Source organism: Papio anubis, chromosome 17, assembly GCF_008728515.1.
Source record: "Papio anubis isolate 15944 chromosome 17, Panubis1.0, whole genome shotgun sequence".
Lineage (NCBI taxonomy): Eukaryota > Metazoa > Chordata > Mammalia > Primates > Cercopithecidae > Papio > Papio anubis.
Genome location: NC_044992.1, coordinates 66,615,526 through 66,751,770, shown reverse-complemented (window position 1 = coordinate 66,751,770; position 136,245 = coordinate 66,615,526). Strand labels below are relative to the sequence as shown.

The 136,245-nt window shown below is 53.3% G+C and overlaps 6 protein-coding genes, 1 long non-coding RNA gene and 3 other non-coding genes across 15 annotated transcripts; 3 read left to right on the top strand and 7 right to left on the bottom strand.

Annotated features, from left to right (window-relative positions):
* Positions 1–2,801: 2,801 nt before the first annotated feature.
* LOC101024187 lies at positions 2,802–5,913 on the bottom strand. 2 transcript variants are annotated; one of them, XR_004179503.1, is made up of 3 exons: positions 5,281–5,913; positions 4,251–4,335; positions 2,802–3,139 (listed from the first exon to the last, which is right to left on the bottom strand). It is a non-coding gene; the product is annotated as an uncharacterized LOC101024187 (long non-coding RNA). The 2 variants fall into 2 exon arrangements; XR_162836.5 differs by having other exon boundaries at positions 2,802–4,335.
* Positions 3,190–3,262, bottom strand: TRNAR-UCG. The gene has a single exon. It is a non-coding gene; the product is annotated as a tRNA-Arg (tRNA).
* Positions 3,871–3,943, top strand: TRNAR-CCU. Its single transcript has one exon. It is a non-coding gene; the product is annotated as a tRNA-Arg (tRNA).
* On the bottom strand, positions 4,390–4,462 carry TRNAR-CCU. The gene has a single exon. It is a non-coding gene; the product is annotated as a tRNA-Arg (tRNA).
* Positions 5,914–16,433: 10,520 nt separating the features above from the next.
* MRPL58 (mitochondrial ribosomal protein L58) lies at positions 16,434–28,555 on the bottom strand. The gene is made up of 6 exons (XM_031657751.1): positions 27,698–28,555; positions 22,398–22,434; positions 17,938–17,997; positions 17,314–17,396; positions 17,052–17,221; positions 16,434–16,774 (listed from the first exon to the last, which is right to left on the bottom strand). The coding sequence occupies exons 1-6, from the start codon at positions 27,881–27,883 to the stop codon at positions 16,690–16,692; spliced, it is 621 nt and encodes a 206-aa protein (XP_031513611.1). The 5' UTR covers positions 27,884–28,555; the 3' UTR covers positions 16,434–16,689.
* Positions 28,556–35,323: 6,768 nt separating this feature from the next.
* Positions 35,324–52,921, bottom strand: CDR2L (cerebellar degeneration related protein 2 like). 3 transcript variants are annotated; one of them, XM_009191205.2, is made up of 6 exons: positions 52,432–52,506; positions 48,727–48,948; positions 41,462–41,574; positions 40,241–40,389; positions 39,502–39,666; positions 35,324–37,924 (listed from the first exon to the last, which is right to left on the bottom strand). In XM_009191205.2, exons 3-6 carry the CDS (start codon positions 41,498–41,500, stop codon positions 37,033–37,035), a joined length of 1,245 nt encoding a protein of 414 aa, XP_009189469.1. In that variant the 5' UTR covers positions 41,501–41,574; positions 48,727–48,948; positions 52,432–52,506; the 3' UTR covers positions 35,324–37,032. The 3 variants fall into 3 exon arrangements, with proteins under 3 accessions (XP_009189469.1, XP_003913452.1, XP_009189468.1); XM_003913403.4 differs by lacking the exon at positions 48,727–48,948 and having other exon boundaries at positions 52,432–52,921; XM_009191204.2 differs by lacking the exon at positions 52,432–52,506 and having other exon boundaries at positions 48,727–49,064.
* A 16,495-nt stretch (positions 52,922–69,416) lies between these two features.
* On the top strand, positions 69,417–91,481 carry HID1 (HID1 domain containing). 2 transcript variants are annotated; one of them, XM_009191203.3, is made up of 19 exons: positions 69,417–69,626; positions 77,268–77,417; positions 77,963–78,133; positions 78,796–78,909; positions 79,542–79,648; positions 79,893–80,009; positions 81,941–82,163; positions 82,250–82,306; positions 83,133–83,273; positions 83,421–83,511; positions 83,705–83,856; positions 83,964–84,042; positions 86,231–86,395; positions 87,957–88,184; positions 88,579–88,685; positions 89,144–89,224; positions 89,867–89,958; positions 90,163–90,321; positions 90,593–91,481. In XM_009191203.3, exons 1-19 carry the CDS (start codon positions 69,561–69,563, stop codon positions 90,654–90,656), a joined length of 2,364 nt encoding a protein of 787 aa, XP_009189467.3. In that variant the 5' UTR covers positions 69,417–69,560; the 3' UTR covers positions 90,657–91,481. The 2 variants fall into 2 exon arrangements, with proteins under 2 accessions (XP_009189467.3, XP_017806448.3); XM_017950959.3 differs by having other exon boundaries at positions 78,793–78,909.
* A 763-nt stretch (positions 91,482–92,244) lies between these two features.
* On the bottom strand, positions 92,245–107,845 carry OTOP3 (otopetrin 3). The gene is made up of 7 exons (XM_003913400.4): positions 107,132–107,845; positions 101,075–101,491; positions 100,848–100,984; positions 99,534–99,592; positions 99,155–99,273; positions 95,086–95,900; positions 92,245–92,974 (listed from the first exon to the last, which is right to left on the bottom strand). The coding sequence occupies exons 1-7, from the start codon at positions 107,148–107,150 to the stop codon at positions 92,804–92,806; spliced, it is 1,737 nt and encodes a 578-aa protein (XP_003913449.1). The 5' UTR covers positions 107,151–107,845; the 3' UTR covers positions 92,245–92,803.
* Positions 107,846–109,225: 1,380 nt separating this feature from the next.
* Positions 109,226–118,813, bottom strand: OTOP2 (otopetrin 2). Its single transcript, XM_021927934.2, has 6 exons — positions 118,468–118,813; positions 117,721–117,857; positions 116,151–116,209; positions 115,635–115,768; positions 112,258–113,132; positions 109,226–109,763 (listed from the first exon to the last, which is right to left on the bottom strand). The coding sequence occupies exons 1-6, from the start codon at positions 118,778–118,780 to the stop codon at positions 109,593–109,595; spliced, it is 1,689 nt and encodes a 562-aa protein (XP_021783626.1). The 5' UTR covers positions 118,781–118,813; the 3' UTR covers positions 109,226–109,592.
* Positions 118,814–120,164: 1,351 nt separating this feature from the next.
* Positions 120,165–126,433, top strand: USH1G (USH1 protein network component sans). 2 transcript variants are annotated; one of them, XM_003913398.5, is made up of 3 exons: positions 120,165–120,518; positions 122,775–123,992; positions 125,396–126,433. In XM_003913398.5, exons 1-3 carry the CDS (start codon positions 120,355–120,357, stop codon positions 125,397–125,399), a joined length of 1,386 nt encoding a protein of 461 aa, XP_003913447.1. In that variant the 5' UTR covers positions 120,165–120,354; the 3' UTR covers positions 125,400–126,433. The 2 variants fall into 2 exon arrangements, with proteins under 2 accessions (XP_003913447.1, XP_009189465.1); XM_009191201.2 differs by lacking the exon at positions 125,396–126,433 and having other exon boundaries at positions 122,775–123,996.
* The last annotated feature ends 9,812 nt before the right edge of the window (positions 126,434–136,245 follow it).

Here is a 136,245-nt window from a genome sequence, read left to right as displayed (position 1 = left end):
AAAAACCCCAGTCTCTACTAAAAAAAAAAACCATTGCACTCCAGCCTGGGGAACAAAAGCGAAACTCCATTTCAAAAAAAAAAAAAAAAGATGAAACAATGGACGCTCCCTAAGTAAATAGTAAATATAGTATCCTCAAAATGTTGCAGTATTCAACCTGGAATAGGCTGATGGGAAGCTGCCATGTATACAACCAGGGAAGTCCACCCAAAGCTCCGCAGGAGCGAAGGTTTTCAAGTAAAAAGCAAAAACAAAGCCGGGCGCGGTGGCTCACGCCTATAATTCCAGCCCTTTGGGAGGCCGAGGCGGGCGGATCACGAGGTCAGGAGATCGAGGCCATCCTGGCTAACACGGTGAAACCCCATCTCTACTAAAAACACAAAAATTAGCCGGGTGTGGTGGTGGGCGCCTGTAATCCCAGCTACTCAGGAGGCTGAGGCAGGAGAATCGCTTGAACCCGGGAGGCGGAGGTTGCGGTGAGCGGAGATCACGCCATTGCACTCCAGCCTGGGCGACAAGACTCCGTCTCAAACAAACAAACACCCCAAATCCCTGGCCAGAATACAGACTAGTATACTTACAAACACACATGGCTGCGGGCGGTGGCTCACGCCTATAATCCCAACACTTTGGGAGGCCCAGGCAGGTGGATCATTTGAGGTCGGCAGTTCGTAAACAGCCTGACCAATATGGTGAAATCCCAGCAGGCGCCTGTAGTCCCAGCTACTCATGAGGCTGAGGCAGGAGAATCGCTTGAACCCAGGAGGCTGACGCTGCAGTGAGCCAAGATGGCGCCACTGCACTCCGGCCTGGGCGACAGAGCAAGACTCTGTCTCAAACAAAAACAAAACAGCACTTTACTAAAAGAAAATAAATGCAGGCCGGGCGCGGTGGCTCAAGCCTGTAATCCCAGCACTTTGGGAGGCCGAGACGGGCGGATCACGAGGTCAGGAGATCAAGACCATCCTGGCTAACACAGTGAAACCCCGTCTCTAAAAAAAAAAAAAAAAAAAAAAGTGCATACAGAGGAAATTGAGAACATCGTTAAGTGTACACCGCTCTGATGTTTCACAGGCGGAACAGACCTGTTCCCATGGGAAAATCAGCAGCTTCCCAAAGCGCTTCTGAAGCTACCCCTATCCCAGAGTAGCACTATTTTGACTTCGTTTTGCCTACTCCCGGCGACTCCTTCCTCTCATCCATCAGCCCCCTTCCTCCCTCTCAGCGTTGTTGTGAGGGTTATGAGTAAAATGGAGGCTTTTTTTTTTTTTTTTTTTTGGCAAACTCTGAATGCCGGATGTCATCCCCTTTGACCCTGCAGCCCGACTCTCCGCCTTTCCCCGGCTCCTCTGCTCGTCACCCCATCATGTCTGGGAGGCACCACCAGGCTTCCTGCCCTCTGGCTTTAGGCCGAGCCTCAGCAGCGGGAGAGTGGAGGGAAGGAGGAAGCTGAAGACGAGTATTTACTCCCTTGGCTCCCTCCCTGCGATAAGGTCACCAAGGGCTCTCTGCATCTCTGGACCTGACATCTTGGCTCCTGGGGGCGACTTTCCAAACCCGATTCCAGGTTCCAGGAACTGCTGCCTTTTGTAGCCCTTAGGCCTGGTGATGGGGGGACAGCTCGTTACTAATGCCCATCCTGGAGTTCTCACGTTTCCTTACACTTGCCCTTGCTAAACGGGCCTCCTTTAAACGCTCCTCGGATTACCCAGTGGGAGTGTGCCATCTTCTTCCTTCCAGACGCTGACTGGTAAAAGAAATTAGCATTGGCCGGGCGCGGTGGCTCATGCCCGTAATCCCAGCACTTTGGGATGCTGAGGCAGGTGGATCATGAGGTCAGGAAACCGAGACCATCCTGGCCAACACGGTGAAACCCCGTCTCTACTAAAAATACAAAAAATTAGCCGGGCGTGGTGGCGGGCGCCTGTAGTCCCAGCTTGTTTGTCTGCTGTTAAACAGCAGACAAAACTCCAGTCCCTGGCAGGGCCCAGTGGCTCACGCCTGTAATCCCAACACTTTGGGAGGCTGAGGCAGGAGAATGGCGTGAACCCAGGAGGTGGAGCTTGCAATAAGCTCAGATCATGCTACTGCACTCGGGCCTGGGTGACAGAGCCAGACTCTGTCTCAGGGAAGAAGAAAAAGGAAAAAAAAAAAAAGAAGAAAGAAAAAAAATTAGCATTTTTCTTCCCCTATGTCCAAGTACACTTGCACACACAAGCATGCTGACACCCTCTTCCTCCAAGAACAGGGTAGTGGGGTGGTGGGTGCCCTCTGAATGTGGACAGAGCCCACTAGCAGGACTGAGGCCAGAGAGTTGGGCAGCACCCCCACTGCCCTTGAGGCTAGGGACTAGAGTTTTTTGTTTGGTTGGTTTTTTGAAGCAGACTTTCACTCTGTTGCCCAGGCTGGAGTGCAGTGGAGCGATCACGACTCGAACTTTTGACCTCGTGATCCGCCCGCCTCAGCCTCCCAGAGTGTTGGGATTACAGGCGTGAGCCATTGGGCCTGGCCAAAGACTAGAGTTTTGTCTGCTGTTTAACTTCATAAGGATAGACCGAAACATAACCCGCCCCATTTCATTTGCTTGTGGGTTTGTAGCTTGTAGAGCACGTTTACGAGGCGAATGTTTGGATGTTGAACTCGTTCAAGGTACAAGACAACAAGAAATGGGGCCCCACTTATCCTCACATCGGTTTGCCTTTCAAAGTAGTCAGTCTTCATCTAGAAGGAAAATTAATTGAAATAGACACATGCACAAAATAAAGGTAAATGATGTTAAAAAGACAAAACGTGCCAGTTGGTTTTTGTTTTTTACGTTATAACTTTTTTTAAAAAAAAATTACTTCTATTAAAATGGATCTCAAAAGACCAGCTTTTTGCAGCTAGGCTACGCCACCACAAATGTGTTTCGAACCCAGAGCCCAAACCCTAAAAAAATTCCAAAGCCGTATCCACTAGGCCACCGGGGAACCGCGCAAGAAGTACGCGATCTCGTCTTTTAGAATGAGACGCCACAGGCTGCGTAATGACGCCATAACCGGAAGCGTCCCGGGATGCAAAGCCTGATTGGACAGAAGCAGCTCCCCAGCATCGGATCCCGGGAGCCGCGGTACCGAGGGATTGGAAGGCATTTCTGGGCCTAAAACAAGTAAAGAGACGGAGATTATACTTGCAAGGATTAAAATGTTCCGACCACGAAGGGACTCGAACCCTCAATCTTCTGATCCGAAGTCAGACGCCTTATCCATTAGGCCACGCGGTCGCCTTCTATGTTTGCCCACCCGGGAGACCGGTTTGATGGTCATTAAATGCTCGGGCGTGGCGCAGCTTCGGTGCTCGCACCCTGTCCGCCTATAGCGAAGCGCTCACCCTCCCTCTGGCCCCAGCCGCACGCGTAGTCACCCCCGAGCGGAGCAGCACCTGGACTAGTCTCAGAGCTTCCCTGAGAATTGTGATCGCGTGGCCTAAGGGATGAGGCGTCTGACTTCAGATCGTAAGATTTAAGGTTCCTTTGTGGTCGGGTTCTTTTTGAGCGAGCAGCCCGTGCCCGAACCCCAGCATCGTTTGAGGGTTTGTTCTTCCCTCTGTCCTCGTGCATCCCTAATCCTCCCAGCTATGCTCCACCGGGCTCTGCGCTCGCCGAGTGCTTCTTCTCGGCGTTACAGGGCACCGCGGGCTCCTGTTCCCCGCGCATCGCCACCGCGTGGAGCTCTTGCGTAGCCCGGTGGGGACGCCGCGCCCAGCGGGCGGTTCATCCCGTCGTCCCGATGGCTTCTCAGGCTTGGAGCGCGGTGACCCACTGCAGGGCAGTGTTTGGGCACGTATGGTCGTATGCCTATCAATGAGCACGTGGGTTTGGCGTCTTACCGCGCCCCAGTGGCCTAATGGATAAGGCACTGGCCTCCTAAGCCAGGGATTGTGGGTTCGAGTCCCACCTGGGGTGGGACTGTGCTCTCAAGATAATTTTTGGTGCTGGCAACCGGAGACCTCAGAATCCACCACCACCTACCCGCTACTTGCTTGCCTCTGCCCTGGTTTGCGCCCCTCACCTTCTCTTGCAGGACCCTCAGTTTGCAGTCGCGGTGGTCATTTACCCCTGGTACTCCGGGGCTGCCCCGCCAGGTGGAGCTGGGGTGTCCTGGGAACCCTTTAAGCAACTTTATTCTTACGACTTACCCCAGCTTCGAAATTGTGGGGCCCTACCCGGACGAAAGCTGTTCATTCAGGGGCTTGGCGAGATCCGCGCTTACCGGCTTTAGGTACTTGGAGGAGCTGGCTCCTCCTCAACATATTGCACGGGTGTCGAACCAGAGACCAAAGTGGATTCCAGCGTCTCTGAGAAGGGAAGAGAAAATAAATAAAAAAAACCGTGAAGAAACTTGCCACTTTTACCCCAGGTGGGACTCGAACCCACAATCCCTGGCTTAGGAGGCCAGTGCCTTATCCATTAGGCCACTGGGGCTCGTGACACGTGGTTGCGCCATCCTTTGCCCTCATAAGCGAGTGGCCCCTTTTTCTAGCGAAGGCCTCAGAGAGGCGCGATCCATCGAGTGGGTCCCTTCCTGCCGCGCGCACGTTTGGTGAGCAGGCGGGAAGATACCGCGGTGCGCAGGGACCTGCCCCCACCCTTACTTAGCGAGCACCAGCCTCTAGCCCCCGGCACTGGGACGCTCCATGGGGCCCGGAGGGTCCGCTTGGAGGTTGCCTGGACACCCGGACCATGGGGTATGAAGACTGAGGTTTGGAGGAGTTTCCTTCCTACCGCCCTGAGCCTTGCTGTCCACCTCTACAGAACTGATACAAAATCCAGGAATTTTAGGAAAACGTAGCGTAGGAAGTGAAGGAGAACAGACAAGTATTAATCATGAATATTGAAACAAACACTGAAAATCTTGCTTATCATGAGGGAATGTACAACCGGGGGAACAAGTCCTTCCGGTTATAATAATAGAAATATGTATACTCGATATTACAAATATAGAGTAGATAGAAAGGAAAATCAGCCAAGTAGATATTTCACCCTAATTCTAACAAAGAACAAGCACATTTTAAAATGTTACGCACATTTAAAATCCACTATTAAAGGCTACAGGCCGGGTGCGGTGGCTGACGCTTGTAATCCCAGCACTTTGGGAGGGCGAGGTGGGGGGATTGCTTGAGCCCAGGAGTTCAAAACCAGCCTGGGCAACATGGCGAGACACTGTCTCATTTAAAAAAAAAAAATTACGTGTGTGTGTGTGTGTGTGTATACATATATATATATATATAAAGTCTACTCACATCCGAAGGATTTAACAGAAGTTCAGCCAAGGGCAGCGTCAGCGTCGGTCACCGTTGTGCTTCTCTTGAGACCTTGCCAATCTGGCCCAGCATCGCAGGGCAAAGGAGACTTGGGGACATTCTTTTTTGTTTCTCTCCAAAATGTAGAATCTGCAGAAACCTGTCTCCTCCTCTTAATAGCAGCAAGAAGGATTTAACCCACTTGGCTCCAGTTTACTGCCTTGAGGATGCCCCCACTTTAAGTTAACTAACTTGTCCCTTGCTGGGACCCAGCACTCTGCTCCAGGGCAAACCTGCAGGGATGCCTTCTCTGCTTTCCTGCTGCCGCCCTCTAGCCAGGCATGTCCCCCCACCCACCCCACGCCTGCCCGGGGCTCAGCCTTGCCTCGCTCAGCTGTTCCTATTCGTCCCCAGGAATACTCTTGTCTCCCTGGGTCTTGGTTCTTCCAGCTCCAACCTCACTCCCAGCTCCAGGATTCCATTCCCTCTCCTGGGCATCACCACTGGGCACCCCTGCTCAAAGGCAAAACCACACTGATGCAGCTGTCCTCCCAAGGCCACTCCCCTTCATGACGTTCCTGAGTGCACAACATCATCCATGTCACACCCCCACTCCCACACCACCCAGGCCAATTTTCTGTCCTCATAATCCTCCAGCATCCGGTATTTCCTCCCCATCCCTGCTGCCACCGCCCTAGTTCCAGAACATGTCCCTGACTGCTCACATGAGGTCAGTTGCCAGCCATGCACACTTTCCTCCAGTCTCCTCGTTCTGTCATAGGCAGAGCAGTCTTCCTGCCACAGCTTCTGTAGGGGAAAGACTAAATGTCTTTAGCTGTCACTTTTAAGTCCTTTCTTAAGGATCCCAGTCAATGTGGCAGACTCATCTTTCACAGCTCCTCGCCCTCTGGGTTCCAGCCAAACTGGGCTACAAATCATGGCTGACATTGCCCAAGTACCAGCTCAGTGCCACTAACCACGTATCTATTGACTGAAATCCCACAATAACCTTATGAGGTAGGCGCTAATAACATAACCTCTGGTTTAGGCTGAACACAGTGGCTCACACCTGTAATCCCAGCACTTTGTGAGGCTGAGGCAGGCTGATCACTTGAGGTCAGGAGTTTGAGACCAGCTTGGCCAACATGGTGAAACCCCGTCTCTACTAAAAATACAAAAATTAGCTGGGTGTGGTGGCAGGCGTCTGAGTTCCCAGCTACTTGGGAGGCTGAGGCAAGAGAATGGCTTGAACCCAGAAGGTGGAGGTTGCAGTGACCCGAGATTGTGCCATTGCACTCCAGCCTGGGTGACAGAGTGAGCCTCTGTCTCAAAAAACAAATGAACAAACAAACAAAAAAACCCCTAGTTTATAGGTGGAGAAACTAAGGTTCAGAGAGGTTAGATAGCAGCTGGGGGAGGTGGACGGATGGGAGCTGACCCTGAGCAGTCCTCTTCAGAGCCCATTCTCTCAACCACAAGTTTCCTGTCCAGCCGCAGGCAGGCCTTGCAGTTGCCATTTTCCTAGCCTTTGCTGTTAGCCACCACTGGAGCCTCCCAAGTGACATGCTGTTACCCTGCCAGTTCCTCCCCTCCCTTCAGGCCCATCTCAAGCACATCTTCTCCAACCCTCCAGCTGGAACTAGTCACTCCTCTGCCTCCAGCAATCTACTGAGACCTTTCTTACGTCATTCATGATGCTTCAGGTCCTGCTACTGTAAGAGGAATCCATTTTTCCTCTCAGCTTTTATTATCACCTGATCAAATGTCAATTCTCTGGAAGAAAGAATTTTGCTTTATTCACTTGAGTCCTCCCCACCCCACGCTCTGAGTGCCTGGCATTCACTTAGCATTTGCTGAATTACTGAATGAACTAGTAAATTTTTTACATCCTGCATATGAGCCTCAGCTCCCTCCCAGACTCGAGTCCCTTGAGGACACGGACCACGTCTTTCCTTTAAAGGAGCCATGCTAATCTTCTCTGTATCATTCCAATTTTATTTTATTTTTGAGACAGAGTCTCACTCTGTCACCCAGGCTGCTGGAGTGCGGTGGCGCGATCTTGGCTCACTGCAAGCTCCGCCTCCCAGGTTCACGCCATTCTCCCACCTCAGCCTCCCAAGTAGCTGGGACTACAGGCACCCGCCACCATGCCTGGCTAATTTTATTTTTGTATTTTTAGTAGAGACGGGGTTTTGCTGTGTTAGCCAGGATGGTCTTGATCTCCTGACCTTGTGATCTGCCCGCCTTGGCCTCCCAAAGTGCTGGGATTACAGGCATGAGCCACCGCACCTGGCATTCCAATTTTAGTATGTGTGCTGCTGAAGTGAGCAAATTTTTGTATTTTGTAAGTCATTTGTAAATGAATTTTCCCCTTGTTTAGACTCATGTGCTCACATCAACTAGATCAAAATCATATAGAACAGTTTAAGAAATTTATACATGCCAGAGCAATCTGCTACTGCAATGCTAGCCTGAGAGGATTGCAAAATTCTCCTTCCAGTTCCAACTTACTCTTCGTGCCTCTAAAACCCACTGCCTAATACAGCACCTAACACACAATACTTTTTGTTACTCAAGATACCCACTGGTTTTGTTGGGGTTTTCAGATCCAACACCAGGTCGTGGGGGCGATGAAGTCTGCTGGAGTCAAAGGAATGAGAAAAAGAGTTTGAGAGAAAAAGTGGGACCAGGAGGCCACCGCGAGTGGGGAGGCTGTGAAGGCCCCCACCTCTGGGAGCCCACACTGTTTATTGGTGCTCAAACAAAGAAACAGGTGGTGAGGATGTGGGGGTTGAAAGGAAACAGTGTATCAAGTGAATGAGAAACATGGCTGCTTGAGATAATGGGAGTGCTAGAAGCAAGGAGCTAAAGTCTAGCAGACATGCAAGCCCTGCCTCAGCTTCTCTCCCAACACTCAGCTTTTCTCCCAACATGCCCTGCTTCTCTTTTTGTAAAACCACCACAGCTACTATCATTATTACTAGCATAAGGTGACCTCTTTTTTAAATTAATTGGGCAAGGCAATTTCAGGTTATGCAGCCCTTAATTGCCAGTTGGTGATCCAGCTTCATTTTTCTTAGCCCTTATTCAAAATGGAGTTGCTCTGGTTTGAATGCTTCCCACGTATCTCCCCTTTGCCTTTTATAAGAGGACCCTTAATCCTAGGGGTTGCAGAAGGATGAAGGTCTGTTTTCTGTAACTTCTTCGTGCTGAGTAGGGGCGATGATACTGCTGCCTATCTATTAGGGTCTCTTGTATTCAGGTAGGGAGGAGTTCAGTCAGAAAGCATTGGTCCGTTAAGCATCTATAGGTAAAACTCTGGTGCTCCAGCAGTTTCTCAGCATGGCTCATACTGGGGGAACCCGGCACATGGTTGGGATCCATGGCTCCTTCCAGTCTCCTCTTCCATGGTTGTACACACGTTGAGGGCACCTACACGGTTTGTTCATCTCCTGCAAAAACACAAGCATACCCTCACCCCCATGTTAGTAAATCTACTGAAACAGAAGCAAAAACTTTTGTGGCTGTAGCTGGGAGACATGCCATTACTGAAGCATTTGTAACTCAGTTTTGGCCTCGTTGGTTAATTACTGTGAGATAAAACTTACCGTTGATAATGAGAAGCAGGCCCCTTCTAACAGAACGCACAGAGAAAGCAAACTGAGGCTTAAAAGCAATCCAAAGGCTGGATGCAGTGGCTCACACCTGTAATCCCAGCACTTTGGGAGGCTGAGGTGGAGGATCACCTAAGGTTGGGAGTTCAAGTCCAGCCTGACCAACATGGAGAAAATCCGTCTCTACTAAAAATACAAAAAAAAAAGAAAGAAAGAAAAAAAAAATTAGCCAGGCGTGGTGGCGCATGCCTGTAATCCCAGCTACTTGGGAGACTGAGGCAGGAGAATCACTTGAACCTGGGAGGCAGAGGTTGCAGTGAGCGAAGATCACGCCATTGCACTCCAGCCTGGGCAACAAGAGTGAAACTCCATCTCAAAATAAATAAATAAAAGCAATCCTTAAACTTTCAATTTGCACTGTACAGGTGGGGCCACTAGATGCTGTGGTTCATGATAGATCTTCAGATGTTAGGTGGGCACCCACAGAGGTACCTGATTGTCACCTGGAGAGACACAAGCAAATCCTCTTCCCCATAAAATTATCTTTCCTTTTTCCCAGCTCTTTGGATGTGCATCCCTCCACCATATATCTTGTCCAGCTTTTTTATTTTCCTTTTGTCCTGTCAGGTGTTGTTCAGCTGCAGTCACGGGTTGATCTTTTTGTAAATTTAAAATATTTAATGTTAATAAAGCTAAATGCAATTGCATATGTAGTGTCTTATATTCCTGGTCCCCTCCTTTTTGCTTTTGTATTTGAGTTTTTAAAGTACAATTAGCTCTTTCCAGTAATGCTTGTGTTTGTGAGTTATATGGAATACCTGTAGTATAGGTACTATTCCATTGTTGAAAAAATGTAGCCATGGCTTTACTACAGTATCCTAGGTCATTACCAGTTTTGATTTTTTCTGGGATTCTCATAACTGAAAAGCAAGATAAAAGATGTCTTTTAACATGAGCTGTAGCTTCCCCTGTTTGTCATGTGGCCCAAATAAAATGTGAATAGGTATCTACTGAAACATGAACAACGGACAATTTTCCAAAAGCGGGAATATGTGTTACATCCGTCTGCCAGATGGAATTTGGAGATAAACCTCTAGGGTTAACTCCTTTTATGTGGCAGATGCAGGACTTGGCAGGCAGAACAGTGTTGCACAATTTCTTTAGCTTGTTTCCATGATAGACCATATCTTTTTCTAAGGCCTGAGGCATTAAGATGGGTTAAAGAATGAAATGTTTGTGCATCAGCAAAGGCTGCAGACACCAGTGCATCTGCCCTTTGATTAAGTTTAGTTAAAGGGCCAGGGAGGTTAGTATGTTCTCTCATATGAGTGGTATAGAAAGGGGAATGCCTTTGTTGCACTGCTTGCTGTAAAGAATGAAATAAAAGATTAAGTTGTTCATCAGCCACATTTCAAATTAAGGCACATTCAATATTTTGCATGGCTTGCACTACATAGCCTGAATCAGAAACAATGTTTACTGGCTGCTTAAAAGTTTTTAGCACTATAATCACAGCCATAAGTTCAGCCCTTTGAGCAGAAAGAAGCAGTCTGTTTGAAAAACTTGCTGTTGAGGTGTTGCAAATGAGGCTTTTCCGTTACTAGATCCATCAGTAAAAATGGTAATGGCTCCTTCAATAGGGGCTTTTTGAGTAATAGAAGGCAATATCCAGGATGTTAATTTTAGAAACTGGAAGATTTTAGACTTAGGATAATGATTATCAAGAATGCCAACAAAACTGGCAAAATTAACCTGCCATTCTTGGGAATTAATATAGGCTTGTTGAATTTGTTGTTTAGTTAATGAAACTATAATCTGATTTGGATCATATCTCATTAGCTTTGTTGTGCGCAGCCTCGCTTGCCGTACTAGCACAGCAATTTGATCTAAGTACAGAGTGAGAGTTTTGGTTGTATTGTGAGGTAGAAAAAGCCACTCAACCAGATCATCTGCTGGTTTATTATTTATGATGGGAACAGTAAAACCAAATTTTTCATAATCTTGGGCAGCTAAAGGAATGGTAAAAAAGCAATCCTTTAGATCTATCACTATGAGAGGCCAGTATTTTGGGATCATTGTTGGGGAGGTCAGCCCTGGTTGTAGCGTGCCCATGGGTGGAATCACAGCATTAACAGCCCTTACATCTGTTAACATTCTCCATTTCCCTGATTTTTTCTTAATGATAAATACAGGAGGCCGGGCGCGGTGGCTCAAGCCTGTAATCCCAGCACTTTGGGAGGCCGAGACGGGCGGATCACGAGGTCAGGAGATCGAGACCATCCTGGTTAATATGGTGAAACCCCGTCTCTACTAAAAAGTACAAAAAAAAACTAGCCAGGCAAGGTGGCGGGCGCCTGTAGTCCCAGCTACTTGGGAGGCTGAGGCAGGAGAATGGCGTGAACCCGGGAGGCAGAGCTTGTAGTGAGCTGAGATCTGGCCACTGCACTCCAGCCTGGGCGATAGAGCGAAACTCCGTCTCAAAAAAAAAAAAAAAAGATAAATACAGGAGAATTCCAAGGGGAGAGAGTAGGCCCGGCTATTTTTGTTGTTGTTGTTTTGTATTTTTTAGTAGAGATGGGTTTCACCATGTTAGCCAGGATGATCTTGATCTCCTGACCTCGTGATCTGCCTGCCTTGGCCTCCCAAAGTGCTGGGATTACAGGCGTGAGCCACCGTGCCTGGCATACCTTTTAAATTTAGACTAGACCTTCCAAGTCATAGACCGACTGTTCCTGAGGATAAGGGTCCCCTAACTCCCATGGGGACCTTCTTTGGTGGCTCCCCAGGAAGTGTGTCTGGAATTGGTTCCTTCTGGTGGGTTCTTGATCTTGCTGACTTCAAGAATGAAGCCACGGACCCTCGTGGTGTTACAGTTCTTAAAGATGGTGTGTCTGGAGTTTGTTTCTTCAGATGTTCAGATGTGTCCGGAGTTTCTTCCTTCCAGTGGGTTTGTGGTCTCGCTGACTTCAGGAGTGAAGACATAGACCTTCGCAGTGAGTGTTACAGCTCTTAAAGGTGGCGTGTCCAGAGTTGTTTGTTCCTCCTGGTGGGTTCGTGGTCTCGCTGACTTCAGGAATGAAGCCGCAGACCCTCGCAGTGAGTGTTACAGCTCATAAGAGTAGTGCGGACCCAAAGAGTGAGCAGCAGCATTTATTGTGAAGAGCGAAAGAATAGACCTTCCGCAGCATGAAAGGCGACCCAAGCAGGTTGCTGCTGCTGGCTCGGGTGGCCAGCTTTTATTCCCTTATTTGGCCCCACTCACATCTTGCTGATTGGTCCACTTTACAGAGTGCTCATTGGTGCGTTTACAAACCTTTAGCTAGACACAGAGTGCTGATTGGTGTGTTTACAATCCTTTAGCTAGACAGAAAAGTTCCCCAAGTCCCCACCTGATTCAGAAGCCCAGCCGGCTTCACTTCTCATAAGGAGACAGGAGGCCGGGCGCGGTGGCTCAAGCCTGTAATCCCAGCACTTTGGGAGGCCGAGACGGGCGGATCATGAGGTCAGGAGATCGAGACCATCCTGGCTAATACGGTGAAACCCCGTCTCTACTAAAAAATACAAAAAACTAGCCGGGCGAAGTGGCGGGTGCCTGTAGTCCCAGCTACTTGGGAGGCTGAGGCAGGAGAATGGCGTGAACCCGAGAGGAGGAGCTTGCAGTGAGCTGAGATCCGGCCACTGCACTCCAGCCTGGGTGACAGAGCAAGACTCCGTCTCAAAAAAAAAAAAAAAAAAAAAAAGGAGACAGGAATTGTGCTGTAGAGGTCTATGGCCACACTGCCTGCTGAGGCAGGGGACAGTTGTTGCACAGGGCACTGGCTGTGCCGGGTATGCCTCAGTTTGTTGAGGGGCTCAAGGCAGGCCCCTATTCCCGTTTCCCGAAAGAGGTTGTCCATCACTGCTAAATTTAGAATGACATTGTCTTGCCCAGTTTTTGCCTTTCTTACACCAGGGACATATGCCGGGACTTTTCTGTTGACTGATGGTAGAAATGTTTGCTTTTGATTTCCTTTTCTGCATTCCTTTCTTGTGTGTCCAAATTGCCCACAATTAAAGCAAGAGCCTGAGAAACGGGGCATATTCTTTCCTACTCTTAATCCAGCCATAGCCTGAGCTAAAAGAGTAGCCTTATGTAAGTTACCTCCAATGCCAATGCAAGCCTTAATATATTTAGCTAAATAAGGCTTCCCTCTCTGGGGTCTAATAGCAGTTTGACACTCTGCATCAGTATGATATGCAAGAAGCTGTATTACATCCTGAGCCGTTTTATCAGTTATGGCTTTACACACAGCCTCTTGGAGTGGAGCAATAAAATCAATATACAGTTCTTTAGGTCCTTGTCAGAGAGAACTGACATAAGGATATTTTTCCCCTGTAACATTTATCCTTTCTCATGCTGGTAAGCACACAAAGCACAGCTGAACAATGGCAACATCCTCCATTACTGCTTGATTCTCTAATCGACCCCAATTAGGGCCAAGTCCCATTAACTGTTCAAAGGAAGCAGGCACAGGTGGCTGTGCTTGTATGTTTTCCCTTACCTGAGTTTGAGCTTCATCAGCCTACCAGGTTTTAAACTGCAAATACCGAGATGGAGTGAGAACAGATTTTGTCAAAGTATCCCAGCCACATGGTATTAATCTACTATCAAGAGCCATATTTTTTTTTTTTTTTTTTTTTTTGAGACGGAGTCTCGCTGTGCTCCCAGGCTGGAGTGCAGTGGCGCGATCTCGGCTCACTGCAAGCTCCACCTCCCGGGTTCACGCCATTCTCCCGCCTCAGCCTCCCAAGTAGCTGAGACTACAGGCACCCGCCACCACGCCCGGCTAGTTTTTTGTATTTTTAGTAGAGACGGGGTTTCACCATGTTAGCCAGGATAGTCTCGATCTTCTGACCTCGTGATCCACCCGCCTCGGCCTCCCAAAGTGCTGGGATTACAGGCTTGAGCCACCGCGCCCGGCCAAGAGCCATATTTTTTAATAGAGTTTGCACAAAAGGAGAGTTCGGTCCCTATTGACTAACGGCTTGCTTAAATTCGGTTAGTAACTTAAAAGGAAAAGTGGCCAATTAGCTGTATTCTGTCCTCTCTGCTGGATGATAGTAACAGGAAATTGCCATGCTTCAAGTCTCCCTCCACTCTAGCTTTTTGAATATAACTTTGTATAGCACCACCAGTTGCTCCAGGTTTTAATGTTGCAACTTCAGAAGCAGTAAGTTTTTCAGCTAATTCATCTTCTGAACCATTTGGAGAGAGAGGAGGTGGCCATTCACTTATTCAGCAGGTGGAGCTGACAGGCTAATAGAACATACTTTTTTTAGTTTTCCTTTCTTTTCTTTAATCTCCTCCGGTAGCTGTTCCTCACACTCAGAATCTGAAGTTAGTTTTTTACACTCGTCCTCCTCTGAATCTGCCTCATCATCTCTTTGAAATGGCTGAAGAGCTGCCTTTATTAGCGCCCACACTGACCAAAGAGAAACTCCAATTTCTGCTCCTTCTTTATACGCCTTTTAAAAATCTCTCCCAATTCTCTGCCATTCATCTAACTCCATAGTCCCTTGTTTCGGAAACCATGGGCAAAACTGCTTTACTGTACTAAAGAGTGATAACAAATTCTGAGTACTAACTTTCACTCCCCCTCTTCGTAATAAACGCCTTAAGAAATTTAAATAAGCAGAATATCTGCTTTCACTTTATCCCATTGTTACCCTAGTTCTTCTGAGCACTCAGCTTTCCTGTCGAGCTTTGTTTAGACGCCCTTGGGTGTCCTTTGACCATGCGTCCCCCGCTTTCACACGCTCTAGCGTTCCTTCACCAGGGTCTTTGTCACCTCACGTTGGGAATGTTGGGGTGATCAGACCCAACACCAGGTCATGGGGGCAACAAAGTCTGGCAGAGTCAAAGGAATTAGAAAAAGACAAGTTTGAGAAAGTGGGACCAGGGGGCCATCGTGTGGAGGCTGTGAAGGCTCTGATCTCTGGGAGCCCACAGTATTTATTGGTGCTCAAAGAAACAGGTGGTGAGGATGTGGGGGTTGAAAGAAAACAGTGTATCAAGTGATTGAGAAACATATAACATATGACTACTTGAGATAATGGGAGTGCTAGAAGCAAGGAGCCAGGAAGTCTAGCTGACAAGCAAGCGCTGCCTCAGCTTCTCTTCCAACACAGCTTTTCCCCCAACTGCTTTCTGTTACCCACGTCTCTTAAAACCTAAACCCCTTGGCTGGGCGCAGTGGCTCATGCCTGTGATCCCAGCACTTTGGGAGGCCGAAGTGAGTGGATCACCTGAGGTCAGGAGTTCAAGACCAGCCTGGCCAACATGGTGAAACCCCATCTCTACAAAAATACAAAAATTAACTGTGGATGGTGGCATGCACCTGCAACCCCAGCTACTGGGGAGGCTGAGGCAGGAGAATCACTTTAACCTGGGCGAAGGAGGTTGCAGTGAGCCAAGATCACGCTATTGCACTCCAGCCTGGGTAACAGAGCAAGACTCCATCTCAAAATAAAAAAACCTAAACTCCTTACCTAAACCAACTTGAATTCAAGGCTCTCCACATCAAGCTGGTCTCTCTCCAGGCTCACCTCCCACTGCAATGGTGGATCGCCCTGCATGAATCCACCATTCAGTGCTTCTGCCTTCTTTGTCACCCCCTCCACCTCAGCCCTTCAGTCTCCTGTGTTCAAACTATTCCCTTCAAATGGCATGTCCTCCTCCCCTCTACTGATGAAAGTCCTATGCCTTTTCCATAGCCCAGCTCAAATGCCCACTTACCTGTCTCAGCCCTCCTACCTGGTTGTGTGTGTGGTGGTTTTTTTGTTTGTTTTGTTTTTGACACGGAGTCTGGTTCTGTCGCCAGGCTGGAGTGCAGTGGCGTGATCTTGGCTCACTGCAACCTCTGCCTCCTGGGTTCAAGCAATTCTGCCTCGACCCCTGAGTAGCTGGGATTACAGGTACCCAGCACCTATTTTAGTAGAGACAGGGTTTCACCATGTTGGCCAGGCTGGTCTTGAACTCCTGACCTCAGGCGATCCACCGACCTCAGCCTCTCAAAGTGCTGGGATTACAGGTGTGAGCCACCAAGGCAGTTTCTTTTTTTTTTTTTTTTTTTTTTTGGTGAGATAGAGTCTTGCTCTGTCGCTCAGGCTTAAGTGCAGTGGTTCAATTACGGTTCACTGCAACCTTGAACTCCTGGGGGCTCAAAGTGATCCTCTTGCCTCGGCCTCCCGAGTTGCTGGGACTATGGACATATGTCACCACGCCTGGCTAATTTTTGTAGTTCTTGTAGAGATTAGATCTCCCTATGTTGCTCGGGCTGGTTTTGAACTCCTGACCTCGTGTGATCCTCCTGCCTTGGCTTCCAAAGTGTTTAGATTACAGGCATGAGCCACCATGCCTGGCCTGTGTGTTCTTTCACAGCAGACACCAGAACCCTTTCCTGTTCCCCAGTGCTGTGTCAATAACTGTGCAGCTGATTTAACTGAGAGAAAAGGTAGGAATTGTTTTCTGAAGCATTCTGAATGAGAAGGGAAACCTAATGAGTTTTGAATTTTATTGTGGCTAACACATTAGATGCATTATTAAGGTTTGACAATATGGTGACTGCCTATAAAGACTTTTGCAACCAGTGCCTGTAACCTTCATTCCAAATGAACGTTCTTGTGATGGCTCCAATGTTATAGACAAGCATTAACAGCCAAAAAGAAAAAAGGAAATCTCCTTATGGTGTGAAAGGCCTCTCAGCTGCAGCTGCCCTGACACCCAGACGAGCCCTCCCAGCTGCAGAGGGTGATTTCAGTCCATGTCAACTCTCCTGCTTGTCTTTACAGCAGAATGAATTCTCTTTTGTCTCAGCCTTTCCCGATTCATGTTTTCTATCCTGAAAACAAAAAGACTGCAATTAGTCCCAGATGCTCAATCAGTGCTTTTCAAAGTGGCAAGAGGAGTTGGAAGCTCAACGGGAAGCCGGGAAGCCAGGGAGCCGAGCAGTTATACCAGCAGGCACCAGCCCGCAGGCCTCCGTCCCAGGTCAGCATCCTCCTCTTCCTAGAGCTTCTCCCATGGCCGGCCTTGGACTCTCCCCTGCCCCTTCCTCACCTGTGTAGACTCTTGTCCACACAAATCAGTTTATAGCAACTTAGGGCATTTCCTGGTACCTGATTCTCTGAAGTTTAACATCTTCTTTTGTTGGCTCCTTGGGTGTCTCGCTGGCCTCAGCGATCATGTCTCGAATTTTCTGCAGGCAGTCTGCCAGATTCCGGAACTGATAGCGGCTGCTCTCAGAGGTGAGGATCAACTCTCCTAACCTGTTGATCTTGTTTTTATGCTGCAGAAGACAAAGGAAAAACTGGAGTCCTACAGAGTAAAGGTTTAAAAGCCACTGAGGGATTTCTAGGGAAAGAAAGGAATGGTGGTTACCATGATGGCTATCTTCTGCCGCACAGGCTCTGCGATCCAGTCGGCAGTTGCCAAATGGAACCTGACTTCCGCCTTGGAATTCACTGTGGATGAAAGGGAGAAGGGAGCATGGGTGCCTGAGACTTCCAGGAAGGATCAACCCCTGGGTGACCAGTGACCATCCTGAAACAAAGGGAGGCCAGAGACCTAACCATGTACATTCTAGCCTATGTCCAAGTTGGCTATGAACAAGTCTGCAAAGACAGTGAGGCACTCTTGGGCAAAAATAGACTTCCGGTAACTAAGCACCCAGTGCTTCTCTTACAGTTTTACTGGGTTGAAAAAAAAATGGAGGGAACGGGTTGCACCAGAATGAAGGAAACCTGTTCTTGGAGCTAGCTGCCACCTCACACTGCGATTTCTCTTTGTTTAGACTCACAAGCCGATCCTAGTCCTAGCAACCCACAGCTGAATGTCTGAGAATCAGACCACATTCAAAAGAATAGAGAGGATTATTATAAGCCGGCAGTATTAAAGCTTCTGCTGAAAAATCCCTTTATTCCATATGAACATAAACACAGAGTTCCTCAAGCCCACCTCCCAGCTACATTTTAAAGCAAAAGAAAGCAACAAGGCACCCCGTACCTTTGTTCACATTCTGCCCCCCAGGACCACTACTCCGACAATAAGATATTGTCAAGCGATCTGTAAAACAGAAGAATGTACACACACAAAACTGATTACCTCATGGCAAATGTGCAAACTGCTAATTAACTATCAACACAGCTATCCCTATTATATATCTTTCTCTTTCAATGACTTTTTTTTGTTTGTTTGTTTGAGACAGAGTCCCGCTCTGTTGCCCAGGCTGGAGGGCTGTGGCGCAATCTCGGCTCACTGCAACCTCCACCTCCCGGATTCAAGCAATTCTCCCGTCTTAGCCTCTTGAGTAGCTGGGATTACAGGCGCGTGCCACCACGCCCGGATAATTTTTATATTTTTAGTAGAGACGGGGTTTCACCATATTGATCAGGCTGGTCTCAAACTCTTGACCTTGTGATCCACCCGCCTCGGCCTCCCAATCAATGACTTTTATATACAGTCATCCCTCAGTAGCTATCAGGTATTGGCTCTATGACTCTTGTGGATACCAAAATCTGTGAATGCACAGTCCCTGATATAAAATGGTATATTTGCAAATAAGCTGCACATATCCTCCTGCATACTTACAACCATCTCTAGATCGCTTATAACACCTAATACAATATAAATGCTATAAACACTATGTAAATACTTGTTATACTGTATTTTTTTGGTGTGGTTTTTTTTTTTTTTTTTTTTTTTTGAGACAGAGTCTCACTCTGTCACCCAGGCTGGAGTGCAGTGGTGCACAGTCTCTGCTCACTGCAAGCTCCGCCTCCCAGGTTCACGCCATTCTCCTGCCTCAGCCTCCCAAGTAGCTGAGACTACAGGTGCCCGCCACCACACCCAGCTAATTTTTTGTATTTTTAGCAGAGGTGGGGTTTCACCACGTTAGCCAGGATGGTCTTGATCTCCTGACCTCATGATCAGGCCTCAGCCTCCCAAAGTGCTGGGATTACAGGCGTTGAGCCACTGCGCCCAGACTATACTGTATTGTTTAGGGAATCATAAGAAGAAAAAAATTCTGCACAAGCTGCAACCATCCTTTTTGTTCTTTTTCAATTTTTTTTTTTTTTAACAGTCTCACTCTGTCACCCAGGATACAGTGCAGTGACGCAATCAAAGCTCACTGCAGCGACCATAGCTCACTGCAGCCTCAAACTCCTGAGCTCAAGTGATCCTCCTGCGTCAGCCTTCCAAGTAGCTAGGACTACAGGCATGTACCACCATACCCTGCTGATTTTTTTTTAAATTTTTTGTAGTTATGCGGTCTTGTTATGTTGCCCCGGCTGGTCTCAAACTTCTGGGCTAAAGTGATCCTCCCAAAGTGTTGGGGTTACAGGTGTGAGCCACCGTGCCCAGCCTCTTTTTCAAAGATTTTTGATCCACAGTTGGTTGACTCCGTGGATGTGGAACTCAGATACAGAGGGCCAACTATATATATAAATGTAACATCTGGGTCAGTGAAGCTGGAGATTATTCAGATGTCAAAACTGAAATTAGAGTAAGTAATTTTCTCAAAGTCACACAGATAGCAAAAGTAGAATCAGGACTTGGCTGTCTGCTTCTAGCCCTGTACATTCCACCTGATCTGCTGCCCTCACTTTTTGCTGCTTGTTTTCTGTTTGTTTTAAAGCAAGGATTATTTCAAAAGTTCAAACTAAGGGACGGAGTTAGTTTCATCCAAGATGTGGTGGATGTGGAATCTCAACAGACTATATAAGCTCTAAGAGGGCAGGACTGTGTCTTATTCATGGTGTGTTCATGGCTGTTCCCTGGGCCTAGCTCACGGTTAGTGTTAAAACATCTGTTGGATGTATGAGGAGCTGGGAGCTCTAGCTTCAAACACTGGCTCCATCACGAAGTGACCATGATCTTCGCAAAGTCTCATTGTTTTTCTTGGTCTAATTTTTGTTTGTTTTTAATCTGTAAAATTAGGTTTCATCCTTCCCTTTTTATAATTAATGAGAAGCAGTCTTGTCATATCTGAGGAATGGAGGGAAGGCATTATATTGGGAAAATCTGAGTAACTGCAAGAAGTTTGGGTGGCAAGGAACTGTGGCACCATGGTGGCAGAGAGCTGGCCTCAGTGAGCAGTAGTGACTCATCTTGGGACTGCTTTTAAGAGGATTTCCTCCTTTGGAAAAATCAAATTAAATCCACTTTCTGACTAGGTAACAAGTGCACGTGCCACTGCAGGGGAACAGTTCTGCCATGGTGATCGCTGGCAACCTTGCACATGGGCAAAGCTTGAGCTGCAGCTGACTGAAGTCTTTATAGGAATGGAATGCTTTGGGATTCATGAGAGTGTGGGAGGCTGGTGAGGAGCTACTACCAGGCCACTGCCCACTTGCCTGCCTGTCTCCCCCTAGGAGGCTGTCACGAGACACTTCTCTTCACCTCCAGTTCTGATGAGATGGGAGGCTTTCTGCCTCCTCCCCTACACACATGCTGCCCTTACAGCACAGCTTCGTTTTTATTTTTTGAGACAGGGTCTCACTCTGGCACCCAGGCTGGAGTCCAGTGGCACAGCAGCCTCAACATCCCAGGCTCAAGCGAACATCCCGGGCTCAAGGGATCCCTCGGCCTCAGCCTCCCAAGGAGCTGAGACTACAGGCAGGCACAGCTTCAAGCTATAAAACTGCTTTGCTGCAGCATGTGGCTCCTCAGCCACAGGGTATCCTGTCCCTTGGGTTGTGGTCATCTGGCCTCTGTTTCAGAGTCATCTTGAGCAAGGGCCACAGGAAACCAGTACCTTTGGTTGCTCTTCCTTGCACTGTCTATGGAAGTCACACACTGTCTGAATCTCAAAAAGGCTCATTGTTTCTTTACAGGCTGTAACTATTAGGCCTTGCTTATGCTTGACAGGTACAAAATTTTACAGTTATGCAAATGGTTTATTTACATGAAAATGTCTCTCATTCTTGTCTCCTAGCCACCAAGTTTGTCTTATCTCTCTATTCCTCCAGGCAGTCACTGCATTCCTTTCAGATCTAGATATCTTTCTACACAGATATGGATATAAAAATAGACACAGATATATTGATACAGATATTCAGAAATAGATATTTCAGGCCGGGCGCAGTGGCTCATGCCTGTAATCCCAGCACTTTGGGAGGCTGAGGCGGGCAGATCACGAGGTCAGGAGATCGAGACCATCCTGGCTAACACAGTGAAACCCCGTCTCTACTAAAAAATACAAAAAATTAGCCGGGCATGGTGGCGGGCACCTGTAGTCCCAGCTACTCAGGAAGCTGAGGCAAGAGAATGGTGTGAACCTGGGAGGCGGAGCTTGCAGTGAGCAGATTGTGCCACTGCACTCTAACCTGGGCGACAGAGCGAGACTCCGAAAAAAAGATATTTCAGAGATATAGATACGTAAAACACAAATGGTAGCTTATAAACTCTCCTGTGTCTTCCTCTTTCGATTCATCTATTGTAAAGAGTGCTCCCCGTCATGAGAATGTCAAGAGCTCTCCACTCAGGTGGCACACGGCACAATATGATGTGAGTGGCCACGCCATCATTTATTTGCTATTCTAAATAATGCTACAAAGATTCTACTTCTGCACACCCAGAGACGGTCTCTTTAATTGGGCTGGAGAGATCTGGAAGGAATGTGTGAGGGATGAGAGAAATGACTGATTTTTTCTTTTATTTTTTTCCTCTGAGACAGAGTCTCGCTGTGTCACCCAGGCTGGAGTGCAGTCGTGCAATCTCAGCTCACTGAAACCTCTGCCTCCCAGGCTCAAGTGATTCTCGTGCCTCAGCCTCCCGAGTAGCTGGGATCACAGGCGCCCACCACCACACCCAGCTAATTTTTGTATTTTTATTTTATTTATTTTTGAGACTGGGTCCCGCTCTGTTGCCCAGGCAATGGCAGGATCTTGGCTCACTGCAACCTCTGCCTCCTGGGTTTAAGCAATTCTCCTGCCTCAGCCTCCCACATAGCTGGGATTATAGGCATGCACCACCACATCTGGCTAATTTTGTATTTTTAGTAGAGATGGGGCTTCGCCATGTTGGCCAGGCTGGTCTTGAACTCCTGACCTCAGATGATCCACCGGCCTTGGCCTCCCAAAGTGTTGGAATTACAGGCGTGAGCCACTGTGCCTGGCCAAATTTTTATATTTTTAGTAGAGATGGGGTTTCACCATGTTGGCCATGCTGGCCTCAAATTCCTGGCCTCAAGTGATCTACCCACCTTGGCCTCCCAAATTGTTGCAATTACACGCATGAGCCACCATGCCTGGCCAACTGATTTTTTTTAAATTTTTTATTTTTTCCAGACAGAGTTTTGCTCTCATTGCCCAGGCTGGAATGCGATGGCACAATCTCGGCTCACTGCAACCTCCACCTCCTGGGTTCAAGCGATTCTCCTGCCTCAGTCTCCCGAGTAACTGGGATTACAGGCACATGCCACCATACAGCCAACTGATTTTTAAGAAAACAAAATTACTTACTTAGAGGGATGTCACTGTCGGCTTGCTTTGCACCATCCTGTAATGTAACGTACACACTGTCAAATAAGTATTACCTGCTGGGTGACTCCTAACTGGTTCAAGGCAACAAAGAAATGATGTAAAGTCACAACACAAACATTATACATTAGTATTTTCGGGTCCGCTGCAAAATCATATCACAATGACAGAAAAAGCATCCTTAGACTCCAGAGGTACCACCTCAGAAACGCTCCTCTAGGAGAATGGATCTGATGTCTCCAGCCTTCCCTGCCCTAGCCTTAGCTAGTGTCAGGCACCATCAGAGGCCTGGCTCCAGCAGGAGGAGGAACCACAGGGCACATGCATCAGGGAGCCTCCAAAAGCAACACCCTCTGTCAACCTGGAGCAACAAGCCTGGCAGGCCGGCCGGGCGCGGTGGCTCAAGCCTGTAATCCCAGCACTTTGGGAGGCTGAGACAGGCGGATCACGAGGTCAGGAGATCAAGGCCATCCTGGCTAACACAGTGAAACCCCATCTCTACTAAAAAATACAAAAAAACTAGCCAGGCGAGGTGGCGGGCGCTTGTGGTCCCAGCTACTCGGGAGGCTGAGGCAGGAGAATGGCATAAACCCGGGAGGCGGAGCTTGCAGTGAGCTGAGATCCGGCCACTGCACTCCAGCCTGGGTGACAAAGCGAGACTCCGTCTCAAAAAAAAAAAAAAGCCTGGCAGGCCACCCTGTTCTTTCCGGGCCACAGGAGACTCCCACACGATGCAGTCCATCTTGGACAGTGACTGTAAATGCACCCTGAGGGCTTCTGTCAAACTAACTACTCACTCTAGGACTTCTCACCTCCATGTCTCTCTCTCCCTTACCGTTCCTCAAGCAGCAATGCCCTTCAGCCTTAAATCTTTGTATCCACAAGGCCCAGTGCAAACGCCACCCACTCCAAGGCTTTTCTGGCCCTCCAGGCTCAAAGCATCAGTATCCTCAGATACACTCTCCCTAACTGCCTTCATTTCTTTTTTTTTGAGACGGAGTCTCGCTCTGTAGTCCAGGCTGGAGTGCAATGGTGTGATCTCAGCTCACTGCAACCTCCGCCTCTTGGGTTCAAGTGATTCTCCTGCCTCAGCCTCCTGAGTAGCCGAGATTACAGGCACATGCCACCATGCCCAGTTATTTACTTATTTTTTTTTTGTATTTTTAGTAGAGATGGGGTTTTACCATGTTAGTCAGGCTGGTTTCGAGCTCCTGACCTCAAGTGATATGCCCGCCTTGGCTAGGATTACAGGCGTGATCTGTCCCCCAAAGTGGTAGGATTATAGGTGTGAGCCACCATGCCCAGCCTGCCTTCATTTCTTTTATCTTAGAATTATTTGGGAGTTGGCCAGGTGCGGTGGCTCACGCCTATAATCCCAGCACTTTGGGAGGCCGAGACGGGTGGATCGCTTGAGATCAGGAGTTGGAGACCAGCCTGGCCAACATGGTGAAACCTCCCCTCTACTAAAAATACAAAAAAATTAGCTAGGCATGGTGGCACACACCTGTAATCCTAGCTACTCGAAGAGGCTGAGGCGGGAGGGTTGCTTGAATCCAGGAGATGGAGGTTGCAGTGAGCTGAGATCATGACACTGCACTCTTGCCTGGGACACTGCACTCCAGCTTGGGTGACAGAGCGAGACTCCATCATCTTGGAAAAAAAAAGAAAAAGAATTATTTGGGGTGAAACCCTCATCCTACTCCACCTGTCTGCAGCACTGAAGATCATGGGCCACACCCTCCTTCCTGAAGCATGTTCTATCTGTTCCTTCTGAGATTTTCCTTTTACCTTCCTAGGACTCTTTCTCACTCTCCTTAGATAGCTCTTTGCAACTTTTAAACACTGACATGCCCTTGAAATACTTCTCTCTCTCTTTCTTTCCCTAGAATACTTCATCTATGCTGATGAGAATAGCCTGTTTTTTGTTTTTGTTTTGAGACGGAGTCTCACTCTGTCGCCCAGGTTGGAGTGCACTGGTGCAATCTCAGCTCACTGCAACCTCTGCCTCCTGGGTTCAAGTGACTTGTCCTGCCTCAGCCTCCTGAGTAGCTGGAACTATAGGTGTGTGTACCACGCCTGACTAATTTTTGTATTTTTAGTAGAGACTGGGTTTCACCATGTTGTCCAGGCTGGTCTCGAACTCCTGACCTCAAGTGATCTACCCACCTTGGCCTCTCAAAGTGCTGGGATTACAGGCATGAGCCACTGTGCCTGGCCAGAAAATAGCCTGGTTTTGACACCCAACTTTCTGGCTCAAACTCAAACCTTTCTCCTCAACTCCATACCCATATACCCAACGACTACTCAGCGTCTCTTCTCAGATGTCTAATGGACTCAAACCTTAAGTCTCCTCAGAGGACTTCCCTTACTAACAAGCTGAGGTAGCCTCAGCACTCTGTTGCAGCACCCTGGTCTATTCATCACACTACCTCTCACTACCTAATGGTTTCCCTATTTGTTTACTGCCTGCTCCTTCCACTAGAATTAAGCTCCACAAAGGAGAGAGATCCTATTTTGTTTATCATGGCTGTATATGCTAGACTGAAGTAGTGACTGACACAGTAGGTATACAATAAACATCTCTCATCTCAGTTAATAGCAACTCAATCCTTTCATTGCTCAAGGCCCCAGACCTGGCTGGGCATGGTGGCTCATGCCTGTAATCCCAGCACTTTGGGAGGCTGAGGCGAGCAGATCATTTGAGGTCAGGAGTTTGAGACCAGCCTGGCCAACATGGTGAAAACCCTGTCTCTACTAAAAATGCAAAAATATGAGCCGGGCATGGTGGTGCATGCCTGTAATCCCAGCTACTCAGGAGGCTGAGGCACAAGAATCACTTGAACCCAGGAGGCAGAGGTTGCAGTGAGCTGAGATCATGCCACTGCACTCCAGCCTGGATGACTGAGTGAGACCCTGTCTCAAAAAAAAAAAAAAAAAAAGGGCCAGGCATGGTGGCTCACGCCTGTAATCCTAGCACTTTAGGAGGCTGAGGCAGGCAGATCACGAGGTCAGGAGATGGAGACCATCCTGGCTAATACGGTGAAATCCCGTCTCTACCAAATAAATAAATAAATAAATTAGCCAGGTGTGGTGGTGGGCACCTGTAGTCCCAGCTATTCAGGAGGCTGAGGCAGGAGAATGGTGTGAACCCGGGAGGCAGAGGTTGCAGTGAGCAGAGATCGTGCCACTGTACTCCAGCCTGGGCAACAGAGCAAGACTCCGTCTTAAAAAAAAAAAAAGGCCCCAGACTTCAATTCCTCTTTTATTCTCACTTCTCATATCCAATCAGTTAGCAAATCTTGCAGGCTTTCTTTCCAAAATATGTCTAGAATCTGACCAATTCTCATGACTCCTGCTGCTTCCACCCTGCTTATCATCTCTTGCCCTATACTGCAATCTCCTTGTCTCCCTTATCTTGGCATCCTTCATCTGTTCTCTATAAGGCTCTCTGAGTGATCCTTGTAAAACTAAAATAATTCCATTCTCCTGCTTCAAGCTCTCCAATAGGTCTGCCTTGCATTCAGAGGAAAGGGTGGAGGCCAGTAAGTCCTAGAAACAGGCTTTTTCCCAGCCATCCCTCTCTTTGGCTTTTCCTCCTGACTCGCCTGCTGAGCCACACCTAGGGACTGCTACTGCCTTCAGGTTATTACACTTTCCCTTCCCTCTGCCTGCGATGCTCATCTCCCCCCTATTCTCATGACTTGCTGTCTGGCTTCTTCCAGGTTGTTATTCAAATGTCACTTCATTGAGGGCCTTCTTAGACAATCTTACTTAAAGTTGCAATCCTACTCCCTACCTCTGGCACTACTTCTGGCTTTTTTTATTTTTTTGAGACCGAGTCTCGTTCTGTCGCCCAGGCTGGAGTGCAGTGGCGCGATCTCAGCTCACTGCAAGCTCTGCCTCCTGGGTTTACACCATTCTCCTGCCTCAGCCTCCCGAGTAGCTGGGACTACAGGCGCCCGCCCCCTCGCCCGGCTAGTTTTTTGTATTTTTTAGTAGAGACGGGGTTTCACCGTGTTAGCCAGGATGGTCTCGATCTCCTGACCTCGTGATCCGCCCGTCTCGGCCTCCCAAAGTGATGGGATTACAGGCTTGAGCCACCGCGCCCGGCCTTTACTTCTGCCTTCTTGGCTTTATTTTCTCCAAAGTACTACCTCACATATTAGTCCATTTACTTATTGCCTTTCTCCCTCCACTAGAACATAAGCTCCACAAGCTTTGGAATTTCAATTTTGGGCCGGGCGGGGTGGCTCAAGCCTGTAATCCCAGCACTTTGGGAGGCCGAGAGGGGCGGATCACGAGGTCAGGAGATCGACACCATCCTGGCTAACACGGTGAAACACCGTCTCTACTAAAAAATACAAAAAACGCCGGGCGCGGTGGCTCACGCCTGTAATCCTAGCACTTTGGGAGGCCGAGGCGGGCGGATCACAAGGTCAGGAGATCGAGACCACGGTGAAACCCCGTCTCTACTAAAAATACAAAAAATTAGCCGGGCGCGGTAGTGGGCGCCTGTAGTCCCAGCTACTCAGGAGGCTGAGGCAGGAGAATGGCGTGAACCCGGGAGGCGGAGCTTGCAGTGAGCTGAGATCCGGCCACTGCACTCCAGCCTGGGTGCCAGAGCGAGACTCCGTCTCAAAAAAAAAAAAAAAGAATTTCAATTTTGTTTGCTACTCCATCCCCTAGCTTAGCACAGCTTTTGTTGAGTGAGCGAGTGAATTAATGAACAAATGAATGGATATTCTTTTCCAGTCCTGTAAGTGGAAGCTCAACAGGTTTGGGTGGGTCTTATCTGTCTTGCTCCGGGGCTTGATTCAGTGCCTGCACACAGCGGGCTAAATAAATGCTCCTGAAGGAACGATCGAGAAGCCGTTTTATTCGCGTGTCCTGGGGTTACTGGAGGCAATGGACAGTGTAACGTCCCAAAGGGTAGCAAACAACCTGGCAGCCTCTTGCCTTTATTGTCCGTCTTGGGGGGGCCAGAATGCCCATATTTCCCCTTCGGACTGGAATTTGGTCTTGAGGGCCAAGGAAACGAAGGTGGAAAAGGTGGCGGCCCCGAAAGAAGTATACCCAGCCGGCCTTCTCCGCTCCGGCACATCTCGCGCTACAGCAAGCACCCCACTCCCCGCCAGGTTAGCGCGGACAGCCAGCCCCCTCCCGCGGGGACCGTCACGTAGCCCCCCGACGTAGCTCCACATCCGGCCAATGGGGCCCGGGGTTCCTAACACCACCCAACAGCCTAACAAAACGCCCCTTCCGTCCAGTCCTTCCCGGCTCACCGGGACCCTCCAGGCGGTGTCCGAGCCCTGAGATTCGGGGTAGAGCTTGTCCAGGCTGTAGATGCTCTTGAACTCAGTGCCATCTTTCTGCTTGTGCAGCGCCCGGCGTGGACACCGTGCGGGCGGTGGGAGCAGCCAGACTCCGGCTCGGTTCAGGCTCCAGCGCAGGCACCCGGTGGCCGCCATGCTTGGGTCTTGCGACTGCTTCCGGCGGGCGCTTTCTCCCAGCGGTCCGCAAACTCGAGTGGCCCTCAAGCTTTGGTTCCGCGCAGTTTCTAGGGCCCGCCGAGGGGAGGCGGCAAGCTGGGGTTCCGGCGATGCTCCCGGGCCGGCAGCCTCCGGGAGGCCTGGTTGGCGGGGGAGGACGGTGGCCAGACAGCGAGCTACTACAGGAAGAGTGCCCCGATCTTGTGTGCCCCAGAAACACCACTTCTCTCCGTTTCAGAGTCCGTGCCCTCCGCCTGGACCGCCCACTGCCCAATTCAAACATCAGCGAGGCCTGCCCGGCAAGCCTGGGGCGTCTCCCGCCCCGCGCTTCCCAGTCCCTTTACTCTGCTCTGATTTATCTTTTTTCTCTTCCTTTACAAAAATCACTGTCTTAATTGTCTAATTGCTGTCTCCTAGCTGGAATGTGAGCTCCAGGAGGGCACCGGCTCACTGCTGTATCCCCAGCACCCAGAACATGGCACGTCGTGGACACCTCATGAGTACTGATAAAATGAATTATGTAGGAATGTATTTTTGAAAGCTGGGTTCTGGTAGACCTGAGTTTTAGGAACGCCAGCCTCTTTTTACAAGGCAGCCTATGTGCAAATTCCCCGCTGAGCACGTGTGTGTAATGGCTTGTACCCAGCAGCTCTGCAGGACAAATACCAGATGGGAGGAGGAGGCAGGTCACCAAAGAAAGGTTCGCAAAACGTGGAACGTCATCCCCCGCCCTTCAGCTTTATGGAGCAAGATGGTGCTTTCTTCCAGCCAGGAGAGAGGGGGCCCCTGGGGAAGTAGGGAGAGAATTCAGAGAACTGCCGGCTAACTGGAACCCTTTCATAGCGCCGTTAAGGGCTGAACTACACACAAGTTCCAATTCTGAAAAAGGTTCAAAGTCGAGCAAGCAGTGTTTGAAAACAGCTAAACCTTAGTTAAGTTATTTTGTTGAGAGGCAATGTGGTAAATGGAAACAGGGCTAAATAAATGTTCATAATTAATACTGCTAGCGATTGTTTCTTAATGTAGAGTTCTATTTTTAGAAACAAGCATAATTCTCTAGAAAAATGTGCCCCCGGGGATGCTGGCTGATTTAAACAGGAGATTGTTATCAAACCAAGCTTTTACCATCTCAGCATCATTGCTACAGCAAATCTTTAAGAAGGAATAAACCACTTTCCAAGCACTGACTTTATAAGCTCAGATAGGAAGGGGTGACAATTGACATATCTCAGGCTCTAAGTTGGGAGGAGTCTCCTGGGTCCTGCCCTGTCTGACTTAGTCCCAAGACCTCAAAGGGAATAGAGGCATCTCCATGGCAACTGGAATAAGCTGCTCAGGGGAGCAAAACCAGGCATTCACTCAGTTCCGGGGCTAAGGGGTTATAAGTAATAAAGTCAGAACCTTTCCATGACATCATTGCTCTGAGGCTGGGCTCCAGCTCTGCACCTGACCCAAGGCAACAGGAAAAGGAAGCTGCAGGTTTCCATGGCCCCAAATAAACACAGCCTGCTCGGGCCATCTGGTGGCCTGGATTCTGGGAGAGGAGGTGGGTAGAGGAGAGAATGAGACAAGCTGCCCTGGGGTGGAGAGAGGAGCAGCTGGTGAGCTCCTCTTACCTGCTGCTGCTGTGAACTATCCAGAATGGGGGCCCTAAGAGAAAAAGGCCAGAAAGGGGCCACCTGTTCTCCCAAAAAGATGGGCCCTAAAGGCTGAGGCCAGTCTTCCCTTTCTCCTCCTTGGTTCTCTATAGGCTGAGATGGTGCTTCAGGGAGGGGACATTCATGGGGGAAGAGGAAAGAGGTCATTCCTGGCAGCTGAGGAACTTGCAGACACCAGCCCTTCTATAGGGCGGTACTATTCCTATGTAGGGGGTCCACAGAATTCCCCTTTCTTCTTCTCTGTACTGCCCTGGGTCAGATGGCCTCTTTTTGTTTTTTTTTTTGCTTTTTTTTGAGATTGAGTCTCGCTCTGTTGCTGAGGCTGGAGTGCCGTGGTGCCTATCTCAGCTCACTGCAACCTCTACCTCCTGGGTTCAAGCAATTCTCCTGCTTCAGCCTCCCGAGTAGCTGGGACTACAGGCGCGCACCACTATGCCCGACTAATTGAATTTTTAGTAGACACTGGCCAGGCTGGTCTCAAATTCCTGACCTCGTGATCCGCCTGACTTGGCCTCCCAAAGTGCTGGGATTACAGGCGTGAGCCACCATGCCCGGCCAGATGGCCTCTTAAAACTCATCATTGACCAGGTGCGGTGGCTCTCACCTGTAATCTCAGCACTCTGGGAGGCCAGAGTGGGTGGATCACCTGAGGTCAGGGGTTCAAGACCAGCCTGGGTAACATGGCAAAACCTTGTCTCTACTAAAAAAATGCAAAAATTAGCTGGGCGTGGTGGCACACACCTGTAATCCCAGCTACTTGGGAGACTGAGGCTGGAGAATCGCTTGAACCCGGGAGGCGGAGGTTGTAGAGCTGAGATCGCACCACTGCACTCCAGCCTGGGCGACAGAGCAGGACTCTGTGTCAAAAAAAAAAAAAAAAAAATCCCCAAAAAACAAAAGCCAAAACAAAACTCATCATTATGTGTAGATAGGAAATGTGCAATGAGGCATGGTGGATTGGTCAGGACTAAGTTTGAATATTTTTTTTTTTATTAAAAAAATAGACAATGTGTCCATGTCCTAACTGCTGATACCTGTGACTATGAGTTTATTTTAAAATTGTATTATTATTATTTTTTGAGACAAGGTCTCACTCTGTCGTTCAGGCTGGAGTGCTGGTATGATCATGGCTCACTGCAACCTTGGCCTCCCTAGCTCAAGCTATCCTCCCACCTCAGCCTCCCAAGTAGCTGGGATTACTGGCATGTGCTGGCTAATTTGTGTATTTTTTGTAGAGACAAGGTTTCTTGTCCCTACCAGCCCAGGCTGGTCTTGAACTCCTGGGCTCAAGCAATCCACTTACCTTGGCCTCCCAAAGTGGTGGGATAATCATCATGAGCCACTATGCCCAGCCAACTTTGAATATTTCTATGTAACCTTGAATTACTAACCTGACCTCTAAGTTTTTGTATCCTCATCAGTAAAATGGAGATTTTATAGTCATCTCATAAACTTCCTAAGGATAGTAAACACATATAAAACACTTAACACAGTGCTTGGCATGAAGTCAGCAGGCAACAAAATTAGCTGCTACTAAGAGATGCAACGTGCATGCAGATTCCTAAGGGAACCTTTTCTTTGAGACACCTGATTACTGTTGTCATTTTTCCTCTGTAGCCCTGGAGTGGGAAATCCAGTCTGACGAGCTCTATTCCAACCCTCTTTCCTTCTTCCCTGAGGGGATGGGCAGCACAGAGCTACCCCCTCTCCCTGGAAGGTACTTCCTTCATTGCTAGCCCTTATCTGTCTGGTCCCCTAAAACTGAGGCCACCCCCCAGCTCTCAGTTCAGGATCCCCAGGGAGGGCAGAGGCAGGTCTGTTTGGCTAGCTCCCCTCCCCAAGTGGGGCAGGGGGTTTGGCCCTGGGAGAGGAGAAGGGGAGGAAAGAATGGGGCAGGGGCAGGGGGGCAGTTGCGGGGAGGAGCCCCTGGGGAGGCAGCAGGGAGTATCTGCCCACAGAGCAAGGACAAAATGGTGATCAGGAGGGAAGAAGGGAAAGAAATGCATCCAGAGGGAAGTTTAGAAAGCTGAGGGAGGCCAGGCATGGTGGCTTACTCCTGTAATCCCAGCACTTTGGGAGGCCAATGTGGGAGGATCATTTGAGCCCGGGAGTTCAAGACCAGCCTGGACAAATAGCAAGACCTGGTCTCTACAAAAAATTAAAAAAAAAAAAAAAAAAAAATAGCCAGCATAGTCCCAGCTACTGGAGAGGCTGAAGGGAGAGGATCACTTCAGCCCAGGAGTTGGAGGCCGAGGCCGAGTAAGCTACAGTTGTGCCACTGCACTCCAACCTGGGCAACAAAGCAAGACCCTGTCTGCAAAAAAAAAAAAAAGGGAGAGAAGGGTGGCTGGATACATGCCACAGCTTCCTTCATCTTTCAGGTGTGACTGCTCCATGTGGTCATCACCACCTGCTCCCCATCCTGGTGATGACAGGTGACAACAGGATGGGAAAACCCAACAGCCACTTGCACGCTGCCCTTGTGAAACCCCCATGCTGTTCAGTTGATGTACTAAGCACAGCAGTTTGGGGCCCAGCCCTGGGCTCGGGCTCGCCACATCGCACTTTTTTTTTCTTGAGACTGAATTTCGTTCTATCACCAGGCTGGAGTGCAGTGGTGTGGTCTAGGCTCACTGTAATCTCCACCTCCTGGGTTCTAGCAATTCTTGTACCTCAGCCTCCAGAGTAGCTGGGATTACAGGTGTGCACCACCATGCCTGGCTAATTTTTGTGTTTTTAGTAGAGATGGGGTTTCGCCATGTTGGCCAGGCTGGTTTCCAACTCCTGGGCTCAAGTGATCCTCCTGCCTTGGCCTCCCAAAGTGCTGGGATTACAGGCGTGAGCCACTGCGCCCGGCCCCACACCACACTCACCTCCCCTCCTGAGTTCAAGGGAAGTTGTTCCCCATCAGGACATTGGGGAAGGAATTTTGGGGGAAGCCTGCATTTCTCCCCAGCTCCAGCTGGCCCTCAGGCCCACTGTTACCTGAAGCTGTTCCACAGACTCAGGTCATGTGGGCTGGTGGAATTGGGGTCCACAGAGCTGCCTTTTTTGTCTGGAGACAGGAGAGTGAAGAAGCTAGCAAGAAACCCCTCAAAAGACTGGAGTCAGCCGGGTGGCTCGCTCGTAATCCCAGCACTTTGGGGAGGATGAGGCGTAGATTTGCGGTCAGAGATCGAGACCATTCTGAAGCAACATGGTGAAAACCCCCGCCTCTACTAAAAATACAAAATTAGCCGGCGTATGGCGGCGCTTGTAGTCCCAGTTACCGGGAGGCCGAGCAGGAGAATGCCCTGAGGCGGAGCTGCAGTGAGCCGCAGAAGCACCGCACCCAGCCTGGTGACAGCCGAGACTCCGAAGAAACCCTCAAAGATTCAGGAGCATTTTCCTCTGATTCTGGAAGTCACCCATCGGAAAGGTCCATCCAGGCTGCTGGTGCAGAAGGGGTGAGTGGGGTTGGCAGGTGAAGTGAAGAGGATACCCTAGAGGTGCCCCTGATCAGGATCCACGTCCTGTTTCTAGGCTTCCAATATCTGAGCTTGACAGCAATTCTTTTTTTTTTTTCCTCTCTCTTTTTTTGACGGAGTTCCGCTCTGTCAGCCAGGCTGGAGTGCAGTCGCGGCGAACTCAGTTCACTGCAAGCCCGCCCGGGTTCACGCATTCTCCTGCCTCAGCCTCCCGAGAAGCTGGGACTACAGGCGCCCACCACCACAAGCCTCGCTAATTTTTTCTTGACAGCAATTCTTTTTTTTTTTTTTTTTTTTTTTTTTGAGACGGAGTCTCACTGTGTCTCCCAGGCTGGAGTGCAGTGGCTGACCTCGCTCACTGCAAGCTCCACTCGGGTTCACGCCATTCTCCTCCTGCCTCAGCCTCCCAAGTAGCTAGACTACAGGCTGCCATCACAGCCTCTGGCTAGTTTTTTTTGTATTTTAGTAGAGACAGGGTTTCACCCATGTTAGCTAGGATAGTCTCGATCTCCTGACCTTTGTGATCCACCCGCCTCGCCTCCCAAAGTTGCTGGATTACAGGTTGAGCCATCACACCGCCTGGACAGCACTCCCAGTTCAGATGGACACACAACCTGAGGGTTGGTGGAGCATGGGAAGTCTGAAAAAGTGCTATCATTTCGCTTTTTTTTTTTTTTTTTTGAGATGGGGTCTCGCTCTGTCTCCCAGGCTGGAGTGCAGTGGTGCGATCTCGGCTGACTGCAACCTCTACTTCCCGGTTCCAGTGATCCTCCCACCTCAGCCTCCTAAATAGCTAGAATTTTTGTATTTTTAGTAGAGACAGGGTTTTACCATGTTGGCCAGGCTGGTCTCAAACTCTTGATGTCACATGATCTGCCCGCCTCAGCCTCCCAAAGTGCTGGGATTGCAGGCGTGAGCCACCGCGCCCGGCCTATCATTTGCATTGAGGAGAACAAAAAACCTAATGGATTGATGGCACTTCCAGAACAAGAGGGAGGCTGGCGGAATCTTGGTGACGGGGACTCCTCCAGAAGATGAGCCCCTCTGTGTACCGTTCTCTCTATAACATGGGGAGGAGATGGATGTCTGAGGAAGAATGGGAGTGGTGAGGCTTTTCATGTATATGGAAGAGAGATGTGGGGTTTATCAGCTTGAAAAACACCAGGAGATGGCCTTCTTGTCATTCCTGTGACTGTCCTGTGTCATCAATGGGTGGCTCACCAAAGGCAGGTCAGCTTCTCCACCCCTCATGGTCCTTCAGGGTATCAGTCTGGCCCTGGACTCACTGCCATGGCCTCTCATTGCACTTAGGAGGCCCGAGCTCCCCTGAACCTTTGGGCGCTTTGGGAGCCTGGCCTCCACCCTCTGTCCTGGCCCCGCCCCCCACTGCCCCAGCTGCTCCCTGGGCCTCCACTGGTCTTCCCATTGGTTCCTCCCCAGCCTTCTGGTTTCAGCTTCATCATCACCTCTCCAGAGGTGCCCCGACCACCCTCGCTTAGCATTTCTCAATCTTTTTTTTCCATGATTGCTCCACATTCCCACCTCAAAGAGCCTGTTTACACACTTTCTCCCAATTGCTCCCCCAGGAATTTTAGTAACACTGTGTATCTCTTCATGTGCTGTATTTATATATCTAGATATGATTTTTTTTTTTTTGAGACAGGGTCTCGCTCTGTCGCCCAGGTTGGAGTGCAGTGGTGCGATCATAGGTCACTTCAGCTTTGACTTCCCAGGCTTGTGATCCTCCCACCTCAGCCTCCTGAGTAGCTGGGACTACAAATACACACCACCTTGCTCTGCTAATTTTCAAAAAATGTTTTGTAGAGGGAGGGGGTCTTGCTATGTTGCCCAGGCTGGTCTCAAACTTCTGGGCTCGAGTGATCCACTGTGGCCTCCCAAAGGGCGGGGATTACAGGCATGAGCCACTGTGCCAGGTCGATTTTTCTTTCTTTCTTTTTTTTTTTTAAACTTGGTTCACCCTGTTGAACCCAGGTGCTCTAGCTGAGAGGTAGCACTACCCTCCTGCCCTGATTTTTCCATCATGCTACATCTTTTGTTTAATTATTTTGGGTGGATCTCCCTACACAAGAATGTAAACTCCAAGGGAAGAGGGGCCCTGCTGGCTTGTTCACCATGTATCCCTAGCTGGCCCTCAATAAAAATAGAAACTTCTGCCAGAGGCTGCTATTTGGAGCTGTTCAGTCTCAGGGAAGTGGGACCCAGGATGCTACCCTCTCCCACGGCTGGGCGTGATGCGAGGCAGGTGTGTGAGATGCACAGTGATGGGCCATTTCTGCTTTTAGAATACTGGTGCATTTTTTATTAAAGAAGAGAATAAAGCATTTGTAAATATATTTCTCTCACGTATACTTCAAAGGTGACGCTGGTCTGCCACTACAGAGCTGGGGAGCAAACAGGCTGGAGCTCTTCCCCCCACCCTTCCACACTCCTTTTGCCCAGATAACAGAGACACACGTAGGGCAGGGAGCTGCCTAGCCTCAAAGGACAAGTTTCCCAGTTGCATGTACAGAAGGACACAGTCGCCACCAGCTCCCATCACAGTGCCGCCCAGAAAGCAGGTGGTGTCTCCAGGAGGTCAGGGATGCTTGGTAAGAAAACCCCTTTACCCATTAGAAATAAATAAGGCATGAAGGTTCCCACTGGGCTCCCGGTACAGAGGCCAGGGCCCCCGCCTTCCACTGACTGTATGGCTCCTCTAGTTTCTAGGGTCTCAGAAAGGGTGGCAGAAGGAACCAGAAGCTGCTCAGGGCAAGCTGGGGACCTGGGTGTCTCTTAGCTGAACCTTGACTTTCTGACATCTTGAAGCAAAACCCCTGATCCAGCTGGGTCCTCAAAAGCCCCCCACAAAGGTGGGAAGTTAAGAGCAGGCATTTTATGGGAGGGAGGGAGGGAGGGAGCATGTTCCTCAGCCCCATCCCAATTCAACAGGATGCAGCATGGGGTGAAAACCCCAGTCCCCAGTGAAGGGCAGGCAGGGGTGGACACTGGGACCACTGGCTGGTGGTGCATGTCCAGAACATTCTGGGGACTGCAGACATGACCTGTGCCAGGGTTGGCCTGTGAGGAGCCTGGAGTGACTGAGACATCATGGTCCCTGAGATGGGGGCAAGCACAGAGAGGGGAGTCAGAGGCCAAGCTTGATTAGTTGGAGGCGGTGTGAAGGAATGAGGGCTCCCCACTGCCCCGGCCCCTGGAAAGCTTAAGGCCCAGCAGGCATTTCCGAGGTTGGAAGCCAAGGAGGCCGGCTCTGAGCGAAACTGCATCAGTCTGCTGAGGGGCTCCTTCTCCTCCTCCTCTGACTGGCTACAGATCTGCGGTGGGCCAAGAGTATCCAGGGAGAAACCTGTCCTTGGCCGGGCTGGAGCAGGGACACTCCAGGCCCAGCTGAGGCTTCCTGCTCTGCATGGCAGGGGACATCTCTGACCTGGTCAGGACCTTGGGGGTGGGACAGCTGGCACTAAGGGAATGTCAGCACATCAGGGCTGGGGAGAAGCAGTGGGTGGTCCAGGAAACCCCTGAAACAGCTGGCCCTGGGGTCCCCTTTCAAGTGTTTCCAGTTGTGGCAAGGGGTCAAGGAGACCTTGCATTGCAAATCTCTTAGAAAAAAACAAACTTAACCAAAAAACAGCCAACTGATCCAGAATGGCTTTTTCAGAAGCCTGGCCACCAGTCTGAGGGTGAGGTGCAGGGTCAGGAAGCCTGGGGCTGGGGGAGCTGGGGGATCCCTGGGGTAGTGGGGACATTTGGCTTTGAACTCTGAGCTGCGCCTTTGGGCTGGCGCGAGGTGGCCAAGGGCTCCTGGGAGGCAGAACACGTGGGCTGCCTCGGCTCAGCAGGGAACATGCTGCGTGCTTCCGGATCAGGAGGTCGCGTGCTGTGGTGGCAGGCCGCTAAAGGGCGCTGGCTCTCTGGAAGCTGCACCGCCCAGGCCTGAGGGACCCCACGGCCTCCACCCTGGGGGAGGCTGCAGGCCGGGCGAGGGTCACTTGCTGCTGTGCGTCTTGACTTTGGTGGCGTTGATGTCAGCCTTGGTCTTCTGGATCCTGGAGAAGATCTCCTTAAAGAGCGCCTTGTACTCGGGCTGGCTCTGCTCCAGCCGCTTGTCGACAGCCTCCACGTGCTGGCTTAGGCTCTTCTCACCTGCCTTGGCCTCCCCCTGGCCCTCCTCACCCCCGCGCAAGTCCCTCCACGAGCTGTCCCGGGAGATGGGGCGCGAGGTCTGCACACCGGTGTGCCGCACCCCGGCCCCGTGCTGCCGGCACTTGCTAAGCAGCTCCTCGTACTTCTCGAGCAGCGCGTGGTACTGCTCGTCCACCTCCCGCAGAATGGACATGCCCCGCTTGCGCACACTGTTGGCGTGCAGTGTGAGGTTGCCCGCGTGCCGGCTGGCTGGGTCTTTGGCCACGATGGCGTTAAGCGCAGTGTCGCTGCAGCTCTTGCGCACCACATGGCCTGGGGAGGCGGCAGGTGAGGAGACACCGTCCTGGGTGCCTGAGTCGTCCCCGCGGCCGGGCTGGGGATCGTCAGCCTCAGGGGCCTGCGTGAGGGGTGCGAGCAGGGCCTCGGCCAGGTGGTCGTCCGGGCCCAGTAGGTAGGTCTTGGCCTGCTTCATCTGCTGCAGCTCCAGCAGCTCTGCCTCCAGCTCTTGCACGCGCAGGCGACAGGCCTCCATCTCGCACAGCTGGCGCTCCAGCTCGGAGTACTCCTGCAGCACCGCAGTGTACTCGCGCTCTGCCCGCTCCTTGCGCTGCCGCTCCTGGCTCACCTGGGAGCGCAGCGCCCCCACCAGGGACTGCAGCCGCTCGTTCTCCTGCTCCAGGGGCCGCGGGCCCAGCTCCAGGGAGGAACTGTGTAGGCGGAAAGCATCCTTGCACCTGGCGGGGAGTGGAAGCCCGAGCGGGGTGGGGGCGGAGGAGAGGGCAGTGGTCACGGTCACGGCCAAGGCTGAGAAGCCCAGCCCTTACATCTCTCTTGTTCTCTGGGCTGAAATTGTTTGCCCCTCTCCGTTGGCTCTCCACCCTCCTCCACCCTTCTCCCCCTGCTCTCTGCCCCTGGAGGCTGACCACCACGGACCACCTCTGCCAGGTCGCTTGGTTCTCCCCTGAGTTTGGCACATGGCAAGCACTGGCTAGAGATCCGAGGGGGGAGCAGAGGCCGTGGAGTGTGTCTTCCTTGGGCTCTCCATGGTTAATGGTGACCAGGCAGCCTTCTCCATACATTCTAGGTGCCGGTACCTCCCTTCCCCCTTGCTCTTTGAGGCCTAGGCCTGGTGGCAGCTCCACTCTGCTGCAACTCTGGGGCACTACAGTGTCCCTGTGGTTTCCCTACGCCCTGCCCACACCTCTTCTTCATTTTACTTTTCCATTACTCTGTGTAAGAGACTGTTTCCTGCCAGGACCCTTATTGAAACACCCACTACATATGAAGCATGTATTATTCCATTATTAAGTGGTTGGTCTTAGATTTAATGGGAACTGAAAAGCACAGTGGGTTACCTCTCCTGGGTTAGCATCCTGGCTGAACCTCTTACTAAACAGGTGACCTTGGATAAGACACACAACCACTGTGCTTCAATTTTATCATCTGGAGAGTAGGCATCATAAAACACCCCCAACAGTGTTGCCATAAGAATTATATCAGCTGGCCGGGCGCAGTGGCTCAAGCCTGTAATCCCAGCACTTTGGGAGGCCGAGACGGGCGGATCACGAGGTCAGGAGATCAAGAACATCCTGGCTGACCCGGTGAAACCCCGTCTCTACTAAAAAATACAAAAAACTAGCCGGGCAAGGAGGTGGGCGCCTGTGGTCCCAGCTACTCGAGAGGCTGAGGCAGGAGAATGGCGTAAACCCAGGAGGCGGAGCTTGCAGTGAGCTGACATCCGGCCACTGCACTCCAGCCTGGGCGACACAGCGAGACTCCGTCTCAAAAAAAAAGAATTATATTAGCTTAGGCCAGGCGCGGTGGCTCACGCCTGTAATCCCAGCACTTTGGGAGGCTGAGGCGGGTGGATCACGAGGTCAGGAGATTGAGACCATCCTGGCTAACATGGTGAAACCCCGTCTCTACTAAAAATACACACACACACACACACAAAATGAGCCGGGTGTGGTGGTGGGCGCCTGTAGTCCCAGCTACTCTGGAGGCTGAGGCAGGAGAATGGCGTGAACCCGGGAGGCAGAGCTTGCAGTGAGCTGAGATCACGCCACTACACTCCAGCCTGGGCGACAGAGCAAGACTCCGTCTCAAAAAAAAAAAAAAAAAAAAATTGTATCAGCATAGTGGCAGCACACAGCCAGGGCTCAGTAAATGCCAGCTGCTATGACTGTCATTAGCAACAGGCCCAGTCTCTCTGATGGCCTGGATGATGCACCAACAGCACCCTGCTGTCTGCTGCCTCTCCTTCCTCCCATAGCTGGCAATCCCAGAGACACCAAGGAGCACTCTCACCTACCGGGGGCTGGTGCATAGCTCCTTGAGGCAGGGGAAGGTGTGGATGGTACGCCTGCGTTCCCGCTTCTCCCGGAGCACTTGCAGCTGCTCCAGGCCTCTTAGTTGCTCCACCTGGGCCTGCAGCTCCTCCACCTGGGCCTGGAGGCGCTCAATGGTCTCCGTCAGCCTGGGGGTGGGGCGGTGGACACACAGGGACTTTAAGGGGATGGGGCCAGTTTGCCTCATGGCAGCCCTGGCTCCCTGAAGATGGAGGGACGTTGGGTAGGAGGTAGACAGGTACCCTTGAGCCGCTGTCTGGTCCTGAGGTAGGGTGGGGAATTCTCTGCATGCCCAAGGACCCGCCCTTCTTTTATACCTCTCAGGCGAGCTGATGACTTCTCCTCTGTGCCACTTCAGTTCCTTGTCACTCCTCTATCACTTATTGTCCTGCACTGCCATAAAATATTTACATGCCTGCCTTCTCTTCCAGGCTGTGAGGTCTTATAGGGCAGGACAATGCCTTTGTTTCCCCATCGTTGCATCCCCAGTGTATAAAAAAGAGCCTAGCGCATAGTTGGTGCTTAAAGCAAGGTTGCGGCCTGAATGTTAAACCACACAAAATCCACAAGGACAAGCTCACTCCCATCCCAGGTTCCTAGGGAGACATGCACAAGTCACACCCATCAGTCCACGGGCTCCTGTGTACACTCAGCCCTGGGGCTCTCCCTCGCCCGCCCCCCGGCCCTCACCCGGGCCCTCACCCATGGATCTTCTGCTGGGCGGCCTTGCTCTCCAGCACCAGCCTGTGGTTGGTCAGCTCCAGGTCCCGGGCTGTCAGGTCCAGCTGCTCGTAGACTTTGGCGTGCTGCTCGTTCACGTGCCGCAGCGTGTCCAGCTGCTTGGTTAGGTACTGGGGGTGGAAGCACATTGAGTAACCTTTTGGAATTGGGCAGGGGCAAATGTCTCTGCCTAGACCCTCCTCCTACTTCTTTTTTTGTCTTTTTTCTTTTCTTTGAGACAGAGTCTTGCTGTATTGCCCAGGCTGAAGTGCAGTGGCATGATTTCGACTCACTGCAACCTCTGCCTCCTGAGTTCAAGTGATTCTCCTGCCTCAGCCTCCTGAGTAGCTGGAACTATAGGTGCCCGCCACCATGCCTGGCTAATTTTGGTATTTTTAGTAGAGACAGGGTTTCACCATATTGGCCAGGCTGGTCTTGAACTCCTGACCTCAAGTGATCTGCCTGCCTCTGCCTCTCAAAGTGCTGGGATTATAGGCGTGCGCCACCACCCCAGCTTCTTTTTTTTTTTTTTAAACTTCTAAAATCTTTTTTATTTTATTTATTTATTTTTAAGACAGGATCTTGCTCTGTTGCCTAGGCTGGAGTGCAGTGGCACAATCACGGCTCACTGCAGCCTCAACCTCCAGGCTCTAGCGATTCTCACCTCATCCTCTCAAGTAGCTGGGACCACAGGTGCATGCCACCATAGCCAGCTAATTTTTGTATTTTTTGTAGAGACAAGGTTTCGCCATGTTGCCTGGGCTCAAGTATTTCACCCACCTTGGCCTCCCAAAGTGCTGGGATTACAGGCATGAGCCACCACGCCCAGCCTCTTCTCCCCTTCTAAGGACAAGTTTGCTTTGATGTATTTGTCTTCAGCTGAGTGGGGCTTAAAAATGGTTGTTCAGGCTGGGCATGGTGGCTCATGCCTGCAATCCTAGCATTTTAGGAGGCTGAGGTGGGAGGATCACTTGAACTCAGGAGTTAGAGACCAGCTTGGGCAACATGGTGAGACTTGGTCTCTATTTTAAAAAAACCACAAAACTGATGGTGCAATAGGGCTGCCTGAGATAGCTGTGCTATACCAGGCTATTGGGCTAAGGCTGTGTCTGATAAGCCGGCACCTTATTCTAAGTTGCATAAAGTCACACACAGGCCAAGGGGCCCTTGAGGGGTGTGGGCAAGCACATGCAGGGCCCTCACCTCGATCTCCTGCACCTGTTCCTCATTGGTGGAGTACATCTGCTGCAGGGACCCCTCCAGCTCCTTGTTCCTCTCCAGCAGAGTCTTCCCCAGCTCTGCAGCTAGGTGCAAGTCTAGGATAGGAGAAACGTGAGCATGAGAACAAAGGCAGAGGATGCCCATTCATGTTCCGAGCATCTACTCTAGGTGATCCCCACGTAACCAAGACACCGGGAGCCTCTAGGCCTGGGAGGAGACGTAAGCCAGGAGCTAAGCCTTTGCACTGTTACTTCTGCCCGGAATGTTCTTTCCTGACACTTCCAGGACTTGCTGCCTCTTCTCCTTCAAGTCTGTGCCTGTCACTTTCTCCAATCACTTGGTTCAGTCACACTGTTCCCTGCCCTGCAGTCTCTCTCCCGCTTCATCTTTCTCCTTAGCACTTAGCACCATCTAATTTCCCAAGCAAGTTACTCCTTTATCTTTTTCAGCTCCCTCAACTAACTGTGAGCTCATGGGGCAGTTTTTTTTTTTTCTTTTAAGGCATGGGGCCCAGGCTGGGGTGCAGTGAGTATTTACAGGTGTGATCATATGTGCTGCAGCCTTGAGCTCCTGGGCTCAAGCGATCTTCCTCCCTCAGCCTCCCAGGGCAACATAGTGAGATCCCATCTCTATTTAAAAAAAAAAAAAAGAAAAAAAGGTGGTGCAATACTGCTGCCTGGGATAGGATCCCTTGAGCCCAGGGGCTCAAGGCTGCAGAGTGTATGATCACGCCTGTGAATAGGCATGGGACTATAATACCGGTTGCTGGGACTACAGGCGTAGTATTTTTTTTTTTTTTTTGAGACAGAGTTTTGCTCTTCTTGCTCAGGCTGGAGCGCAGTGGCGCGATCTTGGCTCACTGCAACCTCCGCCTCGCAGGTTCCTGCCAACCATTCTCCTGCCTCAGCCTCCCAAGTAGCTGGGACTACAGGCGCCTGCCACCATGCCTGGCTAATTTTTTGCATTCTTAGTAGAGATGGGGTTTCACCGTGTTAGCCAGGATGGTCTCGATCTCCCGACCTCATAATCCACCCTCCTCGGCCTCCCAAACTGCTGGGATTACAGGCGTGAGCCACAGTGCCTGGCCCTTTTTTTTTTTTTTCTAAAATCTTTTTTATGCCGGGATTATAGGCACCCACTACCACGCCCGGCTAATGTTTTGTATTTTTAGTAGAGATGGGGTCTCACCACGTTGGCCACACTGGTCTTGAACTCCTGACCTCAGGCCTCCCAAAGTGCTGGGATTATAGGCGTGAGCCACCACACCCGGCTTAAAATTTTAAAAATTTTTTTGTAGAGACAAGGTCATGTTATATTGCCCAGGCTAGTCTCAAACTCCTGGCCTCAAGCGACCCTCCTACCTTGACCTCTCAAAATGCTAGTATTACAGGCGTGAGCCACCGCACCTGGCAGGGCAGGGATTTTTATGTTTTGCTCATGAATATCCCCAGAGCCTAGGACAGTATCTAGCACAGAGTCAGTGCATAATTTGTCTTTTTGGAAGAATGAGTGAGTGATAAGACATAGGGGCCAGGTGCTGTGGAGTGGTGGGCAAAGGAGAGCTTCACTCTCCCCGGGAGGCTCAGGCAAACGGGCAGCTTTCGAGTCGGACTTTGTTTTTTTTTGTTTTGTTTTGTTTTTTTTTTTAAACGGAGTCTTGCTCTGTCACCCAGGCTGGAGTGCAGTGGCCGGATCTCAGCTCACTGCAAGCTCCGCCTCCCAGGTTTACGCCATTCTCCTGTCTCAGCCTCCCGAGTAGCTGGGACTACAGGCGCCCGCCACCTCGCCCGGCTAGTTTTTTGTATTTTTTAGTAGAGACGGGGTTTCACCGGGCTAGCCAGGATGGTCTCGATCTCCTGACCTCGTGATCCGCCCGTCTCGGCCTCCCAAAGTGCTGGGATTACAGGCTTGAGCCGCCGCGCCCGGCCTTCGAGTCGGACTTTGAAGGGTGGATAGGAGGCCGGGTGCGGTGGCTCACGCCTGTAATCCCAGCACTTTGGGAGGCCAAGGTGGGAGGATCACTTGAGGTCGGGAGTTCGAGACCAGCTAGGCCAACATGGTGAAATCCTATCTCTACTAAAAATATAAAAATTAGCTGGGTGTGGTGGCACAAGCCTGTAATCCCAGCTACTTGGGAGGCTGAGGCAGAAGAATCGCTTGAACCTGGGAGACAGAGGTTGCAGTGAGCTGAGATCGTGCCACTGCACTCCAGCCTGAGTGACAGAGCGAGACTCCGTCTCAAAAAAAAAAAAAGAAAGAAAAAAAGAAAAGGGTGAATAGGAGCTTGCTGAGAGGCAGAGAGCAGAAGGGCTTGCTGAATATTAAAACTGGAAGAGGATTCAGAACTTTTTGGCCCAACTTCTTGATTTTATGGCTAATGAGCAGGACAGCAGAGTGACTTGCCCATGGTCACGCAGCTGGTTTATGTCCATGCTGGGGGGATAATTCAGGTATTGGGCTCCTGGTTGGGTACCATTTGACCTTAGTGACATGTACCCCTCTCTCAAACTTCTCCTTTCCCTGAGTAGCAGAACCATCCTCTTCTCGCGGCAGCCCTGGTGCTTGTACCCTGCAGGACTGGAACCTTCCCTCCCCGACCGCAGTCCAAGGGAAATGAGCACCCATCAGATAGGCTAGGAGGGAATCCGTCTGTTTTCAGGGGGATGGGTGGGTAGAGAGGAGTTAGAAGCAAACAGCAGGTACTAAAATCCCTAAGTTCTCTTTGTGGGTCTGAGTTGTGTGATGATACGTAGACATTTTGAGTGGATACAACCTTCCTTCCCAACAACACACATATGTATATTAAATATATTTATTATTTTTTTGTTTCTTTCCTTTTTTTTTTTTTTTTTTTTGAGATGGAGTCTCGCTTTGTCTCCCAGGCTGGAGAGCAGTGGGGCAATCTCGGCTCACTGTAACCTCCGCCTCCCGGGTTCACGCCATTCTCCTGCCTCAGCCTCCCAAGTAGCTGAGATTACAGGCGCCCACAACCACGTCCAGCTAATTTTTGTATTTTTAATAGAGATGGGGTTTCACCACGTTGGTCAGGCTGGTCTCAAACTCCTGACCTCAAGCAATCTACCCACCTCGGCCTCCCAAAGTGCTGGAATTACAGGTGTGAGCTACTGTGCCTGGCCTGTTTTTTGTTTTAAAAAGAGGCAGGGTGATAAAAATATTCTAAAATTGATTGTGGTGATGGTTGCATAACTCTGTGAATATAATAAAAACGGTTGAATTGCACACTTTAAATGAGTGAATTGTATTGTGTATTAATTAAATCTCAATAAATCTGTTTAAAAAAAAAAAGATTTAGGCTGCTTAATCCAGAGTCAGAGAAGAGGGGGGAGAGCGGGTCCTTAAAGAGGTCATTACAGCAGGCTCAGGCTGAGTTTCACAAGGCTGTTTTCTTTTTAAAATAGATTTAATGTTTTCCATAAGGCATGATTGGTGTAAAAAAATCAAACAGTACAGAAAGGTTAAAAACTGGTGATTTAGGCCAGGCGCAGTGGCTCATGCCTATAATCCCAGCTCTTTGGGAGGCCAAGGTGGGTGGATCACTTGAAGTCAGGAGTTCGAGACCAGCCTGGCCAACATAAAACCCTGTCTCTACTAAAAACAAAAATTAGCCAGGCGTGGTGGCGTGTGCCTGTGGTCTCAGCTACTTGGGAAGTTGAGGCAGGAGGATCACTTGAACCTGGGAGACAGAGGTTGCAGTGAGCCGAGATTGTGTCACTGCACTCCAGCCGGGGTGACAGAGAGAGACCCTGTCTCAAAAAAACAAACCAAACAAACAAACAACAACAAACTGGTGATTTAAAAATTACAGGCCAGGCCGGGTATGGTGGCTCACGCCTATAATCCTAGCACTTTGGGAGGCCGAGGTGGGAGGATTGCTTTAGCAAAGGAGTTCAACACCAGCCTGGGCAATATAATGAGACCCTATCTTTACAAAAAATAAGAAAATTAGTGGGGTGTCTTGGCATATGCCTGTAATCCCAGCTATTTGGTGAGCTGTGATTGTGCTGCTGGACTCCAGCCTGGATGACAGAGTGAGACACTGTCTCTCAAAAAGAAAAAAAAAAAGAAAAAAGAAAGTGTAGACTGGGCACAGTGGTTCATGCCTGTAATCCCAGTGCTTTGAGAGGCTGAGGTGAGAGGATAGCTTGAGGCCCAAAGTTAGAGACTAGCCTGGGAAACGTAGCGACACCCCATCTCTTTTTTCCTTTTTTTTGAGATTGAGTCTTTCTCTGTCACCAGGCTGGAGTGCAGTGGTGCGATCTTGGCTCACTGCAGCCTCCGCCTCCCAAGTTCAAGCAATTCTCCTGCCTCAGCCTCCCGAGTAGCTGGGACTACAGGCACGCGCTACCACGCCCAGCTAATTTTTGTATTTTTAGTAGAGACGGGGTTTCACCATGTTGTCCAGGATGGTCTCAATCTCCTGACCTCATGATCCGCCCGCTTCGGCCTCCCAAAGTGTTGGGATTGCGCCCTACCCGAGACCCCATCTCTACAAAAAAATTGTAAAAATTAGCTGGGCATGGTGGTGCAGCTACTAGGTGGTGGGTCTGTGGTTGCAGCTACTAGGGAAGTTGATGTGGGAGGATTGCTTGAGTCCAGTAGTTTCAGATTACAGTAATGTATGATTGCGCCACTGCATTCCAGTGAGACAAAGCAAGACCCTATCTCTGAAAAAAAAAAAAGAATGAAACTAATTAACTTTGTGGTACAAAACGTTTTGTGCAAATCACCGCCCAATTCCTAGGACACAGAATTCCTTGAACAAAGGGTAGGCCTAGGCATCTGGAACAAAAGGTAGGCCTAGATACAGAATTCCTAGAAACAGAATTCCTGGGACAAAAGGTAGGCCTTCTTGAGGCATTCTGTCAAAAGACTGTCCAGGAAAGCATCGGTCTGTTTCACTTTATGAGGCTGCTTCTTAAAACAGCTCTCAATCTAGGCTGACGATATAAATCAGATCAAGATGCGTGAAGGCAACTCTACTGGGGCCAATATGATGTGGTTCAGGGATCCAGTTCTCTACTGCTTTCCCTTTTTAGACACAGTGATAGTTCTAGGGTCTCTGGAGGAGAGATGGGCTCTATACTCCCGGACAGAAAGTTTCCTAGATACGGTTGTTTTGGCTGAGCCCTTGCTATGCAATGGACAGAGGCCTGAGAAGGAATAACTGGGGAGCACAAGGCATGTCTTTGAAAAGAACTCTAGACCTGGGGTGGAAGTTTTCCTTTGGGACGAGCCCGGGCAAGCAGTGACTCTTGGTGGGCAGCTGAGGGCAGAGCCTTGGGCCTTCAGCCAAGCTGGGGGCAGAACTGACGTTGCCTTGTGAGAGGCAGAGGGGCCTGACCAGCCACTGAGCCTGGACACAAAGGCTGAGCTGCCCCACAGGAACAAATTTGGAGCCTGCTCCCGTGCACAGAGGTGAGGTTTTGAAACGGCCAAAGTGGAGCCTCCAGGGCTGGGTTTTAGCCAAAGGAGGGCCCTGTGTCATCTGGAGAAGGAGTGCAAAGCTGCTATCCTAGAGCAAGGCTGCAGCAACTTAGCCTGGAAAAACAAAGGCAGCTTTCCCAAACACCTCCCTCAGTCACTGAAAACAACAACAACAACAACAAAGAAACCAAATCATGTAAATCATAGATGAGAACCTTTAGCCTTGAGCAATTAACTTTCTGATGAGGATGCCAAGAAAAACTAGTTACGTAACATAAACCTAGTAAGGGAATGAGAATATATGCTGTATGAATTTATTAACTGTAAGTTGGGCAAAAATCTGGAGGTATCTACAAACTGTAAGGTTTGATGTAAAGATCATTGAACTGGGCAACATAGTGAGACCCCTGTTGCTACAGAAAAATTAATTAGCTGGGTGTGCTGGTGCACACCTGTAATCCCAGCTACTCGGAAGGCTGAAGCAGGAGAATTGCCTGAACCCGGGAGGCAGAGGTTGCAGTGAGCCGAGATTGTGCCACTGAACTCCAACCTGGGCAATGGAACGAGACTCTGTCTCAACAAAAAGATGGAACTACGGCCGTGTGCTATGTTGTGTGCATGGCAGTAACTCAGGACTCAGGAGCTGGGCAAAATCATCTTCAGTTTGTGACGAGAGAGCCATGCTATCTTCCTGTTTTCCATAGTGGGACTCAAATGTAGCTCATCCTGAACAGTATCCAGTAGTTCAGATATACATGAAAGAGATCAGAGAGCTACCCTCCTAAATGCTTCCCCCCTTGGAAACTGTTACGTGGTCTGCAAAGAGGCCATTGCTACTGATTCTACCTCCTGCCGTGGGTGTTGGAGGACACGCTCCATGTAAGTGGCCTTCATGGAGCCCCTGCAGCTTAACTAGAATGCAAAGCCACTGCATCAGAGGTGAGTGAAGAAAGGCCAAGTGCAGTGCAACATCATGCCCCCCTCTTCCAGGTGAGCGTCTGGGCTGTGTGTAGATTTCTAATGCTGGCAGGCCAGGGTGGTATACCACCCTACACACCAGAGACATCAAAGGTTGCCCTTTGAAGGCAGTGAATCGACTTGGGCCACCTAGTGATTCAGGGACAGGTAGAAAGAGAAACACAATAGAAGCTGTTTGGGGGCAGAGAGGCAGGTCTCAGATCATTTTAGGGAAACTGGATCACAGTGCAAGCTAAGCTGGTCAAAGCTGCCAGGAGGGATCAGGGAAGAGTCTAGAAGTTGCAGAGCAGGGAAATGAGTGGAGCCAAGTGCTAGGGAGAGCACACCAGCTAGCAGAGGGCTGGTGACAGCTCCCGGCTCAGAGGAGAGAGGCCTGGGAACGGGAGAATCGGGGAGCTGGCTAGGCAGGAAGTGAAAGTGCAGTAACAGCCTGTCACAGCTGGATGAATGGGACACACCGGACCAAGCTGGGGAAGGTACTAAGTCTGGGCTATGGGTTTGAACCGTGCAGGTCAAAAGAAAAAAAAATAATAATAAAATAAAATAAAGTCTGGGTTGTCATCTCCCCTGCCTGGACCCCAGGGTTTTCTGGGGTCTCCTTTAGGAGGCTTTAGTGGTTTTACATGAAGCAATGCCCCAGAGGCCTGAGAAGGAATGTCTGGGGAGCCCAGAGCCTGTCTTTGAAAAGAAACTTAGAAATCCCACTGTCCCTCACTGGCTTGGGCACCACAAATTCCACAGCAGAGATGCAGCAAAGGGACGGGACATTTTCAGGGAGGACAAAGGTAAGGGTGTGGGCTCCAGGTAGTGGACACAAGTACTACCTGGCAGGGCTGTTCTCAGCTCCAGGGCATGACTGTCAGCCACTCTGGGTCCACAGAATCAGGGTCAGGTCACCTTTGGGGTAACCGGGGTGGAGGCAGGATCTCCCTCCTGTTGCCAGGTCAGAGCTCTCCTGAGGCTGAGGACTCAAGGTCAGCTAGGCAGGCGGGGAAAGCACAGGTACCAAGGACTTCAAATCTGTGACTCAGCAGCCGCCTCTCAGCCTGGAAACAGGAATTCACAGGGCCTACCATGCCTGGTCCAAGGTGGGGGAGGAAGGTGGGCCAAAAGAGGGAGTGCCAGTGCTTAATAACCAATGGCCCTTCCTCCTTTCCTCCCTCCCTCCCTCCCTCCCTCCCTTCCTTCCTTTCTTCCCTCCCTCCCTCCTTCCTTCCTTTCTCTCTCTCTCTCTCTTTCTCTCTTTCTTTCTGACAGAGTTTTGCTCTTGTTGCCCAGGCTGGAGTGCAATGGCACTATCTCAGCTCACTACAACCTCTGCCTCCCGGGTTCAAGCGAGTCTCCTGCCTCAGCCTCCTGAGTAGCTGGGACTACAGGCATGTGCCACCAAGCCTGGCTAATATTGTATTTTTAGTAGAGACGGGGTTTCTCCATGTTGGTCAGGCTGGTCTCGAACTCCCGACCTCAGGTGATCCGCCTGCCTCGGCCTCCCAAAGTGCTGGGATTACAGGCGTGAGCTGCTGTGCCCAGCTGGCTTTTTCTATTTTTATAGATGTTCATGGCAGTAGGCAGAGGGAACACAGTGAGAATCTAGGACCTCACTTGTCCCACGGCTGCCTTCCACCAGGACAGAGCACCAAAGTCAAACAGGATCTCTACAGTCAAGCTTCTAGAAAGTGGAATTGGGGCCTGCCCTTGGGGCAGGAGGAAACAGATGGGAGGTGAAACCAGGTGGCTGGCTGAGAAAACCATTTCTGGGACACTCACAGGCAACCAGGGAGCAGCTAGGTGGAAGAGAATTTGTGGGTTGGGAGATGCAACACGCCTCTGACACCCAATATGGCTGGCCTTTAGCCCCTGCTCTGTCCCACCATCCAGTTCTCCATGCCTGGCCCCTGGGGCACAGAGCAGGCGGGGCCCATGGGAATGCCCCTCAGAACCCGTGTCCAATGCTTCCTTCAGCCTCTCATTCCCTACTTTGCAGCCTTCTCACGTTGCTCCATGACTTGGTACAAGTGTCCCTTCCCCCTGGAATGACTTCTTCCCTCCCTCTCCTGGAGAGCCTCCAGCTCAAAAGGGCCTTGGCATAAACCTTTCTGAGTCTCTGCTGTCCCTGTCGCTGGGTCTACAGCTGCAGAACCCCTCACTTTGACGCCATTGTACGTTTGGTCCTATTTCTGTCTTCTCTAATGTAATGTGGACTCTCTGAGGGCAGAGACTATGTCCTCAGGCTCAGCACAGCACCTGGCCCACAGCAAGCAGACATCCAACTTTCGGCAGGAAGCTCCAGTTTATTCTGAGGCTGTCTCATTTCTGCTTTCCTTCCTGATTCCTGGCCTTTGGCTACCATTGGTGCTGCTGGGTCAGGCCGACAGCTGCAGACCAGCAGGGCCAGAGAAGCAAAGGCCTGCAGGGCCCATCCCTCCCGGCAGCCCAGAGCATGGCCACCCAGTGCAGCTGGAGTCTCAGACACTTCTCTCTCTCAAGAAGCCGCGCATCTCTGCACATCTCCCACCTCTACACCCTGGCTCCTTTCCCATCTCTGGGCCAGGAACAGTGCCAAAGCCTTCATTAGGGGTGCAGGAATTAAGTGAGACAGCAACTATTAGCATCGGCCTACCTGAAAACCGTCTTCTCAAGAACTGTTTCCAATCTTTCTTTCTAAGCCTGGCTCTTCCAGGAAGCCCTCCCCACTGCCCATAATACTGTGCCACCAGCCGGGCGCGGTGGCTCATGCCTGTAATCCCAGCACTTTGGGAGGCCAAGACAGGTGGATCATTTGAGGTCAGGAGTTTGAGACCAGCCTGGCCAACATGGTGAAACCCTGTCTCTGCTAAAAATACTAAAATTAGCCGGGTGTGGTCCCAGCTACTCAGGAGGCTGAGGCAGGAGAATCACTTGAACCCGGGAGGTGGAGGTTGCAGTGAGCTGAGATCGCACCATTATACTCCAACCTGGGTGACAGAGGGCGACTCTGTCTCAAAATAAAGAAATAAATAAAAAGAAAAAAGAAAAATATACTGTGCCACCTGCACTTAGTTACAAGCCTGCCTCCTTCACCTGCCAGGGTATACCTTCAGGGTCAGGGCTGTGACTATTCCCAGCTCCCAGGATGGTGTCTGTTACTTAAAGGGAGCCTAATAGGTGTTCATGGAAAAAATCTGCTGTTCAGGATGGGAGAGGGGGTTTTCACAATGTGTGGATGTGTGTGTTTGTGTGTGTGTGTGTGTGCGTGTGTGTGTGTGAGGGGAGCTGTATCTCATTCCAGGCAAGGAGGCTGAGGTTAGAGTCCAGGGCACAGACCATGGCAGGGTCTAGTCCAGCATCCCCAGTCCCACCCTGGTCCCCCTGAGGCTATGATTAACCCTTGTCCTGAGCACAAGGACAGAGCCTCATCTGCCAGTCAATCTTGGCCATGTGGGGAAGTAGGTCGGGGTTTCAGGATCCGGGTAGCTGCTGCACATCAGGGCAAAACCAGCCCTCTGGAGCCTTGTGGATGGAGAGCAGGGTGTGGGCACACCACAGCACGCCACGATGGCACAAACTGCAGCAGACTTGTGTCCACACCCCCCAGCTTGCTGGAGGCTGTGGGAAGGTCACTGCTCCCTGGACTCGTTTCCTCACCCCTTCCAGCTCTCACCATCCAAGAACGAGGCATCTTGGGGGAGGAGAGGGTAGAACTGACTCCACTCCAGCAGGCCTCCTCCTGCTTCCTGTCCCAACAGCCCCATCCCCCACTCCTAGTGATGTCACTTCGGCCACCTCATCATCAGCTTCTAACCCCCTTCCAGTCGCCCTTTCTGCCCTCAGATGGCAACTGGGGGCAGCGGAGGTGTATCCCTCTTTATTCAGTCTCTCATCTGGCACACTGGCCGGGATTCCCGAACCTGACCCCCTCCAAACCATGAGCCATTTGCAAGGGGACCGGGCAGGGGAGGGCTAAGCGACTCCTGACTCTTGAAGGCAGATGGGAGACTTGACTTTCTGCTTCTTCACCAGCAAAGACCCGGTACCACTTCTCCCTGAGTAGGAAGCGAGTCGGGGAAACTTTCTGGGAGTCTTAGAGCTCATAAATCCTGGCAGGGACGGGTGCTGCTGGATTTGGTGTGAGATAACTTCCCTCTATACACACGCCACCCTCCCAGCAAAACATGACGAAGGAGCCGCCTCCCGGCCTCCAAAGACTCCTAGCCAGCGCTCAGGCCCCGTAACAATACCAGGGGCGGCTGGGCAGTTGCTGCCTCCAGGACGAGGTGGGCGAGTTGGATGACGGATGCCCTGTGGTCTGGGAAAATAGGAAGACCGCCCCCCGACCCCCACTTTTGCAGGTCTCCACCCGTCCGGTCCGCGTCTTCTCCGGCAGCGCCCCCTCTCTCCACGTCCCGGTTCTCCAGACGCGTCGCTCCTCCGAGTCAGGCGCGCCGGGTCCGGCCCAGCCCCTCCCGGGGTGATAGCGCCCAACAATGGAGAAGCGGACAGGGGTCACCGGGCGCTCCCCGCCTTCCCGCCCCCGTCGCCCCCGCGCTCACCCTGCTCCAGGTCCTGCTGGTCGTACCAGGGCTCCTCTTCCTCCGCGGAGAAGTCCTCCATCCCGGCGGCTCTCCGCATGGCCCCGCGGGCGGCGGGCGGGTGCTGCGGCGGCGCGGCTCAGGGCCGGGACGCGCGGCCCGGGACAATGCGGCGGAGGCGGGCCGGGCCTCCAGCGTTGGGAACTCGGGCTACAGCGCCCGCGCCGCGCCCCCTCGCCATCAGCCGCTCGCCGGGAGCCCACGCGGGGCCTGGCGCTTTGCCACGGTCCGGCACGGCCGGGGTCGCGCACAGCCGGGGGCGCCGGGTGGCGGCTACACAAAGGGTGGAGGGGCGGGGACTGCGGGTAGGACGGCGGCAGGGAGGATCGGGTCTGCAGGCGGGTCTGGGGCGCTAGGAGGGCGCGGGTGCCGTGGCGGGCGCCCCCTGCCCGGCTCGGGTCCGCGCTGCCCCTGGCCCGCCCGGCGACACCCGGAGCCGCCGCTGCATCTTGGCGGAGCCCGCCTGCAGCTTGCGGAGCCCGGCTCCGCGGGGTGGGGCCGCCCGCCGCCGACCAATCAGGAGGCGTATGCAAAGCTGGAGGCGGAGCCGAGGGTGGGACCCTCCTGGTGTCTTGGTCTGGGAGTTGCTAGATCGACCCTTTTTCGTCCTCCTTCCCCCGACGACCGATTCAGTTTATGTCTCATGTCTAAAATTATGTTATTTTAGAAGTTGTCGTCTCTCCTAGATCTCCTGGAAGCAAGAATATTGTCTCTCTTTCACAGCTGGCTAGTCACCTCCTAGAACAGGCTGCTCACCAGTTGGGCGCGGTGCCTCACTCCTGTAATCCCGGCACCTTGGGAGGCCAAGGCGGGCAGATCGTCTGAGGTCAGGTGTTTGAGACTAGCCTGGCCAACATGGCGAAACCCCGCCTCCACTAAAAATACAAAAATTAGCCCGGCATGGTGGCGCATGCCTACTCGGGAGCCTGAGGCAGGAGAATCGCTTGAACCCTGGAGACAGAGGTTGCAGAGAGCCAAGATAACGCCACTGCACTCCAGCCTGGGCGGCAGAGGGAGACTCTGTCTCAAAAAACAGACAAACAAAAAACAAACAACATGCTGGTCATTGGTACCTTCCATCGACATTCTTTGAATGAATGAATACTAATTTACAGTTGCCTTTGGGACAACTGCCTGTGGCTAGTTTGAGGGTGTGTTACCTGCATTCAAGGTTCTGTTTTCCTTTCCTTGGGACCCATATCTGATATCCAATTATACCCATTAAAACCATACACATTTGCATCCGTCCAAGCATTCTTTCCTTAGAGGAGTTTTCGGACTCAAGCATTCTTGTAACTCATTTTTATTGGGATCCAGAATGTGCTGGCGCCACTGAGAATCTCTGAATAATGTTGTGATATATCCAACAAATGACTTGTATCCAGAATATAGAAAGAACACCTGTATATTGATAAGAAAAAGGCACGCAACCCAGTAGAAAAATGGGTAAAAGATTTGACCAGGCAATTCACAAAAGAGGATACACAAATAACTCAATAAACATGCAACAAGGTACTGAACTTCTTCAGCCATCAGAAAAATGCACATTGAAACCACAATGAGGTACCACTACCCAATCACCAGAGTGACTTTAGAAAAAACAAAACAAAACAAAACAGGCCAGGCTTGGTGGTTCATGCCTATAATCCCAGCACTTTGGGGAGGCCGAGGTTGGGAGGATCACTTGAGCCTGGAGTTCAAGACCAGCCCAGGCAACATAGCAAGACCCTATCTCTACAAAAAAAATAAAATATAAAAATTAGGTGGGCATGGTGACACACGCCTGTAGTCCCAGCTACTTTGGGAGGCTGAGGTGGGAGAATTGCTTGAGCCTAGGAGGTTGAGGCTGCAGGGAGCTGTGGTCATGCCACTGCACTCCAGCCTGGGTGACAGAGCAAGACCCTGTCTCAAAAAAAAGACAAAAAATACTTAGTGTTGGCAAGAATGTTGAGCTCTCTCACCCACCCTGCTGGAGGGAATACATAGGACAACGATTTTAGAAAACTGCTTGACGTGGCCGGGCGCAATGGCTCATGCCTGTAATCCCAGCACTTTGGGAGGCGAAGGCGGGCGGATCACTTGAGGTCAGGAGTTAAAGACCAGCCTGGCCAACATGGTGAAACCCCGTCTCTAAGAAAAATACCAAATTAGCTGGGCATGGTGGCACATGCCTGTAGTCCTAGCTACTCGGGAGGCTGAGGCAGGAGAATCGCTTGAACCTGGGAGGTGGAAGTTGCAGTGAGCTGAGATTGTGCCTGGGCAATAGAGCAAGACTCCGTCTCGGAAAAAAAAAATTGCTTGATAACCATGAAAGCTGAATAATGTAAGCTGTTGTAGGTTGTGTTTCCAGGCAGCTGATCCTGAGATGGAGATTAGCATGCAGGAAGTTGATTAGGGATATCAATCATATTGGATTAGAGAGGAAACAAAAGAAAGGAAGTTGACTAGGGAGTGCTCTCAGGATCAACACCTGCAGGAAAGCGAGGGATGCAGGGTTGGTGGGGGAGAAGCTGGGTTAGGATATAGCCTCTGCAAAAGCCTCCTCTGATCCCTGAAGAACTTTGAATCTGGGGTGACCCTTCAAAGCTATTCCAAGTATCAGTGGGGGAGGGGGCCTTTATATCCCCCACCCTTACATATCAACCAGTCATTGAATGACGCAGGTCATCCCTAGGAGGCATGTGTGACCTTGGCCAAATACGTTCTTTTCAGCTGAGGCTAGTTTGCACAGAGGCCTGGCAGCTGGGACTGCCAGCCAGGGGTCCTCCCAGCAGCTAAGAGAACAGGTCCTTTCATTCTGAAAGAGCTGGTGATGCATCACAGCAGCCACTATACATGCATACCCTATAACCCAGCAGTTCTATTCCTATATATGTGCAACAGAAATATGCACATACCTTATCCCAAAGACAGGTACGAGAATATTCATAGCCACAGTATTCATAACAGCCCACACTAGAAACAATACAAATGTCCATCAACAGTTGAAGAAGAATATATGGCATGTTCATGTAATGGGATGTTATATAGTACAAATAAAATGATCTACTGTCATGGGCTTGGGTTAAAAAAAAAAAAAGTTGAGGGAAAGATGCCAGACACAAAGAGTAAATACCTGTATTTGTCTCTTATTGCTTCTGTAACAAATGACCCCAAATTTAATCGCTTGAAACAACACAAATTTATTATTTTACAATTCTGTAGAAGTCTGACAAGGATCACTGGCTAAAGTCAAAGCATTGGTAGAAGCTGTGTTCCTTGTGGAGGCTCCAGGGGAGTATCTGTTTCCTTGTCTTTTGTACCTTCTAGAGGCCATCCATATTCCTTGGCTCATGGCCTCTTTGTCCATCTTCAAAGTTAGCAATAGAAGGTGGAATCCTTTTCACATCCCATCACTTTTACCTTTTCCACCCCCCTCTTATAAAGGACTCTTGTGATTAAACTGGGCACACTGAATAATCCAGGACAATCTCCCTGTCTCAATGTCCTTAACTAAATCACATCTGCAAAGTCTCTTATGTTGGGTAAGGTAATGTATTCAGAGATTCTGGGGGTTAGGATGTGGATATCTTTGGTGGTTATGATTCTGTCACAGCACTGCACGATTCCATTTTATATAAAGTTCATGGCCGGGCAAGGTGGCTCACACATGTAATCCCAGCACTTTGGGAGGCTGAGGTGGGCGGATCACAAGGTCAGGAGATTGAGACCATCCTGGCTAACACGGTGAAACCCTGTCTCTACTAAAAAAATTAGCCGGCGTGGTGGCAGGTGCTTGTAGTCCCAGCTACTTGGGAGGCTGAGGCAGGGGAATGGCATGAACCTGGGAGGTGGAGCTTGCAGTGAGCCGAAATTGCGCCACTGCACCCCAGCCTGGGCAACAGAGCGAGACTCTGTCTCGAAAATAAATAAATAAATAAATAAATAAATAAATAAATAAATAAATAAATAAAGTTCATGTGTCTGGAATCCCAGCTATTGGGAAAGGTGAGGCAAGAGGATCACTAGAGGCCAGGAGCTCGAGACCAGCCTGGTCAACATGGTGAAACCCCATCGCTACCAAAAATACAAAAATTAGCCGGGCCTGGTGGTGCACACCTGTAATCCCAGCTACTCAGGAGCCTGAGGCAGGAGAATCATTTGAACCTGGGAGGCAGAGGTTGCAGTGAGCTGAGATGGCCCCACTGCACTCCAGCCTGGGCAACAGAGTGAGACTCTGTCTCAAAAATAACATAAAGTAAAATAAAATAAAATAAAATAAAATAACACACTATGGCTGGCCTAAACTCTTCCATGAGGAGGAAAATCACGTCTGCCTTCAAGGAGGAAATTCTTCAGCCTCCATGAGCTACAGGTCAACCAGCCCCAGATCCATTTCAAGCCTTTTCCTGTGATGTAGTCAAGCAGGGTAGAGAGCCGATCCAGGGGCGGCAAGTACAGACCACCTGACCTGACCTTGGTATCCCAGGACCTGGCACCTCACCTGAGTGTCAGGAAACCTATTTCGTGGTGTTCCTTGTCGCGGGCATCAAAACACGGCGCTGATGGCAAAGAGCCCTCGGTGGGCTCGATGGCCCCCAAGCCTTGGGCACTGTGTAGCCCTGGAGTTTTGTGACCCCGGCGGCCCCGGGCCCTTCCCTGCGTGCACCCCAGGCTCCCAGAGCTCCCTGGCACCTCCAGCCCAGGTCCTGGATGGGGGAGCGGGGCACAGGCAGGGGACCCCGGGAGCTCCTGGCCACCGCGCGAAGACGGCCAGGCCCTCCCCGCGAGCGCCGCTTCGGCGCGGGGCGGGGCTGGGGACCCCGATGCGACAGCCGATGGCACCGTCGCTGCTGCTCACCCCAAGCCTGCATCCCCCACCTCCATGCGCAGCCCGGCTCGGCCCAGCTCACAGGAAGTGACGGCGCGCGGGCTGCGCAGGCGGCTGAGGGACCGCACGGCCCCCAACCGCACAGCGGCGTTGCGGGAAGCGGAGGGCGTCGACCGACCTCGCGCGCGGCGCATCTCGGGTTAAGGTCAAAGGATCGGGCGACACCTGGAAACCTTCCTCGGGTCCCCACACCTCTGCAGGCGGCTCCTCCCTCCCTGTCCCCGGACACGGTCGCTCCAGCGCTGGGCGCACACTATACTGAATGATCTCGCCCCATCTGCCCCCTCCGCCAGTCTGAGGTCAGCGCCTGGCGGGGTAAGGCACTCAGGACATTGGAGTGAGTGAGGTCATCTGCTGCCCATCCCCGTCTCCCCCATGCACCGTCTGAGTTTGTTCCAGATAACGTGTGCTCTGAAGGGTACATTATTTCAGATTCTCACGGTCCTTCTGGTCGGGGAGTGCCTCCATATGTCTACCTCAGATCCCTGCAGTGTGAACCCTCCAGTCCTGTCATCGGTGGGGTGAACTTTAGGAGACTTGTGCTGATGATATCCAACCTTACTCCTCTGATATCTCCTGGGTTGGTTGGGAGGGTAGGATGAGTTCATGCACGCCCAGGCCTTAGATCAGCGCTGGGGTCTGCGGAGCACTAGTCAGTGACTATTAGGGTCTTATTATAGGTTTTCACCTCGAGGAACTATTCCTTGCCCCGCACTACCCCGTCTGTGGCAGGGCTCCTAAGACAGGCTGGGGATGCCTGTGCAGGGACTTTACCTTCCTGGCTGGGGAGGCAGATGGAGCCTGCAGTCAAGGCTCAGTCTTGGGAGAAGAGACCTGGGGAGAAGCCTCAGGTACCTTTGCCCGCTGCGGGCCGCCTGGGCTCCGCCGCCTCTAGCACAGCCGCATCACAGCATGGAGGCCCTCTGTGTAGGACCCTTCCGCTTCCTGGCAGACTGAGAACTCCTTGAGGGCAGGGACTCTGACTGGCACATGGCGGGTCCCCCAATGAATGAAGAAACGTTCTAAGCGATTTTTCTTGGCCTTCTTTCTTCATCCTTCCTCCCAATGACCCCCTAACTAGACATGTCACAGCTTTCCTTATCCCTTTGCCCCAGGTCAGATCCACCTGCCCCGCCTGAAAAACTCCTAAAACTACTCAAAGATGAATCTGCCAGGCGCGGTGGCTCACGCCTGTAATCCCAGCACTTGGGGAGGCCGAGGAGGGTGGATCACGAGGTCAGGAGTTCGAGATCAGCCTGGCCAACATGGTGAAATCCCGTCTCTACTAAAAATACAAAAATTAGATGGGCATGGTGGTGAACGCCTGTAATCCCACCTACCTGGGAGGTTGAGGCAGGAGAATCGCCTGAACCCGGAAGGCAGAGGTTGCAGTGAGCCGAGATTGTGCCATTGCACTCCAGCCTGGGCGACAGACTCCATCTCAAAAAAAAAAAAGATACATCTGAGAAACAGTTGGCCAAAATGTGTCATTCCTATTGACTAAAGTGGGTGATCAAGTGGCTCCTCCTCCTGTAATCACCCAAGCTGGAAGCCCAGGAGTTACTGTCATTCATTTATCCAATAAATATTTATGATGTGCTAGGCACGGTGCTGAGTGCTGAGGATACAGAGAACAAGATGGACTCAGTCATTGCTCACAGGAAGCTTGAATTTCAGTAGAAGAGACAGACATAAAACAATTAAAAAGGCAAAAATAGGCTGGGCGCAGTGGCTCATGCCTGTAATCCCAGCACTTTGGGAGGCTGAGGCGGGCAGATCACAAGGTCAGGAGATCGAAACCATCCTGGCTAACATGGTGAAACGCCGTCTCTACTAAAAATACAAAAAAAAAAAAAATTAGCCAGGCTTGGTGGCGGGCGCCTGTAGTCCCAGTTACTCAGGATGCTGAAGCAAAAATATTTACAATAGTGTTAAGAACACAGGGGACCGAAGTAACAATGGTGGAGCTGGGAAATCTCTCAGGGAAAGAGACTTCTTTTTTTTTTTTTTTGAGACGGAGTCTCGCTCTGTCACCCAGGCTGGAGTGCAGTGGCACGATCTCGGCTCACTGTGACCTCTGCCTCTCATGTTCAAGTGATTCTCCTGCCTCAGCCTCCCAAGTAGCTGAATGATCTCACCCCAATCCAAGTAACTGGGAGTACAGGCACCTGCCACCGTGACCGGCTAATTTTTGTATTTTTAGTGGAGATGGGTTTCACTATCTTGGCCAGGCTGGTCTTGAACTACTGACCTCATTATTCAACCCCCCCCTCGGGCTCCCAGAGTGCTGGGATTACAGGTGTGAGCCACCGTGCCCGGCCGGAAAGAGACTTTTAAGATAAGACCCCGATGATGAAAGGGGGACAGTCACATGAGGAGTGCGAGGAGGGATGTCCCAGGCAGAATGAACAACCTATACAAAGATCCTGGGCACAAAGACATAGAGCAGTTGAGAAAAATGAAGGAAGACCCACGTGAGTGGAACCCAGGGACTGAAGGGAGGAGGAGCAGGCTCAGACCTTGCAGGGCCTTGGAGATTGCTCCTGACGCAGTGCTCAGAGCAGTCTTCATGGGGGAGTATTGTGAGCTGCATGTTCGAATTACTTGGGCTGCAGAGAGTATGTGGGAGAGGGGATGAGTGGAGGCTGCTACAGGAGGTGATGGGACCCTGGCAAATGTGAGGGCGGGGGAGATGAAGGGCAGTAGGAAGATACAATGTATATGTTTGATAGATAGCACCGTAGGACTTGGTGATGGACTGGCCGGGGTTGAAGGGGTTGGTAGTAGGAAGAGAGGCATCAAGGGTGACATGGGGCCAGGTGTGGTGGCTCACGCCTGTAATACCAGAACTTTGGGAGGCTGAGGCAGGCAGATCACTTGAGGTCAGTAGTTTGAGACCAGCCTGGCCAACATGGCGAAACCCCGTCTCTACTAAAAATAAAAAAACTAGCGGGGTGTGGTGGTGCACACCTGTAGTGCCAGCTATTTGGGAGGCTGAGGCAGGAGAAAGAACCACTTGAATCCAGGAGGCAGAGGTTGCAGTGAGCCGAGATTGCATTTGCGCTTCAGCTCGGGCAACAAGAGTGGAACTCTGTCTCAAAAAAAAAAAATACATAAATAAAAATAAAAATAATATAAAATATGGTACCAAATTCTCTGACACTCCTTCCATGGAGAGGTGGGGTAGAGGTCCTCTCCCTGGGAATCTGGTGACCTTGTGATTATTTTGACCAATAGAGTGTGCTACAAGTGACTTTCTATGTTACTTCCCTCCCAGGCTGGGTGCTGAACAGACACGCAACTTCCCCCTTGTTCTCTTGAACACCCTGTTTTCTTTTCTTTCCCTCTCTCTCTCTCTCTCTCTCTCGTTTTGTTTTTCTTGAGACAGGGCCTCGCTCTGTCACCCAGGTGCAGTGGTGGGATCATAGCTCACTGCATTCTCAACCTCTCAGGCTCAAGCGATCCTCCTGCCTCAGCCTTCGGAGTAGCTGAGACTACAGGTACTCACTACCACACCTGGCAAGTATTTTTTTTTCTTATTTTTTTTATAGAAATGGAGTCTTGTTATGTTGCCCAGGGTGGTCTCAAACTCCTAGGCTCAAGTGATCCTCCTGCCTTGGCCTTCCAAAGTGCTAGGATCACAGGTGTGAGCCACCGTGTCTCCCTCCTCTTTTCATATGCATCTTTTGGGTGTTCCCTTACAGAGCCCAGTGTCCTTACTGAGAGAGGTCCAAGCCATGTGGAGAGGTCACATGTTGATGTGTCTGTCTTCAGCCTCCCTGAGCCCAGCCTTTGGGTCCTACCAGCTCAGGCATCAGATATATGAGTAAAGCCACCTGGTGATTTCAGCCCCCCAGCTGTTCCAAGTTAACCCCAGCACCAGCCATTCTGGTCTTCGCAGCTGGGACCCCAGACATTGTGAAGCACAGACCAGTCACTGCAGCTGAGTACTGTCTGAATTACTGACCCATGGAATTTGTGAACATAATAAAATTGTTATAGTTTGACACCAAGTTTGGTGGAGAGGTTGTTATGCAGCAAAGGTACCTAGAACACATATGAGATAGAAAACCAAGTTCCAGCCGGGCACAGTGGCTCATGCCTGTGATCCCAGCACTTTGGGAGGCCGAGGCGGGTGGATCACAAGGTAAGGAGATTGAGACCATCCTGGCCAACATGGTGAAACCCCATCTCTACTAAAAATAGGTAAAGTAGCTGGGTGTGGTTGTGCACGCCTGTGGTCCCAGCTACGTGGAGGGCTGAGGCAGGAGAACCGCTTGAACCTAGGAAGTGGAGGTTGCAGTGAGCCAAGATCGCACCACTGCACTCCAGCCTGGCAACAGAGTGAGACTCTGTTTCAGAAAAAAAAAAGAAAAAAAAAAAAAGAAAACCAAGTTCCAAGACTCCATCCCATCAATACCACCTGCCTGCTTCCTCTCCATCCACCTGTGACTGCTTTGGTTCAGCCCTCATTAGCTCTCACCTCCCAGCTGGATTCCCCAAGTTCAGGTCATTTCTCTCTCCTGCTGCAGCCAGGATGGCTTCATTAGGATCTAATGACATCTCATGACATTGCTCCCCTGCTTCTCAGGCTCTTTGTTGCCCATGGAATAAGATGAATGCCTCTTATCAGCATGTATGCAGCCCTTTATGGTCTGCTCCTGGTCCACATCAAACTTATCTCCTGTCTCTCTACATTTCACTCAAACCCGGTGTCTGCCTTCCTCCCTTCCTCCCTCCCTCCCTTCCTCCCTCCCTCCCTCCTCTCTCTTTCTTTTTTTCATTTTTGAAAATATTATAATAGAGGCCAGGAGTGGTGGCTTATGCCCGTAATCCCATCACTTTGGGAGGCCAAGGTGGGCGGATCACCTGAGGTCAGGAGTTGGCGACCAGCCTGACCAACAAGGTGAAACCCCAACTCTACTAAAAATACAAAAATTAGCCTGGTGTGGTGGTGTGTGTCAGTAATCCCAGTTACTCAGGAGGCTGAGGCTGGAGAATCACTTGAACCTGGGAGGCAGAGGTTGCAGTGAGCCAAGATCACACCACTGCACTCCAGCCTGGATGACAGAGAGACTCTGTCTCAAAATTAAAATAAATAAATAAAATAAAATAAAATAAAAATATTATGAGACAGGGTCTCACTATGTTGCCCTGGCTGGTCTCAAACTCCTGGCCTCAAGCAATCCTCTCACCTCGGCCTCCCAAAATTCTGGGATTACAGGCATGAGCCACTGTACCTGGTCTTATTTATTTATTTATTTATTTAGAGACAGGGTCTCATTCTGTGGTCCAGGCTAGAGCATAGTGGCGTGATCGTGGATCCCTGCAGCCTTGAACACCTGGGCTCAAACCACCCCTGACCTCAGCCTCCCGAGTAGCTGGGCCTACATGTGCATGCCACCTTGCCCAGTTAATTATTTTATTTTATTTTTTGTAGAGACAAGGTCTCACTATGTTGCCCAGGCTGGCCTTGAATTCCTGGGCTCAAGCGATCCTCTCACCCCAGCCTTTGAGTAGCTGGGATTATAGGTGCGTGCCACCATGCCCAGCTCAACCAGGCGTTTCTGTTCCCTGGATGAGCCAGGTTCTCTTCACTTCCGGGCCTTCTTTCTGCCTGCTCCCCCTAATAACTGGATTCTGGAAATTTTTTCATTCTTTCTTTATTTTTTAGACGGAGTCTCACTCTGTCGCCCAGGCTGGATTGCAGTGGCATGACCTCATCTCACTGCAACCTCCTCCTCCTGGGTTCAAGTGATTCTCCTGCGTCAGCCTCCCAAGTAGCATAGACTGCAGGCACATGTCACCATGTCCAGTTAATTTTTTTTTTTTTTTTTTGTATTTTTAGTAGAGATAGGGTTTCACTATGTTGGCTAGGTTGGTCTCGAACTCCTGACCTCCAGTGATTCGGCAGCCTCAGTCTCCCAAAGTCCTGAGATTACAGGTGTGAGCCACTGCGCCTGGCCTGGAAATTTTTTCTTTGCCCTTCAGACCTCTTTCCATCTTTTGCACTCTGCTCCATGCCCCAGCAGGCTGAGCTTCCGTGGGGTCCCTTGCTCTCTTGTTTTGCGTGGGTTTATCTGATGGGAAGCACCAGCAGGAATTTTGAGGGCAGTGGAGTAAAGGTGGGGTATTCCACAGCTCCGTCCCTTCCAGACCCTGGGAGGCCTCATCTCCTGCTGGGCCTCTTCTGCAGCAGCCTTTCTCCAGGTTCTGACAACTATTCCATCCCTCACCCCGTCAAGGCAAAGTTCCTCACTGCTTCCAGCCCCAGAGTGCTCCCTGGGCCTTTTTGTCTTCCCTTATTTATTTATTTTTTTTCTCTTTTTTTTTTGAGACGGAGTCTAGCTCTGTCACCCAGGCTAGAGTGCAGTGGCCGGATCTCAGCTCACTGCAAGCTCGGCCTCCCGGGTTCACACCATTCTCCTGCCTCAGCCTCCCGAGTAGCTGGGACTACAGGCGCCCGCCACCTCGCCCGGCTAGTTTTTTGTATTTTTTAGTAGAGACGGGGTTTCACCGTGTCAGCCAGGATGGTGTCGATCTCCTGACCTCGTGATCCGCCCGTCTCGGCCTCCCAAAGTGCTGGGATTACAGGCTTGAGCCACCGCGCCCGGCCTGTCTTCCCTTATTTTTGTAAATTGTCCCTTGGTGAATTCTGTTTGGTTACTCTGTATGAATGTTCCATTGTTCCATGTGTTTCTGTTGAGACCTTGGCTGATACCCTCTGTCATCTTCCAGCTTCAGCCTGGCTTCCTCAACTCTGTCGAGTCTTTCCTCTCTGTTTCCAATAGGGCCCTGGACAGACTTCCTCTCCTGACCCTGTGAGTCTCTATGGCCTGTATTGTTGCCCTCGGTGTCTCCCTCTCTCCGCAGTAGAAACTTGCCTTTGTAGCTGAGTCACTAGCCTCTTGTACTAGCAGATGCTCAGTACCCAGTACTAGCAGATGATCAGTAAATTTTATTTGTTTATTTATTTATTTTGGATGGAGTTTCACTCTTGTTGCCCAGGCTGGAGTGCAATGGCATGATCTCAGATCGCTGCAACCTCCACTTCCCAGGTTCAAGTGATTCTCCTGCTTCAGCCTCCCAAATAGCTAGGATTACAGGTGCCCACCACCATGCCCAGTTAAATTTTTGTATTTTTAGTAGGGACAGCATTTCACCATGTTGGCCAGGCTGGTCTCAAACTCCTGACCTCAGGTGATCCACCTGCCTCAGCCTCCCAAAGTCCTGGGATTACAGGCGTGAGCCACTGCGCCCGGCCTCAGTAAATGTTTGTTGGATGATTGACGGTTGAACTCAGAAAAAGGGTGCCAGGGAGGGCCATGACAGCCACAGACCTGCGAGTCTTCCTTTTGTGCTGGGCACGAAGGAGAATAGGACATCGTTTCTCTATGAGACATCACAGCAAAGAACCTACCAGGGAACCACAAATTGATCAGGGACACGTAATTTAAAAAATTTTGAGACAGAGTCTCGCTCTGTCACCCAGGCTGGAGTGCAGTGGTGCGATCTCGGCTTACTGCAAGCTCCACCTCCTGGGTTCATGCCATTCTCCTGCCTCAGCCTCCCGAGTAGCTGGGACTACAGGCACCCACCACCATGCCCAGCTAATTTTTATTTATTTTTTATTTTTTTTAGCAGAGATGGGGTTTCACCGTGTTAGCCAGGATGGTCGTGATCTCCTGACCTCGTGATCCGCCCGTCTCGGCCTCCCGAAGTGCTGGGATTACAGGCGTGAGCCACTGCGCCCAGCCGAGAATATTTTTTCTTCACACATCCAGACTTATTTCTTAAAGTGTTTACTGTAAAAGTTTTCGCACACACACAAAAGTAGAGAGAATAGTGGAACAAATTGTTTTTCTTTGCTGCAGAAGATTTAAAAGCAAATACCCAATCACTACAGACATCAATATGCATCACTGGAAAACAACTGACAGCATTTTAAAAACATGATTATTGGTGGAACTAGGCAGGATGTTAACTTAGAGGATGTAAACAAAGGGCAGGGATGAATGAGTATTTTTCCACTTAGGTATGTTAGTGGTCAAGTTCCTCTGGACAATGTTATGTTTTTTTCCATGCCATGGTGGGGTGAACGCACAGGGACCTTGTAAGATTTCCTGGCATTAAGATGATCTAAGGGCCTGGCACGGTGGCTCATGCCTATAATCCCAGCACTTTGGGAGGCTGAAGGGGGTGGATCACAAGGTCAGGAGATTGAGACCATCCTGGCTAACATGGTGAAACTCCATCTCTACTAAAAATACAAAAAAATTAGCTGGGCATGGTGGCATGTGCCTGTAGTCCCAGCCACTTGGGAGGCCAAGGCAGAATAATTGCTTGAACCCGGGAGGTGGAGGTTGCAGTTAGCTGAGATTGCATCATTGCACTCCAGCCTGGGTGACAGAGCGAGACTCCGTCTCAAAAACAAACAAACAAACAAAAGATGATCTAAGGAGGAGAATGCCCACTTGAGTGGGAGAAAACCCCTGAGGCTAGGTGAGGGTGGACTCAATTAAATCCAGTAATATTTCCATGTCACTTGGAGTTCCTGGTTGCAAACCACAGAAATGGCTCTGAATGCTAGGCGCGGTGGCTCACGCCTGTAATCCCAGCACTTTGGGAGGCCGAGGCGGGTGGATCATGAGCTCAGGAGATTGAGACCATCCTGGCTAACACGGTGAAACCCCGTCTCTACTAAAAATGCAAAACCAAATGGGCGAGGTGGCAGGCGCCTGTAGTCCCAACTACCTCGGGAGGCTGGAGCGCAGGAGAATGGCGGAACCTGGGAGGCTGGAGCTTGTAGTGAGCCGAGATAGCGCCACTGCACTCCAGCCTGGGGCCACTGAGCCGGTGACTACCAAAAAAAAGAAATGGCTCTGAGTGATGGGCAGCAAATTAAAGGTCAAAATTTCACCTGGAGGAAGTCATTAGCAAGAGTTCTGCACTTTTCTTCTCCTTCTCCTCCTCCTCCTTCTTCATACCTTCACTTGCCTCTTATTATTTTTTCTTTCTTTTTTTTGAGACAGAGTCTCACTTGTCGCCCAGGCTGGAGTGTGTGGCTGGCTCAGCTCACTGCAAACCTGGGCCTCCTGGGCCATACCCATTCTCCTGCCTCAGCCTGAGTGCCTGACTATACCAGCCACCAAGTTAATTTTTGTATTTTTAGTAGAGACGGGTTTCAATTGCAGCTTAGGATGGTCTCTGATCTCCCACCCTCGTGATCCGTTCGCCTTGGCCTCCCACAGTGCTGGGATTACAGGCTTGAGCCACCGCTACCGCCCATTTTTCTTCTTTGGGGCTGAGCACAGTGGCTCCTGCCTGTAATTCCAATACTTTGGGAGGCCCAGGCGGGAGGATCACTTGAGCTCAGGAGTTTGAGACCAGCCTGGGCCACATGGCAAAACCACATCTCTATAAAAAATACAAAATTAGGGGGGGCGTCATGGTGTGCACCTGTAGTGCCAGCTACTTGGAAGGCTGAGGTGGGAGGATTGCTTGAGCCTGGGAGGTAGAGGGTGCAGTGAGCTGTGATCGTGCCACTGCACACAGCCTGGGTGACAGAGGGAGACCCTATCTCAAAAAAATGAAAGAAAGAAAGAGAGAGAGAGAGAGAGAGAGAGAGAGAGAGAGACAGACAGAAAGAAAGAAAGAAAGAAAGAAAGAAAGAAAGAAAGAAAGAAAGAAAGAAAGAAAGAAAGAAAGAAAGAAAGAAACTGTCAGCATATTGCCAGTTTTTGAAAGTCATTGTGCTAGCTATGTAGTGTTATCATATTGTGGTTTCAATTTGCTTTTCCCTAATGATTATGATTGAGAGTTTTTAAGGTTACTCTGGCCTGGAATGTGGTTGAGTGATTTGTAGAATAGACTGGATTTTTTTAAATGCCAAATAAAGGAACTATTCATTCATTATCTTGAAATGATTAGAAAAACCATGAAACCTGCCAAGGATTTTGCCCAGGGCGGGGAAAACTCACCTCTGGAGAAAGGCTAGAGTTACCCTATGATTGGAGTTTGTTTGTTCAGGGAAATGGCGACACCCTTCGCACTCCTCTCTCCCTCCACACCCTCTCCACCCTGCCACACTTTTGCTCCCAGATGGTGTACCCCTCATTTTTCACCTGTAGAATTCCTCTTTAAGTGAATGTCACATCCTTTTGAAGCATCTAAGATACAGGCATGGTGGCTTACATCTGTAATCCCAGCACTTTGGGAGGCTGAGGTGGGAGGATCCCTTGAGACCAGGAGTTCAGGATTAGCTTGAGCAATGTAGCAATATCCTGTCTATACAAAAAATGAAAAAAAATTAGCTGGGCATGGTGGTGTGCACTCATAGTCCTAACTACTCAGCAGGCTAAGGCAGGAGGATTGCCTGAGCCCCAGCATTTGAGGCTGCAATGAGCTATGTTTGCACCACTGCACTCCAGCCCGGGCAACAGAGTGAAACCTCATCTCTAAAATGAATGCATGAATTAATGAATAAATAAATAATAGGGCTGGGCGTGGTGGCTCATACCTGTAATCCCAGCATTTTGGGAGGCCGAGGCAGGCGGATCATTTGAGGTCAGGAGTTCAAGACTAGCCTGGACAACATGGTGAAAACCTGTCTCTACTAAAAATACAAAAAAATTAGCTGGGGGTGGTGGCGGGCACCTGTAGTCCCAGCTACTCAGGAGGCTGAGGCAAGAGAATTGCTTGAACCCAAGAGGTGTAGGCTGCAGTGAGCTGAGATTGTGACACTGCACTCCAGCCTGGGTGGGCGACAGAGCGAAACTCCATCTCAAAAAATAATAAATAAATAAATAAAAATAAAAAAGCATCCAAGATTTCCAGAAGCTTCCAGACATAGCTTGCAAAATTATGTTGTGGAAAAAGTGCAGCCTCATTTGGATGAGCTCCTTACTACCTGTGTGACTTTGGGCAAGTAACTGCTTTAAGCCTCACTTTCCCCAAGTGTAAAATGGGGATACAATAATACCTCAGAAGTAGCTATTAGAGATATCGTCGTCGTCATCTTGTTCTGATTTTTTTTTTCCCCCGAGATGGAGTCTTGCTCTGTCGCCCAGGCTGGAGTGCAGTGGTGCGATCTCGGCTCACTGCAACCTCTGCCTCCCAGGTTTAAGCAATTCTCCTACTTCAGCCTCCTGCGTAGCTGGGACTACAGGCGTGCGCCACTACGCCCAGCTAAGTTTTGTATTTTTAGTAGAGATGGGGTTTCACCACGTTGGCCAGGCTGGTCTCGAACTCCTGACCTCGTGATCCCCCTTTCTCGGCCTCCCAAAATGCTGGGATTACAGGCATTAGCCACAGCATCCGGCCTTGTTTTGATGATGAATCTGCCTCTATTACAGTCTTACTTGGCTGGGCCCTGGCCGCTTCTTTCCTTGTCCCTCTCCCTAGCTGCTCACTCATAAAGAGCAGGCTGTATGATTTATGTCCGCTGCGCCCCGTCCCTGACACAGAGTTGACAAATACCAGACCCTCAGCACATTTGTTGAAATGGATGAATCTCAAAGGATTCTCTGGGAATCTGGTGGCTAGAGGAGTCGGGACCACGAGGGACTCCCGCTCTCATCAAGGCGAGGAGCTGCTTTCTCGGAGGAGGGAAACTGAGTCAGCGCCTCCCTCCCTCATAACCGAGGGCCTGCGGGACTGTCTGAACACGTGGGTTTGACAGGTCATAAAAAGGGGGAACCAGGAGAGTGGATGCTCAGAAAACATTAATGGGCAAGACAGACTGAGAAGGAGAAAAGTGGGGTGGAGAGGGCCAGCTGAGACGTGGGCCCGGGGCCGGAGCAGGCATGAAGGGTGAGGACCTTGGCGGGTGACGAGCTGCGAGGGGGGTTTTGGGCCCTGGGGACTGCGTGGCAGCGAAGGAGATGGAAGCGGAGGCGGGTACAATGCTCCGACGCAGAAGGAAGAGCGCCGAGGCTCCGGGTGGGAGCTGAGAAGGCACCCAGCGTGCGGCGGCGCTGGGTTGGAACCGCGGACTCCGCGGGTCTTCGGCGGCGGGCGCGGCAGGTGCAGGAGGCGGACCCACGCGGGGGCGGGGCCTGTCGGGGCGGGGCAGCGAGGGGCGGGGCCGACGCGGGCCGTGGGCGGGGCGCGCCGCTAGTCTCCTGCCAGAGCCGCGGGGGCCGCGGAGCTGGAGCCGGAGCTAAAGCCGGAGCCGGGCTGGAGTCGGGGCAGGGGCCGGGCCGGAGCGGGCTCCAGCGCCATGGGGTCGTCCGACTCCAAGCTGAACTTCCGGAAGGCGGTGATCCAGCTCACCACCAAGACGCAGGTGCGCCACGGGGGCCCCGGCCTCCCCATCCACCTGCCGGGCTGGGGGCTGGGCAGGGCCGGGGGTACGCGAACTTGGCTCGCCGGGAGATGGGGGACGGGCGGGCCCCGAGCATGACGCCAAGGCCAGCGCCGGAACGGGACCCTGCGGCCTGTACCTCGAAGCTCCATTCCCTGGCGCTAGTCCCCCACCCTCAGTCTCCTCTCCTGGGAACACCCCTCTCCCCGAAGCCGCTGCTGCCACCTTAGGCTGACGTGTGCCTACTCCCCGAGCCGGCGACACAGCTGTCCGCCTCCTGTCCCGCCCCCCGGCGTCCCCAGCTTCGCGTCTCCAGCCTCCTGCCGCCCCCACCCACCCATCCACCGTCCGCTCCCCTCCCTGTCCCTCATTGCCCGCGGGTCCCGGACGCACAGTCCCGGTTGACTCAATACAAACAAAGCCAGGCTGGCGCCCGCCCCGGGTCAGAAAAACAGCTGGTGTGCGCGGCAGCGGCCTCGCTGGGCCCTGGTGGATGCCCGTGGGCAGGGAAGGCCCAGGTCTTCCTGGGAACACGCAAAGAGTGGCGGGCAGCGAGGCAGCGTGGCGAGGGGCCCTGTCCCCAGGCCTGTTGAGCACAGCCTCCCAGCTGGGGACCTCTCCAGGGGCCTCCCCGCGAGGCCCTGCGAGGGAAAGGCTGTTAGCCTGTGTGCTCTGTTCTCTGGCTCAGGGGTGGGAACCCGCAGGATGGCCCTCAGGCAGCTGGTGAGGGGCCTAGGGACCCTCCAGCCTAGTCCGTGCTCTTAACTCTCTGGTGAGTCCACAAGTGGCCCGATGGCCACCTCCTTGTCCCCAACACACATCGCCTGGCCCCAGCAAGACTTCTTGTCTGCCCACCCCTTCTCTCCTGGGTTTTTGAACCAGGCCACTCTGGCCACAGAGATGCTCAGCCCTGACTCCCCATGTCCCCCATATTCAGGGGACTCAGGACCTGCTGCCATCTGGGACCTTCCTCTTTCCTGGTTCCCTACCTCCTGCTCTCCGGAGCTCTCTCTTGCTGCAGGCAGAGTGGGATGGAGGAAGCCAGCTCCCACGGCCAGCTGGTCACAGCTCCAGGGGCCAGACCTTGCTCCCTCACCCGCTTCCCCACCCTGGAAGGGTCAAGTGCGTAGCAAATGCCCAGGGCCTTTGGAGAGTCCAACCTGGGCTGAAAGACTCTTGATAGAAACCAGACTGCACTTCACTCCCCACAGCTCCTGGGTCGTTCTGGAGCTTGGCTTTTTTAGGATGGGGTTTTCGTTCTGTGGGTGGCAGGGAAGGTGGCAAGTGGGCTAGCCCCTCAGTGTAGGGCTGCAGGGAGAGGAGCGGGGAGGCAGGGAGGAAGGGAGGCTCCCATGTTTAACTGCCTGGAGAAGAAGCACCTTGCTGGAGGATTGCGCTTTGGGCTCGGCAGCTGGGGTGCCTTGCCAGGCCAGTGGGGCCAGCTCAGCAGGGTACCAAAGGCTCTGGAGTGGCCTAGATTCCTACCTGCTCAGGCCTTTTCCCCAAAATACTGTGCTTTTCCCCAAAATACTGTGTCCCTCTTTCTTTCCCTGGCTACGGCCCTATGATGGGCCACTTGAGATGTTGCTGTTCTGTTTCCCAGCTGAGGACAGTGAGTGGCCTTGGAATAGAACCTGGTTAGGCTGGAGATCAGACCAGCCTTCTGGAGAGCACTAGGTCCTGTAGGCGGGCGGGGGCCTGGGATGCCCGGAGGGAGAGGCCCTCAGCGGCTGAAGCCTTGGACTCTGTGTAAGTGACCTGGCTTGGGTGGCTTGAGTGGCTTGGGTGTGAGGACCAGAACCCAGACGGTCATCACTGACCTTACCACTTGGAGTCCCCAAGGAGATTCAGGCCAGTTGTCCATAGGATGATATGTGGTTCCAGGCTCTTACAGGGTGTGGCTTGGGCAGCAGACAGGCCGACCTAGCACCTCTTCCCGTGGCCTGGGCCTGTGTCCCTGCTGCTCCACCTTCCTTGCCTTCCTGCCCTGCATCCTGTTTTCTTCCTGCCCCACCGTCCAGTCCTGGGTCAGGCCTGACCCTGGTCCTGAGAGCCAGCCGCTTTGGCTGTTTCCTGGTCCTTCCTCATAGTAGGTGGGGCTCTGGAGGGAGACATTCCCAGACTTGGAACCTTCTCCCAGATCCCGCGTGTTTGGAATTCTCTGCTGCAGGCCGGATGAACCTGGCGGGTGAATATTTACACGTGTATACATGTATGTGCGTGGAAATGCATGGTGACACAGTCCTCCAGGGCAGGCTTAGCAGGCTCGAGTACTAGGGTACCTTCCCCCTGCACACTTGAGAGTCAAAAGATACAACTGCTCCCCAGGTCTGAGTGGGGGTCTGGTCTGAGCAGGGGCCTGGAAAAGCTGGGTTAAGAATATCTGATTTTGGGAGGCTGGGCTCAGTGGCTCACGCCTGTAATCCCAATACTTTGGAAGGCCGAGGCAGCGAATCACGAGGTCAGGAAATTGAGACCATCTTGGCTAACACGGTAAAACCCCATCTCCACTAAAAAAAATACAAAAAATTAGCCAGACTTGGTGGCGGGCACCTGTAGTCCCAGCTACTCGGGAGGCTGAGGCAGGAGAATGGCGTGAACCCAGGAGGCGGAGCTTGTAGTGAGCCAAGATCGTGCCACTGTACTCTAGTCTGGGTGACAGAGCAAGACACTGTCTCAAAACAAAAACATCTAATTTTGGGCCAGGCACAGTGGCTCACGCCTGTAATCCCAGCACTTTGGGAGGCTGAGGTGGGCGAATCACCTGAGGTCAGGAGTTTGAGACCAGCCTGACCAATGTGGAGAAACCCCACCTTTACTAAAAATATAAAAATTTGGCCGGGCGCGGTGGCTCAAGCCTATAATCCCAGCACTTCAGGAGGCTGAGACGGGCGGATCACGAGGTCAGGAGATCGAGACCATCCTGGCTAACACGGTGAAACCCCGTCTCTACTAAAAAATACAAAAAAACTAGCCGGGTGAGGTGGCAGGCATCTGTAGTCCCAGCTACTCGGGAGGCTGAGGCAGGAGTATGGCATAAACCCAGGAGGCAGAGCTTGCAGTGAGCCGAGATCCGGCCACTGCACTCCAGCCTGGGCAATAGAGCGAGACTCCGTCTCAAAAAAAAAAAAAAAAAAAAAAAATCTGATTTTGGCCAGGCGTGGTGGCTCATGGCTATAATCCTAGCACTTTAGGAGGTGGAGGCAGGAGGATTGCTTGAGCCCAGGAGTTTGAGACCAGTCTGGGCAACACAGCAAGACCCTATCTCTAAAAAATAAAATAAAATAAATTAGCTGGACTGGGTGGGGTGCACCTATCGTACCAGCAACTCAGAGGCTGAGGTGGGAGGATTGCTTGAGCCCAGGAGTTCGAGGTTACAGTGAGCTATGATTGCGCCACTGTACTCCAGTCTGGGCAACGGAGCAAGACCCTGACTCAAAAACAAACAAAAGAAAAAGAATAAGGGAAGAAGGATACCTGGTTTTCCACCAGAGTAGCTCAGTTTCTGTGACCCTAGAAGCCGGGGCCTGCCTACCTCCAGCAAAAACACTTCCTTCGAAGATCAGGTATTAGAAGCTTCCTTGGGCTGGGTGGAGGCCAACTGGGGTCATTAAGGTAGGCGCCGAGCCATGTATCTTGCATTAGAAGCCTAAGGGGCCTCCGTGACCCTGACTAATGCCTGTAGCATCAACTTGGCCTGGGCAGGTGATCACCAAATCTGAATGTCCAAGCCACAGTGGGACCAGGAGAGGAGGCCCAAGCTGAGGAAAGAGGGAGGCAAAGTTCTGTTCCTAAAGTTCAAGGCTGGGATCTGTCATGGCTGGAATCTCTCCTCTGCTTCCAGAATGGGCTATTAAGTCTCTTTCTTCATTTTGGATTTAGTCCCCGAGTGATACTGCCTGATGAACTAGGTCAGAGGTCTTGCCTGCTTGTGCTTAGTTGCTGCCCTTTGAAGGGGGTAGTAGCTGCCTGGGAGGTGGGAAAAGTGTCAGGGACGGCAGCTTCCCAGAGGCGCTCCCAGATGGCTCTGTGGGTTTCCTGGGATGGCCTTCCTTACCCCACCATGGCATTGGGGTGCCATGTCCCTGCACTCCAGGGAGTGCCAGAGGGCTGTCCTGGCTGAGGGCCCAAGGGCCAACAAACCCCAGCCCCACGGCCCTCCTTTAGCCTTTGTTCCTCTCCCCCAGTGAAGAACTGGCTCTACCAGTTCTGGGACTGAGAATCATGGCCACATGTTACCCTGCAGCTCCCTGGGGTGGGGTGGGGGTGTCTGCTCGGGGAGTGGGCTGGGGTATGCCTGGACTTTGGTGAGGCATGCGACCCCAACTCTGAGTTTGGAGAGGTCCACTGGTGCTCAGCCCTGCTCTGTGGTCAGGCTGAAGGGGTCCCCAGGACTGAGCGCAGCTTCGGTGGAACAAACATTGGCTGAACATCTGCCATATGCTTTACCGGCAAGGTCAGGGATTGACAGGGCTTCAAAGCACGTGCACCCAGACTGTGGAGGCAGGAACTACGCAGGGTGGGGGGAGGGGTGGGGCCGGAGGTTCCCAGGTGGGAGCAAGCAAGTCTGGGGCTCTGGGAGGCTTCTTAGAAGAAGTAGCTTCAGAGAACAGAATTATTATTATTAAATATTTAGAGACAGGGTCTCAGTCATGTACGCTGGGGTACAGTGGCATAATCACAGCTCACTGCAGCCTTGAACTCCTGGGCTCAAGCGATCTTCCTGCCTCAGCCTCCTGAGTGGCTGGGACTACAAGTGCGTGCCACTACACGTGGCTAATTTTTTCTTTTTCTTTTTCTTCTTCTTCTTCTTCTTTTTTTTTTGTAGAGATAGGGTCTGTTACCCAGGCTGGTCTCCAACTTCTGCGCTCAAGTGATCCTCTCGCCTCAGCCTCCCAAAGCACTGGGATTACAGGTGTGAGCCACTCTGTCACCGAGGCTGGAGTGCCGTGGTACGATCCTGGTTCACTGCAGCTTCAACCTCCTTGGGCTTAGGCAGTCCTCCCACCTCAGCCTCCCAAGTAGCTGAGATGACAGGTGTGTGCCACCATGCCCAGCTAATTTATTTTTATTTTTTTTTTGTTAGAGATGGTATTTTGCCATGTTGTTCAGGCTGGTCTCAAACTCCTGGGCTCAAGCAATCCATCTGCCTCAGCCTTCCAAAGTGTTGGGATTACAGGTGTAAGCCACCGTGCCCAGTCATTATTATTATTACATTTTTTATTTTTTCAAGATGGAGTCTCACTCTGTCACCCAGGCTGGAGTGCAGCGGTGTGATCTCAGCTCACTGCAACCTCCGCGTCCCGGGTTCAAGTGATTCTCCTGCCTCAGCCTCCCCCAGTAGCTGGGATTACAGGCATACGCCACCATGCCCAGCTAATTTTTGTATTTTTAGTAGAGAGGGGTTTTACCATATTGGCCAGGCTGGTCTCAAACTCCTGACCTTGTGATCCGCCCACCTCGGTCTCCCAAAGTGCTGGGATTACAGGTGTGAGCCACCACGCCTGGCCTATTATTATTATTGTTATTACTATTATTATTTTTGAAATAGAGTCTCACTCTGTCGCCCAGGCTGGAGTGCAGTGGCGTGGTCTTGGCTCATTGCAGTCTCCGCCTCCCGAGTTCAAGCGATTCTTCTGCCTCAGCCTCCTGAGTAGCTGGGACTACAGCATGTACCACCACACCCAGCTAATTTTTGTATTTTTAATAGAGACGGGGTTTCACCATATTGGCCAGGGTGATCTCAAACTCCTGACCTTGTGATCCGCCTGCCTTGGCCTCCCTAAGTGCTGGGATTACAGGCATGAACCACTGCGCCTGGCCATTATTATTTTTTTTTAACAGAGTCTTGCTCTGTTGCCCAGGCTTGAGGGCAGTGGTGCCATCACAGCTCCCTGTAGTCTTGACCTTTGGGGCTCATGGGATCCTCCCACCTCAGCCTCCTTAGAGGTTGGGCGGGCCCACCTGGCGAATTTGTTTTTATTTTTTGTAGAGACAGGGTCCCTACAATGACCATGTTGCCCAGGCTGGTCGTGAACTCCTGGGCTCAAGCAATTCTCCCACCTTGGCCTCCCAAAGTGCTGGGATTACAGACATGAGCCACCATGCCCGGCCCCAGAATTATTTTTAAACAAGATATATATTGTTTTCTGATGATAAGAGTAACGTGTATGAAGTGCAGACGTGCGGTGGTAGCAGCAACCTCAGGTTTTATTGGCTGTAGGATTTCAGAGAAGGAAGAAAGCCGTGTTGGAGAAAGCAGGAAGGGGTCTTGCCGAAAGTGATACTTGGAAGAAACCGTAAAGGGATGGGCCTGAGGAGGTGCACGTGCCTTGGACACTCTGGTCCCTGAACATTCAAGAGGAGAAAAGTAGTAACGTGTTCTTACAGAAAAACATAAAGAAACCTTCGCCTCCCAGGTTCACACAATTCTCCTGCCTCATCCTCCTGAGTAGCAGAGATTATAGGTGCCTGCCACCACGCCCGGCTAATTTTTGTATTTTTAGTAAAGACAGGGTTTCACCATGTTGGCCAGGCTGGTCTCGAACTCCTGACCTCAGGGGGTCCACCTGCCTTGGCCTCCCAAAGTGCTGGGATTACAGACATGAGCCACTGTGCCCGGCTGGGCGTGTGTGTTTTTAAGGCCTGTTGCCTCTGTGGGAATGGATTTTGGAATACATTGTTGTGGGGAAAAGGGAAAGAGGAGAAGAGAGAACAGCTCAGGTGAAGGTAAAGAGAAGAGATGGCAGGGTGGAGTCCTGGGGTAGTAAATGCAGGTGTGTGTGTGTATAACATACACATGTGTATGCATGTGTGTCTGTGTGCATGTGGGTAAGGCATGTTTCTGTGAGATCTTGGTTGAGTGCTGGGCTGAGATTTGGACTTGTCCCAGCAGGCAGTGGGGAGCCTTTGAAGGGCTCTGGGTGAGGAAGCAGTGCCTGTGGCAGTGGTACATGCAGGATGCCACCTCGGTGCATGGGTGGGCAGCAACGTAGAGGCAGGATTGAAGGAGGTGGATGTGAAGGCGGGAGCCCTGGCGAGGGCAGCCTGAGCTGCAGCACTGGAGGTGGGCGCTGAGAGGGGCGAGTTGGGGTCTGAGAGCCGCAGAGGTGAATTCACCAGATGTGGCAGCTATTTTGGGTGTGCTGCGAGAGGGTAGAGACTGGAGGCCTGTGGCGGGCAGCCTGGGTGACTGGGAACGGAGTACAAGTTGCCTTTGGTCTTCTTCCCATGGAGAGAGGGCATAGTCTTGACCTGGATCCCCGGGCATTTGACCTAATGGTGTGGCCTGGGGCTGTGCCGAGGTGCGAGGTCAGCCTGCCTTGTCAGGGGAGGATGGTGACTTAACCAGGGTCACACAGCCCCTCAGGGGTGGCGCTGGGCTTTGGCTGACTGTGCCTAGCTGACCCCGACCATGCACGCCCAGTGTCTCCAGCCTGACTGTGCTATCCAGGGGTTGTGGTGGCTGAAGGATGTCCCCCACCCATGTGGGAAGGCTCTGGGACCCCAGCTGGTAGGGGGACTCTGACTTCCCTCTCGGAGTCTCTCCTGGTCACAGGTTGGGCAAACTGTGGGCTGTCTGGCCAGGAGTTGTGTAACTCTGGACCCTTGGTCCCCCGACAGCCTGTGGAAGCCACCGATGATGCCTTTTGGGACCAGTTCTGGGCAGACACAGCCACCTCGGTGCAGGATGTGTTTGCACTGGTGCCAGCAGCAGAGATCCGGGCCGTGCGGGAAGAGTCACCCTCCAACTTGGCCACCCTGTGCTACAAGGTGAGGGCTGCCCAGTCCCTCGCTGCCACTCTTCTACCCTCCCAACCCACAGCAGGAGAAGGCAGGCATATCCAGGACCTCCCGACCCCCAGGTCCGGGCAGCCCTGTGGCCTCACCCAGCTCTCCCACTTCTCTCTCTGTGGGTCTCCTCACTGGGCAGAGGGACCATGGCAGCCGCCATTTATGGGGGAATCCTCCGGGCCACATCTAAGTGAGCACCTTCTATAGATCGGTTCATTCAGCTCCCCCTGTGGGGTGGGTACTGCTAGTGTCGCCAGTTTACAGATAGGGAAACTGAGGCTGGGAGACTCACTTAGCAAGGCCTCAGCCATCCAGTGACGACCTGGGCCCTGGCTGTCCTGATGCTTCAAGCTGCTCTGGCCTGTGTCCCCGTCCCCCCAGGCTGGCTGACCCCGACTCCAGGTGGCTCCTCCGCCTGTGGCCCCACTGTCTCTCCTCTGCAGCCTGGATGCCCACCTGACCCCAAGTGCCAGGGTCCCCTCCCCACCTTCCAGCCTGCCCTCTGCTCCTGCCTGCCCCCACAGGCTGTTGAGAAGCTGGTACAGGGAGCTGAGAGTGGCTGCCACTCGGAGAAGGAGAAGCAGATTGTCCTGAACTGCAGCCGGCTGCTCACCCGCGTGCTGCCCTACATCTTTGAGGATCCCGACTGGAGGGGCTTCTTCTGGTCCACAGTGCCCGGGGCAGGGCGAGGAGGGGTCTGTGGGCCTGGCCAGGGCTGGGTGGGAGGCAGAGTTGGCGTCACAGGGAGAGCGCCCTTCAGGGCCGGCCATGCTCCTCCAAGCCTCTTCTGGGATTTGGGAAGTGCGGGGGTGGGGCCAGTGGGTGCTGCTGAGGGATGGTGTTCACGCCACCTCCTTGGGCCCTCAGTTCCCCTCCCGTGGGGGTTTCTGTGTCCACAGTCCGGAAGAAGTAGGGTGTGGAGAGAAGCTGAGAGCCAAGGGTCACCGGGCAGAGGTGGGGGCAGAGGAACTGGGCCCGCTGAGGGCCGGAGAGGGACCGTACTGTCCTCTCTCCCCCACACCACCTGCCCTGGGTTTATCTCTGGGTGAGGTGCCAAGGGATGCAACACAGCGATTCCTAGCAGGGCTGAGACTCTTGATGTTGGGGGTCGCTGCCCAGTCCCCACCAGTCGGTAGGGGAGTTTCCCTTGCTGTTCCCGGCCAGGCTCCCTGCTCTGCCCCACTTCTGCCTTGGGAGGTTTGGGGCAACCAGGAGTCCACTTCCTGTCCTTTCAATCCTCTGCCCACGGGTGCCTGCCTGGGCTCAGCCCCTGTCCTCCACCACCCCGTAAGCCCTGGGCCACCTCTCCCTGGCCAGCTATCACTGAGGCAGCCTGTGGGTGCTGTGTCCCCAGCAGGGAGAAGAGGATGATGAGAATGCCAGGCCCCTGGCCGAGTCCCTGCTCCTGGCCATTGCTGACCTGCTCTTCTGCCCGGACTTCACAGTCCAGAGCCACCGGAGGAGCACTGTGGTGAGGGTCCCCCAGCCCCCCACCCCCAGGCAGAGCAGGCTCCGGTCCTGGGTTGGGGCCGGGCCAGTTGAAATTCCCTTGGGCAGATTGCACTGGGGGCCAGGGGGCTCCAGGAGAGCTGAGCTGCCTGGCACGTGTAGGCCTGGGCGGTGACTGGTACAGCTGGAGGGAAGCCAGCTGGGACTGGCCCTGCCTGCTGCATTCGGATGGCTGGGCACAGACACCCATTGTCTTTGCCTGCCCAGGGTGGGTGGGGTGCAGGGCTCGGACACAGGAGGCCTGGCCCTCTTGCTTCCTGTGGCGGCATGGACTTCACCTTGAGTTCTCTGCCCACCCCCAAACCCGCGGCACCCAATCCCCTGCCCCTCCCTCCCTCTCTCCCTGTCCCATGCTGGACTGAGCAAGTGAAAGAACCAGTGTGAGATGGAAGAAAAACGAGGTTTCAAGAGGCCTAAGAATATTCATTCCTGCCCTTGTGCATGAGGACCGGGCCATTTTGAGGACCTGTCTTTAAGAGAATGGGGGGTCTCTGCCCCATGGGACTGTGCGAGGCTCTAGGTGGTAGGGTTCTGACCCAGGCTGCTGTTCACCTCTCGACCCCTAACCTGGCCTCTTCCTGGCCCTGTCCCGAGGACTCGGCGGAGGACGTCCACTCCCTGGACAGCTGTGAATACATCTGGGAGGCTGGTGTGGGCTTCGCTCACTCCCCCCAGCCTAACTACATCCACGATATGAACCGGTGAGCTTTGCCCAGGCCCAGAGCCCTCTTTGCAGCTGGGCCCTGGGCCGGGCCCCCACATAGCTCAGAGAGAGCCCATGGGCTCTCCCCAGAAGACTGTCCTCACCTGTGACCCGACCTTGGCCTTACAGGGGTCAGCAGGGGTCACTTCCTTCCATGGACCTGGACTGGGGCGCTAGGCTGGGTGGGCGGCACCTCCAAGAGGGAACTGGGATTCTAAGGTTCCCCCCTTCCCCCGTCCAAGGATGGAGCTGCTGAAACTGCTGCTGACATGCTTCTCCGAGGCCATGTACCTGCCCCCAGCTCCGGAAAGTGGCAGCACCAACCCATGGGTTCAGTTCTTTTGTTCCACGGAGAACAGGTGAGGTCCCGCCTTTCTGCCGCTCTCCTCCCTCTTATTCCAGGCAACCCAGAACTGAATCCACTCGCCAGCCCCGGTCTCGTTTGAGGGGAGGTGCTGCCCCCTGGTGGTGATAAACTTTAATTTACCAGCAACACCTTACACCAGCCCCTTCAGTCTCTCTTTGGAGTCCTGGACAGGACAGAATCTGGGGGCCCCTCAGTGATCCCTCCCTGGGTTCTCCATCAAGAGCTGCCTGTCCAGTAGAAACAGGATGCAAACCACGAGTGCAATTTTAAAATTAAAAAATGTTAAAAAGTAAAATTGGGCCAGGCGCGGCGGCTCACACCTGTAAGCCCAGCACTTTGGGAGTCCAAGGTGGGCAGATCACCTGAGGTCAGGAGTTCGAGACCAGCCTGGCCAACATGGTGAAACCCTGTCTCTACTAAAAATACAAAAATTAGCTGGGCTTGGTGGTGGGCACCTGTAATCCCAGCTACTCAGGAGGCTGAGGCACGAGAATCACTTGAATCGGGGAGGCAGAGGTTGCAGTGAGCCGAGATTGCACTACTGCACTCCAGCCTGGGTGACAAAGTGAGACTCCGTTTCAAAAAATAAATAAATAAATAAAATTAATTAATAATATATTTCGTATAACCCGATATACCCCAAACTTTAGCATTTAACATGGAATCAGTATACAACATTATTGAGCTGTTTTACATCCCCCCTCCCCCTTTTTTTTTTTTTTGAGATGGAGTCTCGCTCTGTCTCCCAGGCTGGAGTGCAGTGGTGCGATCTCGGCTCGCTGCAAGCTCCACCTCCTGGGTTCACGCCATTCTCCTGCCTCAGCCACCCCAGCAACTGGGACTATAGGCGCCCGCCACCACGCCCGGCTAATTTTTTTGTATTTTTAGTAGAGACAGGGTTTCACCATGTTAGCCATGATGGTCTCAATCTCCTGACCTCGTGATCCACCTGCCTCAACCTCCCAAAGTGCTGGGATTACAGGCATGAGCCACCGCGCCCGGCTGGCATATCCCCCTTTTCATACTAAGTTTTCAGAATCCAGTGTGTATTCTGCACTTATAGCAGGTCTCAGTTCCAATCAGCCACATTCCAAGGGCTCGACAGCTCCTTGGTGGCTTGAGGCTGCTGTGTGGGATCCTGCAGTTTAGAGACCGGGTTGGGGTGTATGTGTGACAAATACCCCGAAGGGCACGAAGGCCCAGCCCACATGAGGCTCTCATGGACTGTGGGGGACACGTGAGCACGGGGCGGGGGGCTGTCACACGTGTCACATGGCAGGGTTGAGTATTTGAGAAGGTAGCTCCCACGGGGAGCTGCGTTGGCCGCATAGGGTCAGTGCCCAGCAGGTGGCGGTCAACCTCCGCCTTTCAGACTCTGGTCCCTACATGACACGCCTTATTCAGGTTTCCTAGTCTTCTGCTCAACCTTCTACCCTACTCCAGAAGAGAAGGCAGCCAGGCAGTCCCCTCCACCAGCCATGGTCAGAGGCTGGCCAGAGCTTTCTTTCTCACCAGCCTTATCAGGCAAACTGCTACCCTTTGTCCCTCACTTAACCTCTCTGGGTCTCAGCTTCCTCATCTGTAAGACGAGCAGCTTGAACCCTGACATCTCTTGAGTCTGAGTGGAGTCATTCTGTGGCCTGGGAACTGGTTGGCTGAGCCTGGGCTCTGCTCCCCGAGGGGAAGCCCGCCTTCTCCATGGGCCTCCAATCCCATCTCTGAGGCCCTGAGGGAGGGTATCTGCCCCTTTAGACCCTAAGGGGTATGAATGTGCCCTACTCATGGTTCTGGGCTTCCCCCACCCACTCTTTTCAAGCCACTCCCTGGCCTGGCGCTAAAATGCTTGTTGAATGAGGCTGATCCTCCCATGTGGCCAGAGGGGTGTGTGGAGCCTCTGCAGCCTTGTCCCCTCTTCTGCTGCAGACATGCCCTGCCCCTCTTCACCTCCCTCCTCAACACCGTGTGTGCCTATGACCCTGTGGGCTACGGGATCCCCTACAACCACCTGCTCTTCTCTGACTACCGGGAGCCCCTGGTGGAGGAGGCTGCCCAGGTGCTCATTGTCACCTTGGACCACGACAGCGCCAGCAGTGCCAGCCCCACTGTGGACGGCACCACCACTGGCACCGCCATGGATGATGCCGATGTAAGGATGGGAGCATGAAGGGCAGCTGCTGGGGCTGCGGGTGGCCGGGAGGACGCCTGCTTACCACAGGCTTCTCCTCTTGGCAGCCTCCAGGCCCCGAGAACCTGTTTGTGAACTACTTGTCCCGCATCCATCGTGAGGAGGCAAGTCCATTCCCCACAGTGGCTTTGCAGGGGGCGGGGGGATGCAAGTGAGACAGGGATATGGGGGATCCTGACCCCTCCATGAAGGAACCATGCTCTCTGTGGGCTGGGGCCACCCCAGATGAAATATTGGCAGGGCTGTGAGGGTTTCAAGGTGCAGGAAGGGCTGATGGCCTCACCTGGGTAGAAGTAACTGGGAAGGCTTCTAGGAGGAGGTGGCTGATGTCATTTCAGAGGTGGTGGGGAGAGAGGGGAATGACAGTGGACAAGGGCTTCAGGCCAGGCAGTCCCAGTTCACGTGTCTTGTGATCTTGGTGGGAAGGTGCTTGAACTCCCAGAGTTCTAACTTCTGCAGCTAAAACACAGGACACTAGCTGCCTTCTCACCCCAGCTGGTGGCAGGTCTCAGTAAATGACACAACAGTGGAATGCCCCTCGAGTGTGATGGGGTGATGGGGGAGTATTTTGGGGAGGGGTAGAAGGATGGAATCTGTCAACCATGAGTCTAAGGTGGGCAGGGACGAGGTTGAGGGTGTGCATGTGTGGGAGCTCACTGGGAGCGGCAGCCTTGCTCAAGGGGTGCACAGCCCAAGGACAGAGAGTCTGCAGTCTGGTGGGGGGGCCAGGGCTGTCCACACCTATGAGGGACTCCGTTTCCTGAGGCATTGCCCCAGGACAGCTATGGATGATAGCATCAGGGCCCTCGGTCTCTGGAGGTGGGATCTGGCTCTAGGGGAAGGAGGAGGCATTTGTGGGGGGCCTGGGCTGGGAAGTTGGAGCTGTGGGGATCATGCTGGACAGGCCCGCTGCTCTATCCTCACCCCCAGGACTTCCAGTTCATCCTCAAGGGTATAGCCCGGCTGCTGTCCAACCCCCTGCTCCAGACCTACCTGCCCAACTCCACCAAGAAGATCCAGTTCCACCAGGAGCTGCTAGTTCTCTTCTGGAAGCTCTGTGACTTCAACAAGGTGGGCCAGCCTCGAGGGGCCCTGCAGGAAGATGGAGAGCAGCTGCTCCAATAGCCCAGGGGCGGGGACAGTGTCAGACTGAGGGGGGTGGGGCAGAGCTGCCCCTCCCTCAAACTCAGCCCACTTGGTCCCTCCCCGTACCCCCAGAAATTCCTCTTCTTCGTACTGAAGAGCAGTGACGTCCTAGACATCCTTGTCCCCATCCTCTTCTTCCTCAACGATGCCCGGGCCGATCAATGTAAGACCAGGGTGGGGTGGGATGCTGGGGGCTTTCCTGGTGGCGAGGTGGAGGGCCCGCCATCTGCCCTGCCTCCCAGGAGCTCAGGCCTGGCACTCTAACCTCCCGGGAAGGAGGCCCCCAAAATGGTCCCTGTCTGGGCCCCTCCCTCCCCCTCCCACCCGAGTGACCCCTCCCACGTCACCTGCCACAGCTCGGGTGGGCCTGATGCACATTGGTGTCTTCATCCTGCTGCTTCTGAGCGGGGAGCGGAACTTTGGGGTGCGGCTGAACAAGCCTTACTCGGTTCGCGTGCCCATGGACATCCCAGTCTTCACGGGGACCCACGCCGACCTGCTCATTGTGGTGAGGGGGCTCGTGTGGCTGGGCCCAGCTGGTGCAGGGGCGGCGTCCTCTTGGCTGAGTCTGGAGGCAGCGGGGAGCCCACAGTGCCCCTGTCCCTCCCGGCACAGGTGTTCCACAAAATCATCACCAGCGGGCACCAGCGGCTGCAGCCCCTCTTCGACTGCCTGCTCACCATCGTGGTCAACGGTAGGGACCCGGAGCTCGCACTCCCTGCACTCACCACCAGGTGGTGCCAGGCCACAGGCCAACCTGCCACCTGCTCCGGGGTTCAAGCCCCTCCAGCCCACAGAAAGAAAGCAAACTTGTGTGCCGTTCATAGTAGCCACATTAGAAAAAAAGGGTGACAACAATTTAATAATATGTTTTATCTATTCCACTATATCCCAAACACCATCATCTCAACATGTAGCCTATGTAAAAATTACTAATGAGATATTTAATATTCCCTTCTCACACTCAGTCTTGTCGCCCAGGCTAGAGTGCAGTGGCGTCATCTCAGCTCACTGCAACCTCCTCCTCCTGGGTTCAAGCTATTCTCATGCCTCAGCCTCCTGAGTAGGTGGGATTACAGGCGTGTGCCACCACACCTGGCTAAGTTTTGTGTCTTTAGTAGAGTCAGGGTTTTGCCGTGTTGTCCAGGCTGGTCTCAAACTCCTGACCTCAGATGATTCGTCCACCTCAGCCTCCCAAAGTGCTGGGATTACAGGCATGAGCCACTGCATCTGGCCTTTTTTCTTTTTTAAATTTTAACCATTTCTTTGACATCTGAAGAAGTTTAGCCCTGTTTATTGGAGCCATTGGTAGTCCAATAACACTTTTACTTTATTTATTTAATTTTATTTTTTTATGTTTGAGACAGAGTCTTACTCTCTGTTGCCCAGGCTGGAGTGCAGTGGCACAGTCTCCATTCACTGCAACCTCCCGGGTTCAAGTGATTCTCATGCCTCAGCCTCCCAAGTAGCTGGGATCACAGCATGTGCCACCACGCCTGGCTAATTTTTTTTTTTTTTTTTTAGTAGAGACAGGGTTTTGCCATGTTGGCCAGCCTGGTCTCGAAGTCCTGGCCTCAAGCAATCTGCCTGCCTTGGCCTCCCAAAGTTCTGGGGTTACAGGCGTGAACCACCACACCCGGCCATATTTCATTTTATTTCTAATTATAGTGATGGGATCTCACTGTTTCCCAGGCTCATCTTGAACTCTTGAGCTCAAATGATCCTCCTGCCTCAGCCTCCCAAAGTGCTGGGATTATATAGGCGTGAACCACTGTGTCTGGCCTCTTGTGTGTTTCATTTGTGCAGCATACGCATTAGGACTAGCTGTGTTTCAAGCACGAAGTGGCCATACATGGCTGATGTCCACTGTGTTGGGCAGTGCAGGTTTGGATAATTGGAGTCACACAATATGGGGATGTGGAAGCCCCACCCTTTCTGCCTTTGCCATCCGTGTCCAGTCCCCACCCTCACCCAGCAAGGACTGCACACAGCTGCTGGGGAGAGGAAGCAGAAGGAGTCAGGCTCCCTGGGGTTCAGGACCTAGCAAGGCAGGTGGCCAAGGGCTGGGGCAAAATGCCTTCAATGTGAACATCTTTTGGAGAGGATGGTCGTGGCTAGGGCTGGCTGGCCTGTCTGTGGCCTGGTTTAGACTGCAGGGTGGGTAGTGTGGGGTGGTAGAGGCCTCTAGCTGGGCTGTGATCTCTGGGGCCAGGACTGTCCCTTTCCCTCCTGGTTCACCCTCTGGCTCCATCTCACAAATCTCAACTGAGGCAGTTCCGAGAACACATCTGTGAACAAGACAGCCCCGGTCCCTGCCCTGCGGAGCCCTCAGCCTAGGGAGGGAAAATGACACAAGATAAGGAAGTGTGCAGATAGATCAGCGTGGAATGTCAGGCTGGGTGTGCCCCCAGGGTGGGGCCCCAAAATACATCTCTAGTGATATGACAGCTTGACGTTCTAGAAAGATTTAAAGTCCTGAGTTTGTATCCTTGCACGATCATTTCATTACTGGGGAACTTGGGCCAAGTTTACAATCTTCTTTGAGCCTCAGTTTACCTATCTGTAAAATGGGGATGACCTTGTCTGTGTCCTGCCTCCCTCATGGTATGGGGGGACTGGCATGGGTGGGATGCGTGTGGCTGTGTAAGCAGGACAAGCTGTCTTCATAGTCGAGGGGTGAGGGTGAGGCCTAACTGCCTCCCAGGACTCTGCACGCAGTATGGCCAGTGTGGACTCGGCCTCTTGGGCCTTGGACTTCCTGGCTCTGCAGGGGTCAGGGAGGGATTGGGAGCAGGAGCCTGTTGTTCCACCCAGGCCCAGGATGTGCAGGGATGGCTTGGTGGGGCGGGGGGCCCAGGAGTGAGCTGGCCCCTCCCCTACAGTGTCCCCCTACCTCAAGAGCCTGTCCATGGTGACTGCCAACAAGTTGCTGCACCTGCTGGAGGCCTTCTCCACCACCTGGTTCCTCTTCTCTGCCGCCCAGAACCACCACCTGGTCTTCTTCCTCCTGGAGGTCTTCAACAACATCATCCAGTACCAGTTTGACGGTGAGGCACCAGCCTGAGGCCCTGGTGATCAGGGTGGCCAGTGGGCCTCCTTCCTACCTAAGGAGGGCACAGCCCAGGAGGTGGCCTCTGGGAGGTGCTGGACTGCTTGCCTTCTGCCCCCAGTTCATTCATTCAGTGTACATTTATTGAGCATCTATAGTGTACCTGGGTGCAGGGGATACAGTGGGGAACAAAGCTTTGCTTCTTGCCCTGTGGAGCTCACAGCTGGGGCTGGAGGCAGGGAGGGAGGCTTCAAACAGATGATTACCCTCTAATGGACATCTGAATTTTTTTTTTCCGATGGCATCTCACTCTGTCACCCAGGCTGGACTGCAGTGGCGTGATCTTGGTTCACTGCAATCTCCTTCTCCCAGGTTCATGCCATTCGCCTGCCTCAGCTTCCTAAGTAGCTGGGATTACAGGCGCCCCCCAATGTACCTAGCTAACTTTTTGTACTTTTAGTAGAGACAAGCAATCTGCCTGCCTCGGCCTCCCAAAGCACCAGAGTTACAGGCATGAGCTGTTGGGCGGGGCTTGCCCCTTTGTGGGATTTCACCATGTCAGCCAGGCTGGTCTCAAACTCCCGACCTCAAATGATCCACCTGCCTCGGCCTCCCAAAGTGCTGGGATAATAGGCGTGAGCTGCCACACCTGGCCTGAAGTGTGATAAAAGGGAAGTGCAGAGTAGTAAGACCCTGATGGGCATCTTAGCAGCCTGTCTGCCCAGTGTCGCAGACACCCGGCTGCCTGCTGTCACTTCAAGCCTTGCCACTCGTTAGCCCTGTGACTGGGGCACGTCACCTGACCTCTCCGAGCCTCAGTGCCCTCATCTGTAAGTTGCTCATAACAATGGTTCTAAGAGTCCTGGTCTCAGAAGGTACTGGGAAGATTGAGCAAAATAACCCCCAAAAGGCACTTAGCACAGTGCCTGGCACCTGAAAAATGATCAATTTTTATTATTGCTAGGTCCCAAGTCAGTCAAATTTGCAGTGATCTCTGAGGGAGAAATAGGGGTAAGGTGGGGCAGGAGACAGCACATGCAAAGGCCCTGGGGTGGGATGTGGAACTGAAAGTGGAGAGTATGGCATGAGGCGGACCAGAGATGGGGACTGGGGCCTGAGAGCTGGGAGAAGTCAGCAGTGGGGGATGGACGGCAGGCACACGCCACGTTATCCTCCGTGACTCCTCCTGGCCACCATGCTCGGGGAGAGTCAGAATACTTAACAGCTGGCCTGCTGTGGACGCTGCCATGCTGGGGCCTGTCCTCCTTGCCAGATGTTAGCCCTTTAGTGCTGGGTTGTGGAGGGGGACTCAAAGGCACTGGGGCAGGGGTGTTGTGGGGTGCTCTGGTCTGACATGCTGGGATAGCCATAGTGGGCACACATAGCCAGTGCCAGCAGCCCTGCCCCAGCACTCTCTCTTGGGCTCCCTGTACCATCTCCAACCCCTTGGGCAGACACACTCCTGTCCTCCAAACTCCCCCTTCCAGGAAGCCCACCCAGATTGGACCGGGGGAGCTGGAGGGGGCCTCCCTGAGGTGAGGCATGCTCCCTGCCCATAGGCAACTCCAACCTGGTCTACGCCATCATCCGCAAGCGCAGCGTCTTCCATCAGCTGGCCAACCTGCCCACGGACCCACCCACCATTCACAAGGCCCTGCAGCGGCGCCGGCGGACACCCGAGCCCTTGTCTCGCACCGGCTCCCAGGAGGGCACCTCCATGGAGGGCTCCCGCCCCGCCGCCCCTGCAGAGCCAGGCACCCTCAAGACCAGCCTGGTGGCTACTCCAGGTCTAGTGCTAGTGGAAGGGAGAGGAGCGTGGATACCGGTGTGGCTGGGGGAGGGACACGGTCTCAGGGTGTCACCCCCATCTCTGGCAAATAGCGTGGCTGTGTATGGAAACCGAGGGGATGGGGCTGGCCAACAGGGATGGGGGGAGGGTACTGGGTGGGCTTAGCATGTGTAGCTTGGTGTTGGGGGCAGAGCCTCAGGGCGAGTGTAGACTCTGGAGCGATGAGCACAGGAGAGGGTGTTGCAATGATCAGACACTGCCTCTAGAGCCAGCGGAGGTTCCAGAGGGAAGCAGGAGTAAAACAAACACAAATAAAAAGTAAAGTGGGTGGAGGAAGGGCTAGAAGGGGCACTGTGGAGGGGGGTCCTCACTCCCACTTGTGCCCTGCCCAGGCATTGACAAGCTGACGGAGAAGTCCCAGGTGTCAGAGGATGGCACCTTGCGGTCCCTGGAGCCTGAGCCCCAGCAGAGCTCAGAGGACGGCAGCCCAGCCAAGGGGGTGGGTGATGGGGACTCCTGGAGCCAGGCGTGGCTGGCCCTTCCCTTCTCCCCTGGCCTCTGCAGTGGGGGCTGGGCCGGGGCACTCTGGGGTCACCTGCAGCAGAGGGGCAGACACCCAGTGCCCAGGACATTAGGGCCAGCGCTGCTGACTCCCTTGGGGGTGGGGGCCTTTCACAGATCCCTCCCTTGTTTACTGGTCCCGGCAAAGCCCTTGGCCTTCAGACTTCTCATCCCTCCGCCTTATCTGAGCTGGCCTTTACCCAGCCTGCCCTGTCAGCCGCTGGCCCTAAACCTGTCACTAGGTTGGGCTGGGCCTGGGGCCTGGGGCAAAGGCTGCTGGGCTGGGCCTTCCCCTTTGTGGGATTTCCAGCTGCCAGTGGAGAGGGCTCATTGCCCCCCACTCTACCCCTCACCCAACCCTGCCATCCCTCACCCCTGTTCTTTTCTGGGGACCAGGAGCCCAGCCAGGCATGGAGGGAGCAGCGGCGACCATCCAGTTCATCAGCCAGTGGGCAGTGGAGCCCAACGCCGGAGTGGGTGAGGGACCCCATGCCAGGCGAGCAGGGGCTGGGGTTTGGGCAGATGGTACAGGGGCGGGAGCTGGGTTGGGGTTCCCTGGCCCAGGGAAGCTCAGTGAGGATGGCAATGAGTCCGAATCGAAGGACCCTGGCGTAGCAGCCTGGCTCCGGCTCGGTCCTTCCAGCTGGTGACATCCCACGTGTTCGGCCTCTCTGGCTCGGTTGCTTCCTTTGTCTCCACTGTTGCCAGAGTCCCCAGCAGGATTAAGCCCCAGGCGCCCTCAGTGCTCTCTTCCTTAATAAATCACTCTTTCCGACTTCCTTCCCTGAATCTCATCCCCACGCCCTGTGTCTCCTGAGATCACGCCAGTTGCACTGGAACAGGGATAACTGCCGTTCCTGCCTGACCACGCTGTTGTGAGGGCTAAAGGCGACAGTCTCCCGAAAGGCACGTGGCACAGCCATGGCTTAATGCGGAGCCATGGCGCTTGCCATCAATAACAATGAACTGTTCCGGGGTCCTGCTTGGTGCCAGGCTCGTGCTGCAGGGAGCAGGGGTGCTTTCTGCCTTGGGGAGCCTGTGGTTCTGGGTCAGGGTCAGGCTTGCCCTGCAGCCTCCAGGGGTTGCTTTCTCAGCCCCAGGAACCCCATCCCTCCCCAGGTCCTCTCCTGGAAGTCAAAGCTGCCGCTGCAGACCATCATGAGGCTGCTGCAGGTGCTGGTTCCGCAGGTGGAGAAGATCTGCATTGACAAGTGAGTCGGGCGCCAGCAGGGCCAGGGGGTGTGGGCGGGGCCGGGGTGTGGGCGGGGCCAGGGGTGTGGGCAGGTGGACTCTGGGCGGGGCCAGCCTAGGCTTAGGTGGGTGTATGATGGGAAGCATGGGTCTTGGGAGTCCAGAGTGAGCCCTGTGCTCCTCTAGACCACGTGAGTGTGCTGGAGACACCCCTCTCCCTGCAGGGGCCTGACGGATGAGTCTGAGATCCTACGGTTCCTGCAGCATGGCACCCTGGTGGGGCTGCTGCCCGTGCCCCACCCCATCCTCATCCGCAAGTACCAGGCCAACTCGGGCACTGCCATGTGGTTCCGCACCTACATGTGGGGCGTCATCTATCTGAGGTGGGCCCCGGGGGGTGGGGTGGTGTCCGCCTGAGAGCCTGCCCAGCAGGGCTCAGCAGGGACCTCAGCTCTGGGCCCCACCACCCATGGTGGACTTCATGTCAAGACAGTCAACTAAGGCAGCCTTGCCTGGTTGAGGGTGGCACCTGCAGCCCAGGGTGGGACATCGCGATGGAAAGGGTTGGCTTGGCCATTCCTGCCACCCAGCTCCTCCTGGTGCCTTGTCTGCAAGGTGCCCCAGCACCTGGGTAACCCCCCACTTCCTCCACAGGAATGTGGACCCCCCTGTCTGGTACGACACTGATGTGAAGCTGTTTGAGATACAGCGGGTGTGAGGATGAAGCCAACGAGGGACTCAGTCTAGGGGAAGGCAGGGCCCTGGTCCCTGAGGCTTCCCTGACCCACCATTCTGAGCTTTAAATTACCACAATCAGGGCCTGGGACAGGCAGAGTGGCCGAGTCCTGAGTGTCAGGCCCCAGAGACCCCTGTGGCCAGGACAATGTGGACCGACTCTGATCTCCCTCAACCCCTAGGCTGGACTCACAGGAGCCTCATCTCCGGGGCTAAGCCCCCACCAGAGACCACTGCCCCCAATAGTCAGACTCCCCCTTTAAGACCTGGCTCAGTGCTGTCCCCTCAGTGCCCACCCACTCCTGTCCTGCCCAGTGCCACAGGCAGAAGCCATCAGGTCACTGTGCCCTAAGGGGTTTGACCAAGGAACCACGGGCTGTCCCTTGAGGTGCCTGGGCAGGGTGAGGGGGTGCTTCCAGGCTCCTAACCCGAAGCCAGCTGTTCCAGGCTCCAGGGAAATAGGTGTGGCCAGGCTGCTCCTCAAGGAGGCTGGGAGCTGGCTGACTGCAAAAGCCAGGCTGGGGCACCTCCCGTATACTTGGGCATGGTGTGGGGTGGTGAGGGTCTCCCGCTGTATTCTCCTGGTCTGTGGAAATAGCCTGGCTCCCTCTTACCCAGTAATGAGGGGTAGGGAAGGGAACCGGGGGGAGCCATTTAGTCCTCCCTGCCCACTGCCTGGATGGGGCGATGTCACCCCCTCATCCTTCCCCCAGCTCTGGCCCCTGGGTCCCGCCCCCCAACCCCCTGTGTCAGAACAATCTTTGCTCTGTACAATCGGCCTCTTTACAATAAAACCTCCTGCTCCACATTCTGACTCTGTGGTTGAGGCGAGGGGCCAGGTGTGGCTCTTGTCTTCATTGGAGCTGGGGACTCTGCACCTCAGAGGGCCCCCAGTGCATGACTGGGAACCAGCATTTGTTATTTTCTTGGATGGGAAAGCAGGATTAGACCCTGTCACCTAGGGTTTGGGGCCCCTGGGCTGTTGCCACCCAGAGAAAGAGCCCACAGGAGAGGCCATGGGGCCACCCCAGGCACCTACTGAGACAGCGCGGGCAGGGCTGTGCTTGCTAATGATTCACTTCGGTGGCAGGGGGCGGCGGGGGGGCATGAGGAGGAGGGCAGAGCCTCATCTGCAAGGCCAGGGCTGCCCTCTCTGGCCTCGCCCCAGGCAGAGCCCGCTGTTTGCACTGGGCTCAGGGAGATGGATGGCCTGCCACACCTGCCCTTTCCCTTCCATTCCTGCCCCACCTGATGGCTCAGGAGATCAGCCAGGGGCCACAGCCTGCATGGAGAGCCAGCTGCAGAATGTCACTGGGGGCTCTGTCCTAGACAGAGGGTGTGCTGGGGAGGGGTGGGGGTGGAGAGACATGAGCCCCGACCTGTCTCTCCCACCTCCTCCCCTGGATCAGACCAAGGAAGAACTGGGTGACCCTCCTGGCCCAGGAGGACAGTCCCAGGAGCAGGACTATCCCAGGCCCACAGCCCTACCCAAAAGGACCATTCCTTCCCACCATGCCCGAAGGAGCAGTTCTGTTCCTGGGAACAAATGCCACAAGCCTGAATGCAAAAAATCGATCAAACAAATAGGGTTTATGCTGCAGGAGAGAGCTGTTGAACCCTGCCTGGCACCTAATGAATGAGCTCATTAGGAGATAGGTGTGTGGGGAAAGGAGCTGGCCTCCCAGCTCGGAGCTCTGAGCTCTGAGGATGTCCAGAGCCACACTAGGACCAGGTGCTCTTCTTGCAGTAGGGGGCAGACCCCTGAGGCCTGGCTGGAGAGGGGCGCCCCTCGCTAAGCTCCCCAGACTCAGTCATGTAGGTCTGACCCTCCCAGAGAGTAGCCGTGAGGGGGCCCCTGTCAGCCTCCTGGGGTGCACCGTTGGCTCGCTGATTGTGGTGGAAAGGCAGGGGGCAGGCATGTGCCCAGGCCTGGCCATGGGTATCAGAAGCTCAGTGTCCAGGCCCCTGCCCTTGGCCTCTGACTATAGGCCGTGCCCTCCCCTTCAGTGAGGCTCTGGGGGGCAGGAGGCTTTGGGAGCCTCAGGCTGGTCTCTGTACCTCAGAATGAGGCATCTGGGCTACCATCTTCCCTGCCTTGGCACTTCAAGGTTCTGCCGGGGGTGGGCAGCCTCAGGCCCCCAGGTAGACCTCCACCAGGCCTCCCACAGAGTGCATGCGGTAGAAGACCCCCAGAGGCAGGCCGAAGTTGACGATGGTGAACCATATCTGGTAGCCGTAGAAATCCTTTTCTAGCCCATTCTCAAACTCCGGGTGTATGCCAAATGCAGGCATCATCCACAGCTGGGGGAGAGGATGTGCTGAGTTAGAGAAGGGCTCTCCTGTGCCCTAAGGCACTCAGTTCAGGGGAGGCAGCCCCCAAACCTGCAGCCCCTTCAGTGCCACCCCCACCTCCCACTCAATCTTCCTCCAACCCTTGGGCTTTCAGCATGAGCTCTTCTTTCCCCGGATCTTTCTCACTCTACTGCAGAAGGCCTTAGCCATCCCCAGCCATCTCCATGAGCTTGCCTGTGGCCAGCCTGAACTTCAGATGGGTCAGGAGACCCCGGGCTGCCGCCATGTGTGGGGAGAAGCAGGAATTCCCAGCGTGCCACCTGCTCTGTCAAGCTGGGCACCCCCACCCTGTACCCTGAGCTCAGGCTTCACTCCTCGGCTAGCTACTTTTTATTTTTATTATTTATTTATTTATTTATTTGAGGTAAGGTCTCACTCTGTCACTCAGGCTGGAGTGCAGTGGCAGGATCACAGCTCAATGCAGCCTCAACCTCCCGGGCTCAAGTGATCCTCCCATCTCAGCCTCCCAAGTAGCTGGGACTGCAGGCATGCACTATCATGCCTGGCTAATTTTTATTTTTATTATTATTATTATTATTATTTTTTTTTTTTTTTTTTTTTGAGACGGAGTCTCGCTCTGCCGCCCAGGCTGGAGTGCAGTGGCCGGATCTCAGCTCACTGCAAGCTCCGCCTCCCGGGTTCACACCATTCTCCTGCCTCAGCCTCCCGAGTAGCTGGGACTACAGGCGCCCGCCACTGCGCCCGGCTAGTTTTTTGTATTTTTTAGTAGAGACGGGGTTTCACCGTGTTAGCCAGGATGGTCTCGATCTCCTGACCTTGTGATCCGCCCGTCTCGGCCTCCCAAAGTGCTGGGATTACAGGCTTGAGCCACCGCGCCCGGCCTATTATTATTATTTTTTAAGAGACAGAGTCTCACTCTGTCACCCAGGCTGGAGTGCAGTGGCACAGTCTTGGCTCACTGCAACCTCTGCCTCCTGGGTTCGAGCGATTCTTGTGCCTCAGCCTCCCGAGTAGCTGGAATTACAGGTGTGCACCACCATGCCTGGCTAATTTTTGTATTTTTAGTAGAGATGAGGTTTTACCATGTTGCCCAGGCTGGTCTCCAACTCCTGGCCTCAAGTGACCCACCCACCTCAGCCTCCCAAAGTGCTGGGAGTCACTGTGAGCCACTGTGTCCAGTGAGCCACCGTGTCCAGACTAATTTTAAATTTTTTTTTGTAGAGGCAGGGTCTCCCTGTGTTGTCCAGGTTGGTCTTAAACTCCTGGGCTCAGGGGATCCTCCTGCCTCGGCCTCCCAAAGTGCTGGGATTACAGGTGTGAACCACTGTGCCCCGTCATTTCTGCTAGTTATGACCCCCTTCCCCCTCCTACCTTCCTGTCCAAATTCTACCCATTCCTCAAGGCTCAAATCAAACCTTCATGAAGCCTTCCTTGGCTATACAGATCCGCAGTTCCTTTGCTGAGCTCCTAATGCACTTTAGAGCCAATTTATCCTCTGCCTGGACCAGAGGTTTCATTTCTGGGGTATGTTTTCAGTGCATTGAGTGCTTGGGGTCAAACAACCCTGAGTTGTCCCAGCCCTGCTACTTACAGGCTGTGGGTACTTGGGCAGGTCCAATAACCTAAGCCTTAGTTTCCTCCTCTGTGAAAAGGGACAGCAATAGTGTCTGTTGCATGGAGTTACTGTGATGATTCAATGAGGTATGGAGATATTGCATAGAAAGGTGTACCTGGGATATCCACCAGAAACTGGGCAACCATTATCAACATCTTCCACTAGGAATGTCTTAGAAAATCAGGTACTTCCTGATTTCTTCCTTTGACTGAATCCAGGGATGATGAATTCAGTGGTGTCTTCCCAACTAGATGGGAAGTCACTGGAAGGTAGAAGTCTTACGTACTTGTTTGTGAAGAGCACTTAGCCAAATGCTTGGCACATTCATTCATGCCAGGCACCTTGTAGGGAACTGGGGGGACACTCTTAAGCAGCATCAAGCTAGTTGGAAAAAGATGTGTCCTTGATCCATCCCTTCCTGAGTGAGGCTTTCTGGGTCTGCCTGGCGCCTCTATCCCCCAGACCCCTTAGCCCAGTCACTTACTGTGATATTGCAGAGGATGAGGAAGAGTGAGATCTCCTTGAGGGCCCGCCGTTTCCAGTTGAGGTGGCTGTAGGAGTGGATGTAGGCCAGTGAGGCCCGCTGCAGGCCCTGGCCCAGCTCCAGCAGGGAGCCTCTGCGGGGAGGTTCAGCCTCCTGCTTTCTTGCCAGGCCCTCGGGAACTGCCTCCCAGAGTGGGCGCCGGTGCAGGCCCTCGATGATGAAGAGGTTCTGAGCGATGTGCTGCAGGATGAGCAGCAGCGAGTAGGCCAGGATGAGGCGGTTGAGCAGCTCATGCGGGTGCTTGGCCACAATGGCCACAATGGAGAAATAGGCGATGCCCATCTGGCCCAGTGCAGCACCCATCAGCAGCACCACATCCAGGCTGCGGGTAGGGTTCTTGACCGTGTCCAGCTCTCGCTCCTCCAGCCCGTGTATGGCTGTGCCTGCCAGGCATGCCAGGCTCATGGCGGGCAGCACAGCCACATAGAAGGCATAGTAGAGAGTGAAGTACTGGTAAGCAATGGCAGAGCCACTGGCCTCGATTTGGAAGAGCACAAAGACGCAGACGCCTGCCAACAGCACCAGCAGGCCCAGCAGCAGCCCGAAGATGGCCCCGTGCAGGTGGAAGGGCACAGTGCCAGGGTGGGCACCCATGTGGGGTGCCACACTGCGGCCCACATTCTTCCACATAACAAACAGCACGGCACAGCAGATGAGGCAGTACTCAGTGCTGAAGGGGTACAGCATCAGGAAGCCCCTCCGGAAAGCTTCACACGCGGTGGCATTGAGGCACAGACAGGTGTTGGTCTCATTGCCTGGTGCAGGGGGCAGGGTGGGAGGGGCAGACATTCAGGCAGGCCCTGCTCTGAGGAGACTGGCTACACAGATCCCTCCCATTCCCTGGAATACACCAGAGCTGAAAGAGACCCAGTCGCTCATTTTATGGATGTGGAAACTGAGGAGATCAGAAAAGAGATCAGAAATCCCACAGAATGGCCATTCTTTTTCAGAGGAATTGAAGACTTGAGATGCCAAGCTTATGTAAAGCATTAAAAACATGCCGGGCGCAGTGGCTCATGCCTCTAATCCCAGCCCTTTGAGAGACCAAGGCAGGAAGACTGCTTGAGCTCAGGAATTCAAGATCGACTTGGGTAACATGGTGAGACCTCGTCTCTACTAAAAATAAAAAACATGGCCAGGTGCGCTGGCTCACGCCTGTAATCCCAACTGTTTGGGAGGCTGAGGCAGGTGGATCACCTGAGGTCAGGAGTTCAAGACCAGCCTGGGCAACATGGTGAAACCCCGTCTCTACTACAAATACAAAAATTAACTGGGCATGGTGGCACATGCCTGTAATCCCAGCTACCTGGGAGGCTGAGGCGGAAGAATGGCTTGAGCCCGGGAAGCGGAGGTTGCAGTCAGCCAAGAATGTGCCATTGCATTTCAGCCTGGGCGACAGAGCGAAACTCCATCTCAAAAACAAACAAACAAAAAAACAAAAACAAACAAACAAAAAAATTAGCCGGGTGGCACACACCTGTAGTACCAGCTATGTGGGAGGCTGAGGTGGGAGGATCACTTGAGCCTGGGAAGTTGAGGCTGCAGTGAGCCGTGTTCCCATGACTGCATTCCAGTCTGGGTGACAGAGTGAGACCGTGTCTCAAATAAACCAAAAACCGAAACCCCCAAAACCCTCACGTGATGTCTCTGGTGCCAAAGGTCACCTCCACAGATGACTTCCTGGGCTCAAGGGAAAACCCGTGGCTGTGACAGCTGAACCCAGCGATCGGCCTTAGCAGCACTCAGTGTCTGGCCATCAGTCATTAGTACCTTGGCATCGCTGTCCTTCAAAGCACACAGCATCACCTGGAAGAAGCTAGGGCCAAAAATATCTAACCTGAATCTAATCAAGATTTTGTCCATACTTCCCATTCCAAGGAAAGGTAAGGGTGAGGGAAGCGAGTTAAACACTGCCAGGAGGAAGAAACCTGACAAGTCTCAAGGTCAGTGGGAAAATACCAATTTAGATTTAACCAAATGCATTGCATGTTTGAACAAAATGTCTGTAAAAGACATTTCTAGGTGGCTCACGCCTGTAATCCCAGCACTTTGGGAGGCCAAGGCGGGCAGATCATGAGATCAGGAGATCGAGACCATCCTGGCTAACACAGTGAAATCCCGTCTCTACTAAAAATACAAAACATGAGCTGGACGTGGTGGCGGGCGCTTGTAGTCCCAGCTACTCAGAAGGCTGAGGCAGGAGAATGGCGTGAACTCGGGAGGCGGAGCTTGCAGTAAGCCGAGATAGCACCACTGCATTCCAGCCTGAGCAACAGAGCGAGACTCCGTCTCAAAAAAAAACGAAACAAAACAACAAAAAACAAAACAAAAAAAAACAAACAAAACAAAAGACATTTCTGGGATTAACTGGAGAAAGTGGGATATAGATTGATTCAGAGGATAGAACGAAGTTGAAGGATTTTGTTAACAACCATAATAGCATTGTGGTCATGTGGGGGAATATATCTGTTTTTAAAGAGATGCACACTTAGCCCGGCATGGTGGCTCATGCCTACAATCCCAGCACTTCAGGAGGCTGAGGAGGGAGGATCACTTGAGCCCAGTAGTTTGAGACAAGTCTGGGCTCAGAATTTTTTTGTGGGACCCCATCTCTGCAAAAATTTTAAAAATGAGCTGGGCATGCTGGCATGTGCCTGTGGTCCCAGCTACTCAGGAAGCTGAGGTGGGAGGATAGCTTGAGCCCAAAAGTTTGAAACTGTAGTGAGCTATGATTGCACCACTGCACTCCAGCCTGCGTGACAGAGTGAGACCCTGTCTCAAAAAAAAAAAAAAAAAAAGATGCATACTGAACTATTTTGAGATATAATGTTATGATTTCTGTAATTTAAGTACTTTAGCAAAAAGTAAAAATAAGTAAATATGGCCAAATGTTAATAATTATTATGCCTAGGTGATGGGTATGTCTTGTTCTTCTACTCATATGTAATGCTTGAATTATTTTATTTTGCTTTATTTTATTATTTTATTTTATGACAGTTTCAGTCTTGTCACCCAGGCTGGAGTGCAATGGCGCGATCTCAGCTCACTGCAACCTCCGCCTTCCGGGTTCAAGTGATTTGCATGCCTCAATAGCTGGGTAGATTCTCCCAAGTAGCGGGGATTACAGGCACCCACCACCATGCCTGGCTAATTTTTGTATTTTTAGTAGAGACAGGGATTCACTATGTTGGCTAGGCTGGTTTCAAACTCCTGACCTCAGGTGATCCGCCTGCCTCGGCCTCCCAAAGTGCTGGGATTATAGGCGTGAGCCACCGCGCCCAGCCTTGAATTATTTTATAATATCAAAATCCATGATGTCACTTGGCAAAAATTCTCTCTTTGCACTGCTTTTCTGAGAAACGCAAGCAGAGTATACAGAATGCCCACAGTACACAGGCGTGTCGTGACTGATGCAGCGGGTATGTGAATATGTGGATGTGCTGGGAGGGCTGGGCTGCAGGGCGTGATGGTGATGCCGCCCGGGGTGGGGTGGGGCATGTACATACAGGTGTGGCTCAATCCTACAGAGCAGTGTTCCCATGTTGGGTATGGGATGCAGCCTCTAAGATAGGAGGTGAGGCATATGGGACAATCTTGGGAGTATTTTTCTGCCCAGAAATCTTCTGTCCCACCTGATTGATAAAGCCAGGCACCTAAAATTGTATTAGGAAGACATTCCTTTCAACCCTGGAGGCTGTTGAGTTGCTTGCAAGTAAAATGCAAATACCATGGGTGGGGTGCATACCTGAAGGACTTAGTGGCTAGCTCAGCCGGGATCAGTGGCTGGCTTGCTGACGACTGGAGTGGGGTGCAGGGCGTCAGCACCTGATGGGGTGGGATGGGGACCACTGGCAAACTTCAGTTTTCTGTTGATTCCTAATCTGGCCTCTAGAGTTTACTCCCAACTCTATAGACTTACTGAGCCTCACCTGTTTTAGGGAATGTAGCGTGTGTGCGTGTGTGTGTGTGTGTGTTTCAGGGCAAGGAAGACCTGGTCTCCTTTCCATACCTGTGTATTTTCCCATGAGGATGCCAAGCTCAGCTTCGATCTCTCGGTGCATGGAGTCATTGGTAACGGCCAGAACCCACAGCAGCAGGTTCGTGGCCAGGGTCAGCATCAGGCCACATCTGGGGGAAGTGCCACACTCTTCTCACACACCCTGGCCGGCTCTCCAGGCGCCAAACCCTCACCATCCGCTGTTGTTGGGCAACCACTCACTCCCAACCACTCACTCCCTAGTGTCACGCTGGCACTAGGACACAAGAGGCAGCCCTGGGGCCACCTAGGACACATCCCAGACTAACCTATAGCCCCAGGGCCACCCTGACCAGGGAAGTGGTGGGGAGGACAGAGAGGCCAGAGGGTTTGGGAGGGAGAGAAGTCTTACCTAGTGAAGTTGGTCTGGACCTGAACACAGTCTTTGCAGTGTTTCCAGAGCACCCAGGTCTGAAAGAGACAGGGCCTTGAGCCCAGGGGCTGGTGGAGGTGGTGGGACCACAGTGCGAGTTCCTGGGGCGCATGCATGTATTTACAGTGAAAGACACAAGGAGAAAGACTGGGTCGGAATCTTGGCTCTACTGCTTCTTGCTGTGTGGTATTGAGTCAGTGGCAAACCATCTCTGAGCCTTAGTTGCCTCAACTGTGAAAAGGGACAAAAAACCCCACCCTTTGTGTAAATGCCTTCTTGTTGGGGAAATAAGACGGTGGGAACAAAACAGCCAACACAATGCCTGGCGACAAGAGAAACCTAAGAGGAAGCTGGAGATTGTATTCTTATTTTTTTTGAGACAGAGTCTCACTCTGTTGCCCAGGCTGGAGCGCAGTGGCACGATCTTGGCTCACTGCAAACTCTCTGCCTCCTGGGTTCAAGTGATTCTCGTGCCTCAGCCTCAGAAGTAGCTGGGTCTACAGGCGTGTGCTGCACCTGGCTAATTTTTATATTTTTAGTAGAGACAGGGTTTTACCATGTTGACCAGGCTGGTCTCAAACTCCTGACCTCAGGTAATCCACCTGCCTCGGCCTCCCAAAGTGCTGGGATTACAGGCATGAGCCAACGCGACAGACCGAGATTGTATTCTTTTTGTTTTGTTCTGTTTTTTGAGACGGAGTCTCGCTCTGTCACCCAGGCTGGAGTGCAGTGGCCCAATCTCAGCTCACTGCAAGCTCTGCCTCTCGGGTTTACGCCATTCTCCTGCCTCAGCCTGCCGAGTAGCTGGGACTACAGGCACCTGCCACCTGGCCCAGCTACTTTTTTGTATTTTTTTTCTTTTAGTAGAGACGAGGTTTCACCGTGTTAGCCAGGATGGTCTCGATCTCCTGACCTCATGATCCGCCTATCTCGGCCTCCTAAAACGCTGGGATTACAGGCTTGAGCCACCGCACCCAGCCCTGAGATTGTATTCTTAAGACGAGGTTTGTGCATCTAGGGAGTGTATATTCAGGGATACGCCTACATACACATAGGCAGCTGGACTTCTAAGTGTCTACATTTGGTGCCACGGTGTGTGTGTTGATGCAGGAACCCATGGGTATGTGTGGACGTGGACACTTGTGTGAGGGGCGTGGTGTGTGCGCAAAGACCCTGCGGCATTAGGTATTTGCCTATGTGGCTGCTTCTAGGCACAGGTAGTGGGAGGTGTGTGCACACCATGGGTAGATAGTGTATGTCCCCGGTGGTGTGGGGACGGGAGAAGCCTGTCACCTGGACACCGATGAAGACCATCTCGATGACAGGGAAGACAAGCTCCAGCTGTGACTTGCAGCGGATGTGGCTCGCATCGTAGCCCACTCGAAAGATGTTGAGGCAGAAGGTGCAGGTGCCGAAGAGCACTAGGGAACCTGGCCGGAGGTGCGGGCGGGCGTTGGCACCTGCCCGGAACCGGCTCTCCCTTCCCACCCTGCCCAGCACCCCAGCACCCTGACACTCACCCCGCACCCAGAGGGGCCCCGCGTGGGGATCTTGGTAGAGCACGGCGTGTGGTCGGCGGGTGGTGCTTGCCACGTAGTAGAGAAGCCAGAGCAGGGAGAGGACCTTCAGCGTGGCCAGCAGGATCCACACGTCGCCCAGAGTGACGGCCACCTTGTTGAAGATCATGCTGCAGATGAAGGCCCCGCCCAGGAACACTACGTTCAGGGCCAGGAGCCCCGAGAAGAGTTGCCCCGCCTTCTGGGCTTGTCGGTCCCGCCGCAGTAGCAGGGAGAAATGCCGCACCAGCCAGGACTTCTGCTGGAGCGGGTCGGTGGCCGCTCTCTCCTTGGCCCCCATATCCACTCGGTTCTCCTTATGTGGGGCTGCTTCAGTCTCCCGTGCTTCTGAAGAAGGCATGGGTGTAGCCTCAGCAGGACCTGGAGATGGAGAAAGGGTCCTGGGTTAACTGCCAGGCTGTCCTGGGTTCAAGTCCACCCTGCCCCTAACCGCTATGTGACCCAGGGTCAGCTATGCGGCCTCTCTGGTTGGGACACTGGAACTAATAGCAGCTGCCCCACCTACCTTACAGGACCTGAGGAGGTTCAAACAGACCAGGAGACCCTATGGAAGGCCCCTGTGCTGCACATAAACATGGAGAATTAGTTTGACTGGCGTGAGGATCACGTCCTCCCTGTCCACCCCACTTCCTGACTTGTGCCTGATCCTAAAGTGAGCGTCTGCCTAGTGCCTGGTCAGTTTCCAGGGCTGTGATTTTTTGCCATCGAAAGGCAGCGGTGTCCTTCCGCCTTCTGGGAGGAATTTCACTTCCGACACCAGGGAGGGCAAGTTCGTGGCCTCTCTTATTCTGACCCTGATTGGTTGGGAAATGATTGCCTAAAATGTTTTGCAGAGAAGCATCCTGAGGCTGTGTCTGGGCTTGGTAAGAAAGAATGGTGTGATCTGAAACAATACTGTATTACGGGAACGTACAAGAACCTATACAATTACTTTTTTTTTTTTTTTCCTGAGACGGAGTCTCGCTCTGTCGCCCAGGCTGGAGTCCAGTGGCGCTATCTCAGCTCACTGCAAGCTCTGCCTCCTGGCAGATCACGAGGTCAGGAGATCGAGACCATCCTGGCTAACATGGTGAAACCCCGTCTCTACTAAAAATACAAAAAAATTAGCCAGGTGTGGTGGCTGGCGCCTGTAGTCCCAGCTACTCGGGAGGCTGAGGCAGGAGAATACAATTACTTTTAAAAGGTCTAGACCAGCAGTCCCCTCCCCAGCTTTTTTGGCACCAGGGACCAGTTTCGTGGAAGACAATTTTTCCATGGATGGAAGGTGGAGGGATGGTTTCGGGATGAAACTGTTACACTTCAGATCATTGGGTATTAGATTCTCATAAGGAGTGGGCAACTCTTCGATCCCTCGCATGCGCAGTTCACGATGGGGTTCGTGCTTCTGTGAGAATCTGTTGCCACTGCTGATCTGACAGGAGGCGGAGCTCAGGGCGTCATGCTCCCTCCCCATCACTTACCTCCTGCTGTGCGGCCTGGTTCCTAACAGGCCATGGACCAGTACTGGTCTGCAGCCTGGGGACTGGGGACTCCTGGTCTAGATGCTACCCATCGATTTCACAGTAGGAGTTTCTTCTGGGATGAGGGTACTGGGATTGGGGGTAGCAGACTTTTTGGCTTTACTGTTCTAGTTTTTTTTTTTTTTTTTTTTTTAATTAGCACAGTACTTATGTAATTAAAAGTAATTTTAGGCTGGGCATGGTGGCTGATGCCTGTAATCTCAGCACTTTGGGAGGCTCAGGTGGGAGGATTGCTTGAACCCAGGCATTCAAGACCAGCCTGGCCAACATAGGAAGACACCGTCTCTACAAAAAAAATACATACATATATATATATGTGTGTGTGTGTGTGTGTGTGTGTATAATATATATATTAGCCAGGTATGATGGTTTATGCCTATAGTCCTAACTATTCAGGAGGCTGAGGATGGCTTGAACCCAGGAAATCAAGGTTGCAGTGAGCTATGATTGGGCCACTGCACTCCAAGCTGACTGACAGAGCACGACTCTGCGTTTAAACATAAATAAATAAATAAATGAAATAATTTTAAAGTACATTAAAGGTTTAGGGAAAAGGTTCTGGGGTTGATTTACAATGTCTGCTGAGAGCATGGGACAGGCCTGGATCAGCACCGCGGCCATGCCCTTAACTTTGAAGGAACTGACTTCCATTTCTCTGCCCCTCCCCGCACTCCTGGAAGTCCCACGAGTGCCTGACATAATGTAGGAAACACGATCTTTTACCCTCCTCTTTTCCTGAATGTCTCCTGCCATTTCCTCACCTCTCCCAAGCATTCACGTAGGCCAACCACTTTGTCACCACTTGCTTAGACCAGATTTTGGGGCATCCAATGACTGCAGCTCTGAGTCCAGCATACGCTCTCCACTGGACACTCCTTCTTCCTGGTGGGACTGAGATACTGTTGAGAGTGGGGACGGTTCTGCTGCTTCTGGGTGCTCTCCTGGTGGAGAGGCTGAGCTGACCCACAAGGCTCCCTAGAGACCCCCTGTTCTGCCCAGGCTCTTCCTTTGTCCTGCCGCTGCCTCGCGCTCTGGGCTCAGGGTTCTAGGTGCTCGCTACTCCCATTCTCTTGCTTCCTAATGTCACAATCTCAGAGTGACATCTCCATCTCCACACCTCCTAGCGGAGAACTAGGCGCCCTCTTTGCCTCTCCCCTCATCCCTTGCATTCTCTTAGGCCCCAAGCTTGTTCATTCCAGCTCAAAAGTTGCTCTTAGATTTTTATTTACTTATTTTTAGAGCTGGGGTCTCGCTCTGCAACCCAGCTGGAGTGCAGTGGCACCATCATAGCTCACTGCAACCTTGAACTCTTGGGTTCAAGTGATCCTCTCGATTCAGCCTCATGAGTAGCTGGGACTACAGACGTGTGCCACCAAGCTCAGCTATTTTTTTTTTTTTTGCAGAGACACTGTCGCGTTATGTTGCCTAGGCTGGTCTTGAACTCCTCGCCTCAAGTGATCCTCCTGTCTCAGGTTCCCAAAGTGTTGGGATTACAGGTGTGAGCCACCATGACTGGCACGGATTTTTCTTGACCTCAACCACTGCCTAGTCTGGGCCCCCATCCTCGCTCTCTTGGACTGGTCTCCTTGCCCAGAGTGCCTCTCCCTTACTGAAAGTCCTGCAAAGGCAACTAATTGCCCTCAGTATAAAGTCCAAACTGCTGACACAGCCTGTGTGGCCTTTCAAAATGAGAGGTATATGATTAGTATGGGCCTGGACAAGGTTCCAGGTTCTCTGCCCAAGGCAGAGTAGCTGCTGCTGCCTCCTCGTCTGGCTTCAACTTACCCCTCTAGCATTGTCTTCAGACCTTACTCCCCTCTCCTTGGGCTACACCATCTTGCTGCACTTCCTGGAATGCACCCAGTCTTTGCTCACACCCTATCCTTTGCCTTTAATGCCTACCCCTTTTGCCCCTTGGGTAACTCTAGCTTGTGCTTCAGGACTTGGCACAGACCCCGCCTCCTCTCTGTGGCCTTCCCTCGTCAGCACTCCCATCTCATCCCACACTGACCACCCATTGTCCTCTGCTTCCATTAGCTGTGCTTTGCTCTGTCTCTCCCTTGAGACCCTGGGCTTCAGGAGCTTCAGACGTGCCCTCTATGCAACAGCAGAAGACCCTCACCATATCTGGCTTGAAAATGCAACCTCTCCAGGCTCCCATTCTCCCTTGGGCATATTCTCCCATTTTCCACCTGCTCCATATTTATACTTTCTGCTGTTCTCTTCTGGGGCAGATGGAGCACTAGAACTTGAGCCCCTTTTCAAGATTCTATAAATTATTTTCTCCTCTTTCCCAGTCCACTCTGTCATCCTTGCCCAAGTTCTGTCTCCTCCCTGTCCCCACCCACCTCCACTGCCGTACTCAAGGCACCTGCCTCCGACATCCACCCAGGCCCAGGTAGAGAGTTCTCTGTTTCTCCCGTGGTCTCCTGCCTCCTGCCATCCCTCCTGGACACTGCTCTTCTTTCTGCCCCTCCCACCCCCGGCCACTCACCCATCCTCCCCACCCACCTGGAAAGGCTTTGTCTCTGCCTAAACCTTCTGGTGCTACTTTGCTGGGGCCACTCCCCTCTATTGAGAGTAGGTGTGCCCTGTTTGGTGTGCTGTGGGTGTGGCTAGCTCCCATTAAGGCCTGGAACTCCTCCAGGACAGAGACTAGGTCCTGCTTAACTCGGACCCCCCAAACCTAGCGCAGACGTGACATTCATCCAGTGTTTGCCAGCTGACTCCGGCATCTTTTGGGGAATTTTCAGCACCAGAGTTGTGGACAGAGACCCTTCCCATTAAACTCTTTCCAAGCTGGCTGGGGAGGAGACTCCAGATGATCTTTATCTTTCCCTCCTAAGCTCCTCCACCCAAATTGAGCAAGGCTGGGTCTCACCGGAATGCCTCCCTGCTCCTCATCTCCCAATTCTAACTGCTTTACTTCCCCTTCCCCCAAACCTGCCCCCTCTCCTCCGGCCCTGAAGCGGGGTAGATTAATGATCAAGAGCTCAGATTCCAGCACTTATTACCTCTGTCATCTTAGACTACTGAGACTACTACAGAGAGCTACTTAGACTCTGTGCCTCAGTGTTGTCATCCGCAAAACAGATACACAACTATGGAATAGTAGCTGGTGCACAGTAGATGCTCAATAAAGACTTCCTGAATGAGGCTGACTGCAATGGCTCACGCCTGTAATTCCAGCACTTTGGGAGGCTGAGGTGAGCGGATCCCTTGAGCCCAGGAGTTGGAGACCAGCCTGGGGAACATGGCAAAACCCCATCTCTACAAAAAATACCGAACAATTAGCCAGGTGTAGTGGCATGCACCTGTGGTCCCAGCTACTCGGGAAGCTGATGTGGGAGGATTGCTTCAGCCTGGGAGGCTGAGGCTGCAGTGAGCTGTGATGGTGACATTGAACTCCAGCCTGAGGGACAGAGTTAGACCCTGTCTCAAAAAAAAAAGAAAAGAAAAGAAAAGAAAAAGAAAAAAAAAGGGATTAATGCCGAATAGGGGCTTTGTCAGAATGACATGATTTAATACATGCAAGAAGCACAGGTAGAGAGTAATGCCTGGCGCCCAGAAAGCTCAGTGTTGGTTATCTCTGCATTTCCTTCCAGTTCTTTTGAGGTCCTGGAGAGCTGGGAAGGGTTGGGATTACTGGTGAATTTCAAGGGTGGATTTTATTCAGACTGGAGGCCTGGAGAGGACACTGGTGGACAAGGTTCCAGGTTCTCTCCCTCTGGGGTCTTTGCCCTGACAGCCTCCCCGTCTCCCACCCTGGGGTCCAACCCTCCAAAGGCCGCTGGAGTGAGCCTTCAAAGGAGCAAATTTCGTCCTGGGCTGGGCAGGGGGCTGGAGTGGGCACGTAGGGGTCTCGGGCAGAGAGCTAGGGCAAGGGCGCCTGGAACTGACAAGCAGGACTCTGCCGCCCCCTGTCATGCCCCTGGGCGCGACGCCAGTCCAAGGGAGGGTGGGAACACCGGACTGGTTTGTGGGTCTCGGTTGGAGCGGTGATGAAAGCCGCGGAGCCGTCGGGCCCGGCGCCCGGCCCAGAAACGCAGGGCCGGCTCGGAGGAGGCTGCTAGTGCAGACGCCTTCGGGATTTCCTTCCGAGCCATTTTAGGGACTGCGGGGCCGGGGGTAGACGCTTCGTGCGTGCCCCAGACCCGGCGTCCAGACAGCCCCAACCAACCCCACACCCCAGGCCTCCGCGCCCGCTTTCTGCTGTGTGGGCCCCGCCAGGAGGAGCCGCGCCCTGCGGCCCTCTGTGCCCCCCGGGTCCACGGAAAGGAGTAGGGACGCGGAGCCCGGGTTGAGGGGCGGGTAGAGGGGCCGGCCTCGGATCAAAGGGAGTTGACCTCTCCACAGTCACCCCACTTTCCCGTTCCAATCCCTGCATCTCCTGCTTGTGAACCCCGCTTTTGGGGGTGTAGTATGTGCCAGTGTCTGGGGTGCGCAAGCTGGGAAAGTTCTGCCGGCGCTCCCGGCTTACCTGAGGCCGGGGCAGGCATCGCCGCGGGCTAACCACCGACTGCGGGCGCTGAGCGGATCGTCCGTCCAAGTGAGACCGATGCCCGCGACGCCCTCCCCCAGCGGGACTGCGCAGCCGCCGCTCGGGCTCCGCGGCCCATCGATTTTTCTGTTGACTTTGGAAATCTCATTAATCCCTCGTTAATTACCCTGCCGGGGGCTCGGACCCAGAGGGTGCAGCCAATTGCGAGGCAGCTGGACGAGCGGGCGGGGCCGAGGGCCGTGCAGGCGCGGACCTGCAGGGTCTCCGACTCGCAGCCCGCCCTTAGGTGGGGTGGAGAGGGGTGCAGTGTTCTTAGGCCCGCAGTAAAGAGCGTGCGGAATTCAGGCCTCGCTTTCCTTTAGTGATAAAGCTGGGAATGGACGCCCTCCCTCCAGGCCTGGAGTTGCTTTTTCCTGTACCCTACCTAGCCCCAGGCCTGAAGGCACCCTCGCAGGACCCTGTGTTTTCCTTAAGTCAAACCTAAACTTGGTGGGGAAGAGTTGGAGCACAGCGCCATTCTGACAGGGGTGGAGGCCTCCTCAGCTGCACCTGCGGCCTCTGAGAACTACTCACCTCCTTCTGCTGACAGCGTCCAGGCACAGTTTCCTCAAAGTCCCCTGAACTCCCGGTGCTGCTGTTCCTATATCTCCCCCAAACGCCATCTGCTCCATGGGTCACGCCCAGCACTCCCCCTCCCTCTGCCTCTGTATGCTCACCACCACCTTTCACTCTTCTTCTAACTGTGGAGCCTCCTTCCCGTCTCTCTTCTGTCTTCCCTCCTAAGCATCTCTGTACCCTTTGTAGAGTAGAAACCCTAAGGCTTAGGGGAAGCTCCCAGGGGACCTCCGGGGCAGGGGGAGGTCAGGGGAGGCCCAGGTGGTGAGGATCTGAGACTCCCAACTCCTTTTAAACTAGAACTGCCCTGTCTCTCTCTCTCTCTCTCTCTCTCTCTCTATATATATATATATATATTTTTTTTTTTTTTCTTTTTCTTTTCTTTTCTTTTTTTTTTTTTGAGACAAAGTCTTGCTCTGACTCCCAGGCTAGAGTGCAGTGGCATGATCTTGGCTCACTGCAACTTTTGCCTCCTGGGTTCAAGAGATTCTCCTGCCTCAGCCTTCTGAGTAGCTGGGATTACAGGCACATGCCACCATGCCTGGCTAATTTTTGTAATTTTTAGTAGAAACAGGGTTTTGCCATGTTGGCCAGGCTAGTCTCGAACTCCTGACCTGAAGTGATCTGCCTGCCTCGGCCTCCCAAAGTGCTGGGATTACAGGCATGAGGCATCGCACCCGGCCTATATCTATGTTATAAAGTTAGGTTCCTGTAATATTTTATTTGAAGGGAAAAAATGTTCTGCTTGAAAACAAAGTTTGAAAATTATTGTTCTTAGCAGAAAGGCTCTGGATTTTTTGTAGCTGTGTGACCTTGGGGAAGTCACTTTACCTCTCTGGGCCTTAGCTTCCTTCTTGGTAAAATGCAGCAGCGACTATGTCGCTGCTTCCTAACTTTCTTGTGTCACGGGACACACACACGAAAAGAATGATTAGGTTGGGTGCTGTGGCTCATGCCTGAAATCCCAGCACTTTGGGAGGCTGAGGCGGGAGGATCACTTGAGCCCAGGAGTTCAAGACCAGACTGTGCAACACAATGAGACCCCCATCTACACACACACACACACACACACACACACACACACAGAAAATTTAGCCAGGCGTGGTGGCAGTAGTAGCTGTAGTTCCAGCTACTCAGGAGGCTGAGGTGGGAGGGTCTCTTGAATCCAGGAGGTCAAGGTTGCAGTGAGCTTTCTGCACTCCAGCCTGGGCAAAAAAATGAGATACCATCTCAAAAAAAAAAAAAAAAAAAAATGTATGTCGCTTGGAGATAAAGGGAAGAGGAAGATGACAGTTTCGGAACTCCAGTCACCCACTCTGTAGCTAGTCTGTCACTTGGAGTTTGCTCACTACACTGCAAAGCTTGAGATCTGAAAATCTCCAGGGGCCCTTCCCGCTCTGACTCCCAAGATCCTCTCCTGTGACCACCTCAGATGGGACAACAGAGACAAACAGTGGGGATGGGGCCAAATCACAGGTTTATTGGTTTCCAGCTCCAGGCAGTGCACTGGCCACGCCACAGGATGGGATTAGAGAGGGAGCCAGAGCCGGCACTTCCAGATCTCATTGGGTCCTAGCAATGCTGCCAAGAGAGGTCTCCCTTCCCCAGTCACCTCATGCCCCACGGTCATACTGGGGTGGATGGGCCTGTCCTGATTGTGATTTAAAAATTGAACCTGGAAAAATAACTTTTGTGAAAATTCCACTCTGGGACCAGCAGGAAATGGACTGTCATATGGCACCAGCTGGGATTCATTTCCAGAGGGTATCTGAGTGGGCACATGAGCTGAGCCCCCTCTTCCTGCCCCCCACGTCTGTTGCAGGCCTCAGGACAGCACGTAGACCTCCAGCAGGCTGGAGACGGCGTGCATGCGGTAGAAGATGCCGAAAGGGAGGCAGATGTTGACGATGGCTGCCCAGAGGGAGTAACCGTAGAAATCCACCTCCACTGTGTTGCTGAAGTGAGGGCGGGCCCCGAAGGCAGGCATGATCCACAGCTGTGTGGAGAGAGGAGCATTTCAGGAGCTGGTCTGGATGATGCTGTGGGCTTTGCTGGGCCGTGGCTAGATGGGGGCCCATCTTTCTAGCTTGGTGGACAGGGAGGGCTGGGTGTCCATGAATGGGCAGCTCTAGCATTTTGGACAGGACCTGGCACCCTCTAAGGGGCTCAGGAAGTAAGCCCAACTGAATTTGCCATCCCCAGGCTAGGAGTCCACCTGTGATCGCCTCTTCCAAAATTTTAGCAGGGCCTCAGTGTGCGATCAGGGAGGGGAGAAGAGGTTTCACTAGAAGAAGAGGTACAAGCAGCAAAATCAGCAGCTCTGTCCTGGGGGGTTGTGTGCACACGGGTGGGGGTGGCAGAATCAGATAGGCTCAGGGCAGGGAGTTTGAGGTTCAGACAGAAGGCCACCCCACCCCAGCCCTCCCTGAGCTCTGCCCTCCAGCTCTCCCCTTATCCCCTTCTCCCTTCCTAGGAGTGGGAGAAGGTGGAAGTTGGAATCCTGCTTCCTCTCTGGCTATGAGCTCAGAAGGTTCAGGTGTGGGTAAGAAGCAAAGAACAAAGGTTTCTAGGCTAGCCCCACCCCTACCCCTGATTAACTTCATCCTTGGGCACATCACAGTCCCCTCTGAGCCTGTTCCGTCCTATAAAATGAAGGAGATGGAGAAGCTGCTACTGGAGGTGATTTAGGCTCAGATACCTGGACCAAGAATAGCCTCCCAGAAGGTGGCCCCTAGCCTATAAGCCAGGCCTGGGTGGAAGGTGGGGATGGGGCCAGAGGGCAGGGGGCAGGCACCAAAGCCGGTCCAAGACATGGTGAGGTCTGGGCCTTAATGATTCTACTGGTAGGGTCAGAAACTGATGACCACGTTTTTTTTGAAGTGAAATTGATTGTGTTGGAAGGCTCCTGCATGGCAACATCCCACACCTGTGGGGCCCATGACCTGGTGGATGGTCCTTCAGAGTGGGACCTCACTAAGAATGACTCTTAGGGCCGCTGGTGTACCTCATGCAGGTAGGATTTCATGGGGTACAATTCACTGTGGTGCTCTTGCTCTGTACTGGGATATACCCACATTAAGTAATTTTCTGTATTAGGGATATTTTTCTATTGGAGGTTATAGCTGAAAGGATTGTTTTTCTATTGAGTGAAACTTCATTAGAAGTGTTTTTTTCTCGGCCGGGTGCGGTGGCTCACGCCTGTAATCCCAGCACCTTGGGAGGCTGAGGCAGGCAGATCTTGAGGTCAGGAGATCGAGGCCATCCTGGCTAACACGGTGAACCCCCCTGTCTCCACTAAAAATACAAAAAATTAGCTGGGTGTGGTGGTGGGCACCTGTAGTCCCAGCTACTCGGGAAACTGAGACAGGAGAATGGTGTGAACCCAGGATGCGGGGCTTGCAGTGAGCTGAGATCACACCACTGCACACCAGCCTGGGCGACACAGCAAGACTCCGTCTCAAAAAAAAAATTTTTTTTTTTCTCTTTGAGATGTACCCACATAGGTACATGTTTCTATATCAGAGGTAATAATAAGCCCCTACTGGGCCACTTCTGTCTTGGGTTGTACTAGAAACACCAGGAGCATTTCCCTGTTGGGATGTACTTTCATTACCAGTGTTTCTGCCCTGGGGTACTTCTATACAGAGAACATATTTGTATTGGGTGAAGTCTGTTGCTTTTCTTTTTTTGACAAAGTCTCACTCTGTTGCCCAGGCTAGAGTGCAGTGGTGCAATCTCAACTCACTGCAGCCTCCGCCTCCTGGGTTCAAGCAATTTCCTTGCCTCAGCCTCCCGAGTAGCTGAGATTATAGGCACGCACACCACCATGCCTGGCTAATTTTTGTATTTTTAGTGGAGATGGGGTTTTACCATGTTGGCCAGGCTAGTCTCGAACTCCTGACCTCAAGTCATCTGCCTGTCTCAGTCTCCCAAAGTGCTGAGATTACTGGCGTGAGCCACTGTGCCCAGCCAAGTCTGTTGCTCTTAATCTTCGCTGAGTCACTGGGGAGGGGGTGGCTGTTGTAGACACCCTCCTTCCCACTTCACTCTGCTAACAGACTGCTCACACTTACACTGGTCTCCGCTACTTCCTGAGGCTGCTCCAATTATTCTGAGAAGCAGGCAGGTCACAAGTTCCCAGGAGCAGTCACACCTCCCACTGGGGGGTGAGGACCCCGCCTTCCACATCAGCTCTCAGCTCCCTCTCACCTCTGCCCAGCCCCTGTGTCAACCTTCCCTGTGACCCCCTCCAGCTCCACCTGCTGCCTAGATGCCAGAATGTTAGGATTTCATTTCCTCTGTGTGCCCTGAGATGCCATTTGCCCCAAAGCTACAGCTGGCCTCCTCTGAACCTGCTCCTTTCCTAGAGAGCTGTAAGAGTCTCAGGCGGGCTGGGGGCAAGACAGAGGAGGCTAAGGGCTTAAGCCTGCAAGAGCATCCTTCCTCAGCCTCGTCTCCCAAGCCCACCCTTTCTTGCCTCAGCTACTCACGATGACATTGCAGAGCAGGAGAAACAGAGCAATGTCTCTTAGGCACCGGCGTCTCCATTGGCTTCTGGGGGCTGAGATGATGGCCACTGCTTCTCGCTGGTCTGCGGGGCTGGGGCTAACCAGCCTGGGGGTGGGTGGGCAGGCAGGCAAGGTGTGGAAGGCATCCAGGTTGGTGAAGGTGAGGTTTTGGCAAGGTTCCTTGGTGGGGGTACTGTGAGGCTCAGCCCTGGGCGGTCCTCGGTGAAGGCTCTCGATGATAAATATGTTCTGGAAGGTGTGCTGGGCAATCATGAGCAGCGCATGGGTGAGGTCGAGCCCTGCCAGCAGGTCCTGGGGTGTGCCCGCCACCACGGCCACGATGGAGTAGTAGGAGATGGCGTACTGACCCAGGGCGGCACCCATCAGCAGGGCCACGTCCAGGGTGCGCGTGGGGTTCTTATGGTGGTCCATGGCCCGGCGGTCAAAACGGTAGATGATGGAGCCACTCAGGCTAACCAAGGTCGTAAGTCCCAAGCAGACAATGTTGAAGCTGTAGTAGATGACCAGGGCCTGCCGGGTGCGGCCCCCGCCCCCGCTCACTTGAACCTCATAGATGATGAAGACAGCCAGTCCTATCACGAAGAGCAGCAGGCCCAGAACCGGGCCAGCAAAAAAGGTCTCCCGGAAGAGGCTGAGAGGGGATGGGGTGTGGCTGTGGCCAGGGGCGGAGGCCAGGAATCTGCCCACATTCTTCCACATGACGTACAGCATGGTGGAGGCGAAGAGGCTGTACTCGATGTTGAAGGGATAGAGGTAGAAGTACCCCTGCTGGAAGATCTGGCAGACAGCCGTGCTGCAGAGGCAGGAGTCTCCTCCGACTGGGTTGCCCGCACGCTCTGTCGTGGAGAGAGAGACACAGGGCTGGACTGCCCTCCCACCTTCCTAGAGAGGTCTCACCCCTAGCCTGTGACCCTTTTTGTTTTGTTTTGAGATGGAGTTTCACTCTTGTTGCTCGGGTTGGAGTGCAATGACGCGATCTTGGCTCACTGCAAGCTCCGCCTCCCGGGTTCAAGCCATTCTCCTGCCTCAGCCTCCCAAGTAGCTGGGATTATAGGCGCCTGCCACCACGCCCTGCTAATTTTTGTATTTTTAGTAGAGACAGGGTTTTGCCATGTTGGCCAGGCTGGTCTCGAACTCCTGACCTCAAGTGATCCACTTGCCTCAGCCTCCCAAAATGCTGGGATTACAGGTGTGAGCCACCACGCCCAACCTAGCCTGTGACCTTTGTTAAGGGCAGGGTCCCTGTCTTTCACGCCTGCTATATTCACCATGGTATCCCTCATGCCTTCACAGGGCATGGCACACTTCTTCACTTCACAAATATTTCTTGAGCACCTACTGTGTGCCAGAGACTGGGATACATCAGTGCTCAGTAAGAACAGTCTAGGCCAGGTGCAGTGGCTCACACCTGTAATCCCAACACTTTGGGAGGCCAAGGTGGGCAGATCACCTGAGGTCAGGGGTTTGAGACCAGCCTCACCAACATGGTGAAATCCCGTCTCTACCAAAAATACAAAAATGAGCTAGGCGTGGTGGCATGCACCTGTAGTCCCAGCTATATGGTAGGCTGAGGCAGGAGAATTGCTTGAACCCAGGAGGCAGAGGTTGCAGTGAGCCGAGATCGTGCCACTGCACTCCAGCCTGGGCAACAAAGCAAGACTCTGTCTCAAAAACAAAACAAAACAAAACAAAACAAAACAAAACAAAAAAACAGTCTGAACCCCAGGGCTGCTCACTTTACCTCACTCCATTCCTTCCATCCCTTCCTGCTCTGGCTCCCTGAGAGAGAAAGTGGCTCTTGGGACCTCTAAAGTTCAAGCTTCCTCATGGCTCTCCCCACCATCTGAATCAGCCCAGAAAGCCAGCTGCTGTGCCCAGGTCTCCACCATGACCTCCCATTACTTTTGTTTGTACCACATGGAAGGGAGTCTTGACTTGACTCCAGAATGTATTTGTAGGATACTCTGGGCTTTGGCAAATGTCTCTTTTCATCCTAAGAACTAGCCCTGCTGGTTTTGCAGATGAAGAAACTGAAGCTCAACGTGGTGACGTGACTTGTAAATGCAGAGTGGATGCAAACTGCCTGACTTCTGACCCTGGGACAGGTACTTCTCCGGCAGGCCTCTCTCTCTAGTCTGCAGGCCCCCACATGAAGTCCATCATCTCCCTGGTTTGGTTTTGCACCCTCAGGAGTCCTCTTTGTTCAGGGTGGTCCTTTGTAAGGCTCGCTGGGCTGCGGTCTCCCTGAGGGTGGGGGCCATGCTTTTTGTTGCTGGACCTTCCCATGCTAGGAGCATGCATGTCTTAGTTATCTTGTCTGGTCCTGGCTATTGGGGGACCCTAGAGAAGTCCAGAGAATGAAGACTGGAGACTGGATCCCGTTCCTCCCTAGTTTAGCATATTGGTTAAAAACAAAGATGGATATGAACGCTAGTGCTAGACCTTGGGTGAGTTACTTAAGCTCTCTCTGCCCTAGTTTCTGCACCTATGCATGGGAATGGGGAGAGTACCCATTTCACAGGGAAGTCTTGATGGTTAAATGCGGTGTTTAAAACACTCAGCACAGTGCCTGACATACAGACCTCAGTAAATTGTCACCATTAACATTAACTCACAAAGCACCCAGCCCAAGGCCTGGTAGCCACAGGGCCATGATTATTTTTCACCTTCTCCTCCTCCCCGGGCTCTCCCATCTGATCCATGCTTGCACCAAAGAACCACTCTGCCTCCCTTCTGCCTTTCCCAGCTTGATCACTCTTGCCCTTTCTTCCTGGATTCTGGGTCTGGGTCTCTCTCTCTTTTTTTTTTTTTTGAAACAGGGTCTCACTCTGTCACCGAGGTTGGAGTGCAGTGGCGCAATCACAGCTCACTGCAGTCTCGACCTCCCAGGCTCAAGCGATCCTCCCACCTCAGCCTCCCACAGTAGCTGGGACCACAGGCATGCACCACCACACCCAGCTAATTTTTTGTAGAGATGGGGTTTCATCATCTTGCCTAGGCTGGTCTCGAACTCCTGAGCTCAAGCAATTCACCTGCCTTGGCCTCCCAAAGTGCTGAGAATACAAGCATGAACCACTGCTCCTGGTCCTGGGTCCTTCCTGGTGGGATGGAGACTGGACGGGGGGCCTGGGCTGCAGCTTCAAGGATAAAAGAGTGCCCCGATACTTCCCTTCTGGGGTCACCTACACCTATCCTGCAGAGGTAGATCCTGCAGCAGGAGGAGGTCCCTGGCTCTCTCCTTTGCCTCCATGCCCTCATGGGAGACTGACGTTACAAACTCATAAAGCACTCAGCCCAAGGCCTGGTAGCCACAGGGCCAGCATTAAGGGGAAACTCACGGTCAGAGGCGAGATGGCCGTGGCTGGTGTTGCTGTGAGAACTGCTGTAGGAGTGGGATTGGTGCACAGATTCATCCACCACGGCCGCCATCCAGATGGCCAGGTTGGTGGTGAGTGTGAACATGAGACCACACCTGTTTGGGGTTGGGGGCAGGGACAAAGAAGCCTGTGACCCTTTGGCAGGTTGGGGAGCAATACTGAAAGCTGGTGTTGAGAAATGAGAAAGCAGCCAGGCCTGTGTGAACAGGGAAGCTGATTTTGCTAGGAACACAGCCTGGCTGGTATGCCACCCAAGACAGGGCTAGGAGATTTTCCCGGGGGCCACCACCACTCCCTCCCCTGGGAGAAAGGGCCCCACAAAGTAGTGGAAGTCAGCCTGACAAAGCAAGGAGGCCTTGGCTGCAACCCCACCCAGGGGACATAAAGAGAGGCCCTGCTCCGGGGTAGAAAGCCCGAATCTCTCCTGCAAGGTGAATACCAGCATACTGGGCACAGGCATGGAGCCGCAGCTCTCACCGGGTCAGATTCAGGTGGACGTGAACGCAGTCTTTAGCGGAGACCCAGAGGAAGTAGGTCTGTATTGAGAGACATTGGTGAGAGTCATTCACTCTATAGATGGACAAAACTCCAGCGCACCCATGTCCATGCCATCTTGTTCTCTCCACCTGAGGAACCTTACACCGAGTCATCAGGTTCATTTTAGCTTCACAAAATGAGGCGGGGGCTGGGTGCGGTGGCTCACACCTGTAATCCCAGCACTTTAGGAGGCCGAGACAGGTGGATCATTTGAGGTCAGGAGCTTGAGACCAGCCTGGCCAACATGGTAAAACCCCATCTCTACTAAAAAAACCAAAAAATTATCTGGGTGTGGTGGTATGCACCTGTAATCCCAGCTACTCGGGAGGCTGAGGCAGGAGAATCGCTTGAACCCGGGAGGTGAAGTTTGCAGTGAGCCAAGATTGTGCCACTGCACTCCAGCCTGGGCGACAGAGTGAGACTCCATCTCAAAAAAAAAAAAAGGAAAAAGAAAAAAAAATGAGGTGGGGAAAACTGTCTCTTTCTATTCTGACACAGTTTGTATAAAATAGTGGTTCTCCATTCTTTAAAGGTTTGCAAAACATCACATGTAAAACCCTGCCCGTGGTGGGGTTTATTTTGTGTGGAGGTGGCGGTCAAGTAGATTTCTGACTACCTAGTTGTTTTTTTTTTTTTTTTCTGGGAGCAAGGCCAGCCTCAGGTTAGGTCTTGCTCAGGGTGGAAGGAGCCTCTGTGGACTTCTCACCTTCTTTTGACAACATCCCCTGCTCATCTTCTTCCTCTGTCGCCGTACCAGGCCTTGCTACCGTCTGGCTGCCTGTGAATCCCTGCTATGGCATTTGGTGATGTGGGGATATCTATATTTTCATTTTACCTGAGTATTCTTCAAACCCATAAAATATGAAAGACTAAAGCTACATAAATGCCACAACCACACGTGTGCTGAACTGTGAAAACCTGGGCAGCAGGGGTGATGTTTCTGGGGAGGACATCATCCATGATGCCATTTTGGTCATGATAGAGGGCTGGGGGCTGTTCTGATCCCATCTAAGCCCAGTCCCGTCTCAGCTCAATCAGAAGATCTTTCAAAGTATTGTTTATGCAACAACAACTACAAAACAAATGTTTGAGAAATCCCAGTTACAGGCTACCCTACTTTCCAAACAAATACAGAACAGAGGGACCAAGCTGGCAGGAGCCTGGACTGACACAGAAGCCCCCTACGGGTACCTAAGGAGGGCAGGCCAGGTTCTAGGAGACAGGGCTGGCTGTCACAGCTCACACCTCCTAGGTGTTAACTACTGGCACTGCTTAAGTTGAAATAACATTGCAGAGCTCCAAGTGGGAGCTCACGTTGGGATATTACTTCATTATGAGGTGTTTCCGCATTGATGGACTCCTGTGATGCTCTCTACAGCCCTGTCCCCAGTTTACTTAATAGCTCAGGATACGAGGCGGGTGGAGCTCAGGTCTCCGACCCCTTGTTGGGTCCTTTCCAATGGCCAAGTGTTAGCTCCTTTCTTCCACACAGCGACACTCCTCCACCCACCTGGATGATGACAAACACAGCCTGGATGACAGGGTGCAGGATCTTTATGGCTGACTGGCACTCAAAGAAACTGGAGTAGTAGCCGGTCTTGAAGATATCCATGATGAGGGTGCAGATACCAAACAGCACCAGTCCACCTGAGAACCAGGGCGAGTGGGTGGTGGTGGTAGATCAGAGAGGCAGGAGAGAAGGCCTGCCCAGCTGAGGACAGGCCCTGAGGATGGGAAGCTAGATGGGTGGGTGGACAAGTGAGTGAGTGCACTGTTGGATGGATCAGTGGGGAGGGTGGGAGGATATGTGGATAGGGGTATAGACAGACTGAAAGGTGAATGGGTGGATGGAAGGGTGAGTGTATGACTGAGTGGGTGGATGGATGGACCTGCTACCAAGCCCCCCTCTCTTTGGGGCTGTGTGCATACTGCAAAGGGCCCTGGCTGGGCTCTTTCAGTGACTGCTGTCTTCTGGTTCCTGCTGTCCATCAAAGGCCCTCCCTTAGCCAGCCTTCTCCAATCTTCGGACCAGGGGACAAAGAGGTCCCACCCCATCCCTCTATTTATCCCTTCCCCAGGACCCCTTCCCTTCCTCTTTATCCTTAACTGCAGCCCACCTCACCCTCCGGTCCTCCTGGTCCTCTCTAGGCAAACTCTCACCCTTATATGTCACCCTGGGCTCTGCAACTCCTGTGAGAGCCCTAGCCTGCAGCTCCCTGCTGTGCCCACCCCACCTCGCCCCCACCTCCCCTGGCACCTCGGAGCCAGATGGGGCCAGCGTGCGCGTCCCGGTAGGGTACCGCGCAGGAGCAGCGCACGGTCCGGAGGAGGTAGAAGAGGATCCAGAGCATTGCCAGCAGCATCATCGTAGTGAGTAGCGCGAACACGTCTGTGTCGTACACGGCCACCTTGTTGAAGGCTCCGCCGCTGATGAGCGTGCAGGCGAGGAGCAGCACGTTCGCGGCCAGCAGCACAGACAGCAGGCGGCCGCCCTTCTTCCACACCTCCCTGGGGCCCGCCCGCGGCGCCGGGGGGCTCTCCTGGGGGCCCGGGGCCAGCTCCTCGGACATGGCGGGGGCGACTGGAGAAGGCTAGAAGGATTACTGTCGGGGAGGAGCGGATAAAACTCCAGGTCAACCCGACAGCTCTCCTTCCCCATCTCATCCCTAGATTTGGGAACTAGGGAGTTCCTGACCCGCAGGATGGGGGCTTCAGGTGCTGGAGGAAGCGCTGGGAAAGGGGAAGAGAAAACACGGAACCTGCCCCTCTCGCTGGACAGGAAGAAAGAAAGGAGAAGCGGCAGGCAGCACCCGACTGGACCCCTCCAAGGTCCCCACTCCCCAAGTCCGACTGCCCTTTGGCCCGGGGCACCCACCTGGCTGGGCCTGGAGCCGGCACTGAGCTGGGGGTCAGGGGACGGTGAACGTCTCCTCTCTCCCACGCCGGGATGGACAGGCGCTTTATACCCAGGCGGACAGGGTGATTTACAGCTGCGGGAGTTCGGCTCCATAAAGCTCTCAGTCCCGCTCACATGATCCATCTTTCTCCAAGGTGAATTTAGGGAAGAGCCCGCAGGAGCCAGATAAGGCAAGATTCATATTTACCCTTTGAGAGGAGACCCCACTCCGTCACCCCGGTGCCGCCAGGCTCGGGCGCGGCCCCGCACTGAGGCACCCAGAGGGCACCCCGCCCCCGGTGCCCACCGCGCCCTGGCGTGCAGCATTCCAGGCGCCCAGAGCCCCGAGAGCTAAGCTCAAGAGACGTCCCAAAAGCCCGCGGGCACCCTGACGCCCTCCAGCCGCGACGCACCCTGAATCCTGTGCTCCTCTGCTCCTGCTCGGGGTGGGAACCCCAGCCCCCTTCTCCCCCGCAGTTCTCGCAGTGATCCAAGCTCTTTTTTCCTCTATCCCACCGCCCTGCCCGCGCCCCCGCCGGCCCGCGCTCCGCTGGATGCTGCGAAGTCCGGGGCTTGGGTGCGAAGTTCCACGCGGCGCACGGAGCCGCTGCCAGTCCTCTAGCGCCCTCTGCTGGAGCGCGGTCGAGGGACTCCGTGCGGGCTGCGGCGGCCTGGCCTGTCCCACTCGCTGACCATACTGCGGTCGGTGCTGGTGCCCCTTCTTAGGTCCACTGTCCTGGGGCTCAGGACGGCTCACCCACCCCGCCCTCCAGCACCCCTCCCCAGCTCTCGGCTCGTTCCACTGACAGGTGGAGAAATAGGAAGCCACAGCGCCCCAGGCTCTAGTGAGGACAGACCCCTGACTGTCCCCGGACTGGGCGTCACAGGGCGGGGCCCCAGGATGGGCACTTTTGAAAAGGAGGGCAGGGCCTTGCGTGGGTCACCCTCGTGCGTTGAGGTGCATGCAGGGTGTTTAGGACCCAGGGGAAGACCGGGGGCGGCTCCCTGGACAGAGGGAGATTTCGGCTCCCCCCGCCGCCCCCCTCCGCCGCCGGGTGAGCGGCTCAGATGTCCCGGTAGTCGCGGCTCTGGCGCTCCGCACCCTCCGTCTGCGGCAGCGGGGGCTGGCGGCCCCGGCCCCTGCCCGGACCCCTCCCCCAACCTCATGCCTCAGCCCTAACCCCACCGCCCTCCCCTGCGGGGGGCCTTTCTCCGTGTCCCCCGCCCACTCCGTCCACTTCGGGCGCCATGAACGACCAGTACCACCGGGCAGCCCGGGATGGCTACCTGGAGCTCCTCAAGGAGGCCACCCGGAAGGAGCTGAATGCCCCCGACGAGGATGGCATGACCCCAACTCTCTGGGCTGCCTACCACGGCAACCTGGAGTCGCTGCGCCTCATTGTGAGCCGCGGGTGAGTACTCCCCACCCAGCGCCCTTGAGACCCCTGAGACCACCCCAGACTCCCTGGGATCCATCGTCCACCCCTCCTCTGAGCTGCCTCCTTCCCCTGCAGACAGGTGGACCCTTAGACCCTGGCGTTTGTGGGAGAGACACACGTGGAGGGGGACCCAAGCAGAAGCATCTGACACTTGTAACACTTGTGACCTCGATCTGGGGCTAGGAGGGGGAGAAACCGGGATTTGGGGGTTCCTGATTATGGGGGGTTGCTGCAGAGTGAGGGGAAGGTGGGAGAGATCCCCTGGCTGGGGTCCCCCTGAAAGTAAGAGTGAGGGGCTTAATGAGACTCGGAGAGAAGGCTGGGAAGTCTGGAGGGGCCAGCAGTGGGGGCTAGAAAGGGTGAGGTCTTCACTGCCCACTCCGCAGCCTTGGATCCAAAGGGCTTTCCCAGCCAGCACCCACCTTCCCTGGCAGGCTGGTGTCACACAGTGCTTGCCATCACCCTGCTCATTTCGGGGATTTATGGACACTGTCCAGAGCGCCAAATGTCACTGATTCAGCCACCCCATTAACTCTCTCCAAGTCCCTCCCCCACAGCTGGGCATAGCTAAGCAATGGGGAGACTGTGATGTGGTCACCCTGAAGGGGCCTCTCTCCCCTCCCCCTCCCTTTGGAGTTGTCCTAGGGCGAGGGGTGGGCATAGAGTGCAGGTGTCAGCGCCAGGGAAGGGGCCTGGAGGTGGCAGTTAAGCCACCTCCAGGACTAGAGCCATTGACATGGGTTCCTTGGGGCTAAAGGCAAATGACTGTGACCAATTCCCTCAGCCCCAATGGCTTTATAAAGAGGAGTCAGGTTGGTCTGAACACCAGGGCAGCCTGGACAGGATGAGGGGTGGACAGGACACCCCAGGAGGGTTGATATGAAGTCTCAGGTCATGGGAGAGAGGGCTGGGGCCCAGGCACTGGCCTATGGCCTGATCATGTAGTGGGTGCTGGAGACCCCTCCCTCTTGCCCCCTCCTTGGGCTGCTCCTTGGGCCCAGCATCAGGTGGGAGCAGCCTCGAAGCCTGGGCAGCTGAGCCATGTCCCGGGAGGCCAAGGCTGACTGGCCCCTCCTCATCCCAGGAGAGCACACAGTGACACTGTCCCCTGCCATCCCTTCAGAGAGGCTCATGGGAGGAAGGGAGAAGGGGAAGAGGTCTCCCCTTGGGTATGCCAAGCCCCAACTCCTTCAGAGACCAGGATTGGTGTTTGATGGGGTGTGGGTCGGGTGCTGGCAGGCCCTTCCCACACTGGCCTGTAGGACTTGGTGGCCAGGAGGGGAGGCCCAGGAGGGAGTGTGTGAGGAGCTGTTGAGACAAGGGAGTGATTCTTCCCCCAGCCCTGGGGGTTGGCCTCGTGGCCTCATTAGTGCAGGGCAGGGGTGCTGTGCTGGGCCCCCAAGGGAGGGAGAGCTCCGGAGGAGTCTTGGGAGCTTGCCCTGAGGGACACAGTCTGGTGTGAGGGGTGCTTGTGGGGGCTGTCGGGGGTCCCTGGACAGGCTCAAGTGAGACAGCCTTGAAGGGATAACAAAGAGGGGGCAGCCTGGGGAAGGGAGGGCTTCGGAGCGCAGGCAGCTGATTTCCCTCCTCCTCCCCTCCAGTCCTGGCTGCCCCCGCATTCCCCTCCTGGCCCAGGCCAAGGCCCGACACTTCCTCTCACACTCGGGCTTGCCAGGGCTGGCCCTGCTCCCTGCAGACAGGGCCCTGCCTGCTGACACACAAGCCCACACCTCACACACGCTGACCCGGGGCTGGGGCCCGGTACACACCACCCTCCGGTCTGTTCTCTTTTACGGTCACTCGGCACACGCAGCCACACTCACCACCATGCCTGCCTAGAGACCCAGACGCGGCCCTGGCCCCCCAGTGCTCTGGCCAGCTCTGTGCTGGGCCTCATGAATAATTTACTCCCTTCTCTCAGGGCATCAAATATTTATCCCCTGAGATTCCCAGCCCTCAGTTAGCTTGGGGAAGGTCCCGCCCCAGTCCCGCCTTCTCTGACACCCCACCCCCTGCACACCTGGGGCCATTTTCCCCTGGGCTCATCCCTGGGCTCACCTGTTGGGTGGCTCAGGCCTGCAGGTCTCCTGGAGTCGAAGAGGTCTCAGGCCCACGGTCCCTTTGGGGGTTGCTGTGACAGTGGGGGAGCTCCCTTCCCCCCTCCGCTCCCTCCACCTCCATCCCCAGCCAGGACTCCTCACTAGTCCCTCCTCGATGCTTTCCCTGCAGGGGTGACCCGGACAAGTGTGACATCTGGGGCAACACACCCCTGCATCTGGCAGCTTCCAATGGCCACTTGCACTGCCTGTCCTTCCTGGTGTCCTTCGGGGCCAACATCTGGTGCCTAGACAACGACTACCACACGCCGCTGGACATGGCTGCCATGAAAGGCCACATGGAATGCGTGCGCTACCTGGACTCCATCGCGGCCAAGCAGAGCAGCCTCAACCCCAAGCTAGTGGGTAAGCTGAAGGACAAGGCCTTCCGCGAGGCGGAGCGGCGCATCCGCGAGTGCGCCAAGCTGCAGCGCAAGCACCACGAACGCATGGAGCGGCGCTACCGGCGCGAGCTGGCCGAGGGCTCCGACACCCTCAGTTTCTCCAGCCTCACGTCCAGCACCCTGAGCCGCCGGCTGCAGCACCTGGCGCTGGGCAGCCACCTGCCGTACTCGCAGGCCACGCTGCACGGCACGGCCAGGGGCAAGACCAAGATACAGAAGAAGCTGGAGCGGCGCAAGCAGGGCGGCGAAGGCACTTTCAAAGTCTCCGAGGATGGGCGCAAGAGCGCCCGCTCGCTCTCGGGCCTGCAGCTGGGCAACGACGTGATGTTCGTGCGCCAGGGCACCTACGCCAATCCCAAGGAGTGGGGCCGAGCCCCGCTCCGGGACATGTTCCTCTCGGACGAGGACAGTGTCTCCCGTGCCACGCTGGCAGCCGAGCCTGCCCACTCGGAGGTCAGCACCGACTCAGGCCACGACTCCCTCTTTACCCGCCCCGGCCTGGGCACCATGGTGTTCCGGAGAAATTACTTGAGCAGTGGGCTGCACGGACTGGGCCGCGAGGATGGGGGGCTGGACGGGATGGGAGCGCCTCGGGGTCGGCTGCAGAGCTCCCCCAGCCTGGACGATGACAGCCTGGGCAGTGCCAACAGCCTGCAGGACCGCAGCTGTGGGGAGGAGCTGCCCTGGGACGAGCTGGACTTAGGCTTGGACGAGGACCTGGAGCCCGAGACCAGCCCGCTGGAGACCTTTCTGGCCTCTCTGCACATGGAGGACTTTGCCGCCCTCCTGCGGCAGGAGAAGATTGACCTCGAGGCTCTGATGCTGTGCTCTGACCTCGACCTCCGCAGCATCAGCGTCCCCCTGGGGCCCCGAAAGAAGATCTTGGGGGCCGTGAGGAGGCGGCGGCAGGCGATGGAACGCCCGCCGGCCCTGGAGGACACAGAGCTGTGAGTGTCCAGCCTGGTAGGGGGATGGAGGAACAGGAGTTGGAAGGCCCCTGGGGAGGGAGTACAGATCTGCCTATTCAGGAGTAGGGGGTGGGGGCTACTGTATTTCATAAAATCGAAATGGGGCCATCCATGATAAAAGGCCCCCTTATTTTATTTACCACCAGCTCAGAAAAAGAAGTTGCCAATTTAATGATGACCCGAGGCATTCTTATCACAGCTAGTGTAAAGCGCACCTTGATTTTGGGTTCATCAACATGTGGGGAAATGGTCGTCTTAGTGTCAACGAGTTTCAACAGTCACGGGAATCACAGCTGGGGTGTTTTTGAGCCCTCCCACCTCCCAGGTGCTGGGTTGTGCCCTTGAACAAGTTCTCTTGCCTAATCCCTCTAAAAGCCCGTGTGCCCGGACTGTATTGGTGGATTATATCGTTCCCATTTTATAGCGGATGAGCAAGTGGAGGCTCAGACAGTTAGAATAGCTCACCTCAAGGTCCTGCTGCTGCTCAGCATGGAGCTGGGCTTGATCCCTGGTCTGCGTGGCTTTAGAGCCTGGGGTCAAGGTGGCTCCCATGGGATGCAGGGCTTGCAGTCAGCAGGGCCTCTCAGTTGCCCAAGATCTCAGGCAGATTTTTTTTTTTTTTTTTTTTTAAGACAGTTTCCCTCTTGTTGCCCAGGCTGGAGTGCAGTGGCACAATCTCAGTTCACTGCAACCTCCACCTCCCGGGTTCACGCAATTCTCCTGCCTCAGCCTCCTGAGTAGCTGGGATTACAGGGGTGCACTACCATGCCCAGCTAATTTTTGTATTTTTAGTAGAGACGTGGTTTTGCCATGTTGGCCAGGCTTATCTCGAACTCCTGACCTCAGGTGATCTGTCCACTTCGGCCTCCCAAAGTGCTGGGATTACAGGCATGAGCCACCGCGCCCAGCTTTAGGCAGATGTTTTACCTGCTATTCCTGAACTCTGCTATTCCTGAACTCCTGAACCAGGAACATGGGCAAATGCTCCCAAGAGGGCCAGCAGCAGCCCTGGAGGCAGAGTTCACGTTCCAAAGCCCGTCATAGTTGGCCAAGGCCGCTGCCACCATGGTCATGCTGTGGCCAGCCCCTGCCCTGGCCCCTCCCCTGCAGCATCCCACAAGCCCAACAAACGCTGTCCTCATTTCCTCTTAGGTATCTATGGCCTTTATCCTGAGTGGCTGGGGCAGGGAGGGTGTGCGGAGGCAGGCTGGTTTAGAGTTTTGGGGATGGGGAGGTCACCCGTAGGCTGGCGTCCTCCATCCCTGACCATCACCTGCTGAGAGATGGGAAGGCTAAGTTGTCCAGATGGCTGTCCTGGGTGAAAATGATGCCTCTAAAGGACCTCACGTGAAATCTGTTTCTTTCTGTCTCTTCCTCCACAGATAACGGGGGGCTCCTCTCCCCAGACCAAAATGAATTGCAAGTTGCCACAACCTGTGGTGGGGCCTCAAGGTCCTCACAGTCGCCAGCCCTGCAGCCCCCTTCCCCAGGAGCAAGGACCACGTGGGTCGACTCCTTTGAAAGGCTGTCCACACCTTGAAGCAGAGGGTGTAGCCTGGAGGCACCAGAGGGGCAAGAGAATGTCCCCTCCAATTCTGAGGGGTCTCAAAGGCCCTGAGCCACCCATTCTGAGCAGCCCTAAAGGACATGTAGACTTGGGGGAGGCTTACCCCAGAGGGAGGGCAGGGGCATGGAACTGGATGGGAGTGTGGGAGGTGGATGCCGGAGGGCGTGCCTGTCCTGGGTGCCGTGGCCTCTCCCACCCCTCCCCTGATGGTCTTGTTCTCTTGTGCTCAGGCCGGAGACTTGCTCACTTCCTGCATTTTTGTGAAGGGAAGAGTTTGGGCTGCCTCCCCTCTTCCAGTCCACCCCAGAGGGGAAGTTTCTCAGCCAGACTCTTCAGCCAAATGCCCCAACTTTCAGTCTGCACCCATTCTAAGCACAGCCAGCATCCCCTCCTTCAGCCAGTGGCCAAGGCCCGGAGCTGGAGAGCCAGGCTGGGGGTACTGACGCCCTTCCCAGCTCATCCAGGGATGGAGCCTGGCCTGTCTTCCTCCAGCCTCCCGCTTTTTCATTGTGCAGCCTGGCCCCGCCAGGGACCCCAGAGGGCCAGGGCACTAGATGCAAGGTGCTAGACCAACAGGCTGCAGTGTTATAGCCCCCAGGCCTGGCAGGCATGCGCTGGGCCAGAGAAAGGTGTCTGCCAACCTCCTCAGTCTCCCAGGCCTGGGACAGGCAGAACAGGGTGTGGCTGGGTGTTGGGCCTGGGTTGGGTAAGTCCTGCGATATGGACACTGGAGAAAGTGGATAATCTAAACTGCAGATTGTCCCCAGGTCACCAGGGCTGTGTGTGTGCGTGTATGCATGTGTGTGCGTGCATGTGTGTGTACGTGTGTGGTGTGTGTGCGCTTGTGTGTGTGTTCTTGCATACGTGTGCATGCACATGCATGTGTGTGTGCGTGCATGTGTGTGTACGTGTGTGTGCATGTGCGCACATGTTTGTGTTTATGCATGTGTGTGCATGTGTGCGCGCGTTTGTGTGTGTTTATGCATGTGTGTGCATGCGTGCACACGTGTGTGTGTTTATGCGTGTGTGTGTGCATGCGTGCGTGTGTGCGCGCTCACCTTGGGTGTTGTTTGGTAAGTCTCCCTCTTTACCAAAGAGGGGCTGGGCTGCTGGATCGGGGCTAAGGGAGAGCTCGCCTGTGTCCCAGCCCTGTGATGGTGAGACCAGGGGAAAGGCCAGCTCAGAGGGTGGTCAGAGCATGTGTCCTCAGACATGTGCCCCCAGAGCTCTCCAGCCAGACCGAGGTCACAGATATGGGAGAGTCCCTCAGGAGCCCGCTGACATGTGTGTGCCCCTTCGCACCCCATGCAGAGGTGCTCTCCTCCTTTCTCAGCCATGGCCCCCCATCCCTGACCTCAGCTTGGGAAGCAGCTCCTGCTGGGAGCATGGCCACAGCCCCCAGCTCCTCCCGGGGCCCCCTTGGCTGGGGTAGGGGAAAGAGAGCCCTCAAAGGCCTCTTTTCGGTCTGTCCGGGGGTTCCCATTCCCATATACATGCCCAGAGCGGGGGCATGGAGGAGATGGTCCCTGTCCTATTGCAGGACACTGAGGGCTTGGCTGCCTGCCACTGCTATCTGGAGCCCACCGCGCGCTTCTCCCTGTTCTCTGGGCCTGAGCCTGGGGCCACCCCCAAGTGCCGACTTGTTTTTCCCAGAGCCCCAGGTGCTGCCCCTTCTCTCCCATTCCTTGTCCATTTACTGCCGCAGCCCCTCCTGATTCTAGCCAGTGCTGGGGTGGAGCAGGCTCTGTGTGCCCACCACTGTAGCCCGAATCCCTCCTGCAGGCTCATTACCACTTTTGTAGAGAATGTTCTCCACCAGTGTCATGCCTGTGTCTTGTCCTTTAATGCTTTGGGTATGAAGAGTGGGGGGTGGGGGTGGGGCAGGAGGGGTCTTCTCTGTGCTTGTGAGGACTGGGTCCTGGGTCCTGTTCTCTGGAGTGTCTTCGAGCCCCCATGCTATGCATCTTTGAAGAGATCCCTAGGCCTTTACCCTGCTCTCCTAGCTCAGTCCAGAATGAGGAGCTGGTGGAGAGGCAGGGCTGAGAACTAGGGCAGGAGAGTCCCCCTGAGCAAGGAGGATGACTGAGCCTCCAGGCTTGTTGCCAGGGTCTGCAGCTGTGGAGGGCAGGAGGGTGCGTGTTCTCTCTTCCCACCAAGGCCTGCCTGGGCTTTTCCAGAGATGGGCAGAAACGTACTCCAGGAGGCTGCCGCCCATCACCTGGGCTCTGGGCCTCCAGAGGGGTCTCCATGTCCCACATCACCACAGGCAGCTCATGGGCAGCCTGATTTGAAGCCCTGCTTTCTCCCAGGGGTGAGTCCCCTCTGTAAGCTGGTGCCTAGTGGGCTCTGTTTTCTCAGTCATGTCTGAGGAAGGGCCTGGAGTAATCTTGCTCCATTGCCTAAGGCTGCTGGGCAAATTTTTTCTGCCAAAGGGAGTTCAAGACAGTTCCCTTCCCCCAGCATCAATCAGAAAGGTCCCCAGGATGTTGATGCAGCAAAGTTGCCTAGCAACCATCCGGGGGTTCCAAGCCACCTCCCTCCACTTTACAGATGAAAAAACTGAGGCCCACAGAGGGGAAGAGTCAGACCCAAAATGCGAGTCTCTGGCTGCCGCCATGCTGTCCTCACACTCAGGCTGCCAAGCGCACCAACACAACAGGATTCCACCTGCCATGCCCTGGGGGCGCATCTCCGTGTGGCCTCTGCTGGCCATCCTGGTCACTGCACCCACCTCATGAAAGACTCACTGGTCCTTGCCGGGATGGTCCAGAAGAAGACACAGGCGTGAGGAATGACAAGACAGAGAGCCGAGGGGCACTTCACCATCCTGGCAGAGATGAACTGGAGGCAGCGGGATGAGGGGCTCTGTGGGTCAGTGTGGCTCGAGGGCGGAAGCCTGGGGTGCCAGGAGCAGGAGCTGCTCCAGGGAGCCTGTGGGGATGTTCAACACAAGCGAAGAGAAGAACATTATATGGTAGGGACTCAACTTTTGTGACTCGTTTCCCTAAAAGTTTACATCAAGAATAGGGACATTCACGAGGTCAGGAGATGGAGACCATCCTGGTTAACATGGTGAAACCCTGTCTCTACTAAAAATACAAAAAATTAGCCTGCTGTGGTGGCGGGTGCCTGTAGTCCCAGCTACTTGGGAGGCTGAGGCAGGAGAATGGCGTGAACCCGGGAGGCGGAGCTTGCAGTGAGCCGAGATTGCGCCACTGCACTCCAGCCTGGGCGACAGTGAGACTCCATCTCAAAAAAAAAAAAAAAGAAAAAGAAAAAGAAAAAGAAGAACAGGGACATTTTAGCACTTTGGGAGGTAGAGGTGAGTGGATTGTTTGAACCCAGAAGTTCCAGACCAGCCTGGGCAACATGGCAAGACCCTATCTCTACAAAACATTTAAAAATTAACCTGGTTGGTGGTGTGCGCCTGTGGTCCCAGCTACTCAAGAGGCTGAGGTGGGAGGATTGCTTGAGCTGGGGAGGTCAAGGTTGCAGTGAGCTATGATCGCACCATTGTACTCCAATCTGGGCAACAGAATGAAACCCTGTCTCCAAAAAAAAAAGGCCAGGCGTGGTGGCTCATGCCTATAATCCCAGCACTTTGGGAGGCCGAGGCAGGTGGATCACTTGAGGTCAGGAGGTTCAAGACTAGCCTGACCAACATGGTGACACTCCATCTCTACTAAAAACACAAAAATTAGCCAGGTATGGTGGCAGGCACCTGTAATCCCAGCTACTCGGAAGACTGAGGAACGAGAATCTCATGAACCTGAGAGGTGGAGGCTGCAGTGAACCAAGACTGCGCCACTGCACTCCAGCCTGGGCAACAGCAAGACTCAGTCTCAAAAACAAAAAATAAAATAAAATAAGAAGATTAGAATAATTAATGGTTCTCAGCCTTTTGGGATTAGACTCTGGTGAAAATATGGACACTTTTCCTAGAAAAATGCAAATTGTGCACACACACTCATATGCAATTTTGCTCATACCCCAGGTAGCTCATGGAGAGAGGTCTGGTGACCGCATCGGTTAAGAAGCCTTGGTTAGACAGCTGTGAAATGAACACATCCTACATGAGACATGAGATGATCAACTTGCTGGAGGTGGGGTGGTGGAGTGAATCAGAGGCAGAGAGGGCCTCCAGGGGACGTGGCCCAACCCTCTCATTTTACAGACAGGTGACTGAGGCCCAGAGGGGAAGGGGCTGGCCAAAGGTCACTGAGTCGCCAGTGGGCAAAGCAGCACTAGGTTTCCTGATAGTGCCTGCTACCTTCTGTCCCCATGTTATGACCAGTCCCCAACAGCATGGCACCCCGTCCCTCCAGTGTGTGCTCTGTCTGTGACCTTCTCTGAGATTGGCCCAGGTTGTATGGGAGGTGGCAGGACTCAGGGGACAGCCAGATTTGGGCAGCAAAACTGGCTCCACCCTTTTCTAGCTGTGTGGCCTTGGGTAAGTTACCCAGCCTCTCTGAGTCTGTTTCATGATATGTAAAAATAGGTATTATAATAACAGCATGAACCCCATCGGTTATTAGGAGGGTGAAATGATGATGCACAGATAGCACTCAGCGCACTCCCTGGTATTTAGTACGCACCAGTTAATAATGGTCATAGTTGTTGTTGGTCTGAGACTGGCCATGGGGTGTTCCTTGCATTTGTGGTTGGCTGAGCTGCTCAGCAGATGGGTCCTAGGCAATTCCAGGGAGCAATCCTTCCAACCCCCATATGAAAATGCATCCCCCAGCTCCGGCCTCCAATACCACTCTGGCTGGAGCCTTTCCCTACTCTGGAAATGCACGCCCTGGGGCAGTTTCTCCACTGGACCCCAAACGATAGCTGGTGGGTGCCCTGGCGGGTGGGGGAGGGGTGTTCTCATGGAGGAGAGAGGATGGGGGAAACGGTAGCTGCCAGCGATTCCCTGGCCCCCAACATCACTGCCCCATGGGGCTCCCCCACAGGACCAAACCACTCCTCACAGGGTCATTTTTTCGAGCCTCACTACAATGGTCCGAGATAGACCAGGCAGAGGCATCACTGACTAGCCCCATTTTAAACATTCGACAACTGAGGTTCAGGTGGGGGATGGCAAATGACCTGCTAGGAGGTGCATAGGCTGCGATGTACAGTCTGGTCCAAACTACATTGCTCCAGGCTGCTAGAGGCCTTCTCAAAACATGTATCTAGCACCTTCTACATACCAGGTACAGCAAGCCCATGAGAGCGGTCTCATTGACCTGCCTATCTGATAAGGAAACTGCGCTCAGGCAGGTTAAGTCATTTCTCTGAACCTTGGAGTGCAGAATGTCGGGGCTGTGGGATTTGAACCTCAAACTCTGGCTCGTTCCATGGCAGCCCCAGCCTTCTCCCACCCCATTCACCAAACCATCTCTCCAGGCTCTTACCTGGCACAGGGGCTGCCAGGAACAGGCCAGGGACACGGGCTCAACTGGTGGGACATGGGGAGGTGCGGTGGGAGACGGGCAGGACTCGCTGCCTCTCCTCTCCCTCTGTCCCTGGGCACCTCCCTCCTCTGGATACACCACTGCGGCTCTATGCTCGTGTGTGCACATGTGTGCCTGTGCAGCCTGTGTGTGTGTGTGTGTGTGGCACGGGTGGGGACATGTTCATCTCTGTGAGCATGGGGTGGGTGCAGTGGGTCAGAGCTTTCCTGGAAAGTTGTGTTTATTTTTTATTTTGAGACAAAGTCTGGCTCTGTCACCCAGGCTAGAGTGCAATGGCGCCATCTTGGCTCACTGCAACCTCCACCTCCCAGGTTCAAGTGATTCTCCTGCCTCAGCCTCCTGAGTAGCTGGGATTACAGGCACCCCCGCCACCATGCCCAGCTAACTTTTTGTATTTTTTTTTTTTTAACAGAGATGGGGTTTCACCATGTTGGCCAGGCTGGTCTCGAACTCCTGACCTCAAGTGATCCGCCTGCCTTGGCCTCCCAAAGTGTAGGGATTACAGGCGTGAGCCACCGCGCTGGCTGGTTGTGTTTATTTGTGAGCTGAGTGTGTGTCTGTGATTTTGCTCATTTGTCTTTGATTCAGTGCCTCCAAGTTTCCCAGAAGAGGGGTGTGTGTGTGCACGTGTGTGCGGGTGTGCGCCCACAGAGGGCTCCATCGCTTTCATCTGGAGTCTATTTTTAGATTCCTCCTCTTCCCTGGTATCTATCTTTAGGGCCCCGGTTCCTTTAGACTGGAAGATTGAACTTCCTGGACACCCCACCTTCCCTCGCCCCACCCTCACCCTGAACTGGGGGTTTCTACAGAGAGATTCCCTCACCCTCTCTCTGGGTGACTGGCTTGTTGGGGGTCCCAGCCCTGGGGGATAGTGTGGGCTGTAGTGGGAGAAGAACTGATGGGATGGGGCGGAGGCAAGTCTACCTCTTGGGGCACTAGGATACTGAGGGGCCTGGGTGGGCTCTCCCCCTCGGCAGAGGTGTCCAGTTTGAGTGCATAGCTCTGCTACTTCCTGGAAAGGCCAGCTCAACTTTCTAAACCTCAGTGTTTCCATCTGTGAGTGGGGATGATTGAACGCCTCCCCGGCATTGTAGGCCAGTTGTGAGCATGAATGTAAAGCGCTTAGCTCAGGGCTCAATGCCCAGTGGGAGGAGGAGCAGCCCAGGGACCTGGTGGATGGGAATCTGGGGATGGGGAGGGCTCAGTGGGCATCAGCCAGGCCTGGGCAGCCCTGAGCTGGTGTCAGAGAGAACCGAAAGACTGGTTTACCCCAAGCCCCCCTTTCAGCGCCCACCATGGCCTTTGCACAGCCTGTTTAGTATTACAGCACGGGGCTGAAAAGGAGCACCATTCTCCTGGACCCCCAGCCCTCGAGGGAAGACATGGGATAAGAGGAGAGGAAACAGAGCATGTGCATGTTCCGGCTCCTTTCCTGCTGGAAACCAAAACAATTTATCATTGTTATTATCAGTAGCAATATATGCGAGATTTAAATTAAACAACTCAGTGTCACAATCATCACAATCATGTTATATTTGTGATAACACTATGATATAGTGACATCTACCACGAGCATGTGCCCTGCCGTGGCCCACGATATCCACAGTACAGAAATGATGTCATTGCTCTCCCCGGTGATCCGATGACGTGGGTAGCATCACCCTCATCCACTCCAAATCACCCTCTCAGAAAACCGAGGCTCAGAGAGGTTAAAAGACTTACCGAAGGTCACACAGCAGGGACTAGAACCTGGGCGTGTCTGATCCAGAGTCCTGCTCTAGACTCTGTTTTGGGTGCCTTTGCACTGTGCAGGAATCACAGCCTTCACTCCCCTCCCAGCTCTGGCACTGGTCCCACCAGGCCCAACACACATCCTTTGGGCTCATCTACATCCCGAAGCCACTCACACAAGGGACTGTGGTGCTGATCTGACGCAGAGGAGAGACCAGATGGCACAGTGTCTACACTGCTCACAACCCCAGCCCTGGGTTGCCAAGGATCTAACTTGCTATGCAGCTAGGAGAGTAAGCCTGGGGCTCAGTCCTCAGTTTCCCTTCTTGCAAGGTGAGGAGAGGCTGACAGCCCTTGGCGCCTCAGCAAGCCCCTGCCAGCTAGAGGCTGGCTCGCTCCATCCCTCCCGTCCCTCCCCTGCCCTGCCTCGCTGGGCCACTACTAACCTGGCTTCGTCCCCACAGGAAAGCAGCTGCCTGGGAGCACCAGATGCAGGCTTTGGGGTCGCCGCAGAAGGCCAAGGGTCCTGAGAGGTGTGGCTGATGCTGAGATGCTGCAGATGTGGCCCTGCCCTACTGGAGCCAGGGTATCTCAGGGTGCCGGTCCCAACCCCAGCTGGCCAGGATCTGAGCCACAGGCCAGGCCACTTCTCCTGCAGCTTGCCCAGCCCCACCCCTGTGAATAATGCCAGTTGCTTTATGGAGCTGGGCCTCACTCGGGCTTTGATGATTGGGAGGGTGGCATGAATGGAAGAGGTACAAGGAAGGGTTAAAGACTCAGCCACCTAGGCTCGGGGCATAGAGATGGTTAAATTGCTGGCAGGAGGCACCTTCTTAAGCCATCCAGTGCCACCCCTGAGCCCTGGTACCAGCCCTCCATGTCTCCAGACTCATCTGACACTTGGGATTCTCCTCCAGGCCCTGGGCCAGGGTAGGGCCCTTCCCACCACCCTACCCAACCACAACAATAATTAACCCCAGTGAACCCCAACAAATAAAGATCCAAATCACAGAAAGGAGGGATCATCACTGCCCCAGGATGGGGAACTCCAGAGGGCCCAGGAAGGCCAAGCCCTGGCTCATCTGACACATCCTGCCCCACTGTTGTGGCCTGAGTAGGCCCAGATGCCCCCAGTCTGTTGGGGCTGGGGAGGAGGGCACCACCTCCCCATCCAGGTAAGGTTTGGGAAGGCATGTTTGTGTTGACTTTGGACCCGAGTCTTTTCCACCATTGAATACTTTTTCCAACCTTTTACCGCCTTCTTCATTCTCTTGGGCCTGTTCTCCTCATCATTCCATGCGTCTGTCTATTCACATAGTCAGCAAACGCTTACTGAGCACCTACTATGTGCCAAGCACAGCGTGAGGTCTGGGAAGCTGTGTCGTCCAAAGAACAGGAAGGACCTGTCTCTCCACCAAGTCCTATGCTCTTCTCCTTCAGTCAGCCTGTTTCAGCTCACACTAGTCTATCCCTCAGCTGGTAAATACTGAGAACCGGCTGGGTTACAGGGCAGTGTGCTGGGCATGATGGGTGGGTGATATGCACTGGGAAGCAGGCCGATTGGAAGTTATGGAGGAGATTCAGGGAGACATCAGGAAGGCGTGGGAAGGATCCTTGCCTTTTGGAAGCTCACAGTGCAGTTGGTTACAGGGAAGAGGCTGGCTATACACTCCTTTATGTGACTTCTTCTTCCTGGATACACAGAAAGTCCACAGTTCCAAGCTGGCCTGTGGCTGGGACTATATACCTGGATTCTGGCCAGTGGAGTGTGGATGGAAGTGATGTGTGCCATTTCCAGACCTGGACCTAAAACTACCTTCCCATGCTCTCCTTTCCCATCCCCTGGCAATCCTGTGGCAGCCCTGTGTTGGAGGAGGCATCACAGATGTAAGGAACCTGAAATTGGACGGTGATGTGAGCAAGAATAAATCTGTATTGTGTTTGGCCACTGAGATGTTGGGGTTGTTTGTTATAACAGCTAATGTTGGTTATCCTGACTGATACAAGCAGACAGTGCACGCAGGGGAACAGCTTGAATCCTGTGGCTGGATCACAGTGTCCAGGAGTGCTCATTGTGAGGTAATGTGTGACGTCTATACCAATACCACCAATACCACTAGCTGGTAGTGGGTATGAGGTCAGAGGAGGGGAAGGATGAACGGTGAAAGGTGGAGTGCCTGGTACATAGTAGGTGCTCAGTAAAATAGGATGAATGAAATACACGAAAATATTAGAAGAGCTTTGCAGTGGCGGCTGATGTTGCCAGAAACCCAGAGGATGGGTGGAGCTTGCTTGGGGGATAGGAGTAGAGACAGTTACCCTGGGAAGAAAGACGTGGAGGGGAGAAAGGGCAGCACTTATCCGTGGGTCAGAGATCAGTGAGCAGTCACTCCAGCCCAAGCGGGAGGGTATTTGGAGATGGAGCTGGAACTTGGAGGCCTTCAAATGCCAAGCCGAGCAATTTAGACCTTAGGCTCCAGACTACTTTACTTTGATAGCCTAAGATCTAAAAGACCTTATGATTGTCAGAAGTTTGGAGTGGTCTCCAGTGTGGGTGTGCACATCAATCCACTGGGGCACAGGAAGAAAATGGTAAACTCCCATTCACATTTATCTCACTTATTTATTTATTTATTTAGAGATGGAGTCTCGCTCTGTTGCCCAGACTGGAGTGCAGTGGCGCAATCTCAGCTCACTGCAACCTCTGCCTCCCAGGTTCAAGCAGTTCTCCTGCCTCAGCCTCCCAAGTAGCTGGGATTACAGGCGCCCGCCACCACGCTTGGCTAATTTTGTTGTTGTTGTTATATGTTTAGTAGAGACAGGGTTTCACCAGGCTGGTCTCGAATTCCTGACCTTGTGATCTGCCCACCTCAGCCTCCCAAAGTGCTGGGATTACAGGCGTGAACCACCGTGCCTGGCCTATCTCACTTCTTTAAATGTCTGTTTTTTAGTGTCTATGAAGCTACCAAGGCTCAGAGAGGTTGAGTAACTCATGCAAGGTCACACAGCTACTAAGCGTGCCTGACTCCAAAACCCCGCTGTGCTCTTCACATATGCTGAGTCTTGTGCAGACAGATGAGGACTTGGGTGGGGGTAAAGGTAAGTCTAGGGGAGGGTAGCTGGGAGAGTCGGCAGCCCCTGGCTGTTTCTGCCACCGTGGGCAGAAGCTAAGGAGCCTGCCTAGGCCTGCTTACTAGGCCTCCAGGGCCTGTTGGGAAACACGGAAGCAGAGGGCCCCAGTGAGTGCAGGCCTGCCGTCCAAAGCACCTCGTCCCAGGCTTGACAATTCAGCCTCACTTTGTGAGCAGGATCCCGAGGCAGGGATGGGGGTACCAATGGCTAAGAGGTCAGGAAAAGATGACAGAGGGATAGAGAGGAGTTGGGGGCTGTCACTCAGACTCTGGGGGCAGCTGGCAGGGGTAGGTTGGCTGCTCTGCCACCCACCCACACTCATGCCGATCCCATGGCCAAG

Excerpts from the sequence above, each read along its gene's own strand:
- MRPL58 (XM_031657751.1), bottom strand. The coding sequence starts at position 27,883 with ATGGCGGCCACCGGGTGCCTGCGCTGGAGCCTGAACCGAGCCGGAGTC. Across the intron at positions 17,397-17,937 it reads GGGGCAGAATGTGAACAAAG|TGAATTCCAAGGCGGAAGTC; the intron begins GTACGGGGTGCC and ends TTTCATCCACAG. Across the intron at positions 17,222-17,313 it reads GGCAGAAGATAGCCATCATG|CATAAAAACAAGATCAACAG; the intron begins GTAACCACCATT and ends TGTCTTCTGCAG.
- CDR2L (XM_003913403.4), bottom strand. The coding sequence starts at position 52,510 with ATGCGGAGAGCCGCCGGGATGGAGGACTTCTCCGCGGAGGAAGAGGAG. Across the intron at positions 41,575-52,431 it reads CCAGCAGGACCTGGAGCAGG|ACTTGCACCTAGCTGCAGAG; the intron begins GTGAGCGCGGGG and ends CTCCTATCCTAG. Across the intron at positions 40,390-41,461 it reads AACAGGTGCAGGAGATCGAG|TACCTAACCAAGCAGCTGGA; the intron begins GTGAGGGCCCTG and ends TTCCACCCCCAG.
- HID1 (XM_017950959.3), top strand. The coding sequence starts at position 69,561 with ATGGGGTCGTCCGACTCCAAGCTGAACTTCCGGAAGGCGGTGATCCAG. Across the intron at positions 78,910-79,541 it reads GCCACCGGAGGAGCACTGTG|GACTCGGCGGAGGACGTCCA; the intron begins GTGAGGGTCCCC and ends CCCTGTCCCGAG. Across the intron at positions 82,164-82,249 it reads CCGCCATGGATGATGCCGAT|CCTCCAGGCCCCGAGAACCT; the intron begins GTAAGGATGGGA and ends TCCTCTTGGCAG.
- OTOP3 (XM_003913400.4), bottom strand. Across the intron at positions 99,593-100,847 it reads TGGTCTTCATCGGTGTCCAG|ACCTGGGTGCTCTGGAAACA; the intron begins GTGACAGGCTTC and ends TGTCTCTTTCAG. Across the intron at positions 99,274-99,533 it reads GTCCAGACCAACTTCACTAG|ATGTGGCCTGATGCTGACCC; the intron begins GTAAGACTTCTC and ends CACTTCCCCCAG.
- OTOP2 (XM_021927934.2), bottom strand. The coding sequence starts at position 118,780 with ATGTCCGAGGAGCTGGCCCCGGGCCCCCAGGAGAGCCCCCCGGCGCCG. Across the intron at positions 113,133-115,634 it reads CGGCCATCTCGCCTCTGACC|AGCGTGCGGGCAACCCAGTC; the intron begins GTGAGTTTCCCC and ends TCTCCACGACAG. Across the intron at positions 109,764-112,257 it reads TCCTGCTCTGCAATGTCATC|CTGTGGATCATGCCTGCCTT; the intron begins GTGAGTAGCTGA and ends CTCTCCACACAG.
- USH1G (XM_003913398.5), top strand. The coding sequence starts at position 120,355 with ATGAACGACCAGTACCACCGGGCAGCCCGGGATGGCTACCTGGAGCTC. Across the intron at positions 120,519-122,774 it reads CGCCTCATTGTGAGCCGCGG|GGGTGACCCGGACAAGTGTG; the intron begins GTGAGTACTCCC and ends CTTTCCCTGCAG.